This window comes from Ostrea edulis, chromosome 7, assembly GCF_947568905.1.
Source record: "Ostrea edulis chromosome 7, xbOstEdul1.1, whole genome shotgun sequence".
Taxonomy (NCBI): Eukaryota; Metazoa; Mollusca; class Bivalvia; order Ostreida; family Ostreidae; genus Ostrea; species Ostrea edulis.
Genome location: NC_079170.1, coordinates 77,023,204 through 77,145,099, shown reverse-complemented (window position 1 = coordinate 77,145,099; position 121,896 = coordinate 77,023,204). Strand labels below are relative to the sequence as shown.

The window sequence follows — 121,896 nt, the reverse complement described above, 5'->3', positions numbered from 1 at the left end:
GCATGTTCTGCGTATGATCAATATTTGAATCGAGCCAGGGTACTGACAAACCAGTTGATGGTGCAGGGGCTTCAACAATGTCGTTTAAAGTCTGTATTTCGCATATTGTATGGTCGTTATAACTATCTAGTTTGTCAATACAACCTATGATTGGATCAAATGCTGTCGGACTTGTTTCTTACCGATGGTTAGGCCGTTTTTTGCCTACGGATTACTCCGTTTACCTGATCAGGATATAGGGTACACGACGGGTGTGGCCGGTTAACAAAGGATACTTACCCGTCCTTGGGACCTGATCCCACCTCTGATATCAAGCCATATTTTCCATATTTACCTCATTGTCTGGCATAATCTTAATCTAATGGAGATAAAGTTCTGTCGCCAATTGAAAAACCAGGGCTCTCTGAATTTTGGCCCTTTGAAAATAAGTGATATCAGGTCGTTATTTTTAACTATATCAGCATCACCAGTAACGACATGATCAGCTGGATTGTAGTTGAAAGAAGATGAAGAACAAAAAGACGTAAGTGGATTATGTAAAAGGTGATCTATATCTAGGCTCTATGAAGTTTGTTTTTAATCAAACACTTTGGATGTAATAGTAGACACATATTTGTAGGAAATACAGGGTGCAGACTTTGACCCATGCTGGAATACAAGAATGAACTTTTTTATGAGGAAAAATGTTGCTTATGTTGACGGCATCTATAAGTTTAAAGAATCGACTTGCTGGTTTAAAGAGCCTATGGTGGACAGTGTAATTGTATAATTCATTATTCATGAAGTCTAACCAAGAAACGGGGACAACCTTTATATGTAGCTTTAGAAAATTCCGATGCATTCCAATTCGAGTTTTCCTTCAAACTGCGACTCATTTGATTGGTGCATGTATTTCAAAAGCCTATCGTTCAGAGCTCGAATCTCATATATATTATTTAAAGCACCACAGTGTAAAATAATAAACGACATCCTAAGCGACGTATCACCAATGTTAAAATATTGGAATGTTAGATATTCCTGATGAGACCATAAGAAGGATACTCAAAATATGGATTTACGGAAGATTTAAAAAGGAAAGAAAGAATACTGGGCTTACATTATACCCTTCAAGTAAATGATATCATTAATTCACTTGAATTAGCAGTGGTGGATCCACAACTTTCTGAATAGGGGCACAGTAAAAGACTGGTGTGTGTGTGAGCAAAACCCCCGAAAGCTTATGAGTTCCGACAAAACAAACACATATATCTTTGGGTATTTTGGATATATTTCTGTAAAACAATTGATAAAATATATAATATCTAACATCGATGTCTGTACATTTTAGGAAGGGGTGACACGTTAGTCATGAATAATATACCTGATTGAAATATGATAAATCATTTTTCTGTTTTAGTTGAGGGATTCAACTTCTCTCGTGCATTTAGTCTTTATAAATCGATATATACATTTAGTGTTGCTCATGGTTCTATATCACAGGGCAGAGTTCTAAGAAGATACACATTTCTATCCAATAATTTATCCATGCAGTATCATAAACACTACTCCAATAGTCTCCTTTCACTTTTAATTTCCTGATCATTACTGAGATGCATGTAATTTTGACTTGGAAATATAACTATGTTTTGCAAAATACCCATAATATTCATTTGTCATATCTAATAGCACTAATCATAATCTAGAAAAGAAATCAAACCCGTGCTGACTAATATAGTGTCCTCTATGGGTTCTTACTCCTCCTAGGCCCCTGATCCCACTCTGACGTGTCTAGGGGTCCTTGTTTAATTACTCAACTGTCTATTTTGTATTGCTTATAGGATTTATGAAATTTACCACTGCTTGTTATCTTCACCTTTCATCTGTGTGAAAATACTGATGCAGGAAGTGTGGGCGATATTTAACCTTTGGGAAATTTGTTTGGTTCTGCAACATATGGGTAGGGATTATACATCAAACTCGGATTATGGCAGTCTAATGAAAATTCATACTACCCTGATTTCTCAATACTTGTATTTCGTATTCGTGTAATTAATAAATTAGGACCCTAAGTTACATGTCATCCGTACGTGAAGGTATTGCTGCACAAAACATATCCTGAGCAGGTGCCATCTTCCTGCTTTGATTGTCACTCATATGGGCTAAATCCGCACCACTCATACCATCTCAGAGTACCATACCAGAGGATTCAGACACTGTGCAAATCAAGACCTCTGTCGTTCTTAAACATCTACCAATCATATTGGCTCATCCATCTTCACTCTCTTCAACTTCACAACATTCAAAATAATTTACGACACCTTTATATATTGTGGACTGAACTGAATTCCATCCTTTCCATTAAAAAAGAAGCATTTAAAGGAAAAAAAACAAAGGGGACAAAACTGATATATTTTGTGATTTACTACTATATCTCATTCCTATCCGCTTATAGATCGAGGCAAGTTTGGTGTAACAATTACAATTTGGGTACATACCAATGCATCTGAAAGAAATAAAGCAGGCAGAAAACTGGCGGATTTACGAATCCTTGTTAGATAAAATCTAGTGTGTCATTAAGACGAACTAACTATTCTTTTGTTGGGGCATTTGAATAAATGTAAATCTCAACTGTGTGGTTTTCCATATGTTCGCCTAGGGCAACGTTATCGGATATTTCGATAAGCCTTTAACACCCCTACTAACGTGTTCGGAACATATTCTTTATCGGTGTTAAGTAGAGCGTAAAATCAAAGACTATCGAATGAAATATAATCTCGCTGCTCCGAGACTCCAACGCGAGCTACCTGAGACCCGGTGAATTTTCTACCGGATATGGATGTGCCTTAAGGAATTCCAGTGTTAATGTAAGTATCAATTATAAATTATGGTATATTGTGCTTTATTTGTTTTTGCAATATATAGATCTACGTATCAATGCATTATTTTCCTAATGTCATCAGCTAATAAAGCTTAAATAAGAAATGGTAAGAAAGAGCTATCGTCCTTAGATTTGGACCTAGGCCAACTTTGAAAGAAGTCTTGATTATCGTGAAAAAAAATATTGAGAGGACATCTTTCTATTTCAAATGCCATAATTAAATTTTAATGTTGCATAGGGATTGTGTTCAATTTATCAAACACTGAAATGTTGCATACAATTTACCATTTCCACGCAGAAAATATTATAGTCTGTTTCATGTTTGAAGTATATACATGTATGTATCTGTGAATGTGCATGTTACAAGCAAAGAAAGATGCATTGCAAGTATCTTAAAACTTCTAAACTTAATATTTCTTTGATGGAAACATAATCATTTTCCTAATCTAGCAGTATAGATAAAGTGAATTTATTTTATGAAGAAAGTAAATTTTATTGATTGGATCTGTTGTGGTGACCAGGGGGTGTGTATACTACCCATTCATAATTTTTTGATATGTAAAGATTTTGATAATTAAACTCATTGATGCATGAAGCACACCTAAGAAAATTAGAATGAATGAAAAGTATATGACATGTATTTGTAGGATTATCATTTGGTACATATGTAAATGAAAAATTCCAACTTTTCCTTATATGATATGATTTAATAATAGTAATACCATATTTATATAGCACCCTTTTCATACACTACATGTATGTACGCTCAAAGGTGACCAATTATGGATTGTTTTTAAGTGGAGGGAAAGCAACAATAGATGGAAATTAGAACATGACTAGATGTATACATGTATATATATATAGTAACCATTACCAAAGTATATAATGTACCAGTGATAATTTTAAAAGTTGATCACAAAACTGCAAAGGACATCAGGGGACAGTGCATTATATTTAACAGGATCCTCCTTGTATCTAATGCAGGGTTGTAATTGTCATTTATAACATGTATATTAAATCTGGTAAAAAATGTGCATATTATAGAAACCAGTGGACAATGCACTAATTAAATTTTTTTATCAGATCATGCATCAATCTTCTTATATGTAGCAAAATATTGCAGTCTTTGGTTTATATAAAATCATAGTAGAAAACATTTAAAATTCCCAAGTGGTGCAGGTCTCATACTCATTTACAGATTGACAGTTTATAGCTCTGAGTTTCTGTAACCACACACATGTATTACTAATGTTTATTTATGCAAGCATTTATGATATATATTAATCATTAACACATATATTAATGTGACGGGACAATATACATGGAAATACATCATAACTTTTTCCTTTTTTGATACATTATAAGCAGTACATATTTTCATAAGTCATTTCTAAAAAAAACAATTCTCCTTTTATGAATGAAATACCTACATGCATTTCTGATCTTTTTAATTAATTTAGATTTACTTATTCCAATTACAAACTTATAATTACAGAAACACACATGTAATAATATCAATAATCTTTTTCATATTTAGATTAGTCATGTATCTGTATGTTAGAGGACAATCTGTACAAAAATTTAAAATCTTAAATCAAATAATTGAATCACAATTAGGATTACATTGCACTACACTGTAATTAACTATTGTTTTAATATACATCAACTATATTTTGTCTGTAAGAAACCTTTGCTGTTTCATTTTTAGTATTACATTTCGCAACATAATTAAACAGTTATAAGTCTCAGAAATCAAAATTGAGCTGTGATCATCCAGAAGCTGTTCTAGAAATTTAGGAGAAGAAATATTTTTGCATGATCATATTACATGGATTTTTTTTTTCAAGTTTGGCCAAGTTAGAATCATAGTGTGCACTGAGTATTATTTAACCTAAAGTAAAGAATTTTGTAATTATAAGCTCCCTTTAATGAAAAGCTGACTGTGCAATGTTAATTATTTTACATGTTTTAGTTTGTGCTATATATTTAACTGAATTGCCTTAAATTGTAAAAAAAATAATTGTGAATTAAATACAATTGTAACTGATCAAAATATTTATTATATTGCATGTTGATGGAGTTTTGAAAATTTAAAAGCATAGATTAAGGCATCAAATAAATATTGTGTTTCTGACCAAAAATTAAACACACTACCCTTAGTTTTTAAAATAAACATACATTGTTGAAGAGATCATTGAAGAAACATTGTTTGACATCTGTAATTCAATTTTATCTATAATAAGGAATTTTAATCAAACTAAATCTAAAAGTTTCATTTACAAGTGAAAATAAGTTCAATAAGACACAATTAATTTGTTTAGATGGAGATTGTGATCAGAATATTAAAACTTAATTGTTTACAGTTAAAGAAAAAAGTTACGAATTCCATGTTCCAATCTGAATTGAAATTAGACTGGTATATTCGACTCGTCTTCGGGACACCTCAATACAAGGAAGTGTATCATAGAGTTGTGGGATTCTTTTTCTCTTTCCATTATTTTGACTTGCACAGCAATTTATATTTTTAGCCTAAATCTTAAAGCATAATACATATTTGTGCATGTGTCTGCTTTCAGTGTACTTTTTGGGGACTTTGAGTGATTCACCACCCTTTGAACAAATGTATTTGGAGATCCTCAAAGGAATCCTAGATTTGTCAAGGTATCACATCTTCCTATAATTGAATGTAATGATTATGTTTTCAAGATTTTAAAGGAGATTATTCTGTCTACAAAGCGAGATCATTTTATCTGTCCTTAAATTTTTAACCAAGCTATACACTGCATGCAGATAATTTTGTTTCTTAAAAAATTGTTATAGTATTTAAACATCTTTTTATGCATGGTTGTATATGTACATGTAACAGAACTTACGAAGTACATGTATATGTGTTCAGTATTTTATTATGTAAAATCTACTTAGGGGTACAACTACATTTACAAATTATGTACATGCATACAAAGGCACAAACACAATTTTACCTCAAAACTTTCATCAGATACAAGTCAAAAAATTTAAGATTATAAGAATTAAGCTAATAATTATACATGTAGCAGATCTTAGAAATATTTTCATGAAGAGATACATTATTGCTTATGCTATCACTTTGTCTGTATTTCTGTCTTGGTTGAGTATATAGTACACTTGCAGATGACACACACTGTTTCATGGAATACTGAATCTTAATTACTGACAAATCGTATAATTTCATAATATTACATTTTTTGTTACATACTAAATAAGAGCATGGTTTTTTTTCCTTTTAGAAGCCATGTTTTAATTGCTGTCCATCAAATAGTACTGTGTCTTGCATGTGTAAATTGTAAGTATTCAGTGTCTTAGTATAAATCGTTAGTATTTTGAAGCATGATGTTACAGTTAGTTTATTATGTCTCCGCTCTTCCAGGGGGATCGAGACATTGTTTTTGTATTTTCTGTCTGTCCATCTGTCTGTCACAAATTCTTGTGAACGCTTCTTCTCCTACCGTATATGGCTTATCCGCTAGACTTGAAACTTTTTACAATGTTTCAATGCCATATGGAGATGTTGATATTGTTGGGACGGGAGGATCCAATTATTTTCCTAAAAGTTATAGTGGATCTAAGAGGGGTGGAAGATGTTTAAATATCTTGTGAATGCTTCTCCTCTGATATGGATTATCAGAGTTAAACTTAAACTTTTCACAATACTTCAATGCCATTTGCAGATTGACATATATTGTATTGATAGGAAGATCCAATTGTTTTCTTAAAATCTTAGGGGTGGAGGGTAAAATATATATGTAAAGTTATAATTAAAATTTTTCTTTCTGGTAAAATAGGCATAGTGTATATGCAGTGTAGGTAGAGATAAATCACATAGCAAAGAAAAATTCCAAATTGATTTTAGCTCACATGAGCTGAAGGCTTGAAAGAGCAATTCTGATCACTTTTTGCTGTCATCAGTCCATATGTACAACCTTTTCAACTTCTTCTCCAGAACGATAGTGTTAATTTCAGCCTAACTTGCCACCCTTCACAGGGGAGATAATCACAAAATAGGGTGGGTTCATTAAAAGTCTTCTCAAGAACCACAGGGCCAGAAGAGCTGAGATTTACAAGCAAGCTTCCTGGCATAGTGTAGATTCAGGTTTATTAAAATCATGACCCCCTAGGGAAAGGATGGGGCCACAATAGGGGATCAAAGTTTTACATGCAAAGGTATAGGGAAAATCTTTTAAAAATCTTCTTCTCAAGAACCACTGGGCCAGAAGAGATGAAATTTACAAGCAAGCTTCCTGGCATAGTGTAGATTCAGGTTTATTAAAATCATGACCCCCGGGGGTGGGATGGGGCAACAATTGGGGATCAAAGTTTTACATACAAAGGTATAGGGAAAATCTTTTAAAAATCTTCTTCTCAAGAACCACTGGGCCAGAAGAGATGAAATTTACAAGCAAGCTTCCTGGCATAGTGTAGATTCAGGTTTATTAAAATCATGACCCCCGGGGGTGGGATGGGGCAACAATTGGGGATCAAAGTTTTACATACAAATATATAGGGAAAATATAACATCTTCTCAAGAACCAATGGACCAGAAAGTAAGACAAAAGTTTATATTTACATGAAAGCTCCCTGACATAGTGCAGATTCAAATTTGTTAAAATCATAGCTCCCAGGGGTAGGATGGGGCCACAATAGGGGATCAAAATTTCACATACAAATATATAAGGAAAATCTTTTGATTTTTTTTAAAGAATCACTGGGCCAGAAAGTCTTACATTTATGTCAAAGCTTGCTGACATAGTGCAGATTTAAGTTTATTAAAATTATGCCCCCCCCCCCCCAGGGGAAGGGTGTGGCCACAATAGGGGATCAAAGTTTAACATACAAATATATAGGGAAAATCTTTTTATCAAGCAGCCATTGGGACAACGAAATTTACATTCACATGAAGGCTTCCTGACATAGTGCAGATTCAATTTTGTAATAATCATAGTTACGGGGGTAAGTTGGGGCCACAATAAGGATCAAAGCTTTACATGCAAATATACAAGAACAAGCTTTAAATATGGGCCAAGGTAATTCATGTGAGCAATGTGGTCCATGGGCCTCTTGTCTTTAATGCTATTGATACTAAATTGAAACAGAATAGATATCTAGAAGGAGTAATTAAGACAATCAATCAGTATTCATATTTCATACTGGAAAATAAAATTTAGATAGCTTATATTGATCATTGTGAATTTTTCTTTCTTTCAGAGATTCATTTTGAGGAAATAGCTGGTGTGCAGTGCACATTCCTAAATGAATTCATCAGTTTACATTAAGGATCTACCTTCAAATCCTGTTATCTGGGATGCTCTATAAAAATAACATCCAAGAATTTTTAAGAAATTGTTATAACTTTGAAATGTATGTATATACATGTATACTGATATTGAATTAAATTTTATAAAATTTCAGCATCTGATTTTATGTATATATAGACATATTGTAAAAATTTTCCACTCTAAAGGTTTAATTTCTTTAATATTTAAGACTTAAAAAAAAACTTTTGCAGATACAGTGGTGTAACATTGTCTTACTTTCTGATCAATACATATAGATAAGAAAACTATGTATATTTCAATAAATGTGAAAAATTTTCAACCATTGAATTTCCATTTATGAGCAGTAACTTGTACATAGTACTTCTTAACCAACTTTGATATTGTATATAACTACCTGCTTGCATGCATTGCAGAGCACAACCGTAGTAATAATTCACATTTGCTGATGAATTGCTTTAGCATAAAGAGTAAAATTAGTACGTTAAGTTTTGAATTTAGGAAAATACATATTAGGCTTTTCACAGATATTTCCTAAGATATATAGAAAATATGTATATATTCATATAATTGTATAAATCCTGCTTATCTAGCTTCTACCTAAGTGAGGTGTATGGCACGCCATATTTATACAATGTATCTACCGGGTATTCCTTTAAGGATTTCATATATAATTTATGAAATATCTTCTATTTCTGATAAGATATCTAATAAATCTTATAAGATATATATCTCATATAATATATAGTTTATAAAATATTTAAGATATATATTATAAATTATGAAAGATATCTCCTACGTAAGCTTTATAAGATATCTTGTATATCAAATGATATAATGTTTAACAAATATCTTATAAAACATAAAATATCTTAGATGTTTTATAAGATTTCTCACAAGCTTTATAAGTTATCTTACATATCTTATAAGATATCTCATAAACAATTTAAAAAAAAATATAGTTCAAACTTTGATATATCTTATAATATACATGCAAGATATCTTATATGTTTTATGATATATATCTTATAAAAGTAAATTCATATGATACATTATAAATTTAACAAGATGTCTTATAAAATTTCGTTTTTGAGATATCTTATAAAATATCTTATTAAGTTTGAGATATCTTAAAAGACATAAGATATATGTTTTAGAAGATAACTTAAAAATATATAACATATTTTATCATATTTTATCAGATATCCAATTATAAAGGATACAATTAATATATTTCATAAACTTTAGAAGATATCTTGTAAGTTTAATAAGATATCTTATAAAATTTATGAGATATCTTGAAAGAGGAATAAATCTAAAAATAACATGCTATAGAAGTGTAGAAATAGAATCTAACAATAACATCAATTTCATTTTTTCTGTGACGTTGATGATTAACTTATAATGTGATATATTATTTTGTGCAATTTATATGAGTCGCAATTATACTATAAGGGATGAATCGCACATTTTCTTCACCAATTCTATTTTCAATGCAAAATATTCTCTTTTTGTAACCAATGCTGAAGATAACTTAATTTGTTAAAAATCCTTGACAAGAGAAAAAAAATTGTTTTGTCCTGTGACTTGCCCACTCTACAAAATCCTAAATCGGGGAGGGGGAACTTTTCTCCTAAGTTCGAAAAAATTCATGATTTCTTAATTCGGAGGGGGGAGGGGGGTGTTAAAAACTTACTATCAAAGATAATTTTTTTTATACAAATTCTCCATGAATACATGCATATATGTTTGCAGTTTTGTCTTTACCCTAAATACCACTATAAATGAAAAATGGAAGAAAGCAGTCTCCCCAATTTCTTTATTTGCATATGTTATAAACAATGGAATTATTACCGTTACCCCCCGAACAAAAGAAGAAAAGACCCTCCCCCCTCATGACACGACAATAAGACTAAATATCAGTTAAAGTACAATCTAAATCTTTAAATGACTTTAACTTCCTGAGCTTTTCACTATTTCACAATCATCGCTGGTATGACAGTACTTAATTGAATTTTCTAATTTGCATTGATGATACATGTCTATTACAGTATATAGAAAATGACTATAGCTTTGGCAGATTTATTTCCGGTTTCCTTCACTGCGGAATTTGACCTCACCTCTAACCCTTTAATGGGTCGAAAAACCCACGTGGTGTAAATTTAAATAACAATAACGTTAGTAGGGGTGTTTAAACTGCGAATGATTTACATTGCAAAAAGCTGTGCACTGTACTAAATTGGTCTGTGCTGTAAATTTATTACCATGAAAATCGATATATTTTTTCAGGGATAAAAACACCCCCAGGTGAGTTCATTGTTTGCTTGTTGTTTTAGTTCTTAGCCAAAATGTAGGTGACGTATTTTAATTTTCGACCTATGTTTAACCCTCGGGGTCATATCAACTAGGATTTTGTAACGTGTCAACGTCCAACGCGATTCCGGACTTCTTGATTTATGGTGAGATCCGAAAGACCCGCGACTGCAAGTATTTTGAGTGCGAATACTTGGAGAAGCAACGGTCACTACAGGTCGTAGGATGACTTAACCATGTTTGGGGGTTAATAAACTTATGATATTAGATAACCTGCATCACACAGTCCTTTGATTTGAAATGACCCAAATGAAGATTGACTTAGTTCGAATATACTCGTCGATCAGGTTTCTTTCTTAAAGTAGCAGCTTCTCAATTTAAAGAAAGATGCAACCTGTCTTTATCAAGGTAAAGTGGAGTACTATGTATACCGCTATTAACAAAAAACATTCCGGTCTTGCCTTCAGAATTTTACTGCACGCACACTTGAAAATAAACCGCAGTTTTACCTTCTTGGTGTTATCACTAACTTCTAAAATAGGTTTAAATGAATCTTTTGATACATCGACCCGATATTCCCGTTATTATTACGAATTATATGGGCCAACTTGCTTTTTTGTTATACACAGCAACTATAATTTACCCTGGTATCTTCTGGTTTAAAAACTAAATAATCATGATATAAGTATGTCAAAACTAGATCTCCATACACAACGGGAGTTATCAATAGTCCCCAAGTGCGTTAAAATAAGATAGTCTTTCAGTGGAAGTTACACTGCAAAATAAAAAAAAAATCCACTTCTATTAAGCGTAGTGCATTATCAGTATTTCGACAGCATTGTTTGTTATGTTTATTGTTTAGATCATCTGCACTGAAACTTTGACTGAGTCGTTTCTGTTCAACCGTTGTCTGTCGTCCATCCGTCTGTTTATCCGTCATTTTGAGTGTACATTTTTCACATTTACTCCAGCAGAACTACTTCGCAACTTTCAACCGAACATAGCACCAAACATTCTTGGGTAAAAGGTTTTAAGTTTGTACAAATGAAGGACCATGTCCCATAAAAAGGGATATAATCACGAAAATGCAAAAATAGGATGGGTCATTTGCAAATCTTATCAAAAACCACTGAGGTAGAAAAGTTGAAATTTACATGAAAACCTGTACATGGTGTTTATATATCTCAACTGATTCAATACGGAAGAGCTTGTTTTCTATATCTGATTAGATTTTAAATCGAGGCATGATACTTACAAACAAGTTGATGGTGCGTTTGAACAGTCTTTTTTATAGTAAGCTTTTCATAAATTTCAGGCTCGTTAGAGCTATCTAGTTGGCCAATATGACCTATTATTGGGTCAAATGCTATGTCTGACTTGTTTCTTACCAATTGTCAGACCGTTTTTAGCATACTGGTTTTGATTATTCCGTTGATCTGATCATGATGTAGGATTTATGATGGGTGTAACCGGTCGACAGGGGATGCTTACTCCTCCTCGGTATCTGATGTCCCCTCTGTAATATCCAGGGGTCCGTATTTCTTCAACTATTTTGTATTGCTATAGGAGGTATGAGATTGATCACTTTTCGTTACCTTCACCTTTCATATTGCATATTCAAGTTACAATCATGGTCCCCGGGAGTATCACAGGGTTACGTAGGGGATGGAAGGTGAAAATAATGAACAGCAATCAATCTCATTACACCCATAAGCAATACAAAAATAGGTAGTTGGGCAAATACGGACCCCTTGACACACTAGAGGTGGGATGATGTGTCTAAGAGGAGTAAGCATCCCCTCTCGACCGGTCACATCCGGTAAATAAATGTTATGCAAATCTCAACTGGATGGTTTTCAATATTATTCCCCTGAGCAACTCTATGAAGTATTTGGAAGGATCTTTAAACTACGAATGATTTACATTTCAAAACGCAGTGCAGTGTACTAAAATTGGAAAGTCTCTGCTGTAAATTTATTTTAATGAAATTCAATAATATTTTTTTCAGGGAAAACTTCCCCAGGTGAGTTCATTATTTGCTTGTTGATTTAGTTCTTTGCCCAAATGTAGGTGAGCTACCTTAGTTTCAGACCTATATGTAAGCCTCGGGGGGCATGTCTGAGAGGTTCTATAACGTGCTAACCCCTGCCGTGACACAGAACTTCTGTTTTACGGTTAGTTTCGAAAGACATGTGACTGCAAGTATTCGGGGAAGGAGCAATCACACCAGGTCGTAAGTTGAAGTGGCCATGTTTAAGGGTTGATGAACTTATGATGTAAAACTTATATGGTACCAATTTTGATACACCAGATGCGCATTTCAACAAATAATATCTCTTCAGTGATGCTCAACCGAAATGTTAGAAATCCGAAATAACAATGAAGTTTTAAAGCTATTTTGGGGAAAAACAGTGTGCCAAATATCCTTAATTTTGAAATGAAGTGATATTAGATACTCTGTATCACACAATTCTTCGATTTGAAATTTTGAAATGACTCAAATCAAGATTTACTTTGTTCTAATATATTCGTTGATCAGGTTTCCTTTCTAGAGATAGCAGCTTCTCAATTTAAGGAAAGATGCAGCCTCTCTGTATCGGGGTAGATTGGGGTACTATATACCGCTATTAACAAAAACATTCCCGCCTAGCCTACATGGTGTACGGAATTTGACTGTGCCCACAATTAAAAATGAACCAAAGTTAGACCTTGTTGATGTTATCATTAGCTTCTAAAATAGTATTTAGAGCTTGTCTACGAGGAAACCATGCAAATATATAAAAATAAATGAAATGGCAGTCATCAATATAATTTCTAATCATTCATATCATTTGAGTATATTGGTGGAATACTTATAATTCAAGGTCAATTTATTGATAGATCGTTTCTATTTTTAGTAACAGCACATTCTGTATTTACATGATATCTAGGATATTTAATAATGTATTTATAACACAAGAAAAATCCTTGAATATTAGGGTTTTATTTTTTCAAAAATTCAAATCAATTCTGAAGACTTATAGAAAGAATTGATTTTTCAAATATTTCCATGTAAACCACTTATTGCGAAAGCATGTTTGACATCGTAAGTGTCCATATAAATATTACATGGATCCTGTATTTTGGCATTGTGCCAAACTCTTTCATATTGCGTTAGATTGTCAATTTCAAAATTGCTTCAAAAGTAACACTTGAATTACTTTAAAAGTGCATTTTACTTAAATATCAAATCCTTGTCCATAAAACATAAAAAATGTATTTTGGAGTTTTGGCCGTTCCTTTGCAATTAAAATTTAAAACTGACAAAATTGAATATTTCTATGCATTTCAAATTATTTTTAAAAAAATTAAGAGTTGAAAATTTCTGAAATTAGATGCATAACTTGTTTGGAAATTTAAGTTTATTTATAGATTTAACATTTTCTAATAAATAGATTCCAATAATCTATCATCTTATATAGAAAGGGAGTGTATTAATGAAATAGACCTGTTGCTGCAATATTATGGAATGCTATGATTCCAACTTGAATTGGATTTGAGAATTTGTACATCTTGTTCATGTGCTATCAGTGAAAAACATAACAGTATCTATGAAAATAATCCAGAAATTTCTAAATATTGTTATGGTTAAAAAAGTATCCGGTACTTCGTCCTGCTATACTGCAAACTAGTGGTCAGGTATTTTGTCATTGATGAATTGAAAGCATTATTTCCTTGATAATCCATGCATTAATTGAGAACGCTTAGATGTTATGTGGAGGAAATCAAAGAAAATATGCATCTATATTCATTCTAATGGAACATATGAGGATTTAGTGCAGTCCCCCTTCCCCCTCCTTAATTTGCAAAATGTATGTACTATCAAGACTGATGAAAACAATTTAGTTATTAGTTTACATATGTGTACTGAGTAATGAAGAGAGAACAAAATAACAGAAGTGTGAATAAAAATGCATAGTGTTCTCAATTAGGAATGTATACTGTAACAGTTTGCTCGGTATCCTTTCTTCTGCAGTGATCAATGTAACAATATGACATACTCGATATTTAATCACGGGTTACGATTCAACAAATAAAAAATTACCGGTACACCTTTCATTATTTTGCAAACAACAAATATCTAAATACTGTAAACTGATAATATTACATACATGTATATGCTAATGTAGTTTATTAAAGTCAATGATGTAGGTAAAGTTGGGATTGTCACTACTTTGTTCATCATTAGATATTTGGAAAATCATATATCTGACCAGGAAACCGAAGATTATTTCGATCAAATCCCTTTAGCTTAATCACCCCTCTCCTTTTTCATGGCAATCAATAAACAATCTAAATGGAAGTTTGAACTGATGAACCAAATCCTTGGACCCCCTCCTATTATTATTATTATCATTAATGAGTTTGAGCTATGGGTTCAGTGAAACTTATTTTGGGAGATTTTTTCTTCTATCAAAATTTGTCACCAACCCACATCCTCCGCCCCGGTGATGAGTGTAAACAATGGGGTCTCTCCACCCACACTATACGTGTTAGGAAGCTTGTTTACAGACAGGAAAAACTATACCATTTGGGTCAGATATAATTAATACATTTCATTACAAATTATATGGGGCTCACGGCAGGTGTGACCGGTCAACAGGGGATGCTTACTCCTCCTAGGCATCTGATCCCACCTCTGGTGTGTCCAGGGGTCCGTATTTGCCCAACTATCTATTTTGTATTGCTTGTAGGAGTTATGAGATTGATCACTGTTCGTTATCTTCACCTTGCATATCCAATTATTGTAAATGAATTTCTTTACGTTTGTGCGAATTCAGACGTTATCATTATTATCTGACTTACATCTTCGGTGCAATGATGTGATTACTGTCAGTTAGTATAAGCTATATTTCATATGTACGTGTAACGGTGTGAGGAGTGGGATGTTAATGCAAAGAATATTTCTGTATTTAGATGTAGTCAACATTATGTATTATGTTATGATTTTAACAAGATCATTCACTATCTAAGAGCAATTTACCATTACCACCCCTCTCCCCTCAATATAATGTTTACCATTATTAATTTCCGGCATTAAATATGGATGCTTCGAATCCATTCGCATGGATTTAGGATGTAGAATAATACACTGCATGTAAGAATAAAAAAAGAAAGACAAGATAAGAATATGCACGTTGTTTACAGCTCACCTATCCGGAGAGCTACATGTATTGGCATGACCCCGGTGTCGGTGTAATTTTTAGGAAAACACTTTAAGCTGTGCTCTTTTAAAGCAAGAGGGATAGGGTTTGGTATTTCCCATATTGATTCCGCATGAAGATACCTTTGATATGGTACCAAGATTTGTGTCCTAATGACATTGACTTACTTTTTAAAAAGTTAAACAAGGGCTATATATTTTGAGTCAATAAGGATAACGCTTTGATATTTTACAAATAGATTTTTGATGAAGAGACCCTTTGCTTTGGTAGAAAACATTTGACCTAATGACATTTGCTTTGAACTTTGACGTACTGTTCAAAAACTTTAACCTTGGTTTTATCTTTTGAATCAAGAGTAATAGGCCTTTCCTGTTTCAAATATAGATCCTCATTAGAATATGTTTCTTTTGTTACCAGAACTGTTGACCTTGGACTTTGACCCACTTTTCAAAAACATTAACCTTGGCTATATCTTTTGAACGAAGGAGAGAGGGATTTAATATTTCATATTTAGATGCCTCATGACCAGGCCTTTGAACAAAAAGTTAAGTAGAGTTATGCTTCTCGGCGAACTATGTTGTCTTCTGACAACTCTTGTTTATATATACATATAAGCATGCTATTTAATTGTTTAAGGGTTGCTGCTCAGTTTTTTTCTGGATACTTCATTTGTTAAAGTTTGATGATATCTAAGAATTCCTAACCACAAAGTATTTTCATCTAATATATTGTACCTGATAACTGCATATGACGTTTCAACTGTCTCATGGAAAAGATCAAGACTTGCCAGGAGTATATTTATACTCTGAATATTTATTACGTTCTGTCTTCATACAAGTTTTAGCTTACCTTGAACTTAAAACACGCAGTCTTAAATTGGTCTAAATGTTACTATAGCAACCATGGTATTTGTTTTAGAATACCGATATTTTGACTTTCATACATCTATGAAGAATTACCATCCATTGCTTTTGGTATATTTAAGTCTCTACATGTAAAACTTATACAGTACCAATTTTGATGCACCAGATGTGCATTTCGACAAATAATGTCTCTTCAATGATGCTCAACCGAAATGTTTAAAATCCGAAATAACAATGAAGTTTTAGAGCTATTATAGCGAAAACAGTGTGCCAAAAAAGTGGAGTCAAATTGTGGAGTCATATTATGAATAGATGTAAAATTTGTTTTTTACAACTTGCATTTTAAAAGTGCACATATATCAATTTTGTTGAAATACAACTATTCATACGATACATATCAAAAAGCGTCAGTTTTCAAATTTTGCAATCAGGAATCATAGCAACAAAAATGATTGATAGATACTTCTGGTCATCTGATGTGAAATCATAAAGTTATATAAGACTTAATAAAATAACAGGGACCATGCATGACGACAACATATTTAGATGACTACCAGAATGAAAACTTTAATAGCAGAACAAATGCGCAATTTGAAGTATTAATATATTTACTATAATCGAGAGTTCAAAGATTTTGATATATCGTAAATATAGTTTTTCTTGATAAGATGAAAATAATTTTTGATAAATCAAAGCGTTAATTTTTGACTACTATTTGATTCAAAAGTGATCATTTTCGGCAATTTACCAAGATATTGAATCATGACAAATTTGTGATCGTTGTGCACTTACACGGAAGTAAAATATTGTAGTTCCACTAAACAATATGAAGGTGTTGTTGTACAAACTGTACCAAGTTTTAAAAATCCATTTTCAATAACCTGTCAGAGTTTTTCAATAGAAACATAATTTTACCCTTTTGTCAGAACAAAGGCGTTATTTTTAGTAACATGGCTGCAAATCCCTATCCAATGACTACATCCTCGAAAAAAATATACCAAAGTATATGATATTGATGTATTTTATTACACTCAAAATATGTTGATGATCCACCTACCTTGCTTCCATCACATTTTGTATGGTTTTCTCGTAGACAAGCTCTTAAATGAATCTTTGGATACATCGACCATATGGATCCGTTATTATTGCGAATTACATCGGCTAACTTGTAGTTATGCTATACACAGCAACTATAAACTACCTTGGTACCTCCTGGTTTAAAACTAGATAGTCATAAGTTAGCATGTCAAAACTAGCTCTCCGTAAACAACGGAATATTTCAATAGTCTCCGAGTGTGTTATAGATAGCATTTCAGTACAAGTTACCCTGCAAAATAAAATAAGAATTGCTTCTATTAAGCGTAGTGTATTCTCAGTATTTTGTCAGCATTGTTTGTTATCTTTGGTGTTTAGCTCACCTGAACTGTAAGTTAGAATGAGTTTTTCTGATCATTCGTTGTTCGTCGTTTGTCCGTCTTTCTATCCGTCCTTATGTCTGTAAACTTTTCACATGTTTTTCCTTCTCCAGAACTACTGGCTAATTTCAACGGAACTTGGTACGACACATTCTTGGGCAAATGTCTTTTAGGTTTGTACAAGAGAATGATCATGTCCATTAAAAGGGGATATATTAATAAAATTCAAAATAGGTTGGGTTATTTGCAAATCTTCTCAAAACCCACTGAGCTAGAAAAGTTGAAATTTGCATGGAAACATATCACCTGCATATGGTGTGAATATATATCAACTGATTCGATACGGAAGAGCTTGTTCTGAGTATGATCAGTTTTAATTAGAGGCCAGCTACTTCCAAAAAGGTTGATGTTTGAAAGGGTTTTAATAGTCTCGTTTAAAGTCAGCATTTTGCAAATTCATGGTCGTTATAGTTACCTTGTTTGCCAATACAACCTACCATTGGGTCAAATGCTGTCTGACTTGTTTCATACTGATTATTAGGCCGTTCTTGGTACACCATTTTTGACTAAAGATAGCTTCGTTTACCCGATGAAGATATAGAGCTCACGGTGGGTGTGTCCGGTTGACGGGAGATGCTTACTCCTCATGGGCACCTGATTAAACATCTGGTATATTTAGGGATCCGTGTTTGCCAAATTCTCTATTTTGTATTGCTATAAGAGTTATGGTATTGATCACTGTTCTTTATCTTCCCCTATGATATTGCAGATTCAAGTTACAATCATGGTCCGAGGGGTAGGATAGGGTTACAGGAAGAGATCAAAGTTTCACATCCGAATGTTTAAAGAAAATCTCTAAATAAAATATTCTTGAGAACCATTGGGTGAAAAATCTAATGCATTATTAAGACGAAATAACTATTATTTTATTGTGTGATCTCAATAAATGTTTTCATGTAAATCTCATCTGGGTGGTTTTCTGTATGATTGCCCAGGGCAACGCTATCAGATATTTCAATAGGCCTTTAAATTACGATTGATAAACATTTCAAACGCAGTGCAGTGTACTAAAATCGGGAAGTCTGTAGTGTAAACAATTTTAAAGAAAATCGATATTGTCTCAGGGATAAAATGACATGCCCAGGTGAGTTCATTGTTTGCTTGTTTTAGTTATTTGTCAAAATATTGGTGAAGTATCTTGATTTTAGACCTATGTTAAACCCTGGGAGCATATCAACCAGGATTCTTTAACGTGCCGACGCCTGACGCAACACAGGACTTCTGTTTTATGGTCAGATCCGGAAGAACCGTGAGGGCGAGTACTTGGAGAAACAGCAATGACTACAGGTCGTGGGTTGATTTGGCTGTGTTTGAGGGTTGATAAACCTATTATATTCGATAACCCACATCTCACAATTATTTGGTTTGAAATTTTGAAACGCCCCAACTAAAGATTGACTTAGTTCGAATACACTCGTTGATCAGGTTCCCTTTTGTACAGTGGCATCTTCTTTATTTAATGAAAACTGACGCTTTTCTGTATCAGGGTAGAGTGGAGTGTTATATACCGGTATTAATACATCTATTTCGGCCTAGCCTACATGGTATAGGGAATTTGACTGTGCGCACAATTGAAAATAAACCAACGTTTGACGTTCTTGGTGTGATCATTAGCTTCTAAAATAGTGTTAAATGAATCGTTGGATACATCGACCCTATGGATCCCTTAATATTACGGATTATGTGGGCTAAATTGCAGGTTTGTTATACACAGCAATTATAAACTACACTGATATCATCTGGCTTAAAAACTATATAGCCATGTCAAAACTAGCTCTCCGTAAACAACGTTTTTTTTTCAATAGTCTCAGAGAGCTGGTCCTTCAGTGCAAATTACCCTGCAAAATGAAGTTGAAAATGAACATTTATGAAGCGTAGTGCATTCTCATTATTTGATCAGCATTGTTTGTTATGTTTAGTGTTTAGCTCACCTGAACTGTAAGTTAGACTGAATTTTTCTGACCATCCGTTGTCCGTCGTTCGTCCGTCTGTCTATCCGTCCTTCTGTCTGTAAACATTTCAGATTGTTCCCTTCTGTATAACTGCTGGGCCAATTTCAATTGAACTTGGCACAATATATTCTTGGGTAAAGAGCTTTAAGGTTTGTACAAATGAAGGACCATCTCCCTTAGAAAGAGATATAATCATGAAAATGCAAAACTAGGGTAGGTTGATTGCAAATTTCCTTAAAAAAAACACCCATTGAGCTAGAAGAGTTGAAATGTACATGACAACTTTTTGACATATCACCTGCATATGGTGTTTGTATCTCTTCAGCTGATTCGATACAAAAGAGCTTGTTTTGTGTATGATGCAAGGTGAAGATAACGAACAGTGATTAATCTCATAACTTCTATAAACAATACAAAATAGATAGTTGGGCAAACACGGACCCCTGGAAACACCATAGGTGGGATCAGGTGCCTAGGAGGAGTAAGTATCCCCTGTTGACCGTGAGCCCTATATCTTGATCAGGTAAACGGAGTTATCCGCAGGCAATCTCAGTCTTTTAATTCGAAGCAGGCTACTGCCAAACAAATTGGTGGTGAAATTGGTATTTCAATAGCCTACTTTAAAGTCAGCATTTTGGAAATTCTATGGTCGTTATAGCTATCTAGTTTACCAATACAACCTATCATTGGGTCAAATGCTGTCTGACTTGTTTCATACCAATTGTTAAGCCAGTCTTGGTACACTGCTTTTGATTACGGAGAATTCCGTTTACCTGATCAAGATGTAGGGCTCAATGTGGGTATGACCGATCGAGAGGGTATGATTAATCCTTCTGGGCACATGATCCCACCTCTGACGTATCCAGGAGTCCATGTTTACCGAACTGACAATTTTTTATTGCTATAGGAATTATGAAATTTATCACTGATCGTTATCTTCTCTCATATTGCAGATTCAAGTTACAATATGGTCCTCGCGGGTAAGGTAGGGTTAAGATTGGGGTCAATGGTTTTGATTCGAATGTAAAAAGAAACTCTCTAAATAAAATTTTCTCGAATACCACTGAGTGCAAAAATCTTTTGTCAATAAGACACAATAACTATTGTGTTATTGTGTCATTTAAATAAATGGCATCATGTAAATCTCACCTGGGTGGTTTTCCATATGATTGCCCGGGGCAACGTTATCAGATATTTCAATAGGCCTTAAATTACGATTGATTTACATTTCAAAACGCAGTGCAGTGTACTAAATTTGGGGAAGTCTGTGGTGTAAATAATTTTAAAGAAAATCGATGTTATCTCAGTAATAAAATAGCATGCCCAGGTGAGTTCATTGTGTCCTTGGTGTTTTAGTTCGTAATCCAAATGTAAGTGAAGTACCTTGATTTTAAACCAATGTTTAACCCTCGGGGCCATATGAACCAAGATTCTTTAACGTTCCGACGCTTGCCGCGACACAGGACTTCTGTTTTATAGTCAGATCTGAAAGATCCGTGAGTGTGAGTACTTGGAGAGGCAGCAAGAACTACAGGTCGTGGGTTGATTTGGCTATGTTTGAGGGTTGATAAACTTATGATATTAGATAACCTGCATCACAAAATTTTTTGATTTGAAATTTTGAAGCGAATCAAATCAAGATTGATTTAGTTAGAATATACTCGTCGATCAGATTCCGCTTTTTACCTGGACATCTTCTTTATCTAAAGAAAATTGCAGCCTTTCTGTATCTGAATAGAGTGGAGTGTTATATACCGCTATCAATAAAACTATTCAGGTATAGAGGCAAATTTTGACGTCGAAAAATGACCTCCGGTCATTCTATGGGAGTCAAAATTTGCATCTACACCGGCTTAGCCTACATGATGTACGGAATTTGACTGTGCGCACAATTGAAGACAAACAAACCAACGTTTGACCTTATAGGTGTTATCACTGGCTTCTGAAATAGTGTTAAATGAATCGTTGGATATATGGTCCCTCGCTCGTCCGTATATCTATACGTCCTTCTGTCTGTAAACTTTTCACAGTCTTTTCCTTCTGCAGAACTACTGGGACAATTTAAACCGATCTTAGCACAACACATTTTTGGGTAATAGATAACTTAAAATAATGTTAAATGAATCTTTAGATACATCGACAATATGGATCCGTTATTATTACGAGTTATATGGTCTAACTTGCAGTTTTGTTATACACAGCAATTATAAACTACCTTGGTATCTTCTGGTTTAAAAACAAGATAGTCATAGCTTAAGCATGTCAAAACTAGTTCTCCATAAACAACGCGGGTTTTCAATAGTCTCTGAGTGCATTAAAATTAAATGGTCTTTCAGTGTAAGTTATCTTGCAAAATAAAAATGAAATTCGCTTCTTGTAACCGTTGTGCATTCTCAGTATTTTGTCAGCATTCTTCGATATCTTTAGTGTTTATCGATCCTAAACAGAAGATTTGACTGAGCTTTTCTGATCATCCGTCGTTCGTCCGTCTGTCTATCCGTCCTTCTGTCTGTAAACGTTTCACATTTTCTACTTCTTCTCCAGAACTACTGGTCCAATTTCAACCGAACTTGGCACGAAACATTCTTGAGTAAAGGGCTTTTGGGTTTGTAAAAATGTAGGCCAATGTCACTTGAAAGGGTTAATCATGAAAATGTAAAATAGGATGAGTCATTTACAGATCTTCTCAAAATCTACTGAGCCAGAAAAGCTGATATTTACATGAAGCTTTCTGATTCAAGTTACAATTATGGTCCCAGGAGGTAAGGTAGTGTTAAAACAGGGGATCAAAGTTTTACGTGCGAATATATGATACAGAAAAACTTTAAATCAAATGTTCTTAAGAACCACTGGATGAGAAGAGTTGAAATGTATATGAAAGCTTTCTAACACAGTGCAGATTCAAGTTTGTTAAAACCATGGCCCCAGGAGGCAGGGCACAGCTTTATATGCTGATATATATGTATAGGAAAAATCTTTAAAGATAACTGTTGAACTATCTAAGCTAAGGCTTTCATATTTTGTATATACAATCTTTGCAGAAAGACCGTTCCTGCCATTGAATTGTACGTGATCTTGTGAACTTGACCTGTAAGGTTGATATATTTTTGATAAAAATGTGACCTATTCAATACGTCCTGAACTATTTAAGGTGTATCTTTCAAATCTTGTATATGAATTTCTTATGGTAAGATCTTTCATTTCATATCACGTCCTTTGACCTTGTGACTTTGAACTTTGAGTGTAACCTACTTACAAAAACATAACTTATTAAGCATATCCAGAACTACTAGTATTTAGGTACAACTTTCATATTTTGTGTATATATTCTTTATTGCAAAACCTTGTCTTACAATGGTGTTTGATGTTTTAACTATGGCGTTTCAGCTACTTAAAAACCCTGATCTATTTGATATTTCCTGAACTATATAAGGTAGGGCTTTTGACATGGTGACCTTGAAAAACGACAGGGCCAAGGTGTCACGGATGAGCGATGTGTCTCATGGTGTCTTGTTCATTGATGTGATACCTCGGGTTTCATACCGGATAACCCGCACTGTGACACTCAATACATATAACACAATGTCCAACGCATGTGTTTTTTTTATTAACTAGTTCCGGTCATGTACCACACTACATATAGAACACAGTATGATCAACCTTATTAATTCTGGATTGTTATATATGTAATTTATACAAATACTACATTCCTCCCTTCTTCAGAATTAACTTTCCATTAATATTTCAAAAACAATCCAATAATGTAAGTACACAGTGTCATCGGGATTTTCTATAAACATTTAAAGTCCTTGCAGTTAACATACTTGTTAAACAGAAAATAGTTGTATATGTGTCCTTTGAGAAAATTACAAAGTGTAATTTATACGTAACATATATAAGCCTTGTGCATCTCAAAACAGTATATTATGCCAAATAAAATGAACACAAACACTGATCATAAAATCACTAAGTCATCACAAAGTCAACAAATCTGCTAGGTAATTTCGTCACTCGGGTCGAACGCAATTTCACATCGTCTGTTGCGCGATCATCGTCATTCAAGATTGCTGGTTCTCTGTAATCATCACGGTCTTCATTCACATCATTGTACTTCAAATTTTCACACGGTTCTCTTGTATGAGAGTCCTGTTCCTGTTCGTACTTCTTGACATGTGTAATGTTCCGCTTATAATAAATCCCATCTTTTTGTACAGTAACACTGTTTCCTCTTCTGGACACAACCTGGTATGGTTCACATTTAAAGGTTGGTAAAAGTTTATTTTCCGCATGTTGTTTCAAAAGAACTGCGTCTCCCTCTGCAATTTCACTCTCCCTAGCTTGACGAGTTTTATCAGCGTTGTATTTTGAAGTACCTTTCTTCTCTGCATCATGGTCACGGACTTCCTGGTCCAAGTCATCTGGGTCATATAACATGGTGTCTAACATTGGTAATCTTGTGCGAATCTTCCGCTTGAATAACATTTCTGACGGGCTGATTCCTGTAGTGGAATGCGGAGTTGTTCTATACATTGTCAAATAGTCAGAGAGCTCATCGTGCCAATTCCTCTTCTCTATCTGGGCAATTTTCAATCGCTTAAGAATGGATCTGTTTTGCCTCTCCACCTCCCCATTAGCTTGAGGCCAAAGAGGAGTAACTCTGCTATGTTCAATATCCTCCTGCTCCATGAAATCTTTGAATTCATTGCTTATGAACTGTGGTCCATTATCTGTCACTATTTGTAAGGGTAATCCATGTGTCGCAAACATCCTATGAAGACTCTTCACAATTCTGTCACTTGTTGTCTTCTTCATGATATCCACTTCTACATATCGACTGTAGTAATCTACGACGACAAATAAATAGTCTCCTGATGGTAAAGGACCCAGTAAATCAGCTCCAAATTGCTGCCATGGACCTTTGGGTAAGTCAGTGCTTTTTATTGGTTCTGGTGGTGATAGTTGACTAACGACTTGACATGGATGACACTTCCTACACACATCTTCTGAGTCACGGTCAATTCCTGGCCACCAAACTTTTGTACGAAGTCGACGTTTCATAAGAACAATTCATGGATGACATTCATGTGCAATTTTCAAAGTGGTATTGCGCAATGTCTCAGGCATAACTATTCGGGTTCCTCTTAGAACAAGTTTTCCCACAACAGATAATTCATCCTTCACAATTTGAAATGCTTTGTCTTCCCCTTTTGTCCATTTCCCTGTACGAACACTAGCACGAACTCTTTTCAGCACTGAATCAATGGCGGATTCATGTTCAATTTATTTCACAGACATGGCTTTTGGTACTGCATTTAAAGTTACAAATTTCACAAAATCCTCAGTGTCGGTTTGTTCCACTTTGCTTTCATTCGCTTTCATCAGTCGTGATAACGAATCTGCTACATTGTTCTTTCCTCTGATGTGAATAACCTTAAATTTGTAAGGTTGGAGACGAAGCACCCATCTGTTGATCCGTGCACTTGGTTTAGACGTGGCTGAATAAATGTATTGCAGCGGCTTGTGGTCTGTTAGGAGTTCAAAATCAATTCCATATAAATACATGTGGAAGCGTTCACATGCCCATATGATTCCTAAAGCCCCCTTCTCGGTTTGAGAATAGCGTTTCTCCACATCTGTTAGGCTACGACTTGCATAAGAAATTATGCGTTTTTCTCCATGTTGAATCTGTGTTAGCACAGCTCCGAGGCCTACTGGACTCGCACCAGTGATCAATTGTGTTTTTGCTTCAGTGTCAAAGTATCCTAAGGTTTCTGCGTTCGTCATCTTCTTTAATGTGTTAAATGCATTGTCCTGGTCTGCACCCCAGTTAAACTTAACACCTTGCTTTGTTAGCCTCCTCAATGGTTCTGTCAATGTCGCCAAATCAGGAATAAATCTGGCACAGAAATTCACTAAACCAAGGAAACTCCTTATTTCTGATGCTGTCTCAGGTCTTCTCGCTTCAGTTACTGCTTCTATCTTGGACTTCTCTGGACCAATTCCTCTTGTTGATAACATATGATGCATGAAATCTATCTCGGATAAATTGAACTGGCATTTGTTGAAATTGAGAGTTAAACCTTTTTCCCTCAATCTCTGCAACGATACTTCTAGATTTCTATCATGGTCTTCTTTGGTTGTTCCATGAACAATAATATCATCGAATATGTTCCTGACTCCTGTGCATCCTTGTAAAACTTGTGAAATATTCCTCTGGTACATCTCAGGTGCACAACTTATCCCGAACTTAAGTCGTTTATACCTGAAAAGTCCTTTGTGGGTCACAAACGTCGTAATACTCCGGGATTCTTCACTCAGCTCTATCTGATGAAATGCAAGATTCAAATCTAATTTGCTGAACACTTTACTACAGTTAAGATTCTGAAGAACTTCATCAACCGTAGGTATAGGATGGCGTTCGCGAAGAATTGCTGTATTCGCTTGTTGCATGTCAACGCATAATCTGATGTCTCCATTTGGCTTAGGTGCCGCAACTATTGCACCGAACCATGGAGTAGTTCCCTCCGCTCTCTCGATTATATTCATATCCTGGAGTTCTTCCAACTTTTTCTCAATCTTGTCCCTAAGGGTGAACGATACTGGTCGCACACTCTGAGCAATTGGTTTAACTGATTTATCAATTGGAATTTGCAACTGAAAGTTCTTAAGTTTACCAAGTCCAGTAAACACCTCTCTGTACTGTTCCCGTAAGTCACTCCCTGAAATTTTGTTTATGTGGTCAAGTCCAGTCTTAAAACATTAAGTTTCACTGCTGTATCTTTTCCAAGAAGGTTCTGTCCTTGTCCCTCAACAACAATGAACTCTGCCACCTCTGTAGACATTCCATTAGATACTTCTGCTGTAAAGCGTCCAGCAACTTCCAGGGGTACTTTACTTCCATATGCAAATAGCTTCCTTGTGCACTTCTTTGACTCACATTTCACTTTTTCATTCTTTAGTCTTTCCCACTCATTTCTGTTAATTAAGTTGCAGCTTGCTCCTGAGTCTATGATCATGTTTGTGGATATTCCTCCAATAGTTACTGAAATGTTGCTTGTTTGCTTTTCACTGCTGACAATAAAAGCATATTCTTCTGAATCATCACAATCACTCCTGTTCACAAGGTTAACTTTATTTCTTGTTGATTGACGCTTAGACGATCTATCAGTTTTCTGTTTACTTTTGCAACACTTTGCAAAATGGCCATTTTCATGACACTTATGACACTCCTTATCCTTTGCAGGACACTTAGCATCAGTCGAGATATGTCCGTATCCATCACATCTGTAACATTTCTTATCTGACGTGTGACGAGAATTCTTTTGTGGCTTAGCTCCACGCGACTTCACAAAGTTTACAGGATATGTCTCCGTTTTCATGCTGCTCCAAATAGCAATAGACTGTGCCTGCTTCTCTCTGGACTCGAATGCTGTAGCAATAATTCTTAGCTGATCTAGGGTAAGATCTTGTCCTTTCTCAAGTAACTTTCTCCTTAGGTGGTGTGATACACATTTTTCTATCACTTGATCCCGAATTTGTTCATTAGCTTGATCTCCGAATTTACAAAATTCAACTCCCTGCCTTATACGTGTTATATACTGATCAACTGTCTCATCTGGTTTCTGATTCATGTTTCTGAACAAGTGTCTTTCATACGGTACATTTTCTTGTGGCATAAAGTAGCCATTAAACTGTTTCTGCGCAACACTGTAAACATTTTCATTTTCACCCGGTTCCTTGGGCTCAAACGTAAAATAAACATCCTGGAAGTCACTGCCACCACAATGTAACATAAGGGCTTTCTCATGGTCATTGTTTGTCACAACTCTAACAATACAGAAAAGTTCAAACGAACGTACCCACTTCTGCCATCGAGCACCCACCATAGTCGAGTATCCGTGAACATCGAAGGGTTGAACTGTTGACAAATCACTTAACAACTTGGTCATTTTCCTCTTCCTTTTTTTTCCGGAATGTTTTCCTCGTCGCCAATTGTGATACCTCGGGTTTCACATCGGATAACCCGCACCGTGACACTCAATACATATAACACAATGTCTAACGCATGTGCTTTTTTTATTAACTAGTTCCGGTCATGTACCACACTACATATAGAACACAGTATGATCAACCTTATTAATTTCGGATTGCTATAATATATGTAATTTATACAAATACTACAATTGATATTGCATCTTTAAGATTTAAAAATGAAAGTAATATCATAAAATTATCTGAGTCTCATGGAGATCCGGATTAGAATTGGTCCTCAGTACCCTTGATTATCGTAAGAGGCAACTAAATGTGGTGGTCCTTCGAAATGCAAAATCGAGGTCCCGTGTCACAGCAGATGTGGCACGATAACGATTCCTCCCTGCTCAAGCGCCGAACATAGACCTAAATTTTGAAGCCCTTTACCGACAATGGTGACGTGTCTATATGAGTGAAAAATTCTCGAGAAGGACGTTAAACAATATTCAATCAATCGTTATTTCATATTTATGAATCAATGGTTACCATACTATTCATTAAATTTAAATTTCATTGTAATACATGGTCTTTTACTTACAAAATACTTAAAACTTGACAAATGAAGATTTGCAGACATACCCATGCTACAGATTTCTCAGGAATGCCCGCATGAATATATTGCTCCGTATGTAATTATACTTACGTGTCAGAGGAGGGGAGAGTGATAATTCGATCACTACATGGATTCAGTTAATACATTGAATCTTCTGTTTCCACCATTTTTCTTAGTATTTCCATACGTAAGTGGGAAGCGAAGTAGGCGACGAATCAAACATTGCCTGTAGAAATAATGTAAACGTATATTGTCTTAAAAAACGGGTGAGGCGCAGCAACCCTGCTGAACATCATTGAAAACAGGAATGAAAGACAATGATTGATGATTAGAGGACATTTAGATTAATATCTTTATCATTTCATAAGACAGACTAGATCGAAAGCGATTAGCTAATTAGAACATTTAAAAGTTGCCATAGAAATGTATAAGGCGGACAGCTTAATCATAAAAAAGTAGTTAAATATGTGTTTGTATGGGACATGAATCAGTATAATAACTAACCATCAGAAATTTAGTCATTATTTGATTCCTTAGATTATATATAAAAGATTACTGTTGTGTGACGCAGGTAATTTTGAAAACAAATTCCTTCAAAATTATGAAATTGAATGGCTAGGAAAAGTAAATTCTTTCTAGGTTACGTGCGTAAAAAGTTTTAGAACTGAAAATTGTATTTTCATGGACATTCCAAAATATCAAAGATCGCTACTAGCACAATACTTATCATTTCCATTAGTGGAACTCTTCAAATTAAAGGCGCGTAAAGTCGTGCTACCGGGACAATATACGTAAACATTACTTAGGCATACATAATATAAATTATGGTATCGGATACATATTATATATAACCAACTGTAAACCACAACACTGATTAAAATTCTAAAGTCAAATTTAGGAATTGATTATTCTTACAAGAAAACAGACGAATTTATTAAACTATGTGAGGGAGTGTAGGTACTAAATCTGCCAAATCTGACCGATATAAAGCATCAATCGCAAGAAGAACTGTGAAGGGAAAAACCAATATGCACATCCAACACAAGAACTTTTCTTGTAATTAATGTGATTAATATGTTTTTAAAGTTATTCTGTCAGACTATGAAGACATTCTATTTTATCATACAATTAGGACAGGTTCATATGGCATGGACTTGGTAATCGTACACGAACACCCCCCCCCCCCCCTCTCAATTTCCATATTTTAGAACAAGTTATATATATGCCAAACTGCATTTTTAAAGACGTTTATAACACTAATTAACACAACTAATGCGTTTCCAAACTGCATTTATGCTATTTTGAAAATTACAAAATATTGATGGATTTAGGACAGAGAACATCATTGTTTGGAATTTTTAAAATAGGTGTGGTGTAGTTTAAAACATGTAACATTTTTAATAAGATTGTGTTGGAATATTTGAAAAATGCAGTTTGATCAATGGTTATTTTATTTAAAAATACACCATGTATTTTAACTCTTAAAAAAGGGTGGGGGGGTGGGGGGGTGGAGGGTAATGACCGTTTCGTTTATGTCCCAGTAATCTCGCACTTGCTCGCGAGACTTGTGCATTTTCTTACCAATGACGCACAAGAGTCATCAAAGCGCGATAATTCTAACGAGCTGGTAATGAGAAGTATTGAAATATGGTATACTTCCAATTAGGATAGAAACGGGGCTATACAAGGGAAAAAACATTAGATGTCAGCTGAATATGTACTCTGTGTTCTTTAAATTGTTTATAAGATGAGCGCCACATTTTGATACATTGTCTTATATACTAAAACCGCAGAATATATCTTTCACTAGCATTGTTTATGACCTCACATTATCAATATCAAAATTACTATGCATTATTTTATGTGCCGCTATGAATTTGACCGGGGTATATACTGTTTGTCATTTTCGTCCTGCCGTCATTTTGCGTTTAGCTCAGTTTCAAAGAAACTATTTAAGATATTTTCATCAAAACTTATATACTAGTACATATTGATATAATCTATTAAACTGCACCATTATTTTTTTTCACCTTGACATTTCCTTTGACCTTGACCTCAGGTTTTCCTAGTTGGTGTTTAGTTCAGTTTCAAAGCAACTATTGACAATATTTTTATGAAAACTCTAACACTGATACATATCAATGGTAGCTATTCATCTGTAGCATATTTTTGACCTTGACCTTCCATGTAACCTTAAGCTTTTGGGGGTTAGCTCAGTTTCAAAGCAATTATTGGAAATGTTTTGTCCCTCTCTGAATATGGTCGGAGTATACAATAGAGTAGTGGATCTACAAATCTAATTTTAATAAGATTGCTGTTTGTCATGTCAGTTTATAATATCGTGAACTAATAATATATTATATATAGTATATCCTCTTCCGGCTCTACTTGTGCCAATAACTAAATGCATGGAATCACTATCATTTACAAGGAGTATTCTGATTTACTGGTATACTTGTTCCGGGTTCTGTTTTTGAAAAAAAAAAATACACGGAGACACAGGCCAATATTCTATTTACATGGTACTGTAAAGATGGCTGGGCACTTTGCACCTGGTTCCGAAACTAAGTTCCTATCGCTTGTGAGTACTCGGTGCCTCACTCTCATTCAGGATCACTACACCTTGTATCTCACCACAATTCCTTAGTTTGTCTTTCACCAGTGGCTTGTATTTCAACCCTAACCTTTCAAACTCTTTTCACTATTAATTCTTTAATAGTTTATCGTCTCTTCTAATTCTAGCTTCCTTCTTTGAACAGCAGGCTGCTTATGAATGATTAATGCTGCCTCTACAGCCTCTTATATAACAAAGGGATATACCCATCCAAATTGCGGTAAACGGGATATCGGGCTATTCCATTGGACCGAGTCACATCAGTGATTGGAACGTATAGAACCATTGTATTGTTCATTACTCATTACACGTGTATACAAGAAACATTGGTGCTAGCACCATAATTATGGGCCGGAAATTTTTTCAGAAGTGTAACAACTAAATATTTTGGGGAAAGGTATTCCAAAGAATTCCTTTGTACCTTTGTATAAAAGTGCGAGAAAATTTCAACGCGAAGGCTGGTATTTAGAGAAATTTTGAACAAATCCGGAGATGAACGAACTAAGTGAAAAGAATAGTTTATTACATGAAGTAACACTTTATTGGTAGCTCAATAATGCAACTAATAATTCGCAATATCAGTCATGGTTAGTGTTTGTGTTACCAATACCACAGTTAACAGCAGGCTGGTTGACGTACAGGCTTAGAGTCTAAAATATCTTACGCAACAAAGTTTTCCATTCGGACAAGTAAAACGTTTAGTTTACTTGCCCAAAGGGCATGTGGGATGAAAAGTTAATGTATATTCCTGATATTAACACGACAAAACCACAAACAGCTTTTCGCGCACTTCTTTTCTAGTCCTCTGTGACTATACATCAAATTACGTCATTTATAGTGAATGCAGGATCGCTAGGATGATCATGAAATGTATCCTGTAAAAGGAGATCTGAGCTATCTGGCCCCGGGCGATCGAAATCGGCTGACCAGATAGCTCAGTTGGTAGAGCACCCGACTAGAGATCAGGGGCCTCGGGTTCGAATCCCGGTCTGTTGAAAATGCCTGCCAGGGGCAAAGGGATCCTGGGTTGATGTCTTCAGGTGTGAAAACATTTAAGGAAGGAAGAGTCTAGAGGCCAGCCGAATTCGATCGCCGGTGGTCCGTTAACTGAGATCGTAGAGCACTTGACAAGAAATTCAGGGGGCCCGGGTTCGAATCCCGGTCCGGTTAATTGCATTTTCTCCCTTCCTGTTACATTTTTCTTTTTAAAAAGAGTTTTCGATTAATTAATGATTTAGAATTGATTTATATTGTAAATGATAGCAAATAACAAATTGAATAAGAAAATACCAAAGTGTGAAACAGTTGAAATGAATCAACAAAAATGAAATGTTTGTAAGAGGTAAGAAAATGTGACGGAATGAAAATATCCGAATATATTAAAGTGTCCCCACTGGTTTCAATAATCTTAAATATTTCCAAGAAATAGAAAGAGAACGAGCTACATCGTAACCTAAATAGCGAGTACTGTGTAGAATATGAATTCCAGTACTAAAATATGACTGATTCTATGTAACTATCAAAATTCAGTGGCCACGGTATGTCACAGATTTTTATGAAACTTTGTGTGTAACAATATTATGATAGATATAAAACAAAAAGACATGCAAAGGTTTGACTTAGCAACGGTTGCCATGGAAACCGATCCTCTAACAACAACTGGACAAGATATGCACATGTATGTTATATTTTGAATAATCAAAAATTAAACGCTATTGTTTATAAAAACAACAATTGTAAAAATTATTTTGAGCTATGTTCTAGCTTTTAGAAATTTTTTTGTATTTATTTAATCCTTGGAAACAATAGAAATAATTATTTTTATGATGTATAAGGGTTTGATATATGTAATTTTTAGAGAGGGATAAAATATATTTGCCCAGTCATTTGGTGTAAACTCACATGCTAGTAAAATGTATTGAATCTTACTTTAAAAAGTACAGAAACACATTTGTGGAGAAACCAAAGGTAAACACATAAACCAGTAGTTTCCTCTGGTGCACAAACCAAAATACACCAGAAAGAGTTATTGCCCTTTGTAACACTCTCTTGTATTGGAGATATGAACAGCCTTCATTTGTTTTCAGTATGGCAGGAGGTGGAAATTGAGTTTTTATTCAATTTGTTCTTCAGAAGTTTATCAATATCAGATGCTCTTTGTTCACTTAATTCACTACCACGATCTTTATCTTCAATTGTGCTAAAGGATTCCGGTTTATTTCATGGAATACAAATCCGTTTGATCTTTGCCATAGTCACCGGACTCTAGCATCCAATCGTCTACGTATTCGTAGAAAAAGTAAATGTTGTGGAATTTAACGCTTTATTGCATCACATCCGACTAAAAAAAATGACCAGGGAAACAGAAGGCTGACAGACATATTCATAGAAAATATGAAAAAGCCCTGCCTGCTGCCGTGTTGGAACTTGTATGGACGTAAGTATTCTATTTGATTTAGAATCCAAATTCTAAAGTAAAGGCTGGATAAATTGTATCAGAAAATTTGGCTTTTAGTAAACATATGAGAACCCAAATTTATTTTATACTGCCAACCAGGCTAGTCAGCTATAGTGGTATACATGTAGACTGAACATTGTAAGTAGTCCTGTCATTTACTGCATGGGTGTACAATATAGAATACTAGTTAAGTATGTCCCCAACCTAACATTCACTCAGGGAGTTTCCTATCACATTTACACAGAGTTCAGGATCTGTAAAAATTGGGGAGTACTTATAAAATCATGTTTCATGTGGAAATTTTCAAAAGGACTAGGCTTAATTTATGTAATACTAAGTGATGACCCCCCCTCTCTCTCTCTCTTTCTTTCTCTCTCTCTCTCTCTCTCTCTCTCTCTCTCTCTCTCTCTCTCTCTCTCTCTCTCTGACTGTCAAGTTTACAATAAAAACAAACATGTGAATGCCTGTGTGCATTCTAGATAAAGATTGTTAAAATCATATATATTGGTGAGCCAGGCTACTTTCAAGTTTGTTTACCTGTGGTAACCCCCACTAATATGTGATGGTTCTAATCTACAGAAGAAATCACACAAATACTATTATGATTTAAAGTTTTCTCATATCTGTAATTATGAACTTTAGGACACTTGATTTGGAAAAATTAAATTATGAAAAATTGATGATTTTGAATTGGGTCCTGTAACTGGGCCCTCAAATTGGTATCAAGTCAACTCGTACCCTGACCGACTCGTACCCAGGTCAACTCGTACCCAATAGGTCAACTCGTACCCAAAAGGCAAAAGTCAACTCGTACCCAAAAATCTGGTTACGAGTTGATTCCTCTTCTTCAATTGATGACAACTCGTACCTAAGCGATATGTCACTTATATGCGCATGGGTATATTGCATTTTGGGCAGATTCTTGGGTACAAGTTGACTTTTGCCTTTTGGGTACGAGTTGACCTATTGGGTACGAGTTGACCTGGGTACGAGTCGGTCAGGGTACGAGTTGACTAGAAATCCTCAAATTTTAATACATGTAGGTCCTGTCAACTGAAGTAAATCAAAAAATATTAAATGTAAATTGTAAATATTCAAATACTTTTGAATTCTTACTTTTTCATCCAATAATCACATATTTTGGCCAAAGTACATGACCACTATTTTACGTAATTAATGTGTGCTTTTCTGTGTTTCAGCTGTATGAGCATCATACTGTGCAAATCACCTAAAGATGGAGTTGACCAAGTTGCTGACTTTGAGGAGGTAAATATTCAGCATTAATACATACACATTGAATACATAATTTGAAATTCAAATTTGAATCCCAGTATTATAAATCCTAAAACAAATTAATAGATGTGGGGAATGTGGTACATTGGGTTTAGTTTCTTGGTTATAGAGCCTGCATGGAAACTGAATTCTCTAGAATATTAAATCACAGGAGACCATCCATTTTTTATGCGACATGATGACTTGAAACGTTTTCATCGTAACTTCCTAAAAAAAATTTATTACTTCACTTAATTAGCATACTCAAAAAGACTAGTTGTTTTGTTGTCAATGACGCACATATATATGTACACATGTGTATGAGCTCAGTATCAATTGTAAAAATGATTAATTCTAATTAGGTCAATGTTGAGAATCACTCAAGTGACCTACATGTTGCTATTTGTGTGCGTCAGTCATCATAAGACGTTAATTGAACATTAATATTTTTCTTGATAACCACCCTTCCAATTCTTTTCAAATTTCTTTTAAGCATCTTTGGGACAAGGGAAATTAACATAGATTGTAAATCTAAGGACTCTGGATTGACGGTACTTTTAAAAATGCTCTATACCAAAATTGAGAATTTTGTTTTAGAACCAGGGTTTGATTTCTTCAATTTTATGGAGAAAACTTTTTCAGATATACACTTCGTTAAATTGTAGAGTTGGGGAGGGGGGGGGGGGGGTATAAGTGTATTTGACATTTATTTGTGTCCAAATTATGTAATTAATACTGAGGATTTCAGTAGTAGTCTGTTTTTAAAACAACAGACACCTAGAATTAAGAGCACAATGAAAGCATACATGTGATAAGGAGGGGGGGTGTGTGACTTCATAACAATGCCTGAAAATTCTTAACAATTAAATTTTAACAAAATTTTTTACACTAGAGATGCCAATTCAAGATAATTAACATGCTTTGTTTATTGGCATCTGGTGTACATTTAGCAACAAGTAGTGTTGTTCATTGTGAAACGATAAATTGATAATGTACATGTATGCGTTGGTTGTACATGTGTTTTAGGCATATCTTATTGCATGTTTTGTTGTGTTTGGTTGTTGAAAATATTGATAGAAATTAATAATGAAGAATTGCTGATATACTAAGGACATCATGATTCTGATCTAAAGAAATTGAGGACTAGTTAATATTTACATACTTTGTTACATCATGACCATACATTGCTTGCAAGAAAAACACACATGGGCCACATACATGTAATCAGTGACTAAGACATTTTGTTCAGTTATACTGTTTTCAAGCCATTACACTTAATTCTTAGAAAAATTCCTTAACTGGCAATTGATTGCAATCAGAAATTGCAAATTTTCTATTTATTCCTTACTTGACACCATCGAATGACAGTAATGTGATGCGCGCTCCCTGTAATCAGGGGGAAATAACTCGTATAGCATTGTGAAAAATGTAGCTCATTGATTATATTCATATACGTTTGAAATATTTTATGGTTATACAAATTTTTTTACAATAACTATTGAAAAAGACTCGAACACAATTTATGTTCATGTTATGCATAAATCTTATTAAATCATTGACTCCGCAAAATGTTATGACATCACAGGAGGGTGGAACTACCTTAAATAAAGCTGAATGCTTATGAAGGAAAAACAGAAAGGGGTACCAAAATTGCGAATTTCGAAAACACAGGGTTGTGAATGTGGGTCCAAAAGAGTCATATAGTGTATAACATGGATTTTGTAGCCCTTAGAGCTATAGTGATACTTTGAATTTTTTTAAATTTGATTAATACTCAGGTAACCAATAAGGTTTGTGGACATCTTGTTAATTTATGAGTATTAACACTATTAATAGCTCTTCAATACAGCATAAACACATGTATACAAACTGTATCAAAACATAACATCCTTTAGGCCAATTCAACTTAATTAGTAAGATTATCATCCCGAGTCACCAAAAAGTATGGGGCAGACTGTGGGAAGATTTTATTTTTTAATTTTTATTTTCTGAGAAATATATTGATGACAAACAAGTTTTTGTCAACAGAAGTGCATAATTTAATGCCAGATATATAAATCTATGTTATTTCACAGATGATTTTTGAGGGGCGGTTGGGCGGGCATGAAAATCTATCAACTAAGTAATTAAGTGGTAAAATTACTATTCTAGTATCATGAATGATCTTGTACATGTAAATTTAGTTTAATCAAATTGAATTAGGTGTGTACTGTATGAAAATGTGAAAAATAAGATGAACTTTTCAATATTTGTTCAACACATTTTTTAGAACTTGAAGAGCAGAATATGCATTCCATGACTCTTATGTGATATAGAAGACAAAGAAGAGCTCTTAAGAATGGAAAAAAAGCTGCGAGTTTTACAGTCAATGAACACACCTCACGACACAAGTCCATCCTGATTCAGTAAACTGTTCTTCTAAGGAAACACCATGACTTAGTTAAGATCAAGTTTTGGTGTCAGAAGACTAATGTAACTAAAACATTGCAAAATTAACCTGCAAGTGTCTTATGTGAGCCTACTGAATAAGGATTCATTACTGAACAGTTGAAGGAAAATCACTATTATAATGATTTTTAGAAAAAGAAGATTGTGTTGTTTGGATAACATTGTGATCCATGTTTGTTGAATAAACAACTTTGCAAAAATGAGTTGTTCTGTGTTAATATTATAAATTTACTAATTACTGGTATATAGATTACAGTAACACTGAACAAACTTCAATAAATTTTAAAGTTTCATGCAGTTTCTGCACCAGAAAATGACACCTATTGATTTTCTGGTCCAAAGGTCACCAGGTGCAATACAATACTCTGTACAATTGATGTCTGACCAGTTTCTTCAGAACCCTTTGATTGATAGTGATATTTCATACAGGGGTTGGTCACTGGTAGTATATGACCCCCATTGATTTTCAGGTCAAAAGATTAAAAATGGCAGGGGCCTCCGTGGCCGAGTGGTTGGAGCATAGCGTTCAAAATGACACGGCCTCAGTCGGCGCGGGTTCGAATCCCGCTCGCGCTGGTATTAAGTGAGAAAGTTTCCCAATTTACTTTCGGAAGGTCGGTGGTCTCTTCCCAGGTACATTGTATCTGGGTTCTCACTTTCACCAATAAACACTGGGCACCATCAGAAAACTGAAAAATTGTTGAGTGTGGCGGAAAATATCAATAAATCAATCAATTAAAAATGACTAGGTGCAATGTAGCTAGTACTCTATGCAATGGTGTCCCCCCAATATCTTGGGCCTGTTGTTCAATTATGATATTTCATATGTTGGTTGGTTATGAATAGTAGATGACCCTAATGATTTCCAGGTCAAAGGTCAACAAATACAAGGCAGTACAATGAACAATTTATTGGTATCTACCCAATATCTTGAGAAGACTTTTTATAGTTATTGATAATAGTTTACATGACAATACAGTACATGTAATATAGCTCGTTTATGGAAATGATTGCAAAATCTACTTGGTGTTTGGGGAGGGGGGGGGGGGGGGTCCTACTGGATTACAGTTTATGTTTACATGGTTTTTTTAATCACTCTAACTAATTTTTATTAATATGTTAAACTTCTCCATGTTTATTTTTGAAATATCAATTGCTCATATTGTTCATTTTAACCGAAAATGGTGTAGGTTGTATTATTTGTCATTAGTATGAATTTTTGGCAAAATGCCCAAATCTACAGTTTTCGCACTACAATAGATCAATTGCACTACATTTCACCATTAATCTTTTTATATAAATTAGGAGTCTTTGATATGGACACCCTTTGATGACAGTTGATTATGCTGTATGTATTTTCCAAATTATCTAAATTCATCAACGAAATCCAACAAAAAATCCCGTTTTGGCAAAATGCCCAAATCTACAGTTTTCTTACTACAATAGATCTATTGCACTACGTTTCACCATTAATCTTTTTATATACATTAAGAGTCTTTGATATGGACATCCTTTGATGACAGTTGATTTTGCTGTATGTATTTTCCAAATTATCTAAATTCATCAACGAAATCCAACAAAAAATCCCGTTTTGGCAAAATGCCCAAATCTACAGTTTTCGTGCTACAATAGATCTATTGCACTACGTTTCACCATTAATCTTTTTATATGCATTAAGAGTCTTTGATATGGACATCCTTTGATGACAGTTGATTATACTGTATGTATTTTCCAAATTATCTAAATTCATCAACGAAATCCAACAAAAAATCCCGTTTTGGCAAAATGCCCAAATCTACAGTTTTCATGCTACTACAGATCAATTGCACTACGTTTCACCATTAATATTTTTATATATATTAAGAGTCTTTGATATGGACATCCTTTGATGGTAGTTGATTATGCTGTATGTATTTTCCAAATTATTTAAATTCATCAATGAAATCCAACAAAAAATAACTTTTTGGCAAAGTGCCAAATTATAATACATTGGTACAGCGGTCAGTAACACACTCTTTACCATAGGTGGATATAGATATCATAAATAAGGAGGGAATTTTATGGGGAATCGAGATTTGTGGAGAAAATTAGTTGTCTTTTTCAATTTTTTATATACCACAAGGACAAAACATGGGCAAAACGGGCTGAATTTTGCAGTTCAATTAGCCCTCATAGACTGCTGTCGGTTTCCATGGCAACGGATGGTAGAAATTCGGTGGTGGGGTTGAAATTATGTAAGATGGTGCAAGTAAAGTTAATACTGTGAAAATCAAAGAAATCTGTGACATTGAGTGGCCAGACCCTATCTGATTTCTTTGATTTTTACATAGAATTGATCATAAAACCTATTGCTATCCACCACACCTTGAAATAGGACATGGAAAGGGAAACCTATAATAAACTTGTAAATTACATTATAAAACCTACTAACTCTGAATATTATCCAACAAAATAATGCCTAAAGTGTGCAGTAAAACCTCGAAGTTTTTAGCAATTCCTAGCACCTAATCTTACAATTTTTATGCTTATTTCATGTTAATGACTATATTCAGAGCTTCACAACCTTGAGGTTTTTGTTGTTAAGAATAAGAGAAAAGGAAACTAACCATGAGGTCAGCTCCTAAAAAAGTGAAGTAGACTAATCAAACACAGCCTTATATGCCTTGAATTCTATTCACTAACATAAGCCAACCAAAACCAAAGAAACTATCCCGCATTATCAAATCAAGCGACAGGTAGCTTATTCAATTAGGAGAGCGTGACAACAGAGATTACACTTCCTGTTCAATATGAAAAACATGTGGAATGTATCAACTAAATCTAAACTTCAATGAATATCAAAAGTAAATGACTGGCAGTAAGTAACTAAACTTCAAATATGACACTAGGCTGATTTAATCATAAAAGTTAACACAGATTTAAAGTTAATGTAAATACGAAAATAGATCCGCTCCACAACCATTTTATAAGTGGATCATTCTTAATTGTTAACCATGTACAATATTAATATTTGCCGTAATTTCGTTGTGTGTAGTATGTGACATTTGTATGTGTAATATATATATCTTGATAAAAACGCGGATTGCGTCGAAAAGTTGTCACACTGAGCTGGTTACAAGCTAGCTGCAACCCAATTTTTTGGAATCGTGGGGAAACCATAGAAATAGCAAAATCGGTCGCAGAAAGATCAATGATCATGTTCAAAGTCGCAGACAGGTCTTGCATGGTCGTAGTACCAGTTGCGCATGGATGCGCCACCAATCAAGCAGGATCGAGGGTCAAATTGTCATTCGATTGGTCTTACAACTAGGTTTAGCATCTGCTCATTGGTGGTGCAACCTCTCGTACAACCTCACGATCAGTAGTGCGACTACTTACGACCTTAACAGATTGGTTGCACGACCCTATTATTGGTGGTGCCACCAGTCTAGCTCGAAGTCTCAAAATTCTAGAGTGACTTCTGGAGTTTTGATCATTTTCTTCTACGACGCGTGTATATTGCTATAGCGGGATCAGTGCTGCCGACAAGACTTGAAATTATGTTGATTCGACTATAGATGCAGAAACAGCAACAACTGGGTGCTGTCACTGCATCTTTATATTTCCGACGAATGAAAACGGCGTCAACAAAGAAAATTCCGGCACGCTGTTTCTCCTTGCCGCCGTTTCATTATCTGCCAAGTCGTAAACTTCATCATGTTGCTCAATGGGCGTATCAACTCTTACGGGGTCATCCTGTGTGGCCGTTACTGGACAAACCTTCCAAAACAACGGGTTCTTGCTCTGATTGTGGCTGTGTTTTCTTCTGAGTCTTCTTTCTTGGGTGGCATGGCGAATGGGTTTGACAGTGTTTACTGTTCAAGAGCTAGGTGACAACTGATGCTGGCGCACGATTGCAAACCTAATCGAACAACCACCTCATGCCTCCTGTGATCGATCGTGCAAGCCGTAGTAAATGGCCTCGATTCATCTTACGACTTGTGGCAAATCGTAGAAAGAGCACGTATTTACGTTACTATCATCATTCATTTCGTTACTATCATCATCGCTGTTTCGCTGTTTTTTTCAACGACGAATTTTCTGTTCATATGAGCCGTATAAAAGATAAATCAATACCACCTGATCGTAATTGTTGCTAGTGTATGATATTTCTTACCTACATATCATTCGCAAATAAACAAAACAAATATATATAATAAGTAAACGTGGTCTTTCCGGAATTTCCTTCCGCCATCTTGGGATGATAATATTAACGATCGTTACTATCATCAGTTTAATACCAGTGATATGGGCAGTATCGTTTCGGTGTTTAACCGTAACAAGTGTAATGATACCTGTGAATTTGAGGTGCAATTTCTCTCCATGATTATTGTACATTTTACTATGGAAGCCCTTGACCTAGTTGCGTGGACTTTACCATTGAAATCAACTATTTTTTTCGTGCATATAAACAGGGTTTCTTGTCAATTTCCAAACTCAAAAGAATTCACAAAATTATTTCTCGAAGCGTTTTATTATGCCAACTGACCTTGTGTACTTGGACTGTTTTTATATTCGTTTTACGATTTCCTCACGTTGTTTTCGAGTGTACGGTGTAAATGGTAAATGTTACTAATAATAAAACTTATCCCAATCCGTCTACCACATGTATGGTGCTCATTTAAGTTATATTCGACATGATGTTAATGGTTTGAAATTAAAAAAAAAGAAGGAAAGAGTTTAAATCTATCTATCTATATATCTATCTATCTATCTATCTATCTATCTTTCTTTCTTTCTTACACTATTCTCAACATGCATTGAAGTATAAACTATTCATAAATTTAAAAAAAAATCACACATTACACTATTCATGTTATCATTCTCCCATAGATTAGTGTCCAGACTTGATAGAAGATAATGGCGACTTTATACGCTTCAACACAAGAAACAACAAACGCTAATAGAGCTTGCCGTGTTGTACTCGGACCCTGTACAGATGGACTACGAGACATACTGCGTTACTATATCCCCCCAATAACATTTCCTCCTGTCATCAAAGTAAACGAACGTAAGCTTTCGAGACTGACAGCAGATCAGCGTGCTTTAATATTACCTCGGCATGGATATTATGTGGGGAGCTATGGTGATATGGACATATCATTATTGTACATCTTATTGAGGAACATAACCAACATATCTCCTCACACCAAGGGCTGGGGCAACGATCTCGACCCCCATGACAGGAGTCTCTCTGCCAACATCGAGAGGATTCGATTGGTCCGGAATCGTTGTGTTCACTCATGTGATCCATCCATGTCCAACACAGACTTTAACTCCATCTGGTCCACCATTAGATCGACAATGGTAGATTTGGATTTATTCCTCATGAATGGAAACAAATATGAAAAGGCGGTGTATTTCTTACGTCACGAGTCGATGGACACTGCACATGACCTACATTACGAAGAACTGAGGAAGCAGGTGGAGGAAGATAAGACGACCAGGGAAATGGTGGACAACCTTGAGAGTAAGTAAAGATTCTGCAATCAATTTTGAATTATCAGCATATTACTGTGTTATATCGAAAGGCATGAAGACAACAGTGATCGGTTGCATTATACCTATCAATAATTATTATTTCTCTCTCTCTCTCTCTCTCTCTCTCTCTCTCTCTCTCTCTCTCTCTCTCTCTCTCTCTCTCTCTCTCTCTCGCAATTGTCATTTTCCTTCATCCACAAATCTTCATACATAATAGACACACGCAAAAATTACCCCTCATTAATTTTAATCATTTTATGATTTAATGATCTATATTTACATTCACTGAATCTTTTCTCTTATATACTTTTGAAATCGACATTGTTTTCATCTGCGACAATGAATTTATGTTGTTCATTTTGCAAACTAGTTCGATCCGCTTATTTAATACCACCTGGCTGTGTAATCATTACAAACTATGGGGTGTCATTAATGTCAAAGCGGGAATTGGCTATTTCATTTAACGTAACCAATCGGGGTAGGCTTAGAAGTAATCCCACAGACCGACCGTGTCATAACTTATGAATATGCATACAGCGGAACGGAATTTACCGATGGTTAACGAGTATTGTTCAAGCACATTGTAATGATTCTAAGAGAATCATGAAAACGGAAAGGTGGAAAAAATTATGGACACCTGTGTCAGAGGACGGATTATGTGGATGGGTGAGAACTTTTGAGGAAGCTGAGAATGTTCGAAAAGCCTATGAGATAGAGACCTCCATCACATATGTTTCTAGGAAAAAGGAAGCGCACTTCGGAAGGCCAGAAATAGGTAGATCTAAGTTTAGATTGAAAATTAACATTCTTTTTCAGCTTAATTTTCTGTCATCTAAAATATTGAACTGTATAAACTTTTTTTACGTGGAAATCGCTACCACATACACGGATCTTGGGAGGGGGATATCCTGGTCTTGGATCCGCGCATACCCCCCCCCCCCCCAATCTCAAGTGTTACCCAGTGGCGGATTTAAGAGAGCCCCCCTAAAGTTTCAAATTTAAGGTAAATCATGGTCTCTTGTTTAGAAAATCATAAACGATGAAGCTATACATTTTTCCACTCTCGGAGAAATCAATAATAAGATCTTTTAATTTATTGTTTATCTTCAATTTATTTGATGCGCGCAACAATTCAATTAAAAATGTCTTCAAAATAATTAATGGTATCTTCAATTCTGAATTATTGCATATGGCAAGCCATATTCATATTTATTCCTCTAAAAAGATATCTTATATAATTTATGAGATGTCTTATATATTTTCAGTAAGATATGTAATAAATTTTATAAGATATCTTATATAATCTACAGTGTATAAGATATCCCATAAGATATCAAGATATCTTACAAACTCACAAAGTTTATAAAATATCTATATATCAAACAAGATATCTTATAAAGTTTATGAGATATATAAAATAGAAGATCTCTTTAAATATAAATTTATTTTTTATAAGATGTCTTATAAAGCATAACAGTTACCTTATATGTTTTATAAGATATTTCATAAGTGACAAGACGACAAAAAGATCTGACTAGGCAACATAAAGAATTGACAAGTCGGCATAATTATCTGACAAGTGGTGCCAGAACTATGCCACCATAATTGTTACTTTTACTGAGAGAATTTATATCCCCCCCCAAAAAAAAAACCCATTAAAATTTGTGTTATTTTATTAATTTCACTTCATTAAAGGTGACTAAAAATAGTAAAAATGACTACATAGGAGACATATTTCAAGCCCTATAAAATCTGTAAATCCACAGGGGCTTGTCTTCCAGATTGTGGAAAATTAAATAAAAAGTATGCATTCTCTTAATTGATTGATATACTACTACTTGCAGGGGGTCTAGTCTAAATTATTATGATGTATTAATTGCCGAAACGCGTCGGCATCTTTATGAAAACAAATTCAGGGGGTTCTTTTTTAACAGGATTATTTTTTTAATTCCTTCTCTCCTCCTGGAAAATAGGGCCTTCATATACATCAGACATGTTAATTTATTATGAAATGGAGTAGTAATAGGATTCATAGACAGTCTAAATGAGAACTATTAATTTTGATCAAGCAATAATTCAAATGAAAATGTGTTTTTGTTTTAAAAAGGATCTGTGTAGAAATCTACAGTTGTTCTTTCAAGTATTCATTGTCTTTACAGTTATTAACGAGAAGTCTCGGGTTCGCTTTAGTGATTTAGGAGATCCCTCTATTGTCCCTTATGACGGAACACCATTCGTTATTCTGGCAAGGTGCGAAAAACACTGCATTTTTGGGAAAGACAAACACCAAAATAAGAAGAATGAAATGAAAGTCTGTCAGATCCCTTCATGAAAGGTCATTTATACACCTCAAGGTAAAACTATATACTTTAAATGAATGCTACATGGAGTGACATGGATGTCACTTATACACCATTATACTTTACACATTACAATTTACATATACTATCTGTAACCTACTGTATGTATTACTATCAAATCAGTCTAGCAGATTCCGAAGTCATTCTGTCAGATCCCCTATAATATGTATTATTATAAGGTCAGTCTAGCAGATTCCGAAGTCATTCTGTCAGATCCCCTATAATATGTATTATTATAAGGTCAGTCTATCAGATTCCAAGGTCAGTCTGTCAGATCCCCTCATGAAATATCACTTAAACACCATACTATTTCTATATTGTGTATTTGTCACCTATAGTATGTATTATTAAAAGGTCAGTCTAGCAGATTCCCAGGTCTGTCTGTCAGATCCCCTCATGAAAGGTCACTTATACACCATACAATTTCTATAATGTCACCTATAGTATGTATTATTATAAGGTCAGTCTAGCAGATTCCCAGGTCAGTCTGACAGATCCCCTCACGAAATATCACTTAAACACCATATTATTTCTATATTGTGTATTTGTCACCTATAGTATGTATTATTAAAAGGTCCATCTAGCAGATTCCAAGGTCAGTCTGACAGATCCCCTCATGAAATATCACTTAAACACCATACTATTTCTATACTGTGTATTTGTCACTTATAGTAATGTATTATTAAAAGGTCAGTCTAGCAGATTTCAAGGTCAGTCTGTCAGACCCCCTCATGAAATATAAAATTATACACCATACAATTTCTATATGGTGTCTCTGTCACCTCTAGTATGTATTATTAAAAGGTCAGTCTAGCATTTCCCAGGTTTGTCTGTCAGATCCCTTCATGAAAGGTCACTTATACACCATACAATTTCTAGAATTTAAAACTTGGGTTGATTAATATTTATGTCTGCTCTATAGGGTGACCATCCAGTCCCAAAGAAAAGTAAAAAGTTACTCCAGGCTTCAAAGAAAAAAGGATGTCAGGCCAAGATAATCATGAAAGATGTTGTATTCTTCCATGACTATCAGGTAAAATGTGTGAAATTGTATGACCATTTCATTTTTAAGAAAAATTATTTTGGATTATGAATCAATGGGTTGATTCAATTGATAGATATGCATTATTTTTATTTAAGAGATTACAATTTTTATTTATTTATTTATTTTTTTGTTGTTGTTGTAATTTTGGATAGGTACAGAAAAACTGAAAAGAAAAGCAAGTGAACATCTGAGGGATGACATTTCAGACGTTCCTGGCAAAGTAAAAATAACAGAGACGAATTTATATCTTGCTTCCAAAGAGTGAAGATCACGAGTGAACACATCTTACCGGACAAGTAAGTCAGAAATACATATTTTTAGGTTGAAGCACATATTAAACATGTACTAATATTGAATTGTTGATAGCATTCATTGCTATAATTTACTTGTTGCTCTTTTCAAATGAAATCGCATTTTAATTGATGCACACTATGATTTAATTGAAAAGAGCAATAGCTAAATGCCTACATCAATTCAATTGCTGAGTGCAATAATTGTATTATTGCTCTATTCAATTGAATTGTAGAATGCATCAATTCAAATAATGTGCACAATAATTGAATTATTGATCCCTTCAATTGAATTAATGATATCTTTAATTCAGTCGATGCATAAAATGACTTTTTGGAAGTGAGAGCAATCATTTAATAATAAATGTCTTCAATTCAACATATTAACAATAGAATCAATGATCCTTTAAATTGTTGCCCTTTTTAAAGAATTGATGTGTGCATTGATTCCTTATACACATGCATTCATTGTAAATGTAAAACTAAATAGTCAAAGATGTCTTCAATTGAATGAAAGAGATCATCAAATAATTTATACCAAGCTGCAAATTAAATATTGTGAGGGATAAATACACCATGTTGATATGCACATCAATTGAATTGACAAGAGAATTAATTGAATTTATACACAAATCAAATCAATTATTGCTCTTATTAATTCAATTAATGTGAGTATTGATTCAATTATTGGATGTAACATTTGAAATGATGCTATACATGTATTCAAATAAGTAAACATATCTTCAATTGTTTGAGTTTATGTTAATTTGGCACTCCATTCATACAGAGAGGTCACATCCATACCAAGGAAGATATTTTTTTCAGAATTACAGGAACAAGATGTTGATAAAACTGTCCTTTTATATAGAATTGATATGTAAATCAATTAATTTTCAGCTTGCAGGCTTCATGAATCATCTGTCCAAGGAAGTTAGAGATAAACTTGGTGAACTTGTTGGACATGGTGTAACAAGTGTTTCAGAGATGCGAAGACATTTGCATGTGTATGTTGATGCCTTGCTCTTTAAAGATATTAAGCGTCCTGCATTGTCCGATGCTGCCTACTATCCAACAGACGAAACAATCAGGACACACATCTACCTTGCCCAGCTGAGGTTGAGGTAATACAACATGTTGAAAGTTTAATTTACTAGTAATGTAATTTTCATTTTGACACATTATACAACTAATTAGTTCTGCTTGATGGAAAACATTCAACAACACTTTAAGAGAAGAAAATGCTGTCATTTTGATGTAGATACTCAAGGATAGATCAATAAAATATCCTGCAAAAGGTAGCAGAGTGGCAAAACAATTATCCAAAGGATAATTTCATCTTTATGCCTGCCTCTGCATGCACCAACTGCCAGAGATATTTTGAGGAACATATATTGTGTGGAGCAAGATGATGATGATGAGGTCTATCCTCAAATACAGACAGCAGAGACAACATAATTTTTCTTCTGTCATCAGAGTGAATTTCAACGTCATCTATTGTACAGGTTTGAATTAATAAAACTCATTAAAACTGTCAGGTGTTTTGATTGATTGTTGAAGGCAGCAATTATGTAATTGTGATTAATTTTTCATTCAAATATTGATAAGAAAATCAGTCAGTGTTTAAGATTTCATTTCAGTTTTTCAAATACTGATTTACCATAATGTAACAGATGTAAGATAAATGTTTGCATATAATTTGCTTTGTTTTCTTTTACTTGTGACTTGATATTCTTTAGAATGCATTTTGTTGCAGGTATGGAAATTCCCTGTGCTTGCTAGATGCAACCTACAGAACCACAAAGTATGCATTGCCACTGTTTTTCCTTGCTGTCAAAACCAACGTAGGGTACAGTGTAGTGGCTGAATTTATTGTTCAGCACGAGACGAAGAGATCAATAATGCAAAGCCTACAGACAATAAAAACTTGGCTCCATAATGCACCAGACAGGCCAGCAGAGTGATACTGGTAACCCAAGTTTTTTAATGACAGATTTCTGTGAAAGAGAAATTGTTGCAATTGAGGAAAATTTTCCTAGTATGATGGTTAATTTTTATTTTTCAGTAGATTTATAATGAGAATTCAATTGATTTAGAGGTAATAAGAATGCAGTGAATACTAGGATATTTGAATTTTCGTATGAAAGTAAAACTTCTCCCTGTATAGTTAAAGTAAATTGACAGAAAATAATTATGTATGTAATATATATAACTATTTTAATTGGTGACATCAAATTAATTACATTTGAATTACCAACTGCTATTCCCACATGTTGATTTTTATTTCTTCCAGAAAGCTTTGTTTTTATCTGTGATTTTCACAGATAACAAAGCTGGATTAGATGGGTCAGCAAGACAGACACTTGTCTTACTGATTACAAAGACCGCGTGCTTGGAATGCTGAGGAGATGTGCTCATGCATCATCAGAAAAGGAGTACATAGAGGCCATCATCAGCTTGCAAAGTTCCGGTATTTGGGCCCGGAACATTCGCCTAAGGAACTGGTTCACAAAAACTTGGATGACTGAGAAAAAGGGGTTTTCAAGTACTGATATTCCAATTAATAGTGGTGATTTAATCAGTTAAATTATTATGTTATATACTTTTTGTCTGTCTGTCTGTCCGTCCATCTTTCTGTTTGTCTGTCACAAAATCTTGTGAACACTTCTCCCCCTATATGGTTTATTGGATAGACTTAAAATTTTGTACAGTGCTTCATTATTATTTAATAATGTTCACATTGTTATGACCCATGGATGTAATATTTTGCTACAATTTACAGTGGATCAAAGAAGAGCATTTTATAGCGTTTTCATGTGCAAGGGTATATTACATTGGCCACATCGATGTTGAATATTTTTCCATATCATTTAGTACAGTAAGAGGAGGGGGTGTAATTTGGAGCACTTTCAATTTGGGATGCTGGGGAGGCATTCAATGTTAATAAAATCAAATTATATTTCTACTATGTACTGTGCAGTACTGATCATTGGGTTGTACTTACATATGTAGCGATGGGTTTGGTCCCAGAGGTATGGATCAGGACTCTTGGTGAATACAAACAATGGTCTGGAGAGACAGAATAAAGTCTCCAAGTATCAGTTTTTAAAGCAAGGAAAGAACAACAATGTCTCAGGAATGATAGCAAGCCTTGTACATCAGTATTTACCCACAATGATGCTAAAGTAAGCCCAAGTTTAATTTTCTAATGCAATGTTCTTTTATTTGTTAAATGCATGTGCATGGATTTTCTTGTTTCATTAACGTTATGTCCGGAAACATAAACATTAAACATTGAAATTCACATGATTTCAGAATTAATAATTTTGAATGAAAAGATATCATGTCGCTTTAGCAAGGAAAAATGTATTATTAGCAATTATTATGTCTCCCCTCTTCCAGGGGGAGACATATTGTGTTTGTACTTTCTGTCAATCTGTCTGGCTGTCACAGAATCTTGTGTACGCTTCTCCTCCTTTAAGGCTTATTCGATAAATTTGAAACTTTGTGCAAAGCTTCACTCTCATTTGTAGATGTGCATATTGTCAGGACAGGAGGATACAATTGTTATTTAAGAGGAGTGGGGGTGTAAAATAGTTTGTGAACACTTCTCCTCCAATATGGCATATTGGATAACCTTGAAATTTTGTAAAATACTTCATTATCATTTAATGATGTTCATATCGGTCTAATAAGGAATCTAATATTTTCCTACAATTTACAGTGGATGAAAGAGGACTGTTTTATAGCTTTTTACATATGTACAATGGTATGTTCACTTTCCCACTGGTACTTCAGCATAACAGTCATTATTTTTGTATCATATACAACAATGACATTGGTCACATCAATGTTGAATATTTTCTCAATCTTTTTCCTCAATGCACATAGTACCGTTCAAAATGTCTAAATTCCTGCTCATGCTGTCTCATCCATACCATACAGTGCATTTAGGGGAGGGGGTTGTGATGTGAAGCATATCCAATTTTTGGAGCTGGGGAGACATTTGTTTTTAACAAAAACAAATTATATTTCAAAAATGTCTTAAGTGATTTAAGAATGATGATAAAAATCAATGAGACATAATAGAAGATTTGTTTTTATGAATGCAAAGTTATATTTTGCATGCAAGTTATTTTGATTAATTGATGATTATATTTAGTTTTCACGAAAATGAGCATGTATAAGAGTCATTTGATAATCAATGACCTTCACAGACAATGTATTACAAGCGAAATTTTATTGTCAGGCAACTCTTTCTACAAATAATGTTTAAATGTTGTAATATACTGAAACTTATGTACAGTGTACCTACATTATGTTCCAATAATGTATATTTTGTGAGAAATAGTACACGATTTACAGCATACATAGAAGTCAGTACATTAAATAATTCAATGATTCAGAAATCATGAATTTGTTTTCAATGATGTTCTATTATGAAACTTAAATCAGCATTCTGATATTACAATCTAATATGTTTAAAATGTTTTGTGAATCACATATAGGATAAAGGTTTTAAGTACTAACATTTAGTCGATTTGATATTTGTAATACACCTTATGATGGTGCTCTGATATGATTTGTAAATTGTAATCTGTATAGTATGATATTATAGACACGTCGAGGTCATATTGGGCAAGGTGTATGTCGAACCCAATGTTTTTCTTTTCAAGGACCCCCATATATTTACGTATAACCCCTCTAGGTGTCTTTATAACAAATTTATCCTGCTAATGATTTTACATTGATTAAAGGCATATTGACATTATTCATTCTTGATGTTTTATTAAATGTATACCATAATAAAGAATTGCAGAATATGTATTAAAGTTGAGCTCTATCAAATATATAACACTGAAAAAAAATAGCTGCAACTTTTAAAACCAACAACATTGGGAGAAAAACAACTTTGTACCTCACCTGAGCTGAAAGCTCAAGTGATCTTTTGTGATCACCTGTTGTCCGTCGTCTGCCTGTCAGTCCGTCTGTAAACTTTTCACATTTTCGACTTCTTCTCCAGAACCACTGGGCCAATTTCAACCAAACTTGGCAAAAAGCATCCTTGGGTAAAGGGCTTTCAAGTTTGTTCAAATGAAGGGCCATGCCCCCTTCAAAGGGGAGATAATCACAAAAATGCAAAAATAAGGTGGGATCATTTATAAATCTTTTTCTCAAGAACCACTCGGCCAGAAGAGCTGAAATACATTAGAGCTTCCTGACATAGTGCAGGTTCAAGTTTGTTAAAAACATGACACCCAGGGGTAGCTTGGGGCATATAGAAATTGTATGGTATTTAAGTGGCCTTTTATTAAGGGATCTGTCAGACTGACCTTGGAATCTGCTAGACTGACCTTATAATAATACATACTAGAGATGACAGAGACACCATATAGAAATTGTATGGTGTATAAGTGACCTTTCATTAAGGGATCTGCCAGACTGACTTGGGGATCTGCTAGTCTGACCTTATAATAATACATACTATAGTTGACAGAGACACCATATATAAATTGTATGGTGTATAAGTGACCTTTCATGAGGGGATCTGGCTGATTGACCTTGAAATCTGCTAGACTGACCTTATAATAATACATACTCTAGGTGACAGAGACACCATATAGATAGTGTATGATGTTTAAGTGACCTTTTATGAGGGTATCCGTCTGACTGACCTTGGAATCTGGTAGGCTGACCATATAATAATACATACTATAGGTGACATAGACACCATCTAGAAATCGTATGGTGTTTAAGTGACCTTTTATTAGGGGATCTGACAGACTGACCTTAGAATCTGCTAGACTGACCTTAAAATAATGCACACAACAGGTGACAAAGACCTCATAAAAATCGTATATTGTAATTTATATAGCATAATAGTATATAAGGGGATCTGTCAGACTGACCTGGGAATCTGTTAGACTGACCTTTTAATAATACATACTAGAGGTGACAGAGACACCATATAGAAATAGTATGGTGTATAAGTGATATTTCATGAGGGGATCTGACAGACTGACCTTATAATAGTACATACAATCGGTGACAGAAATATCGTAATGTGTGTTGTATAATGGTGTATAAGTGTCCTTTTATTAGAGGATCTGGCAGACTGACCTGGGGATCTGCTAGACTGACCTTATCATAATACATACAATAGGTGACAGAAATATTGTATGGATAATTGTATGGTGTATGTGACCTTTCACGAGGGGATCTGACAGACTGACCTTGGAATCTGATAGACTGACCTTTTAATAATACATACTATAGGTGACAGAGAAACCATATCGAAATTGTATGGTGTATAAGTGACCTTTTATTAGGGGTCTGGCAGACTGACCTTGGAATCTGCTAGACTGACTTTTTAATAATACATACTATAGGTGACAGAGACAGTATGGTGTATAAGTGACCTTTCATTAGGGGATATGATAGAGTGACCTTGAAATCTGCCAGACTCCCCTTATAATAATACATACTATAGGTGACAGAACTATTGTAATGTGTATAGCATAATGATGTATTTAGTTATATTTCATTAGGGAATCTGGCAGAATGACCTTGGAATCTGCTGGACTGACCTTACAATACTACATGTACATACAATACATCACAGAGACAATATATGGAAATTGTAATTTTCTGAGTGCATATTGTAAAGGAGTAGGCTTATATGTTACCTTACAGTATCTGGCAGAATGAAATTGTAAGCTCAAATAAAAGAAAATATTTTGCACCCGATATGATCTGATTTAAATAATAATAAAAACATCTATTTTTTTAAAATATAGACTGATGACCCTTTCTCTCCACATATACATGCAATATATAGTCTTCTTCTTTATGTCGCTGACAAGGGATTAATATCCACCCATCCACACCTCCTTATTTTCCTTAGGATTATTATACCATGTAGCACAATATATATATATATATATATATATATATATATATATATATATATATTATACTAGATGGCTAACAACACTTGCATATGTGCTTTAGTGCCAATAAAGAATTGAATTGAATTAAATAATCCAGTTCCAGTCGCTGCAATGTCAAAAACTTAAAACATGTTTGTTGTTTGGATTGGGGGGTGGGGGCGTTTTTCGTTGTTGCACAAAACGGCAAGTAGTCACTGTACATAGTGTTTACAATAAAGGAGGTTAAGGTAGTACTCTACATCGTCATAATGGCTGACTTCCTTTAAAAACAGGTATGAAAATATCGATATCAGCAATATTGGACTTTTCCTTTTCCATTTAAATACCAACTGCTGAACTGTAGGTCGCAGGTTCGAGTCCAACAGGGGTTTACATTTTTTTTCAGATTAGCTTCTACTAAAACTGTATTTTTTGACAAAAAAAAAGTAAATTTGAAAATTTTCAAATTCAAAATATTGTTGTACATATCCTCCACTTTTCATCTACATCAAATTTCTCTGATGTAGCGTACATCCTTAAACGGGTGTATATATAGAACTCGAAAATGCATATTCATAAGACGTGACGCGGTCGGTCTGCCGGATTATATCTAACCTCTACCACGAATCGGTCGGCCATATGACCTGTTAGTAATTTAATCTAGACTTGTTTACAGGGGCGGATCCATAAATTGCGGTTGGGGGGGACTTTATCAGGCAGGGAGTCTGGGGGCCGCCTTTAGGCCCCCAGTGGGTCCAGGGGGCGAAGCCCCCGGAAGCTCCTGGATTTTATAGGGCTTGAAATATGTCTCCTATTTAGTCATTTGTACTATTTTCTATCAATTTTTATGAGGTGAAATTAATAAAATGACGCAAATATTAGGGGGTTTTGGAATTTATCCGGAAGTGCAAAAAATTATTGCTTCTTACATGTATATCGTTTAATACATTTTTCTAAACAAGATACTACGATTTGCCTTAAATTTGAAAAAATTAAAGGGGGCTCGCCCCGGTTGCGCCCCCCCCCCACCTAAATCCGCCACTGGTTTATATTTTAAAACAAAGAAAAACAATATAAAGAATAGAATGTCTTTCTTTGTTGTTTCATTGGGTGATGAAGGTAGCAATCATTGCAGAAAATAAATTACAGAACCCGCTTACGTGGATTCAGATATTTTTCTGCTACATTCATCACCCAATAAAACCACAAAGAAAGCATTTTATTGTTTAAAGAAATGATCATGGAACAGTTGTCAAGATGCAAGGTAGGATAGAGGGCCCAATTTGACCCTCTTAATCACTTATAAAGTCAGAGCTACAAAAGGACAAAATTCGCCGGTATTTTCATGAAAAAATAACTTAAATTAAAGACCTAATTTTATGTTGACACCTCCAAATGATAAGCCGTCTGTCATTCTGCAGAGACTGGATCCATATTTACTAAAGTTCGTAGACGTAAACGTAGGATTTACGTCTGACTTAAGATTAGAGTTACGGTCTCGTAAAATGGTATTCACAAAACCGTTCGTAGCTGCAAACGTAACTTACGAATTCTTAAATGTACGATTGTACTTACGCGTGCGCAGTGGCTATTTTCACCTCGAAGCGTAAAAAGTGTGAATTTGCTCATCAACTTTGAATTCCCTTCGCTACCGCCGAATTATGACGAAAAAGAACACAGAGCCTTGTGAGAAAGCAACGAATTTCAACGTACACGTATGCCTGCCAACGGCATGTCGATCAACTGTACCGTTATTCAGTGTTGTTTACAAATTCAAAAGGAAGGTTCATCAAATTTAACGCATCTGTGCATGGATCTGTGATGCTGTACGTGTTCAAAAAGAAGTCGACATGGACTGACAAGTAAGTTAAGTTGTTTGTGTAGAAATAACCTTTGTTTTACCACTGACTACTCGTCACTAGGCCCCTAAATAATGTTAAATTGACTTCAAGCAGATTCAGTACATGACACACATTTGCTTGAATTTGCTTGGATCACAGTCTCTTATATATTATGTTATCCACCTATGTAGCTGCTATAATGCTTGGATCTTAATTTCTAAATAGTGAGCACATATACATAAGTGTTAGTTATTTACAATTTTATATGTACCCACTATTTTCACATTAACGCATTTGTGTACATGGTTAACTTCCAACTTTTGACAATACCATATTACATTGAAATTCAAAATTATTTATCCCATTGTTTTTTATTTCATGACTGGGACAAGATCAAAGCAGTAGCATAGCTACCTGTACACAAGTACGCACATGCTTTCACATCATTTTGCAAAAAGAAAAACAACAATATTGGTGAAAAATGAATCTAAAAAATAGATTATATATACAGGCACTAATTCTAAAATGTGTGATTTGTACGTAGCCCTCCATTGCATAGTTATAAAATATGAAAATTATTATTGCTTTAACAATATATACTTTGAGCGAACAGGTAGATAGGGTGAATGGACTCGGTACCAGATGAGAACAGTTACAGTCTCTTTTAGCATCATTTCAATTATTGTTTGTGCACATCATGATCCATGTGCAAAACTTTCAGAAAATATTGTGAAACAAAATCGCATTCAAATACAGTTCTACAACTCTGTGAAGTCAATGTTGATTTATTTGATTTAGAATAACTGACTATATATTAATTGGAGATATTATTATTAAAGTGTGATATACATGTACCATGCACTAGATATCCAAGCTAGCTGACTTCGTTCATTTTTCAAAGGGTCATAAAGGTGGTCAGGAAATAAATTGCCAACAGACATCAGCATTCCTTGGTTTAGATGCATTTCTCTTCATGTCCTCTCCTGAAAGTTTTTCCATGATGTCTCAGGGTTAGGATTGGGATGCAGGATGTACAGAACATATATATGATGCAAGAATATCCACTGTTTGTACACATAATCATTTCTGTACTTACAAGGTTTTAAGAAATCAAAATCAATTATGGTACATGTATGTAATGATTTTCGTAATGCATTGATGATTAAAACCTTAGGCAAATACTTAAGAACATAAATTTATGAGTTTTTATGATCAAACTTTGTCCATTTTACATGTTTTGTACCTGTCTGTCTAAGGATCTCTTCACCTTTTTGGCGAAAAGAAATTTAACCAATATAAGGACATACCCTATGTTTCTCTGAAATTATTTTTTATCTCCTCGATATGAAGAATTCTTCCATGATTTCCAAGATAATAGCTGTAATTTTGTCACCAAAATTTGAAATCAACACTCAATAAAAATTGCTCTATATTATATATTTTTGATCAGTAATAACACAAGTATTTAGTTATTTGAAACACCTGTTAATCTCAAAGCAAGGAAATGAATATGTAATTTTGGTGATTAAATAATTATATCTAGCCAATAATTCTTCTTGATGCAAGGTGAAGATAACGAACAGTGATCAATCTCATAACTCCTACAAGCAATACAAAATAGATAGTTGGGCAAACACGGACCCCTGGACACACCAGAGGTGGGATCAGGTGCCTAGGAGGAGTAAGCATCCCCTGTTGACCGGTCACACCCGCCGTGAGCCCCATATCCTGATCAGGTAAACGGAGTTATCCACAGTCAAATCAGTGTGCCAAGAACGGCTTAACAATCGGTATGAAACACGTCAGACAGCATTTGACCCAATGCGAGGTTGTATTGACGAACTAGATCGTTATAACGAACATAGAATTTGCGAAATGCTGACTTCAATCGAGACTGTTGAAATCCCTGTACCATCAACTTGTTTGTCAGTAGCTTACCTCGATTTAAAAACTGACTATACCCAGAACAAGCTCTTGCATATCGAATCAGTTGAGATATATAAACACCATATGCAGGTGATAATGGAATATTGCTACATAAATGTGGGAAGTTGACGATGGAGAAGCTGAAATCATCCCGTTTGTCATACAGTTGAGTTGTCAGTTTGCCGTTAATGTCTACTTTCAATAAAATATCTAAGTATGAAGCAGAAGTGGATGACTCTGTGGTGTCCTTTATTTCGAGCTCACAGGGATATATCAAATCGACATATGAATGAAAGCTATCATTGTTAATAGACACCTATTATTTATATATTTTTTTTTACACTAAAAGCGGTTATCAACTGTACTTTTATTAGGTCACCTGCGTTTTGGTTTTCGTCCGTCGTCGTCCGTCGTGCGTTAAGAATTAAACATTTTTAACTTCTTCTTAATAACTACCGGTTCAATTCTTTTCAAATTTGGTATGAAGCATCATTGGGACAAGGGGGACATACATTGTAAATTTCAGGACTCCAACACCCCTGGGGCCCTAGGGGTGGGGCAAAAACTGCCCAACATTGACCAATTTTCAAAACTCTTCTGATCAAGAACCACACACATGCAAGAAAAACTAAATGTATAGTGATGTAGAGCAGGACGGCCTCTACCAAAATTGTAAATTTCATTATTCTCGGGGTAGGGATTCTGACCCCAGGGTGGAGCAAATCTTGTTATATAATGTTTGTGTAAAACACTTAAATTACATCCTCTTTAATGCTATTGATACTAAATTGAGCTAAATGGATAGAGCAGGTAGTCTTTTACCAAAATTTTAAATTTGATTTCCCCCAGAGTAAGGGTTTTGACCCCAGGATGGGGCCAAACCTAGTATATAGTATTTATGTGTAAGTTTGTTGATACTGTATAAAATCTAAATGCATACTTAGGAATAGCAGAAAAGGATGTACAAACAATTGTGCATTTCACAACCCAGGGTTATGACTTTAAGATGAGTCCAGATTAGTAATATCTTTTGATGTTTTAATGTTAATACACCTATTATTTAAAGCCTTTCATCAGTGTATGCACTTTTGAGGGCAGTGAAGTTTTAAGAACACATCTTGTTTTATACTGTTGCTGAACAGAATTTAGCTTAGATATTTAGAACAAGACATTTTTTCTAGATTTCATAGTCCATGGAAGTAGTGATACTTTTTCACTAGTACAATGTATTCAGGTGACCAATAAGGCCTTTGAGCCTCTTGTTAAGTTTCTCTTGTTTTTGTTTTCTTTTTTCTTTTACTAAAGAAATATTTTTATTTGTCAGTAATACACATTACTTTGTCATTGGGAGATTTTGAGAGATAATAATGGTTGCCATCGCTTTCACAACAAATATGCCCCTTTAAATTTATAATGTAGTACTATCATGCATTATATGTCAGCCTGAGTAGCTCAGTGGGTAGATCACCTAACTAGTGATGCAAAGGTACCAGGTTCAATACTCAATTGTGCTAAAGATTTTTCTCACCTTCTTTGCTACAGTAAAATCCCATTTATAAACCTTACTGCAGTACATATCAGCTGATTTTACATTTTTACTTGCCACAACCAGAACTATCAAAATATGTTAACTCTAGACGAATTAAACCTGAGAATTTTGTAGAATGAAAATAGAATGCAAGTGAATTGTACCAGAAATGTCATGAAAAAATATTTTTTTAATTTAGAAACGTCTATGTCCTTAACTGAAACTTACAATTCTTGGTTAAAAATATTTATGTTTTGGAAAGAAGCCAATTTCATTACAAGGGGAATGGGTAATGAAGAAATACTAAAGTTGACCTTGGGGTCATTTGAAATCTTTTTTCTTAATATGGGCTCTTGGGTTATAAATCCTTAAAATTAGAAATTGTTGGTGATACTTGCTGATATCTTCCCATATGGTGTAGGTAAATATACTTTAAATAAAATCAGTATTATCACAATTTTACAGTTTTTTTAACTAACAATTATGTTGCATGTATTTTTCAATCCTTATGAAATTTGATTGCAGTGTAATGACAGCTGTTTAAATCAATGTAATACTATTATTTTTTTTTAGGCCAATGGGTAGAATGCTGTAATGGCGTGAAAAATATTTTGCGAAACCGAGAAATGCTCATCTTCCTTTGCCATGATTGTGTGAAAGGACGAGCAGAGGAATGATTCAAAAATATATTGCAGGATTGAGAATCCAACCCAGGACCCATTGTCTGGTAGTCTACCCAATGACCAATCCATGCTGATTGTCCATCTGCTACATTGTACATTGATCCCATCTTATGTATTTATTTATTCATTTATTGCATATGGACATTTGACAGTAAAATAAAAAAAAGTTTGATATTCACCAAAATCGAATTTGTTACAATACATGTTTAAGAAATTAAGTACATGTATTGTTATGCATACACTTATGTACATATAATTATATTTGTTAATAGATAAGTTTTTAGATGAATTTTCATGTTGTTATTATACCCCCCGCAAACGAAGTTTGGGGGATATTGGAATCACTTTGTCTATTTGTCTGTCCATCTGTCCGTCCGTTTGTCCGTAGACGCAATTTGTCCGAAGTTTATTTCTAATACCGCTGGACATATTTCATTCAAACTTTATGCACATCTTATATATATTATGTAGTTGTGCATCTCCTATTTTCATTGAAATATTTTAACATTATAGAAGTTACGCACATTTTCTTTTCATTTTGGGGGTTGCGCACTGTGCTTGCATTAAATATTTCCCATCATCTTATATGCCCCGCGGGGGTATTAGTCCCATTAGGACAGTTCTAGTTGATATTGACATGTACATGTATTACTTCCATTTCTAGAATGATTTTAACATCTTGATATTAAAAAGATGACAAAATAAATAAATCTTAAATATTATTCAACAAAGTTGTCTGGTGGGTTAAAATTTGTAAAGAGGATCTTGCTGAAGTCCAGTTTAACAGAGTTAAACATATGACATTGACCTGTCCACAACTCCTATTCTGTCTTAATTCAATTCTTTAAAAAAAGTTTTCTTTTGTATATACATGTATTATAAATTACATAATCAGAAATTAAACAATAATTTGCAGATTGATTTCTAAAAATTGTAACTTACTGAAGTATTATCAATGTATGATATAGCTCTACATTATAAAAGAAATTATTCATTTAGGCAGTGAATGAGAGTAAGATAGAGAGAAAGAGGGAGTGGGTGTAGACTGTGACAGCTACTGCTATGGATACAAACACTATAATCACAGAAACCCTGCAGACGGCCATGAGATACTTCCTGTGTATATATCAAAAGTATACATAACAGCTAGTCCGAAATATATGTCGTTTTCCTGGTTTCTTTCTGATTTTAATATTTACCAGGAAAATATCACTGTATATATCAAAATCAAAAAGCAAACAAACAAGAAAACGTTAAATATTTCGGACTAACACAACATCCTGATCTTTTGGCGAGGTAAATTCCAGGTAATTAACAATCTGACCTTAGATGAGCTCCGCCCACATTTATTGAGTCATGAATAAACCCTACGGTATTGATTTTGGGTCTTTAACAACCAAATGTAGCATTGATTTTTGTCAATATACATCGTAGTAAATGTATTCATATGAAAATGTTATTTTTGTGACGTCATAACTGCGTAATGCATGTCACAGCACGTGACTTTTCACTTCTTCTTTGAAAACAACATATTTTTGAACTTTGATTCCAAATTTCAGTTTTGACACATCAAGCGAACAAAATAAATCTTTTGACAGGGGTAGAGAAATGAAAAATGCAGAGAAATGTTGAATTTACATTGTTCGATGTACATGTATGTGGACATGGGGAAATATCTTGTTTTAGCTCTTGAAGAAATATGAATTATGCATCGACTAATGCAAATGGAGAAATTCTTACCACTTTATTCTTAAGCTTGATATGAGGTGATCTTGAAGTTAGAAAAAATCTTTACACTCGTAACTTTAAGGGGATATGATGCTGAGATGAAAGTGATTAGATTTTTCTGAAAATCATTTTATCATAGAGAGAAGGTCTCTTCTGTTTCAAAAATGACAATTTTTATATATGTAAATGAGTTCGTTTCCATGGAAACAACCCCTGAACCTAACAATGTTGAAAAAACACAAAAGGCCAAAATTTTGCAGTTGTAGATCCAAAAATATGTACAACAAACAAACAGGTTGTAATATGGCTATATTTAATGGCCATCATACAAACAGTCTATGTGCAGACACTATTATGTGAAATCTTTTTTCATGTAACACAAACACAAATTACCCAAAATTCAGTCCGAATTTCCTCAGCGCCTCTAAAAATATCTTTTTGAAGATAGAGTTTTCTAGGGAAATGGTCAAAAACATTTACTGAATGTAATTAGATTTTAATTATTTTACTATGATTTAAAGATGGCATCCATAGCTACATGACTAACCAAAAATATTGGCATGTCAATGAATTGGATAAAAAGATATGATGAACTGAAGGTCATCTGAGGTCATTGAATATTGCTACAAATAAATCGAACTGATTTTTTTTTCTTTCTCTAAAACACATTTTTTTTAAAAACATCAAACAGAACGTTTAAATCTTATGTTCTTAAAAGTGGTTAATTTCTGGAAATATTTTAGTTGGTATAATAACGAATTTAATTTGGAAAGAAAACAGTCTGAATTTCCTCTGTCTTTTTTTTGCGTTTTGGGCGTAAATTGTTCAGACAAACGCCAAAAAATCATATCCGGTATGAATGTATATAGAATATTTGAAATTTCATATAAAGAATGCATAAAGGTACCGAACCAAAAAAAAAAAAAAAAAAAAAAAAAACAACAACAACAACCCACTTAAAATCATATCACCGACCAACCTAAATGTTCTGATTTCATTAAAACTTTAATAATTTAGTGAAACGTTAACCACAATAACCAAATGTTTGGCTCGAATTGTTTTGAACACAGCCTTATTTTGCGTTGAAAAAATAATTCAAACAAGTAGCAATCGGACATCCGATATTGATACCGTAATTGCGCCTTAGTATTTAATAATTTAAGATAGTCTTGTGCCATTAGTTGTAATTGAATCAGTGCATATAATTCATTATAGTAAAAGTGTAAACTGAAAAGTACAATAGAATTGAAATGAATCAACGGATGATGGACACGTATCGCAGATCTACATTATGTACCCCTCTAAACTGCAAATATTGTTTTAGATGTATGTGTAAATTATTTGATTGCTATTGATTCTAACTATTCTAAAGTTTCAACTGATATTCTGGTGAAACCTATTAATGTTTCGAAAAGGGAGGGGGTGTAACAAGTTGGGCGCACTAAACATTTTCATAAAACTATTAATGAAAGTTGAAGAAAACAAACAATGATCAATCTCATAACTCCGAAATAAAGAGTTGGACAAACACGGATCCCTGGACATACCGGAAGTGAGATCAGACTACTTTATTATTGTAAACATTTATACAAAAATTTTAATCAACTGTTTGGTTTTCTTTCTACGCAATCTGGGGAGGGGGTGGGCTTGGGTCTATTTGAATATGGAATTTGCGTACAAATATGCCCGTTTCAAAGTAGAGGAGAGGCAGTCTAGAACACTCGTTTAAGTCAAGCCCCCCCCCCCCCCCCCCCCCCCCCCCCCCGATCTGCAAATGAAAATTAAATGGGTAAAATACATGTACTATGTTAGATTTAAAGCATAAAATAATTATTTGATGAGAGCAGCAACAGGATGATAAAGTAAGTTTTGATTATGCCTATTCCGCATTTCCTCCGTTTTATGACATCTAGGTGTTTAAATACGTATCGGCCGATCTAATTTCAAATCCAAACATCTAACACTATATAATTTTGATTCAAATAAGCAATTAAACTTACGTACATTTCAATTATGTTTGCAAAAAATGCATGCATGCACACCTCATTTGGACTTAAATAATATAAATCCATCGGTAATTAAATTCCGCCATGCATATGCAGAAATCAGTGCTAAATAATTCGTAGCCTGCTTTGTATATCTACTTATTATGGTAAATGAGGTTACAAGTATCATAGATGAACCAATGAATTGCATTAAATAATTCACAAGACGCAGACACAGTATATACATGTACCGGTAGAGGTATACGTGAGCGGTACCACATGTACCTTTGTGCCCACAAAATGTTTAGTCCTCGGGTAAATATATTTTTCAATTATTTTTATTATTTACGAACTCTCGGAATATAATACAAAATATTTATTATTACTCTAGCATGATAAAAAATTTGTAGAATTTTTTTAGCCCTAAGTTTACTGTCGTTCAATTTGGGTATATGTGCTTTTAAAATTGTGCAGAGATTCTGTTCGACGTGTTACGACTCCGTCTTTCATTTCTATTTTGAACAGAATACACAGGTCTAGAAATACATAATAACATGCGATACCGTGACATCTGTCAAACTCTGTCTGTTGTCAACGTAAACAACGTAAACATGGCGTCAAAAATCACGCGCTTATGTCGTTACCTCATATTTCCTAAAAACACGTCATAACGGCATTCATACAAAATTATTCAATCAAAATAAGGCCCCAGCTGTTATGATTTATGCTTTTGTATTTCGAAAATATGACTTTAGTCAAAGTCATAATCAATATATGTCACGACAATCATGACCTACGTACGTTAGTTCGAGTTGCGCAGTGACTTCAAAAACGTCACAATCATATCCCCTTAAAAAATGTATTCTACAGCGTATATTTAATGGTGATTCGTGGTGTGAAAATTAATTTTAAAGAACTGATAGGATTTTACAACATTATTTGTACCACGAGAGAAAAAAAACATGAATACATCCCGGCACATACAAATTTGTTCAAAAAATTATTACACAGAGAGGATCCTGCTAGGTAAGTCAGTGTACAATATATGTACATGTAACCCTCTCCCTCACACTGATACAAATTCAAAACCATAACCATGGGGTGGTACCCCCTTTACCCGGCAAATCTATCTCAAGTATCAATGTTTATTTCAACTGCAGGTACGAATCATATTCACTAATAAACGTTTCCTCTGTTTTGAAGATGCATCAAGATTCGGTGAGACATCATATTTACATCAATGTTGGTTTTCAAAAATCATTCAAACACTTTGTAGGTATCCCTTTTTGAGTTCTCATGACGTCATTACACGTTTCAAGGACAGCAAACCTGACATTTCTATTTGTAAAGGAATACATGTACTAGGAAATCAAATATGACTACATTTTTTGAAATCTTAATTGTCCACTGTTTCACTTCAAAAAGCAACGGATACGAACTATTTGATTTGATTTGATTTAATCAGATGTTGTTTAACGTCCCTCTCAAAGAATATTTCACTTATATGGAGACGTCACCATTGCTGGTGATGGGCTACACAATTTATGCCTATGCTCGGCGCTTACTACCTATGAGCAGGGAAAGGGTATGTGTTGTGCTATACCTGCTGTAACATGGGACCTCGATTTTTATATTTTTTAACAGGTTGAATAAAACAAAACACAACAGTGATTATTTGATTGATTGATTAAACATTGTTTAAAGTCCCTCTCGAGAATCTTTCACTCATATGGAGACGTCACCATTGCCGGTGGGGGACTGTAAAATTTAGGCCTATGTTCGGTGGTTACGGCCTTTGAACAGGGAGGAATCTTCATCGTACCATACCTGCTATGCCACGGGACCTCGGTTTTTGTGGTCTCATCCGAAGGACCGCCCACATGTAGTCGCCTCTTACGACAAGCAAGCTAGGGGCAATGGGGACTTATTCTAACCCGGATCCCCACGGGACCCCAGCAGGAAATACAGATATTATGTGGATTGTATGTTTTGAAAGGTGTTCAATCTATGTATGTAAATTGACACAAGGGAGCATCGCTGGTAGAAATCTGACAGAGTGTTTAATTGGCTTAACAAAAAGTCATGCCGACATGGTCCTCTATTGGGTTACTTCAGATCCTTGTTTAGCGATCTACATGAGCGGATCAAAGGATCTAATTTCAATCAGACTGACCCAATGCCAGGTTAAAATGTGTTGTCAGACTTGAACTTTATAACGACCAGACTGGAAAAAAGTATTGTTTGTATTTTATAACACTGAGAATGTGTTACTGTCTAGGAATTAAAGTATTACACCATAACATTAATAAACGCATAAGGTGTCTAACTTTCTAGTAAGAAAAGTAAACAATTTGAAAATGTATAGACACCGAGAATGTGTAGCTTCACTTAACATGTATAAACAACGAGAATAAGTAAGCTTTGAAATTTGATGACACTATGGGACATAATGTTGATTAATCTCAGAATGCTACAGTGTAGGTTTGAAGAATTGTTTTTTATCATTTCTTTTTACAGATAAGATACACGAACATGCAGAGAAATTCAATAGAGTCGATGGTACAGTATATATTTATGTTTGATATTTGAAATGGGACATGTACTGCATTGTAGATTTAAAAAAAAGCCACTGAAAATGATTTGACTTTCTAGTGAATTTAGGAAGATCAATATATTTCTTCTCGGTACAGCATTGTACAGCAATCTCGGGCTGCTTATTTCGTAGGAATTATTTTTCATGATATCTTTTCAGGATTGATAGAAGAAACCTTTGAGCAAATAATAAATACAAACACTCGAGATATAGACAATTTCAGAATACACAATGAATTCATATTCATGTTCTCATTGAGTTTAAAGCTTCATGGCAATACTAAATAATGTGGCTTTCACATTTCGTCGATAATTTTTCACTCATATTGAGACGACACCAGCTGTTAGTGAAGTACCACCAATTTAAACCTATGTTTAGCGCTTATGATTGTAGCAGTGAAAGTTGTTTGACATGCCAACGCATTCCACTACACATATACGAAAGGCCTGTGATTAAATGCTGACCGTTTGGCGAAGGAGCAATTGCCACAATGTACCTGTACATGTATTATCTTTGGGACGGTCATGGCACCAGCAGGGCTCGAACTCACGATCTCCTGGTTACGTTGCGAACACCCCACCACTGAGCTACCGTGACCAGTCCAGTACTAAATGAAATATTATGATAGAGTACATAATAATTTAACTTTTGGCATCCACCTTCATGCCCATATGTAGCTAAAAGACCCATACCATTATATGACATTTCCCTGAGACACAGGCATTGACAGTGAACCTACTTAAGAAGAAAAAAATAAAACGCACAAGTACTGCACATTATATTTGTATAAGCACTCACCTGATATAGTTCCTAACAACGCACTATTGCATTCAGTCAGGTATTCAAAACAATTTAAAACATTTATCAATATGTTGGATAGGATATAAAGTGATTTGATTAAATCAGTACATTTTCTGTTATAGATATACTGGAGAATTTGAATCGGTCCCCGATTCCACAAAATGTGAGAGGTATGTCAATAAGTTTGATTGTATCTTGCTTAACGTCTCGATCGAGAATTTTTCACTCATATGGAGACGTTATGTCAATAAGAAAAACGATCATTACGCCTGTGGTGACCTATTGCTATTGGTCTGCGTTCATTGTCGTTCGTTGTGCGTTAACAGTTGAAAACTGTAACTTAAATGAATGGTTAAGTAGAGCATGAAGACATCTACCAGATATCTGAATGTATCCTAGGGGTAAAGGTTCGGACTCTAGGGCAGGGCCAAACTAGATACGTGTACAGTGTATCTAGTGTTTATGCGTAAAATATTTAAATAAATTCTTCTTTAATGCTACCATTTCTAAATTGAAAATAGATTGATATCTAAAAGGAATAGGTAGTCCTCTTACTGATATATTGAATTTCACGATCTCAGGAAAAGCTGGTACGGGGGAGGCAAACTTGGTCAATTATTAATGGTGTGTAACAACTCAACATTTTAACTTCTACTTTATTACATACTTTCCAATTCTTTTCAAATTCAGGATAAAGCATCATTTCGGGCGAGAAAAACAAATTATCTTAATTTTAGGACTCCAGCGCTCCTTAGGGGTGTGACAACAATCTACATACTTTTCCTTAGCACTTCACAACTTCCATTGTATATGTAGCAATATTCCAATATCACCTGTATAATAATATTTTGTTTATATATCTCAACTGATTTGATACGCACGAGCATGTTCTGCGCATGATCAGTTTTGAATAGGCCACTGACAAAGAAGTTGTGGTGCAGGGGTTTCAACAGTCTCGTTTGAAGTCAGCATTTCGCAAATTCTATGATCGTTATAACCTTTAGTTCGTTAATACAACCTACCATCGTGTCAAATGTTGTCTGACGTGTTTCATACCGATTGTTAGGCGGTTCTAGGCACACTGATTTTAACTTCGGATAACTCCGTTTACCTGATCAAGATATAGTGCTCACAGTGGGTGTGACCGGTTGACAGGGAATGTTTACTCCTCCCAGGCACCTGATCCCACCTGTGGTGTGTCCAGGGGTCCGTGTTAGCCTAACTATCTATTTTGTATTGCTTATAGGAGTTATGAGATTGATCACTGTTCGTTATCTTCACCTTTCATATACCTCATATGCAGGTGATGTGGTTTTGATTGATTGTATGTTTAACGTCCCGTTCGAGAATATTTCACTCATATGGAGACGTCACAATTGCCGGCCATGGGCTGTAACATTTAGGTTTCGCTCGGTGCTTACAGCCTTTGAGCAGGGAGGTATTTTTAACGTGCCAGAACTGCTGTGAAACGAGGCCTCGGTTCTTGTGGTCTCATCCGATGGACCATCCCATTTAGTCGCGTCTTACGAAAAGTGAGGGGTACTGCGAACTAAAATTATTATTTTCTATTAACAATAATAATTTTCATTCATATGTCGATTCGATATAGCCCATTGTTCGCGAAATAAAAGACACCACAGGGTCGTCAACATCTGCTTTATGTTTAGATATTTTATTGAAAGTGGATATTAACGGCAGACTAACAATTTAACTTTATGACAAAGGAGAAGAGTTCAGCTTTTCCATCGGCAACTTCTCATATTTATGTAGCAATATTCCATTATCACTTGCATATGATGTTTATATATCTCAACTGATTTGATACCCAAGAGCTTTTAAATCAAGGCAGGTTACTCACAAAGAAGATGATGGTACAGGGGTTTCAATATTCTCGTTTAAAGTCAGCATTTTGCAAATTATATCGTCGTTATAACGATCTAGTTTGCCAATACGACATATCATTGGTCATATGCTGTTTAAAGTGTTTCATACCGATTGTTAGGCCGTCCTTGGCACACTGATTGTGACTTCGGATAACTCCGTTTACCTGATCAAGATATAGGACTCGCGGCGGGTGTGACCGGTGGACAGGGGATGCTTACTCCTCCAATGCAAAAGAACCCACCTCTGGTATGTCCACCGATCTATTTTGTGATCCTTATATTAGTTATGCGATTAATAATTGTTTGTTTTCTTGACCTTTTATAAATGTGGTGTAAAACGACAAAAACAAAATAAAACAAGAGTATCAGTAGAACTGATGGATGCTATCCGAAAAGCGTCTAACCAATGAACTACTTCATATGATAAATGACTCGCACAATTATCAATAACTGTTGAATTATTGTTGAAATTAAATTTGCATATATAAGGTATAAATTGAGTGAAAGTGACCTTAAGAAAAGGAACCTAAGTGACAATTGTCTGAAAGTCATTTCCCTATTATGTTTGTGTGATACATAATCAATTTAAAAACTGTTGAAATAAGACATTTTCCCGTACATAAGGTATATTTTGAGTGACCGGACCTTTCCATAATGACCCTGAGAAAACCTTTGTCCAAAAGATCATTAGTTGTTGAAATGAAGTATATTTTCATATATAGGATATACATATTCTGAGTGACTTTGAACTTTACAAAATGACCTTGGGCGACCCTTGTCTGGAAGCTTATTTGCTTATTACTAAAAACTATTACCACCTTTCTGTGGAAAGACCTTTTAATATTATTTTGTTGATGATGATTATCAGGGTCTTCCGTCTTCAGCGGAAGACCCTTCTATTATTCTATTGTTGATTTTTCACTTCTCTTATTAGGTTTTTCCACCTTTCTGTGCAAAGTCCTATTGTTATTGTTCTGTTTATTAGGGCTTTCCACCTTTCTGTGGAAAGTCCTATTGATATTGTTCTGTTTATTAGGTCTTTCCACCTTTTTGTGGAAAGACCTTTTGATATTGTTCTGTTTATTATTATTAGGGCTTTCCATCTTCCTGTGGAAAGTCCTATTGATATTGTTCTGTTTATTATTAGGGCTTTCCACCTTCCTGTGGAAAGTCCTATTGATATTGTTCTGTTTATTATTATTATTATTATTTGTCTTCTTTTCTTTCCGCCGCGAGAAGCTTTTGACGTCTTAAGACTTATCGAAAAACAATGTTGTCCATCCTATTCGACATCTTGAAAGAAGCTCAAATTTGACCCTGCGTAACTGAACATTGACCGTTAACGAACTTAGAGGACTTTACGCGAAAAACCCTTGTTATCGGTTCTTCTGGAAAACCGTGAATGATAGGAGCATCCGACCTTTTCCAGAACATAGAGGTGACTTGGTCCAATTGACATGGGAATTAAACCAAAGGATTCGAGGACCCTTTCAGGAAGTTAGTACCCCTCATGTTTTACGGTTTCTGCGTAAGAAATTGTCGACTCCTAAAGTATTCATCGTAGAGACACCGAACCCACTGGAACGGGTTGGGTGACCGTGACCTTGAAAAATAGGTCAAGGTCAAAGGTCAAGGTCATCCCAAAAGACCAGAAAATGGCACTTTTTATACCCTCTTTCCCGCTTCAGATAGCAGTGAAATACCATATGGGTCAGCATGGAATTCTGGACTGGTCTGGGTATTACGAATTACAACTCTGAAATTTGACCACTCTGCGAATGTCGGCGACTTAACGTCGAAAACCCCATTATCGCTACTCATACTAGAACGAAAGTCGTGGAGAGGCGAGACCTTCGCTGACGAATTCACGATAAAACACTCTCGCACAGAGAAGTTGACCGAGGGAAACAGAAAACCCTGAAGCACGGTTCTCGCCCCCGAAAGTCTCCAAAGTCGTCGTTGGAGCCCACAACTTTTTCACGGATGTAAATAGAGACGCGAGACCACTTAAACGAAGGCCCGAGACCTCTCTGACCTTCAAAATGAGGTCAGGGTCAACTGTCAAGGTCACACTTTCTCCCCCATGAGTTTTTTTAAGTTTGACCTTGAAAGTGGGTCAAGGTCAAAGGTCAAGGTCACGCATCCAGGGGCCAGTCTCCACGAGTAAGGCAAACCCACCCATCACGCCTGTCGTCCCCAAGGAAGAAATCCCCCACCCTTCAAGTGATCTGTCTGTGATCAGCTGTTTCAATACACTATTTTGACCGGTCTCATGCCATGCAACAATTACAGGATTCTAACTAATCTGACCTACACCTACACATCTGACCTACATCCATTTCTACCATTTCTTGACTGTCTTGTAAATCAAACATGAATTCCATTTACATTCATGAAAAGACATAGGCCAGATTCAATTGTCTGCCTGCATCAACATAAAGACTAAGTTTTTTTTTTTTTGATAATGATGATGCAACTTTACTTGACAGTTGAACTAATTGACATTCCATCCTGACTGTCATTGTAAACAAATAAACACTTACCTGCAGGGTCAGATGGGATGCAGTATTCCTATTCTCCGTTCAGATCCTACACTCAGAAACTTTTCCTTGAAACCCCGGCCGCCATTTTGTTTGAGGTAATTTGTCACTCAGCCTAAATCCGTATGCATGCCTCCTTGGGTGAAATGACTGAAAGACATTGTCTCCGTGAATTAGAACACATAGGATGAGCAATTACAAACTGTATATTCAATTCCACAATCCACAACACACACGGTCAAATCCAGTGCACCTTCACAACATCTGACAACATGAGGCTTGTAGACTCCCAGCATGCACCAGCAGTTACTACAACCTAGGAAAATGTTACATCCGGTTTCTTTGCACCTCCAAATATCCTATCTAACAGGTCCAAAGTCACCCCAAACACCTGCACAAGTCCTATTACACTTTTACCTGATATGTGCCGGCTATGCAACACTCGCACCCTTTTTTTCCAAACATTTGACCGGTACTATCGTGCGAAACCAAGGCCTTAATCTCCAACACTACAACAATCAAGGCGGCAAATTTGAATTTCTTTTCAAGCCAAATCAATTTTTTTTCTTTTTTGGCCTCATTTGACCTACTGAAGAATGGATCAAGATCAAAGGTCAAGAAACAAATCCAGAAAAGGTATTCAGAGACAATGTTTGAATGTCTGAAAAGGTGGGAAGACCTCTAATTGTTTGCGAACAATTAGGATTACTAGTTAGGTCTTTCCACCTTTCTGTGGAAAGACCTTTTGATATTGTTCTGTTTATTAGGTCTTTCCACCTTTCCACCCGAAGCACGGTTCTCGCCCCCGAAAGTCTCCGAAGTTGTCGTTCAACCCCACAACTTCTTCACGGATGTAGATAGAGACGCAGGACCACTTAAACGAAGCCCCGTGACCTCTCTGACCTTCAAAATGGGGTCAAGGTCAAATGTCAAGGTCACACTTTCTCTCCCATGGGTTTTTAAAGTTTGACCTTAAAAGTGGGTCAAGGTCAAAGGTCAAGGTCACACATCCAGGGGCCAGTCTCCACGAGTAAGGCAAACCCACACATCACGCCTGTCGTCCCCAAGGAAGAAATTCCCCACCCTTCAAGTGATCAGCTGTTTAAATACACTATTTTGACCGGTCTCATACCATGCAACAATTACAGGATTCTAGCTAATCTGACCTACACCTACACATCTGACCTACACCCATTTCTTCCATTTCTTGACTGTCTTGTCAATCAAACATGAATTCCATTTACATTCATGAAAAGACATAGGCCAGATTCAATTGTCTGCCTGCATCAACATAAAGACGCAAGTTTTTTTTTTGATAATGATGATGCAACTTTACTTGACAGTTGAACTCATTGACATTCCATCCCGACTGTCATTGTAAACAAATAAACACTTACCTGCAGGATCAGATGGGATGCAGTACTCCTATTCTCCGTTCAGATATCCTACATGCACTCAGACACTTTCTAATTCACCGGCCGCCATTTTGGTTGTTTGTTGTCAAAGCCTATAAATCCGTACATGCATGCCTCCTTGGGTGAAATGACTGAAAGACATTGTCTCCGTGAATTAGAACACATAGGATGAGCAATTACAAACTGTATATTCAATTCCACAATCCACAACACACACGGTCAAATCCAGTGCATCTTCACAACATCAACATGAGGCTTGTAGACTCCCAGCATGCACGAGCAGCTACAATCTCTGAAAATATCACATCCGGTTTCTTTGCACCTCCAAATATCCTATCTAACAGGTCCAAAGTCACCCGAAACACCTGCACAAGTCCTATTACACTTTTACCTGATATGTGCCGGCTATGCAACACTCGCACCCTTTTTTTTCAAATATTTGACCGGTACTATCGTGCGAAACCAAGGCCTTAATCTCCAACACTACAACACTCAAGGCGGCAAATTTGAATTTCTTTTCAAGCCAAATCAATTTTTTCTTCTTTTTTGGCCTCATTTGACCTACTGAAGAATGGATCAAGATCAAAGGTCAAGAAACAAATCCAGAAAAGGTGGAAAGACCTCTAATTGTTCGCGAACAATTAGGATTACTAGTTAGGTCTTTCCACCTTTCTGTGGAAAGACCTTTTGATATTGTTCTGTTTTTTTTTATTATTATTATTATTTGTCTTCTTTTCTTTCCGCCGCGAGAAGCTTTTGACGTCTTAAGACTTATCGAAAATCAATGTAGACCATCCTTTTCGACATCTCAAAACATGCTCAGATTTGACCCTGCGTAACTGAACTTTGACCTTTAACGAACTTGGAGGACTTTACGCGAAAAACCATTGTTATCGGTTCTTCTCGAAAACCGTGAATGATAGGAGCATCCGACCTTTTCCAGAACATAGAGGTGACTTGGTCCAATTGACATGGGAATTCACCCACAGGATTCGAGGACCCTTTCAGGAAGTTAGTACCCCTCGTGTTTTACGGTTTCTGCTTAAGAAATTGTCGACTCCTAAAGTATTCGTCGTAGAGACACCGAACCCACTGGAACGGGTTGGGTGACCTTGACCTTGAAAAATAGGTCAAGGTCAAAGGTCAAGGTCATCCAGAAAGACCAGAAAATGGCACTTTTTATACGCTCTTTCACGCTTCAGATAGCATCGAAATATCACATGGGTCAGCATGGAATTCTAGACTGGTCTCGGTATCATGAATGTCAACTCTGAACTTTGACCACTCTGCGAATGGCGGCAACTTAAGGTCGAAAACCCCGTTATCGCTACTCCTGCTAGACCGCAAGTCGTGGAGACCCGAGACCTTGACCGACGAATTCAAGATAAAACACTCTCGCACAGAGAAGTTGACCGAGGGAAACCGAGAACCCTGAAGCACGGTTCTCGCCCCCGAAAGTCTCCGACGTCGTCGTTCGAGCCCACAACTTCTTCACGAATGTAGATAGAGACGCGAGACCACTTAAACGAAGCCCCGTGACCTCTCTGACCTTCAAAATGGGGTCAAGGTCAAAGGTCAAGGTCACACTTTCTCTCCCATGGGTTTTTAAAGTTTGACCTTGAAAGTGGGTCAAGGTCAAAGGTCAAGATCACGCATCCAGGGGCCAGTCTCCACGAGTAAGGCCAACCCACACATCACGCCTGTCGTCCCCAAGGAAGAAATCCCCCACCCTTCAAGTGATCTGTCTGTGATCAGCTGTTTATACACTATTTTGACCGGTCTCATGCCCAACAACAGGATTCTAGCTAATCTGACCGACACCTACACATCTGACTTACACCCATTTCTTCCATTTCTTGACTTCCTTGTAAATCAAACATTAATTGCATTTGCATTCAAGAAAAGACATCAATGTCTGCCACTGAGCTAGTGCATCAAAATAAAGACTAAGTTCAGTTTTTTTTTTTTTTATGTTTGACCTTGAAAGTGGGTCAAGGTCAAAGGTCAAGGTCACGCATCCAGGGGCCAGTCTCCACGAGTAAGGCCAACTCACCCATCACGCCTGTCGTCCCCAAGGAAGAAATCCCCCACCCTTCAAGTGATCTGTCTGTGATCAGCTGTTTAAATACACTATTTTGACCGGTCTCATGCCATGCAACAATTACAGGATTCTAGCTTATATCTGACCTACACCTACACATCTGACCTACACCCATTTCTTCCATTTCTTGACTGTCTTGTCAATCAAACATGAATTCCATTTACATTCATGAAGAGACATAGGCCAGATTCAATTGTCTGCCTGCATCAACATAAAGACTAAGTTTTTTTTTTGGATAATGATGATGCAACTTTACTTGACAGTTGAACTCATTGACATTCCATCCCGACTGTCATTGTAAACAAATAAACACTTACCTGCAGGATCAGATGGGATGCAGTACTCCTATTCTCCGTTCAGATATCCTACATGCACTCAGACACTTTCTAATTCAGTCCGGCCGCCATTTTGGTTGTTTGTTATCAAAGCCTATAAATCCGTATATGCATGCCTCCTTGGGTGAAATGACTGAAAGACATTGTCTCCGTGAATTAGAACACATAGGATGAGCAATTACAAACTGTATATTCAATTCCACAATCCACAACACACACGGTCAAATCCAGTGCATCTTCACAACATCAACATGAGGCTTGTAGACTCCCAGCATGCACGAGCAGCTACAATCTCTGAAAATATCACATCCGGTTTCTTTGCACCTCCAAATATCCTATCTAACAGGTCCAAAGTCACCCGAAACACCTGCACAAGTCCTATTACACTTTTACCTGATATGTGCCGGCTATGCAACACTCGCACCCTTTTTTTTCAAATATTTGACCGGTACTATCGTGCGAAACCAAGGCCTTAATCTCCAACACTACAACACTCAAGGCGGCAAATTTGAATTTCTTTTCAAGCCAAATCAATTTTTTCTTCTTTTTTGGCCTCATTTGACCTACTGAAGAATGGATCAAGATCAAAGGTCAAGAAACAAATCCAGAAAAGGTGGAAAGACCTCTAATTGTTCGCGAACAATTAGGATTACTAGTTAGGTCTTTCCACCTTTCTGTGGAAAGACCTTTTGATATTGTTCTGTTTTTTTTTATTATTATTATTATTTGTCTTCTTTTCTTTCCGCCGCGAGAAGCTTTTGACGTCTTAAGACTTATCGAAAATCAATGTAGACCATCCTTTTCGACATCTCAAAACATGCTCAGATTTGACCCTGCGTAACTGAACTTTGACCTTTAACGAACTTGGAGGACTTTACGCGAAAAACCATTGTTATCGGTTCTTCTCGAAAACCGTGAATGATAGGAGCATCCGACCTTTTCCAGAACATAGAGGTGACTTGGTCCAATTGACATGGGAATTCACCCACAGGATTCGAGGACCCTTTCAGGAAGTTAGTACCCCTCGTGTTTTACGGTTTCTGCTTAAGAAATTGTCGACTCCTAAAGTATTCGTCTTAGAGACACCGAACCCACTGGAACGGGTTGGGTGACCTTGACCTTGAAAAATAGGTCAAGGTCAAAGGTCAAGGTCATCCAGAAAGACCAGAAAATGGCACTTTTTATACGCTCTTTCACGCTTCAGATAGCATCGAAATATCACATGGGTCAGCATGGAATTCTAGACTGGTCTCGGTATCATGAATGTCAACTCTGAACTTTGACCAATCTGCGAATGGCGGCAACTTAAGTTCGAAAACCCCGTTATCGCTACTCCTGCTAGACCGCAAGTCGTGGAGACCCGAGACCTTGACCGACGAATTCAAGATAAAACACTCTCGCACAGAGAAGTTGACCGAGGGAAACCGAGAACCCTGAAGCACGGTTCTCGCCCCCGAAAGTCTCCGACGTCGTCGTTCGAGCCCACAACTTCTTCACGAATGTAGATAGAGACGCGAGACCACTTAAACGAAGCCCCGTGACCTCTCTGACCTTCAAAATGGGGTCAAGGTCAAAGGTCAAGGTCACACTTTCTCTCCCATGGGTTTTTAAAGTTTGACCTTGAAAGTGGGTCAAGGTCAAAGGTCAAGATCACGCATCCAGGGGCCAGTCTCCACGAGTAAGGCCAACCCACACATCACGCCTGTCGTCCCCAAGGAAGAAATCCCCCACCCTTCAAGTGATCTGTCTGTGATCAGCTGTTTATACACTATTTTGACCGGTCTCATGCCCAACAACAGGATTCTAGCTAATCTGACCGACACCTACACATCTGACTTACACCCATTTCTTCCATTTCTTGACTTCCTTGTAAATCAAACATTAATTGCATTTGCATTCAAGAAAAGACATCAATGTCTGCCACTGAGCTAGTGCATCAAAATAAAGACTAAGTTCAGTTGTTGTTTTTTTTATGTTTGACCTTGAAAGTGGGTCAAGGTCAAAGGTCAAGGTCACGCATCCAGGGGCCAGTCTCCACGAGTAAGGCCAACTCACCCATCACGCCTGTCGTCCCCAAGGAAGAAATCCCCCACCCTTCAAGTGATCTGTCTGTGATCAGCTGTTTAAATACACTATTTTGACCGGTCTCATGCCATGCAACAATTACAGGATTCTAGCTTATATCTGACCTACACCTACACATCTGACCTACACCCATTTCTTCCATTTCTTGACTGTCTTGTCAATCAAACATGAATTCCATTTACATTCATGAAGAGACATAGGCCAGATTCAATTGTCTGCCTGCATCAACATAAAGACTAAGTTTTTTTTTTGGATAATGATGATGCAACTTTACTTGACAGTTGAACTCATTGACATTCCATCCCGACTGTCATTGTAAACAAATAAACACTTACCTGCAGGATCAGATGGGATGCAGTACTCCTATTCTCCGTTCAGATATCCTACATGCACTCAGACACTTTCTAATTCAGTCCGGCCGCCATTTTGGTTGTTTGTTATCAAAGCCTATAAATCCGTATATGCATGCCTCCTTGGGTGAAATGACTGAAAGACATTGTCTCCGTGAATTAGAACACATAGGATGAGCAATTACAAACTGTATATTCAATTCCACAATCCACAACACACACGGTCAAATCCAGTGCATCTTCACAACATCAACATGAGGCTTGTAGACTCCCAGCATGCACGAGCAGCTACAATCTCTGAAAATATCACATCCGGTTTCTTTGCACCTCCAAATATCCTATCTAACAGGTCCAAAGTCACCCGAAACACCTGCACAAGTCCTATTACACTTTTACCTGATATGTGCCGGCTATGCAACACTCGCACCCTTTTTTTTCAAATATTTGACCGGTACTATCGTGCGAAACCAAGGCCTTAATCTCCAACACTACAACACTCAAGGCGGCAAATTTGAATTTCTTTTCAAGCCAAATCAATTTTTTCTTCTTTTTTGGCCTCATTTGACCTACTGAAGAATGGATCAAGATCAAAGGTCAAGAAACAAATCCAGAAAAGGTGGAAAGACCTCTAATTGTTCGCGAACAATTAGGATTACTAGTTAGGTCTTTCCACCTTTCTGTGGAAAGACCTTTTGATATTGTTCTGTTTTTTTTTATTATTATTATTATTTGTCTTCTTTTCTTTCCGCCGCGAGAAGCTTTTGACGTCTTAAGACTTATCGAAAATCAATGTAGACCATCCTTTTCGACATCTCAAAACATGCTCAGATTTGACCCTGCGTAACTGAACTTTGACCTTTAACGAACTTGGAGGACTTTACGCGAAAAACCATTGTTATCGGTTCTTCTCGAAAACCGTGAATGATAGGAGCATCCGACCTTTTCCAGAACATAGAGGTGACTTGGTCCAATTGACATGGGAATTCACCCACAGGATTCGAGGACCCTTTCAGGAAGTTAGTACCCCTCGTGTTTTACGGTTTCTGCTTAAGAAATTGTCGACTCCTAAAGTATTCGTCGTAGAGACACCGAACCCACTGGAACGGGTTGGGTGACCTTGACCTTGAAAAATAGGTCAAGGTCAAAGGTCAAGGTCATCCAGAAAGACCAGAAAATGGCACTTTTTATACGCTCTTTCACGCTTCAGATAGCATCGAAATATCACATGGGTCAGCATGGAATTCTAGACTGGTCTCGGTATCATGAATGTCAACTCTGAACTTTGACCACTCTGCGAATGGCGGCAACTTAAGGTCGAAAACCCCGTTATCGCTACTCCTGCTAGACCGCAAGTCGTGGAGACCCGAGACCTTGACCGACGAATTCAAGATAAAACACTCTCGCACAGAGAAGTTGACCGAGGGAAACCGAGAACCCTGAAGCACGGTTCTCGCCCCCGAAAGTCTCCGACGTCGTCGTTCGAGCCCACAACTTCTTCACGAATGTAGATAGAGACGCGAGACCACTTAAACGAAGCCCCGTGACCTCTCTGACCTTCAAAATGGGGTCAAGGTCAAAGGTCAAGGTCACACTTTCTCTCCCATGGGTTTTTAAAGTTTGACCTTGAAAGTGGGTCAAGGTCAAAGGTCAAGATCACGCATCCAGGGGCCAGTCTCCACGAGTAAGGCCAACCCACACATCACGCCTGTCGTCCCCAAGGAAGAAATCCCCCACCCTTCAAGTGATCTGTCTGTGATCAGCTGTTTATACACTATTTTGACCGGTCTCATGCCCAACAACAGGATTCTAGCTAATCTGACCGACACCTACACATCTGACTTACACCCATTTCTTCCATTTCTTGACTTCCTTGTAAATCAAACATTAATTGCATTTGCATTCAAGAAAAGACATCAATGTCTGCCACTGAGCTAGTGCATCAAAATAAAGACTAAGTTCAGTTGTTTTTTTTTTTATGTTTGACCTTGAAAGTGGGTCAAGGTCAAAGGTCAAGGTCACGCATCCAGGGGCCAGTCTCCACGAGTAAGGCCAACTCACCCATCACGCCTGTCGTCCCCAAGGAAGAAATCCCCCACCCTTCAAGTGATCTGTCTGTGATCAGCTGTTTAAATACACTATTTTGACCGGTCTCATGCCATGCAACAATTACAGGATTCTAGCTTATATCTGACCTACACCTACACATCTGACCTACACCCATTTCTTCCATTTCTTGACTGTCTTGTCAATCAAACATGAATTCCATTTACATTCATGAAGAGACATAGGCCAGATTCAATTGTCTGCCTGCATCAACATAAAGACTAAGTTTTTTTTTTGGATAATGATGATGCAACTTTACTTGACAGTTGAACTCATTGACATTCCATCCCGACTGTCATTGTAAACAAATAAACACTTACCTGCAGGATCAGATGGGATGCAGTACTCCTATTCTCCGTTCAGATATCCTACATGCACTCAGACACTTTCTAATTCAGTCCGGCCGCCATTTTGGTTGTTTGTTATCAAAGCCTATAAATCCGTATATGCATGCCTCCTTGGGTGAAATGACTGAAAGACATTGTCTCCGTGAATTAGAACACATAGGATGAGCAATTACAAACTGTATATTCAATTCCACAATCCACAACACACACGGTCAAATCCAGTGCATCTTCACAACATCAACATGAGGCTTGTAGACTCCCAGCATGCACGAGCAGTTACAATCTAGGAAAATGTTACATCCGGTTTCTTTGCACCTCCAAATATCATATCTAACAGGCCCAAAGTCACCCCAAACACCTGCACAAGTCCCATTACACTTTTACCTGATATGTGCCGGTTATGAAACACTCACACCCCTTTTTTTCAAATATTTGACCGGTACTATCGTGCGAAACCAAGGCCTTAATCTCCAACACTACAACACTCAAGGCGGCAAATTTGAATTTCTTTTCTAGCCATATCAATTATTTTTTTTGGGGGGGGGGGTGGTCATTTGACCTACTGAAGAATGGATCAAGATCAAAGGTCAAGAAACAAATCCAGAAAAGGTGGAAAGACCTCTAATTGTTCGCGAATAATTAGGATTACTAGTGTTCTACCCAACCTCCACCTGCTATTCTTTTATGCCTTAACGAATGCGAAAATTGAATTTTACGTACCTGCGATGACTCAACATTTCCTTGTAAACTGACCAGGGGAATCGAACCCACCCCTTTTTCCATCCGAGAACGGAAAATGTGCACCTTTACACTTGGTCAGTTGCAAATCTTGAAATGTAGAAATCAACAGTATACGAGAATTCTGAATTGATGCAAGTTTCCCGTGAAAACATCATTTACATGACTCAAGTTCCCATTCTGACCTAGGATTGCCAAATGTATTCAATACGTGTCACTTTCGTCTCAATTATTAGGTCTTTCCACCTTTCTGTGGAAAGACCTTTTGATATTGTTCTGTTTTTTATTATTAGGTCTTTCCACCTTTCTGTGGAAAGACCTTTTGTTATTGTTCTGTTTTTTTATTATTATTATTATTTGTCTTCTTTTCTTTCGGCCGCGAGAAGCTCTTGACGTTTTAAGACTTATCGAAAAACAATGTAGACCATCATATTTGACATCTCGAAACATGCTCAGATCTCACCCTGCGTATTTGATCTTTGACCCCTAACGAACTTATGGGACTTTACACAAAAAACCCTTGTTATCGGATCACCTCGATAACCGCAAATGATAAGAGCATGAAACTTTCACTAAATTCTTTAGTCCATCAAGCTGAAGCGTTGTAGTGTTTACTTTTAAGTTTTCGGTGATCCCTAAAGGGAGTTAATGGCCCTGAAAGTTTACGATTTTTACGGAAAAATTCAAAACTCCTAAAATATAAGTCGTAGAAAGACGGAACCAACTGGAATGGAATACTTGACCTTTGACCTTGAAAATCAGGTCAAGGTCAAAGGTCAAGGTCATTCAGAAAGACCAGAAAATGGCACTTTTTATACGCTCTTTCACGCTTCAGATAGCATCGAAATATCACATGGGTCAGCATGGAATTCTAGACTGGTCTCGGTATCATGAATGTCAACTCTGAACTTTGACCACTCTGCGAATGGCGGCAACTTAAGGTCGAAAACCCCGTTATCGCTACTCCTGCTAGACCGCAAGTCGTGGAGACCCGAGACCTTGACCGACGAATTCAAGATAAAACACTCTCGCACAGAGAAGTTGACCGAGGGAAACCGAGAACCCTGAAGCACGGTTCTCGCCCCCGAAAGTCTCCGACGTCGTCGTTCGAGCCCACAACTTCTTCACGAATGTAGATAGAGACGCGAGACCACTTAAACGAAGCCCCGTGACCTCTCTGACCTTCAAAATGGGTCAAGGTCAAAGGTCAAGGTCACACTTTCTCTCCCATGGGTTTTTAAAGTTTGACCTTGAAAGTGGGTCAAGGTCAAAGGTCAAGATCACGCATCCAGGGGCCAGTCTCCACGAGTAAGGCCAACCCACACATCACGCCTGTCGTCCCCAAGGAAGAAATCCCCCACCCTTCAAGTGATCTGTCTGTGATCAGCTGTTTATACACTATTTTGACCGGTCTCATGCCCAACAACAGGATTCTAGCTAATCTGACCGACACCTACACATCTGACTTACACCCATTTCTTCCATTTCTTGACTTCCTTGTAAATCAAACATTAATTGCATTTGCATTCAAGAAAAGACATCAATGTCTGCCACTGAGCTAGTGCATCAAAATAAAGACTAAGTTCAGTTTTTTTTTTTTTTTATGTTTGACCTTGAAAGTGGGTCAAGGTCAAAGGTCAAGGTCACGCATCCAGGGGCCAGTCTCCACGAGTAAGGCCAACTCACCCATCACGCCTGTCGTCCCCAAGGAAGAAATCCCCCACCCTTCAAGTGATCTGTCTGTGATCAGCTGTTTAAATACACTATTTTGACCGGTCTCATGCCATGCAACAATTACAGGATTCTAGCTTATATCTGACCTACACCTACACATCTGACCTACACCCATTTCTTCCATTTCTTGACTGTCTTGTCAATCAAACATGAATTCCATTTACATTCATGAAGAGACATAGGCCAGATTCAATTGTCTGCCTGCATCAACATAAAGACTAAGTTTTTTTTTTGGATAATGATGATGCAACTTTACTTGACAGTTGAACTCATTGACATTCCATCCCGACTGTCATTGTAAACAAATAAACACTTACCTGCAGGATCAGATGGGATGCAGTACTCCTATTCTCCGTTCAGATATCCTACATGCACTCAGACACTTTCTAATTCAGTCCGGCCGCCATTTTGGTTGTTTGTTATCAAAGCCTATAAATCCGTATATGCATGCCTCCTTGGGTGAAATGACTGAAAGACATTGTCTCCGTGAATTAGAACACATAGGATGAGCAATTACAAACTGTATATTCAATTCCACAATCCACAACACACACGGTCAAATCCAGTGCATCTTCACAACATCAACATGAGGCTTGTAGACTCCCAGCATGCACGAGCAGTTACAATCTAGGAAAATGTTACATCCGGTTTCTTTGCACCTCCAAATATCATATCTAACAGGCCCAAAGTCACCCCAAACACCTGCACAAGTCCCATTACACTTTTACCTGATATGTGCCGGTTATGAAACACTCACACCCCTTTTTTTCAAATATTTGACCGGTACTATCGTGCGAAACCAAGGCCTTAATCTCCAACACTACAACACTCAAGGCGGCAAATTTGAATTTCTTTTCTAGCCATATCAATTATTTTTTTTTTGGGGGGGGGGTGGTCATTTGACCTACTGAAGAATGGATCAAGATCAAAGGTCAAGAAACAAATCCAGAAAAGGTGGAAAGACCTCTAATTGTTCGCGAATAATTAGGATTACTAGTGTTCTACCCAACCTCCACCTGCTATTCTTTTATGCCTTAACGAATGCGAAAATTGAATTTTACGTACCTGCGATGACTCAACATTTCCTTGTAAACTGACCAGGGGAATCGAACCCACCCCTTTTTCCATCCGAGAACGGAAAATGTGCACCTTTACACTTGGTCAGTTGCAAATCTTGAAATGTAGAAATCAACAGTATACGAGAATTCTGAATTGATGCAAGTTTCCCGTGAAAACATCATTTACATGACTCAAGTTCCCATTCTGACCTAGGATTGCCAAATGTATTCAATACGTGTCACTTTCGTCTCAATTATTAGGTCTTTCCACCTTTCTGTGGAAAGACCTTTTGATATTGTTCTGTTTTTTATTATTAGGTCTTTCCACCTTTCTGTGGAAAGACCTTTTGTTATTGTTCTGTTTTTTTATTATTATTATTATTTGTCTTCTTTTCTTTCGGCCGCGAGAAGCTCTTGACGTTTTAAGACTTATCGAAAAACAATGTAGACCATCATATTTGACATCTCGAAACATGCTCAGATCTCACCCTGCGTATTTGATCTTTGACCCCTAACGAACTTATGGGACTTTACACAAAAAACCCTTGTTATCGGATCACCTCGATAACCGCAAATGATAAGAGCATGAAACTTTCACTAAATTCTTTAGTCCATCAAGCTGAAGCGTTGTAGTGTTTACTTTTAAGTTTTCGGTGATCCCTAAAGGGAGTTAATGGCCCTGAAAGTTTACGATTTTTACGGAAAAATTCAAAACTCCTAAAATATAAGTCGTAGAAAGACGGAACCAACTGGAATGGAATACTTGACCTTTGACCTTGAAAATCAGGTCAAGGTCAAAGGTCAAGGTCATTCAGAAAGACCAGAAAATGGCACTTTTTATACGCTCTTTCACGCTTCAGATAGCATCGAAATATCACATGGGTCAGCATGGAATTCTAGACTGGTCTCGGTATCATGAATGTCAACTCTGAACTTTGACCACTCTGCGAATGGCGGCAACTTAAGGTCGAAAACCCCGTTATCGCTACTCCTGCTAGACCGCAAGTCGTGGAGACCCGAGACCTTGACCGACGAATTCAAGATAAAACACTCTCGCACAGAGAAGTTGACCGAGGGAAACCGAGAACCCTGAAGCACGGTTCTCGCCCCCGAAAGTCTCCGACGTCGTCGTTCGAGCCCACAACTTCTTCACGAATGTAGATAGAGACGCGAGACCACTTAAACGAAGCCCCGTGACCTCTCTGACCTTCAAAATGGGTCAAGGTCAAAGGTCAAGGTCACACTTTCTCTCCCATGGGTTTTTAAAGTTTGACCTTGAAAGTGGGTCAAGGTCAAAGGTCAAGATCACGCATCCAGGGGCCAGTCTCCACGAGTAAGGCCAACCCACACATCACGCCTGTCGTCCCCAAGGAAGAAATCCCCCACCCTTCAAGTGATCTGTCTGTGATCAGCTGTTTATACACTATTTTGACCGGTCTCATGCCCAACAACAGGATTCTAGCTAATCTGACCGACACCTACACATCTGACTTACACCCATTTCTTCCATTTCTTGACTTCCTTGTAAATCAAACATTAATTGCATTTGCATTCAAGAAAAGACATCAATGTCTGCCACTGAGCTAGTGCATCAAAATAAAGACTAAGTTCAGTTTTTTTTTTTATGTTTGACCTTGAAAGTGGGTCAAGGTCAAAGGTCAAGGTCACGCATCCAGGGGCCAGTCTCCACGAGTAAGGCCAACTCACCCATCACGCCTGTCGTCCCCAAGGAAGAAATCCCCCACCCTTCAAGTGATCTGTCTGTGATCAGCTGTTTAAATACACTATTTTGACCGGTCTCATGCCATGCAACAATTACAGGATTCTAGCTTATATCTGACCTACACCTACACATCTGACCTACACCCATTTCTTCCATTTCTTGACTGTCTTGTCAATCAAACATGAATTCCATTTACATTCATGAAGAGACATAGGCCAGATTCAATTGTCTGCCTGCATCAACATAAAGACTAAGTTTTTTTTTTGGATAATGATGATGCAACTTTACTTGACAGTTGAACTCATTGACATTCCATCCCGACTGTCATTGTAAACAAATAAACACTTACCTGCAGGATCAGATGGGATGCAGTACTCCTATTCTCCGTTCAGATATCCTACATGCACTCAGACACTTTCTAATTCAGTCCGGCCGCCATTTTGGTTGTTTGTTATCAAAGCCTATAAATCCGTATATGCATGCCTCCTTGGGTGAAATGACTGAAAGACATTGTCTCCGTGAATTAGAACACATAGGATGAGCAATTACAAACTGTATATTCAATTCCACAATCCACAACACACACGGTCAAATCCAGTGCATCTTCACAACATCAACATGAGGCTTGTAGACTCCCAGCATGCACGAGCAGTTACAATCTAGGAAAATGTTACATCCGGTTTCTTTGCACCTCCAAATATCATATCTAACAGGCCCAAAGTCACCCCAAACACCTGCACAAGTCCCATTACACTTTTACCTGATATGTGCCGGTTATGAAACACTCACACCCCTTTTTTTCAAATATTTGACCGGTACTATCGTGCGAAACCAAGGCCTTAATCTCCAACACTACAACACTCAAGGCGGCAAATTTGAATTTCTTTTCTAGCCATATCAATTATTTTTTTTTTGGGGGGTGGGTGGTCATTTGACCTACTGAAGAATGGATCAAGATCAAAGGTCAAGAAACAAATCCAGAAAAGGTGGAAAGACCTCTAATTGTTCGCGAACAATTAGGATTACTAGTGTTCTACCCAACCTCCACCTGCTATTCTTTTATGCCTTAACGAATGCGAAAATTGAATTTTACGTACCTGCGATGACTCAACATTTCCTTGTAAACTGACCAGGGGAATCGAACCCACCCCTTTTTCCATCCGAGAACGGAAAATGTGCACCTTTACACTTGGTCAGTTGCAAATCTTGAAATGTAGAAATCAACAGTATACGAGAATTCTGAATTGATGCAAGTTTCCCGTGAAAACATCATTTACATGACTCAAGTTCCCATTCTGACCTAGGATTGCCAAATGTATTCAATACGTGTCACTTTCGTCTCAATTATTAGGTCTTTCCACCTTTCTGTGGAAAGACCTTTTGATATTGTTCTGTTTTTTATTATTAGGTCTTTCCACCTTTCTGTGGAAAGACCTTTTGTTATTGTTCTGTTTTTTATTATTATTATTATTTGTCTTCTTTTCTTTCGGCCGCGAGAAGCTCTTGACGTTTTAAGACTTATCGAAAAACAATGTAGACCATCATATTTGACATCTCGAAACATGCTCAGATCTCACCCTGCGTATTTGATCTTTGACCCCTAACGAACTTATGGGACTTTACACAAAAAACCCTTGTTATCGGATCACCTCGATAACCGCAAATGATAAGAGCATGAAACTTTCACTAAATTCTTTAGTCCATCAAGCTGAAGCGTTGTAGTGTTTACTTTTAAGTTTTCGGTGATCCCTAAAGGGAGTTAATGGCCCTGAAAGTTTACGATTTTTACGGAAAAATTCAAAACTCCTAAAATATAAGTCGTAGAAAGACGGAACCAACTGGAATGGAATACTTGACCTTTGACCTTGAAAATCAGGTCAAGGTCAAAGGTCAAGGTCATTCAGAAAGACCAGAAAATGGCACTTTTTATACGCTCTTTCACGCTTCAGATAGCATCGAAATATCACATGGGTCAGCATGGAATTCTAGACTGGTCTCGGTATCATGAATGTCAACTCTGAACTTTGACCACTCTGCGAATGGCGGCAACTTAAGGTCGAAAACCCCGTTATCGCTACTCCTGCTAGACCGCAAGTCGTGGAGACCCGAGACCTTGACCGACGAATTCAAGATAAAACACTCTCGCACAGAGAAGTTGACCGAGGGAAACCGAGAACCCTGAAGCACGGTTCTCGCCCCCGAAAGTCTCCGACGTCGTCGTTCGAGCCCACAACTTCTTCACGAATGTAGATAGAGACGCGAGACCACTTAAACGAAGCCCCGTGACCTCTCTGACCTTCAAAATGGGTCAAGGTCAAAGGTCAAGGTCACACTTTCTCTCCCATGGGTTTTTAAAGTTTGACCTTGAAAGTGGGTCAAGGTCAAAGGTCAAGATCACGCATCCAGGGGCCAGTCTCCACGAGTAAGGCCAACCCACACATCACGCCTGTCGTCCCCAAGGAAGAAATCCCCCACCCTTCAAGTGATCTGTCTGTGATCAGCTGTTTATACACTATTTTGACCGGTCTCATGCCCAACAACAGGATTCTAGCTAATCTGACCGACACCTACACATCTGACTTACACCCATTTCTTCCATTTCTTGACTTCCTTGTAAATCAAACATTAATTGCATTTGCATTCAAGAAAAGACATCAATGTCTGCCACTGAGCTAGTGCATCAAAATAAAGACTAAGTTCAGTTTTTTTTTTTTTATGTTTGACCTTGAAAGTGGGTCAAGGTCAAAGGTCAAGGTCACGCATCCAGGGGCCAGTCTCCACGAGTAAGGCCAACTCACCCATCACGCCTGTCGTCCCCAAGGAAGAAATCCCCCACCCTTCAAGTGATCTGTCTGTGATCAGCTGTTTAAATACACTATTTTGACCGGTCTCATGCCATGCAACAATTACAGGATTCTAGCTTATATCTGACCTACACCTACACATCTGACCTACACCCATTTCTTCCATTTCTTGACTGTCTTGTCAATCAAACATGAATTCCATTTACATTCATGAAGAGACATAGGCCAGATTCAATTGTCTGCCTGCATCAACATAAAGACTAAGTTTTTTTTTTGGATAATGATGATGCAACTTTACTTGACAGTTGAACTCATTGACATTCCATCCCGACTGTCATTGTAAACAAATAAACACTTACCTGCAGGATCAGATGGGATGCAGTACTCCTATTCTCCGTTCAGATATCCTACATGCACTCAGACACTTTCTAATTCAGTCCGGCCGCCATTTTGGTTGTTTGTTATCAAAGCCTATAAATCCGTATATGCATGCCTCCTTGGGTGAAATGACTGAAAGACATTGTCTCCGTGAATTAGAACACATAGGATGAGCAATTACAAACTGTATATTCAATTCCACAATCCACAACACACACGGTCAAATCCAGTGCATCTTCACAACATCAACATGAGGCTTGTAGACTCCCAGCATGCACGAGCAGTTACAATCTAGGAAAATGTTACATCCGGTTTCTTTGCACCTCCAAATATCATATCTAACAGGCCCAAAGTCACCCCAAACACCTGCACAAGTCCCATTACACTTTTACCTGATATGTGCCGGTTATGAAACACTCACACCCCTTTTTTTCAAATATTTGACCGGTACTATCGTGCGAAACCAAGGCCTTAATCTCCAACACTACAACACTCAAGGCGGCAAATTTGAATTTCTTTTCTAGCCATATCAATTATTTTTTTTTTGGGGGGGGGGTGGTCATTTGACCTACTGAAGAATGGATCAAGATCAAAGGTCAAGAAACAAATCCAGAAAAGGTGGAAAGACCTCTAATTGTTCGCGAACAATTAGGATTACTAGTGTTCTACCCAACCTCCACCTGCTATTCTTTTATGCCTTAACGAATGCGAAAATTGAATTTTACGTACCTGCGATGACTCAACATTTCCTTGTAAACTGACCAGGGGAATCGAACCCACCCCTTTTTCCATCCGAGAACGGAAAATGTGCACCTTTACACTTGGTCAGTTGCAAATCTTGAAATGTAGAAATCAACAGTATACGAGAATTCTGAATTGATGCAAGTTTCCCGTGAAAACATCATTTACATGACTCAAGTTCCCATTCTGACCTAGGATTGCCAAATGTATTCAATACGTGTCACTTTCGTCTCAATTATTAGGTCTTTCCACCTTTCTGTGGAAAGACCTTTTGATATTGTTCTGTTTTTTATTATTAGGTCTTTCCACCTTTCTGTGGAAAGACCTTTTGTTATTGTTCTGTTTTTTATTATTATTATTATTTGTCTTCTTTTCTTTCGGCCGCGAGAAGCTCTTGACGTTTTAAGACTTATCGAAAAACAATGTAGACCATCATATTTGACATCTCGAAACATGCTCAGATCTCACCCTGCGTATTTGATCTTTGACCCCTAACGAACTTATGGGACTTTACACAAAAAACCCTTGTTATCGGATCACCTCGATAACCGCAAATGATAAGAGCATGAAACTTTCACTAAATTCTTTAGTCCATCAAGCTGAAGCGTTGTAGTGTTTACTTTTAAGTTTTCGGTGATCCCTAAAGGGAGTTAATGGCCCTGAAAGTTTACGATTTTTACGGAAAAATTCAAAACTCCTAAAATATAAGTCGTAGAAAGACGGAACCAACTGGAATGGAATACTTGACCTTTGACCTTGAAAATCAGGTCAAGGTCAAAGGTCAAGGTCATTCAGAAAGACCAGAAAATGGCACTTTTTATACGCTCTTTCACGCTTCAGATAGCATCGAAATATCACATGGGTCAGCATGGAATTCTAGACTGGTCTCGGTATCATGAATGTCAACTCTGAACTTTGACCACTCTGCGAATGGCGGCAACTTAAGGTCGAAAACCCCGTTATCGCTACTCCTGCTAGACCGCAAGTCGTGGAGACCCGAGACCTTGACCGACGAATTCAAGATAAAACACTCTCGCACAGAGAAGTTGACCGAGGGAAACCGAGAACCCTGAAGCACGGTTCTCGCCCCCGAAAGTCTCCGACGTCGTCGTTCGAGCCCACAACTTCTTCACGAATGTAGATAGAGACGCGAGACCACTTAAACGAAGCCCCGTGACCTCTCTGACCTTCAAAATGGGTCAAGGTCAAAGGTCAAGGTCACACTTTCTCTCCCATGGGTTTTTAAAGTTTGACCTTGAAAGTGGGTCAAGGTCAAAGGTCAAGATCACGCATCCAGGGGCCAGTCTCCACGAGTAAGGCCAACCCACACATCACGCCTGTCGTCCCCAAGGAAGAAATCCCCCACCCTTCAAGTGATCTGTCTGTGATCAGCTGTTTATACACTATTTTGACCGGTCTCATGCCCAACAACAGGATTCTAGCTAATCTGACCGACACCTACACATCTGACTTACACCCATTTCTTCCATTTCTTGACTTCCTTGTAAATCAAACATTAATTGCATTTGCATTCAAGAAAAGACATCAATGTCTGCCACTGAGCTAGTGCATCAAAATAAAGACTAAGTTCAGTTTTTTTTTTTTTTATGTTTGACCTTGAAAGTGGGTCAAGGTCAAAGGTCAAGGTCACGCATCCAGGGGCCAGTCTCCACGAGTAAGGCCAACTCACCCATCACGCCTGTCGTCCCCAAGGAAGAAATCCCCCACCCTTCAAGTGATCTGTCTGTGATCAGCTGTTTAAATACACTATTTTGACCGGTCTCATGCCATGCAACAATTACAGGATTCTAGCTTATATCTGACCTACACCTACACATCTGACCTACACCCATTTCTTCCATTTCTTGACTGTCTTGTCAATCAAACATGAATTCCATTTACATTCATGAAGAGACATAGGCCAGATTCAATTGTCTGCCTGCATCAACATAAAGACTAAGTTTTTTTTTTGGATAATGATGATGCAACTTTACTTGACAGTTGAACTCATTGACATTCCATCCCGACTGTCATTGTAAACAAATAAACACTTACCTGCAGGATCAGATGGGATGCAGTACTCCTATTCTCCGTTCAGATATCCTACATGCACTCAGACACTTTCTAATTCAGTCCGGCCGCCATTTTGGTTGTTTGTTATCAAAGCCTATAAATCCGTATATGCATGCCTCCTTGGGTGAAATGACTGAAAGACATTGTCTCCGTGAATTAGAACACATAGGATGAGCAATTACAAACTGTATATTCAATTCCACAATCCACAACACACACGGTCAAATCCAGTGCATCTTCACAACATCAACATGAGGCTTGTAGACTCCCAGCATGCACGAGCAGTTACAATCTAGGAAAATGTTACATCCGGTTTCTTTGCACCTCCAAATATCATATCTAACAGGCCCAAAGTCACCCCAAACACCTGCACAAGTCCCATTACACTTTTACCTGATATGTGCCGGTTATGAAACACTCACACCCCTTTTTTTCAAATATTTGACCGGTACTATCGTGCGAAACCAAGGCCTTAATCTCCAACACTACAACACTCAAGGCGGCAAATTTGAATTTCTTTTCTAGCCATATCAATTATTTTTTTTTGGGGGGGGGGTGGTCATTTGACCTACTGAAGAATGGATCAAGATCAAAGGTCAAGAAACAAATCCAGAAAAGGTGGAAAGACCTCTAATTGTTCGCGAACAATTAGGATTACTAGTGTTCTACCCAACCTCCACCTGCTATTCTTTTATGCCTTAACGAATGCGAAAATTGAATTTTACGTACCTGCGATGACTCAACATTTCCTTGTAAACTGACCAGGGGAATCGAACCCACCCCTTTTTCCATCCGAGAACGGAAAATGTGCACCTTTACACTTGGTCAGTTGCAAATCTTGAAATGTAGAAATCAACAGTATACGAGAATTCTGAATTGATGCAAGTTTCCCGTGAAAACATCATTTACATGACTCAAGTTCCCATTCTGACCTAGGATTGCCAAATGTATTCAATACGTGTCACTTTCGTCTCAATTATTAGGTCTTTCCACCTTTCTGTGGAAAGACCTTTTGATATTGTTCTGTTTTTTATTATTAGGTCTTTCCACCTTTCTGTGGAAAGACCTTTTGTTATTGTTCTGTTTTTTATTATTATTATTATTTGTCTTCTTTTCTTTCGGCCGCGAGAAGCTCTTGACGTTTTAAGACTTATCGAAAAACAATGTAGACCATCATATTTGACATCTCGAAACATGCTCAGATCTCACCCTGCGTATTTGATCTTTGACCCCTAACGAACTTATGGGACTTTACACAAAAAAACCTTGTTATCGGATCACCTCGATAACCGCAAATGATAAGAGCATGAAACTTTCACTAAATTCTTTAGTCCATCAAGCTGAAGCGTTGTAGTGTTTACTTTTAAGTTTTCGGTGATCCCTAAAGGGAGTTAATGGCCCTGAAAGTTTACGATTTTTACGGAAAAATTCAAAACTCCTAAAATATAAGTCGTAGAAAGACGGAACCAACTGGAATGGAATACTTGACCTTTGACCTTGAAAATCAGGTCAAGGTCAAAGGTCAAGGTCATTCAGAAAGACCAGAAAATGGCACTTTTTATACGCTCTTTCACGCTTCAGATAGCATCGAAATATCACATGGGTCAGCATGGAATTCTAGACTGGTCTCGGTATCATGAATGTCAACTCTGAACTTTGACCACTCTGCGAATGGCGGCAACTTAAGGTCGAAAACCCCGTTATCGCTACTCCTGCTAGACCGCAAGTCGTGGAGACCCGAGACCTTGACCGACGAATTCAAGATAAAACACTCTCGCACAGAGAAGTTGACCGAGGGAAACCGAGAACCCTGAAGCACGGTTCTCGCCCCCGAAAGTCTCCGACGTCGTCGTTCGAGCCCACAACTTCTTCACAAATGTAGATAGAGACGCGAGACCACTTAAACGAAGCCCCGTGACCTCTCTGACCTTCAAAATGGGGTCAAGGTCAAAGGTCAAGGTCACACTTTCTCTCCCATGGGTTTTTAAAGTTTGACCTTGAAAATCAGGTCAAGGTCAAAGGTCAAGGGCATCCCCAAAGACCAGAAAATGGCACTTTTTATACTCTCTTTCCCGCTTCAGATAGCAGTGAAATACCATAGGGGTCAGCATGGAATTCTGGACGGGTCTCCGTATCATGAATGACAGCTCTCAATTTGGACCCCTCTGCGAACCGTGGCGACGCGCGTTGAAAACCTTGTTATCGCTACTCCTCCAGAACCGAAAGTCGTAGAGACACGAAACTTTCGCTGAGGAGTTCCCAGTGAAACTCCCTTGCAGTGAGAAGTCAACCGAAGGGAACCGGAACCCCTTGAGCAGAGTTATTGCCCCTGCAAATCTCCGATATCGTTATTTCAGCTTCTAACTTGGACAGGAATAGCCCTAGAGACACGGGAGCACTTGCCAGAAGACCGATGACCTTGACCTTCAAAAGGAGGTCAAGGTCAAAGGTCAAGGTCACACACCTCCCGGTGCGCGTCCGTGGTGGTATACAATACAACACAACAGGGCTTGCGGTCTCTCGGCACGTCCTCCTAAAAGCACACTATATCCATGCACGTTGACGCCTGTCCTACGTTCAAACACACATCAAAACAACAAGAAAACCCTTAAAATTCCTTTATTTATGGTCTTTGGATGTTACGGCCTTTAAACAATGGCTTTCGTGGCCCTAAACACTTTATAAGTCACTTGGACTTCTTTGTCATTAAGCAAGTCAGTCTGGTGTAGTGGTAGAGAGTCTGTCGCCATGATGGAAGTTCAGCAACATTCATCGTGACGAGTAGTTGGATGGGTGACCGTCGGAAGTGTCTTTTTTTTTTTTTTTTTTTTTTTTTTAAGGATTTAGGCGTTGTCCGGTTAGGCGATAAAAGTGAAGAAGTATTGAAGTTGAAAATGAATTGAAAATGAATTTTCAAGAAAAAGCACTGAAAAGGTGGAAAGTCCTCTAATTGTTCGCGAACAATTAGGATTACTTGTTATTATTAGGTCTTTCCACCTTTCTGTGGAAAGACCTATTGATATTCTTCTGTTTATTATTATTATTATTATTATTATTTTTCCTCCCCGTGATTTTGAGTTTCAAGATTTATCGAAAAGATTTATAGTCCATAAGAATGTACTCCTTAAAAGATTTTGGCAGTTCACCCTGCGTATATGAACTTTGACCCCTCAAGGAGTTATTGCCCCTTTTGCAATAAAAGCTTGTTATCGCTACTCCTCCGAAACCGTACACCGTAAAGATACCAAACCTTCACCAATGTCTTCGACTAGTCAAGGAGACTCTTCAATCTCTTCATTGCGAAATGATTCTTCGACCCCTTTTATGAGTTATTGCCCCTGAAAGTTTTTGATTTTTACAAATAATTGAAAAAATTTAAAACCATTTATCCTAGAGACATGGGACCAACTGCATTAGAATCTTCATCCTTTGACCTTTTGATTTATATCAAGTTCAAAGGTCAAGGTCATTCAAAATATGAGAAATTTAGCTCTTTTTATATCTCTTTTGTCTTTCAACATATACTACATATCATTGCATCTTTAGTATGTCCTTTTAAATCTATTTAAAAGATTTAATTCCTGTACCTTAAGACTGACCCCTTTAAAAGTTATTGCCCCTTACAGTATTAACCTTGTTATCGCTACTCCTCTGAAACCGTACACCGTAGAGATACCAAACCTTCACCAATGTCTTCGACTAGTCAAGGAGACTCTTCAATCTATTCATTGCGAAAATATTCTTCGACCCCTTTTATGAGTTATTGCCCCTGAACGTTTTTGATTTTTACAAATAATTAAAAAAAATTAAAACCATTTTTCCTAGAGACATGGGACCAACTGCATTATAATTTTCATTCTTTGACCTTTTAATTTATGTCAAGGTCAAAGGTCAAGGTCATTCAAAATATGAGAAATTTAGCTCTTTTTAGATCTCTTTTGTCTTTCAACATATACTCCATATAATTGAATCTTTAGTATGTCTTTTTAAATCCATTTTAAAGATTTGATACCTGTACCCTAAGACTGACCCCTTTAAAAGTTATTGCCCCTTACATTATTAACCTTGTTATCGCTACCCCTTTGAAACCATAGACCATAGAGACACCAAACCTTCACCAATGTCTTCGGTTTCTCAAAGCACTTCAACATCTTCAGTGTGAAAGGATCCGCTGACCCCTTATATGAGTTATTGCCCTTTTATGTGTTTGTGCTAATCGTTAACTTTTAAACGGATAATCATAGAAACATGGGACCAACTGCAATGTGATCATTGACCTTTGACCCTGAATATTAGGTAAAGGTCAAAGTTCAAAGTTACTTCAAATATCGAGAATTTAGCTCTTTTTATATCTCTTTTGTCTTTCAATATACATCATTTTTCATTGCATCATTAGTATGTTCTTTTAAAACCAATTAAAACTTCTTTCTTGGCCCTTAAGCCGGGCTCCTTTAAAAATTATAGCCCATCTTACAAATAAAGCTTGTTATCACTAGTCCTTCGAAACCGTTAACCCTGGAGGTACCAAACCTTAATCATTAATGTTTTGTACTGATTTAGTAGTCTCTTCAATCTATTCAGTGCGAAAAGATTCACCAACCCCTTTAAATAGTTATGGCCCCTGAAAGTTTTCCAAGTTTACATTGACTTGAAATTTTTTTGGCCTCATTTAACCTACTGAAGAATGCATCAAGATTGAAGGTCAAGAAACAAATCCAGAAAAGGTGGAAAGACCTCTAATTGTTCGCGAACAATTAGGATTACTAGTTTTCTTCCTTCTTTTCTTTCCGCCAAAAAATAATTTGACATCTTTAGACTTATCGAAAAGTTTTATAGCCCATCATATTCAGCTTCTCGAAACATGATCACATGTGACCCTGCGTAATTGACCTTTGACCTTTTACGGAGTTATTGGACTTTACGTAAAAATCCTTGTTATCGCTACTCCTCTTTAATCGTAAAAGATAGGAGCATCAAACCTTTGCTGAAACATAGAAGAGACTTAGATGGATTCATATGGGCATTAATCAAAAGGATTCGAAGACCCCTCAGGGGAGTTATTGCCCCTTAGGTTTTACGATTTATTCGTAAATAATGTCCAACATGAGAACGGTTTATCGTAGAGACACGGGACCAACTGGAATGAGATCGTTGACCTTTGACCTTAAAAATTAGGTCAAGGTCAAAGGTCAAGGTCACTCCAAAAGGCCAGAAAATATCATTTTTATACCCTTTTTCCTGCTTAAGATAGCATTGAAATATTATATCGGTAAGTATTGACTTCATGAGTGGTTCAGATATTATGCATGATAACTTTGAACTTTGACCCTTTCGTGAATTTCGGAGACTCGCATTGAAAAGCTTGTTATCGCTACTCCTACTAAAGCGAAAGTCATAGAGACATGAAACCTTCGCTAATGACTTCAGAGTAAAAGCCCCTTGCACTGAGAAATTAATGGAAGGGATATGAAAACCCTTAAGCATAGTTATTGCCCCTGAAAATCTCCAATATCATTATCTAAGCCTATAACTTTTATATTAATTTAGTTAGAGACATGGGATCACTTGCATTAAGACCGATGACCTTTGACCTTCAAAACAAGGTCAAAGTCAAAGGTCAAGGTCATCATCAATTTTTTCTTTCTTTCCATTTTCAAGGTCTTTCAACGTATTTTTAGCATTGAGAAGCTAACCGAAAGTAACTGAAAACCCCTGAACAAATTATTGCCCCTCAATGTCTTGATTAACATTTTTTAAGCTTATAGCTTTTTCATTGATATAGATAAAGACATGGGATCACTTGCATTAAGACCGATGACCTTTGACTTCAAAATGAGGTCAAGGTCACCGTAAAAATTATTATTTTTATTCTCAAGGTCTTTTAAATATTATTAAATATCTCTTTTTAAATCATTGTAGGTGGAAAGCCCTCTAATTGTTCGCGAACAATTAGGATTACTACAATGTAGTTATTATTTTCTTCCTTCTTTTCTTTCCGCCAAAAAATAATTTGACATCTTCAGACTTATCGAAAAGTTTTATAGCCCATCATATTCAACTTCTCAAAACATGATCACATGTGACCTTGCGTAATTAATCTTTGACCTTTTACGGAGTTATTGGACTTTACGTAAAAATCCTTGTTATCGCTACTCCTCTTTAATCGTAAAAGATAGGAGCATCAAACCTTTGCTGAAACATAGAAGAGACTTAGGTGGATTCATATGGGCATTAATCAAAAGGATTCGAAGACCCCTCAGGGGAGTTATTGCCCCTTAGGATTTACAATTTATTCGTAAATAATGTCCAACATGAGAACGGTTTATCGTAGAGACACGGGACCAACTGGAATGGGATCGTTGATCTTTGACCTTGAAAAATAGGTCAAGGTCAAAGGTCAAGGTCATCCAAAAAGGCCAGAAAATAGCACTTTTCATACCCTTTTTCCTGCTTAAGATAGCATTGAAATATTATATCGGTAAGTATTGACTTTATGATTAGTTCAGATATTACGCATGATAACTTTGAACTTTGACCCTTTCGTGAATTTCAGAGACTCGCATTGAAAAGCTTGTTATCGCTACTACTACTAAAACGAAAGTCATAGAGACATGAAACCTTCGCTAATGACTTCAGAGTAAAAACCCCTTGCACTGAGAAATTAATGGAAGGGATACGAAAAACCTTAAGCATAGTTATTGCCCTTGAAAGTCTGCAATATCATTATCTAAGGCTATAACTTTTATATTAATTTAGTTAGAGACATGGGATCACTTGCATTAAGACCGATGACCTTTGACCTTCAAAATGAGGTGAAGGTCAAAGGTCAAGGTCATCATCAATTTTTTTTTCCATTTTCAAGGTCTTCCAAAGTATTTTTAGCATTGAGAAGGTAACCGAAAGTAACCGAAACCCCCTGAACAAATTATTGCCCCTGAATGTCTTGATTAACGGTTTTTAAGCTTATAACTTTTACATTAATATAGATAGAGACATGGGATTACTTGCATTAAGACCGATGACCTTCGACCTTGAAAATGAGGTCAAGGTCAAAGGTCAAGGTCAACATGAAAATTATTATTTTTATTTTCAAGGTCTTTTTGAGTTTCTAACATCATCTTAAATATCTCTTTTTAAATCATTGTAGGTGGAAAGCCCTCTAATTGTTCGCGAACAATTAGGATTACTAGTTATTATTATTATTTTCCTGCCGTGAAAAAAAAAATGTCGTCTAAGACTTATCGAAAAACTTCAGAGTCCATCCTATAGCACTTCTGGAGAAACGAATACATTTCACCCTGCGTCGTGGAACTTTGACCCCTTACGGAGTTATCGGACCTTTTAGCAGAAATCATTGTTATCGCTACTCCTTTTTAACCATAAAGGATAGGAGGATGAAACCGTTGCTGAAGTATAGAGGTCACTTAGTAGAAGCGAAGAATTTCAAATGAAGAGATTCGGTGTCCCCTAAAGGGAGTTAATGCTCCCTCATGTTTTGCGATTTGTCTCTAACAAATTGACGACTCCTAAAGTCTTCGTCGTAGAGAGACGGAACCCACTGGAACGGGTTGGGTGACCTTGAGCTTGAAAAAGTAGGTGAAGGTCAAAGGTCAAGGTCACCCAAAATGGCCAGAAAATGGCACTTTTTGTACGCTCTTTACCACTTCCGATAGCATCGAAATATCATATGGGTCAGCAAGGAATTCTGGACCGGTCTCAGTATCATGAATTACAACTCTGAACTATGACCACTCTGCGAATCTCGGCGAGTTAATGTCGAAAACCTCGTTATCGCTACTCCTACTAGACTGCAAGTCGTGGAGACCCGATACCTTCGCCGACGAATTCAAGATAAAACACTCTCGCACAGAGAAGTTGACCGAGGGAAACTGAGAACCCTGAAGCACGGTTCTCGGCCCCGAAAGTCTCCGACGTCGTCGTTCGAGCCCACAACTTTTTCACGGATGTAGATAGAGACGCGGGGCCACTTAAACGAAGCCCCGTGACCTGTCTGACCTTCAAAATGAGGTCAAGGTCAATGTCACACTTTCTATCCCATGAGGTTTTTTTAGGTTTGACCTTGAAAGTGGGTCAATGTCAAAGGTCAAGGTCACGCATCGAGGGGTGAGTCTCCGCGAGTAAGGCAAACCCACACATCACGCCTGTCGTCCCCAAGGAAAAAATCCCCCACCCTTCAAGTGATCTGTCTGTGATCAGCTGTTTATAAACACTATTTTGACCGGTCTCATGCCCAACAACAGGATTCTAGCTAATCTGACCTACACCTACACATCTGACCTACAGCAATTTCTTCCATTTCTTGACTTTCTTGTAAATCAAACATTAATTGCATTTGCATTCAAGAAAAGACATCAATGTCTGCCAGCTAGTGCATTAAAATAAAGACTAAGTTCAGTTGTTGCTTTTTTTTGTTTTATGATAATGGTGATGCAACTTTACTCGACAGTTGAACTCATTGACATTCCATCCCGACTGTCATTATAAACAAATAAACAGTTACCTGTAGGATCAGATGGGATGCAGTACTCCTATTCTCCGTTCAGATATCCTACATGCACTCAGAAACTTTCTAATTCACAGGCCGCCATTTTGGTTGTTTGTTTGCAAAGCCTAAATCCGTATGCATGCCTCCTTGGGTGAAATGACTGAAAGACATTGTCTCCGTGAATTAGAACACATAGGATGAGCATTAACAAATTGTATATTAAATTCCACAATCCACAACACACACGGTAAAATCCAGTGCACAGACTCCTACCATCTTCTCAACATCAACATGAAGCTTAGACTCCCAGCATGCATTAGCAATCTCTGAAAATGTCACATCCGGTTTCTTTGCACCTCCAAATATCATATCTAACAGGTCTAAAGTCACCCCAAACACCTGCACGAGTCCTATTACACTTTTACCCGATGTGTATATGTGCTGGCTATGCAACACCCACACCCCTTTTTTTCCTAAAATTTGATACTTAATGCGAAACCAAGCATTGAACACGTCAACACTCAAAAGGCGGCAAATTTGAATTTCTTTTTTTCATCAAATTTTTTTGAAGGGGGGGGGGGGGGGGGGCTTTTAGCATTTGAACACTACTGAAAAACCGCTAGAAGGTGGGAAGCCCTCTAATTGTTCGCGAACAATTAGGGTCACTAGTTATTATTCTTTTTTTTCTCCTTACCGGTTTTGTGCACAAGATTTCTCGGAGATGGTTGGATCGATTTGCTTCAAATTTTCAGGGTTGAAGCGATGCCATTTGAAGCTTGTACGCCAGTTTCAATTTTTGAAAAATCACTTCCGGTTGGAAGTTATCCCCCTTTTATCGATTTTCAGATGACCATTGTGTCCGGACAAAAACTCAAAAAAACGACATAAGCTAGAGTGCTGAAATTTTCAGTGATGTTAGACGACATGTTGTAGTTGTGCAGCTGGGTTTTCAAAATTTCCGAAATTGCCTAGTATGGAAGCTCGGTAGTGGTCGAAAATTGAGTTTTAAAAAGTGCCCAATTTTTTTCCACGTTTTAAATCAGAACTTTTTACTCGTAAATATTCTGCCTAGACATATATAACAAAAGTTGTACAGTTTATTGAGATCTTTCGTGCCATATCAAGAAATGGGCCCATGGGCCTCATGGCCTGCCTGAACCATTGGATTTCTGTTACAATGATTAACTTTTTTCTCTCGAAACGGCGGGTGTGACCGGTCAACAGGGAATACTTATTCTTCCTAGGCACCTGATCCCACCTCTGGTGTGTCCAGGGGTCCGTATTTGCCCAGCTATTTATTTTGGATTACTTGTAGGAACTATGAGATTGATCACTGTTCATTATCGTCACTTTTCATCTAATATCATTTTCTGAAAAAAAAGTTTTGGAGATAAATGTATGAGCTCGGATGGACGGACAGTCGAACATACAGATATGAAGGTGACTGTATGCTCCTCTGAAATTGTTCGGGGTGCATAAAAGTGATATAATGCTGAAATACACGTTCATAGCATATTATTAATTTTGAATCCATTTTCAATGTGACCCATTGGGTACTAGTCTTACTATGGTATTTAATGTGCTTCATTCTAACATATCTAGCTACTGTATGAATTATGAAATAAAGCATCATCATGGGTATTCTGATGTTTTGTTCATATGTAATTTCAGAGCAATACGATATCAATATTCAGAAATGGAGAGAGGAAGACAAGCTTTACTATGAAACTCACAACTTTCTGTCAATGATGGAGAAAGTGAGGAACCAACCTTGCGTGACGTTTGTTGGTGTGCCTGGGTCCGGGAAGTCTGTCACGGCTCACCACATCGCTCTCAAGCTCCAGGAGGAAGGTTACGAGGTTGTACCAATCAAAGATATCAGGACTATTGAGCAATATGGTGACCCCAGGAATCCACAGGTTTTCGTTATTGATGATGTAGTAGGTGTCTTTGGCCTCCAGAAAACAAAATTAGATGTGTTGTCTGAATATGAACAGAACATAAGAAAGCCTTACATGGTTAAGTCTAAAACATTGATGACATGTAGATGGACTGTGTTCAATGAGACACTTACGTACAAACCATTCCTTACCAAAGAAGAGACTGTGATTAATTTACACAGTTCTGATAATGCATTAAATGACAATGATAAAAAGCAGATTCTCCAGAAGCATGGTTTAAATGAAATATCGCCTGCAGAGCTGACACCAACATCTCGCAAGTTTCCCCTTCTATGTAAATTATTTTCAAAGAAACCAAAATGCAAAGTTTATGGACCAATGTTTTTCCGGAAACCAGTCAAATGTATACTTGATGAACTTACAGATATGCAAAGGCATAACAAACTGAATTACGCAACACTTGTTCTGTGTATGCTAAATGAAAACTGTCTCTCAAAAGACATTTTAAAGAATAGAAAAAATGAACATTTCATCAGCATGAAAGGAGAAACTTTGGAGAATTGTGAATTGGAAATCCAGACCAATGCATTTGAGTTGATGAATGCCTTGTCAGCAATGAAAGGGACCTACACAAACCGGTTAGATGGACAATATACATTTATACACGACTCCATGTTTGAAATATGTGCTTACCACTATGGAAAACAGTTTCCTGGCCAGATATTGTTGTATATGAGTAGTAGTTATATTGCTTATTATGTCAAACCACAAAGAGATGAACCAGGTAGTGTAAACAAAATAGAAGAGGAAGAGTGTGATTCTGAATCTGTTGATGGTGATGAGAGTAACAATGATAATGATGGAGAAGAGGAGAGTTATGATGAAAACAATGAGAGAGAGGAATCGTTTGATCTGTATATAAGGTTACGTGAGGATCAGTACCCACTGTTAGCAAAGAGATTGTACAGAGACATACAGAACATGGAACTGTATGATGTTTTCAGGAATCAGGTTTTAAAACACCCCCAAGTATGTCAGGCTTTTATTGGTGTGCTAGAGACAATGACCTTCACAGAATTCAAATTCTTATTTTTGTCCAGTCAGGAACAGGTAGATGCGATAGTGAGTAAACGAATGAATGTGGTGGATGAGAGTAGGGGGAGGAGTGAGTGGGGTGAGTGGGAAAGACAGGAAGTGCTGGTGGATGAAAGGCCTAAACGACATGACAAGGGATTCACGTACAACGTGAGAGTAATCAGCTGGGTGATTTACTACGGACATCATCGGATATTAAAGTACATAATACAACGGACTGATCGACCCGATGCAATCAGTGAATTATTTGAGATATCAAGAAAAGTTTTCGGAAACCATACAGAGAAGAGGCTTGAAGAACAGTATAGATTACTTGTATTGAGTTGTTATAGTGGTGATGTTGACACAGTCAGAGTTCTACTTCCTCTCTGTCAAGAAACAATCAACGGTACTTATGTACGTCGTACATGTATCAATGAACAATCACCTCTTCCTATTGCATGTAAGGGAGGATATGTACCTGTAGTGAAGTTGCTGTTGAAAGCTGGGGCTGATGTTAATTTACAGGATGCATCGGGGAATACACCACTAATAACTGCATGTAAGGAAGGGTATGTGATGGTAGTGAAGGAGCTGTTGGAGGCGGGTGCTATTGTCGATCTACTGGGTAGACGGGGGAATACACCATTAATAGCTGCATGTAAGGGAGGGCATGCGAGTGTGGTCGAGGAACTGGTGAAGGCGGGGGCTGATGTCAATCTACAGAATAGCTGGGGGGATACACCACTAATAGCTGCATGCAAGGAAGGGCATGTAAATGTGGTGGAGGAGCTGGCGAATGCGGGGGCTGATATCAATTTACAGGACAGAGCGGGAAATACAGCAATGATAGCTGCATGTAAGGGAGGACATGTGATTGTAGTAGAGAGGTTGGTGAAAGTGGGAGCTGATGTCAATCTACAGAATAAATGGGGCGATACACCACTGATGACTGCATACTCGGAAGGACATGTGAGTGTGGTGAAGGAGCTGGTAAAAGAGGGGGCTGATGTCAATTTACAGGACAAATATGGGAATACACCACTGGTAGCTGCAGTTAATGAAAAACATGTGAGTGTAGTGGAGGACTTTTTTGTACTCAAGAATTGGTGACAATCCTAATGATGAATGTGGGGATACAGCATTGATAACTGCATGTAAGGAAGGGCATGTTCGTGTGGTAGAGAAGTTGGTGAAGGCGGGGGCTAATGTCAATCTACTGGATAGAGAGGGGGATACACCACTGATGATTGCATGCAATGAAGGGCATGTGAGTGTGGTCGAGGACCTGATGGAGGCAGGGGCTGGTGTCAATTTACAGAATAGACGGGGAAATACAGCACTGATATATGTATGTAAGAGAGGACATATGAAATTATTGGAGAAACTCGTACAGGCAGGGGCTGATCTCAATCTACAGAATGATTGCAGGAATACACCACTGATAGTTGCATTTAAGGGAGGACATGTGGGTGTGGTGAAGGAGCTGGTGAAGAAGGGGGCTGATGTCAATCTACAGGATAAATGGGGGAATACACCACTGATATATGCATGTAAGGCTGGATATACAAGTGTGGTCGAGGAGCTGGTGAAGGCGGGGGCTGATGTCACACTACGGGGTAGATTGGGAAATACACCACTCATAGCTGCAGTGAGAACGTGTCCCTTGTCAACAGTCAAATATCTAGTGGAACATAAAGCAGACATCATTACTCAAGTTGTTGATGTCAATGTGTTAGTGGTATACACAGCATTAATACTGAACAAACCAGAGATAGTGAAATATCTCATACAAGAACAAAATAAAATTATCCCTGGTAGATATCACGGAAATGTACATCTATTTAACTGTCTGTTGGACATCAGGCATGCTGGAGTTAAAACAGACAGCAGGGATGATGTGGTGGTGACAAACAGATCAGTGTGGCGCATGGGTAGAGGGGGGGATTTGTTGAGGACAATCAGTGAGGGAGATTGTGATGTACTGAGACGTCTTTTGAGTGTGGGTCTGGATGTCAATCAGTTGATACAGTTGAATAAGCCTGATGTGAGACCGCTGTTGTATACACTGATTGATGAGCGGTATGGTGTTCTTCATAGAACGGAGGTAGGGGTCCTGTTCGGGGCGGGGATGGATGTTAATTTCAGGTTGAAATATAAAGAGTATGACTCTGTATTAGACAGGAATGGTGTGTCTGTTCTAGAGAGGACGCGGCGACTGATGTGTAAGTACAGTGAGAGTAAAGATTACACTGATAAACGCAGAGTGTCAGGATACAAGAGAGTGATGTGTGAGATAAAGAAACATGTCAGAAGACACTCTGTATAATCTCAAATAAAATTGTAGAGATACGTTGTTACTGAGTAGAAAATAGTGGTGTGTGAGATAAAGAAACATGTCAGAAGGCACTCTGTATAGTCCTTGGTAGAACTGTAGAGATATGTTGTTACTTGATTGATAGACGTATTGAATATAAACCCTGATAGGATAAAAGTGTTTTGTACATAACATTAAATAGATCACCCGCACATCTCTCTCGTTTGTTTGTGTAGAAATATAAAATATTTATCATATTCTGTAAATACTCGACACCTTGTGAAAATATACAGTGTTATTACAATGTTTCATAAAACATAATAATTAAAACATGTGTTGTATGATTTGTGGAAACCAGTTTTTATTATACTTATTAAAACACGATTAATCTTTTGGAGTCTTTATTCATTTTTACGTAAAACATTTCATTACAACATTTTCTCCTCCTCATCGATCAGCGAAGGGAAATACTATAGTGTTGTTCATATTTTCAAATGGACATCATTTGTGAAGTTGCTCTGGACTTTTGAAACGAAGACGACATTCGAGCATCGTAAGCACGTCTTGCTGCCAGATATAAATAATTCAGTGGCAATCGATAAACTGTCAAACTGGAAGGGGGTTGCGACCTAACATTGTATTTTTTCCTTCCAATAAAGGTTGTTTACAGCAAAATTGCAAACAATTACCTTTTGTTGTTATTTTAAAATAAACAACATTTTTTTTACGTATACAACCAATTAGGAGGGGAGGAAGAGAGTGTTGAAACCTGTGCAATTGGATTAAGGTATTTTTGCCCGATTTATATCACTGCATGGATAATGCAAATGTATTCAAACATTAACGTATTATTTACACCAAATTTTGTCCTCTGTGGAATTTAAACTTTTAAGATCCAAATCTACTAAAAGGATGACTTTTAATTCTGAGATTAAACATCAAATCTAGAAATATAGTGTATATTTGTTCAGGCTGTTTGTAATTCCTCGCTTTATGGTAAAGGAAATCTGTTTGGAATCGCATTATACTGAAATTAAATTACACAATTCATATCAATACATGTACAACACACACACGCAGCTGAGTTAAGGCTATCCAAGGAAAATCACAGTGCTGTTATAAATGTACCTCTGTGCACTTCGCAACACATGCCGTCACAATGAAAAAGTACGTCACAGCATACATGTTCTGATAGTTGTATCGCGGGGAAAGTGTCATAATATTTCGTCGTTATTTACTACTGTTATTAAGTGATAAGCTGTATACGTGAAAACATTTCTTGTCAAATGATTATATATATTATTCGTTTATGATATGAAATAATTCTCCATTTTTGATATATTGTATACACGAAGGTGATATTCATATTATATTGTGACCTTGACATCGTCGCTAATCTGAATGACTGATGCGTTTAAAAAATTCCCTCATGTACATAACTAATCTCATACTACAGAAACAGTGGTAAAGTTCAGGTTCATATGCTATAAAAAAAATCAGTATGAAATTTTCTGCTATATCATCTAAATATATTTATGCGTTTGAAAAGTGCGGAGAGCAATTTCTGTCTTGTATACTAACGGTATGATATTATAGGGTTATTAAACTTATATTGGTGAATATTGGCACGAGTTGGCTGTAAAAATACACGAGCTTGCGAGTGCATTTTCACGACCAACGAGTGCCAATATTAACCAATATAAGCTCAATAACCCTTTTATTATATAGCTAAAGTATTTAGTTGTTAAATTATACCCCCTTTTCACTCAAACTACTCCAAAAAAGACGAGAATTCATCAATATTGGCATCTAAGGTGAAGGTGTGCAATAACAGTCAGCATGAATTTCTTAACTGTTCAATATTTAACCCGTCATTAATGCATAAAGCAAACTGATTTTGTAAATGGGGAGATCATAATTTATGTACAGTAAAACATTTTGCTTAAGTAAATATCAAATACTGGCTCTTTCAGATTTGGAGGACCGTCGTCTGCTATTTTGGCTTGTTTACGTCGTTACGGTAACGTCAATATTGAACGCTCATACTCGGAATGTTTCGGGCGCATACAATTTACGCAATGCAAAGTTAGCGTTCAATAAATTCTCAGGATATTGAACGCCAACATTCTCTAGATTTTACGCAGATTTTATATTAGACTATCTATTAGCTATATAATAAATATTGAAATGTGGACCACCGCGGTAATTCGCTGGTGACTGTTGATATGTTGTTAAATTACAGCATGGCTAGTTTGAGTATGCATTTGATCCCAACACTTGTCATGTTAAGGATTTTTATTTTTTCTGAGTATATCAATAAAAACTCAGCTGGTTACCCGCATGAACCTGAATTTTGTTCACAAGTAGGGCCTCTTGATGATTTCCAAAAATAAAGTATAACTTGATATTTAACGGACGTCACGTGAAATTACCATGAGGGGAATTTACGGTAGCTCAGTCACAGTCAACATATGGGTAGTATCGTTTTGGTATTTAACCATAACAAGTGTAATGATACCTGAAATGCAATTTCACCCCATGATTGTTGTGTATTTTACTATGGAAGCCCTTAACCTAGCTGCGCATGATATTCATACATGAACATGCAAATAAGCAATACTTATAGGTTATAAACTTTGCATAGGACCGAGCTTGCAAGGTCCGTTCGCGACCAAAAAAAATGAGGTTGTCAGATTTTTCCATACAAAGCCTATAACGTTTTTATCAATACAATTATTAAGTTCATGACCATGACCTGACCAAGGGTATGTCAAATTTAACTAGAGGAGCTATGCTAAAATTACACTTAATATACAGCACAACCAGACGCATGACATTTGACCCACTGCCTGAATTGAATAGTTGACCTTGCCCTGATATCTGAATAAACCAGTAGGTGTGTCGAAGATTAGCTGGTTGCCCTGTAATCCCTCATAGACTGCTTAGCAGCTGAATTAACAAGAGTGATACAAGTTCAATATGTTTATTGTAATCAGAAACAGGATGCAAATTTACATAAATGGTAGAAAGGGTAGCATGCATTTTTGTGGGGAACTGGGAAGGCGACCAGTGTTACAATTTGCCTATCAAAGTAGGCGCACGACAGAGTGCCCTATGTGGACATAGGCGCCCGAACCTGAACGGTTGAGCACGTCCTAAGGGGGTGGAGATATCTGCATATCTAACCTATCTTCCGCATGCTACCTGGTTTAATTAGCAAGTGCAGAGCAAGCTGTATACCCTCCTACAGTTGTCGCAACATGCATTATGAACTAGCCAAGAGCCCCACGAATTAAACGTTGGCAACTTATGCAAAAAATTGCTATTTTCTATGAATATCCACTGACCCATGACCTACTTTAGTGGTCATCTGGAGGGTACACGTGAAATACCTGCTCCCCCCCCCGCTTTAGTAACAGGTGTCAGGAGAGCCGGTTTTGACGCAGAATTCGTGATCAACTGTTGCAACGCACTCCCCAGTCCGCCACAGTGATTGGAACGATGTCCCCCACAACAAATTATATATTTTTTCTCTCTTTTTTTTTCTTTTCCTTATCTTTTTTTCATCTTTCTCTTTTTCACCATGCATACTTGAAATTTGGGCCAGGCAAGGGGAGAGCCTTTATCTCTATGTCCCCCTTCGTATTCTCAAGGAATGGTTACTATAACCACTATTTCACAGGTATCATCAAATTCACATATTTGTAATAATCATTCTCAACTTGTAAATTACCAGAATTTCCTGCAATTTCCATGGGGATATCTAAAACTTTCAGGATTCCTGACCAAAAATTCAATTCAATTCTGAAGTTGACCATTTCAAAATGTGTAATCTCAAAGGTAATGAATTAACAACAAAGTAATCTCAATTCAGAGGGACCGTAATCACTTGTCAGCCCAAAAAATTGACAAAATTCCCCAACATCGATCGATCTAGAGAACCATCTCCCAGTCCTAATGGAGAAAAGTTAAATCCCATAACTAAAACTTAAATACCTCTAAATTATTGATTTCCAGCAATTTTTTTAGAATAACTTTGAAGTCTGAAATTTGTCAAAACATATCTAACTACAAGTCCTAAAACTTCCTTAAAACCTAGGTAATGATAGCATAATAAGGCACAATTATAAGTTAATCAAGTTCAACAATTCCTAAGGTTTAACGATAAACTGTAATGAATCAAACTTTTTATACTTGAAATTCCTAATCAATTCGTCAAATTCATATTGCCTGGCAAGTAAATCTAACAAGATAAATGTAGTGGTTAGCCACATTGAAAATTGAACCATGTGGTAGGTTGAAGTCCGAGTCTCTGGTCTATACTCTGCCGAAATTTTGGCAGAATCAGGTATACCTGAACGTTATCCAGATACACTTGTGTATGACATGTATTGATGGATGAATACAAAGTAACGCGACATAACGGATTCATTCACAGAATGGGGCGAATAAAGGGTAAGCAAGCATTGGAATTCTATAGCATGATCTGACTATCTGATACCCTTTGCTTGACCGACTCGGTAGCCATGCCTGTTGAAAGGCCATGAAACCTATTAACCAAGTACCTTGAATCACGAATGTCATTTTGGCAAAATAGATACAATCATAAGTGTGTCATGGGTTTACCATGCCATGAGACACATATTAATAGAGCAACGGCGATGCTAAGTATATTATGTAATGTAGGACATGGTCAGGATATGAATTTGCATATGGTGGATGCTAGAAGATCTATACAGAAACTAAGTTTGAGTATTGATATTGCCTCATAGATTGTGTTGTGCGAGTGCTTTACGAATGCAGAGCCGCCTGTAGTATTTGAATTAAGGGAATATTAATAAGGAATAATAAATAAATTCGGTGACTCACCAGAATGACCTTGAGAAGGGAGAGTAGCGTTCTTCCGGGATTAACCTCTATCGCCGGCTGAATGGGAACCTCCTGCCGTTAGAGGGGGGGGGGGAACAACACAGTGTGTTCAATCTAAAATTTACAACAGAATGAAAAGTTAACTCGTTACACGGTAGGTTGAATTGGATATACAGCGAGATAGTTCGAACCAGGTTTATTTCGTAAACGGTACAAACTGTATTATCCAATCTTGATTAATTGTGAACTATTTGATATGCATCAAATAATCTGGATTATATACTTTCAATTTCATTTCCAAACTAACAATAATATTAATTTTAACAATTTCTTTATTTGTTCAACTGTTCTCAACATTCTCCCCCTCAACCCCTCCCCCCAAACATCTTCCGCACTACCCCTCTACCCTTCCCCACATGTATAGGTCAACGATAGAATAAGATAGTTTGATAGAAATAAGCAAAAACCCTCTCCCCCTCAAGATCTTTCCCTTTCCCTACCCCTCTCCTACCCCTTTCTCTCACCTCAACCTTTCCCTCTCTCTCCACCTCTGTCCTCAAGCTTTCGCCCTCTCTCCCCTCTCCCCCATAACCTCTTCTCCTTCCTCCCCTATCCCCTCCCCCAGATGTAGGTCAATGATAAAATCATATATTTTAATAGAAATAAACAAGATATGATGAAATATGATGAAATATACTAAACAATACTCACCATGGTCTTTTTTCCATGCCTGAGTTATGAAATAGTCTTTTAGAACCACCCAAAACAGCCTCAAACGTGCTGTTTAGAAAATCGTGACTCGTTCCACGACAGCACACCCGGGAATGACTCAGTATCAACGTATCACGCCTGACCACGTGTTAACAGAATTATGGGTAATGCTGACACATTGAAATTTAAAAGGATCGTTAAGCTAGCCAGATACACATGTGATTGTTACAATTTTGTGGCTGGATTTGTGTTATTATATGTTGAAATCTGAGTTCTTAGAATGGATCTAGCCGTGTTCTAGAAGATGAGATTCTAAGCTACAGAAATTGATACAGTGATTTCAATGAGTTATCTCCTCTCCAGGGACGGATCCCGAACGTCAGAGTAGGTACAATTTGAGTGGGTCTGGGATGAAGTTTTGGTAGGGACACAGGGAGAATTACCCTGGAGGGTCTTATATTTAAAATTTCTTCTATAGAGTCAATCTTGCTATATATCATTTTAATGACGTAAACCTAATAAAATGATACAAATTCTAAGGGAGTAGTTTAATAAATTGTAAATTCTCCCAATAAAAGTAACAATGATTCAGAAGGTGCTATTTTATATATAAGTGTTTCTTTTATCATTTAAAAAAAATGAGACACCGGGATTTGCTTTAAATTTGAAAATGTTAGGAATCGCCGGATACTGCCCTTGTGATATCCGCCACTGTTCTATGTGTGACTCGCGTCGGTTATAACCTCGATAAAATATCAGACCCTTATTGATAATAGATTATTTCTATTCCTATTAACTAGGATTTTAATGTAGAAAATCGGTGACGGTAATAGTATAACGGCCACAATGGGAGTAATGCCGGGAGCTCCTGCCGGGACAGCACTCAAGATCCGCTCTGTAGTCCCCCCGCTGTTTCCGCAAGTCCTCAAGCAGCAGAAAGCCAGGGCTACGTTCAAGATTGTAGCGGCTAGCTGAGAGGCTAGGCATGATGGTTAATTTTACAATTCATCATCGACTTGTTATTCAGAGGTGAACAGACAATAGAACTATATTTAACGACTTTTCATCCCGAAAAAAAGACAAAGAATTAATAATATCACCTTCTTTTTGCCTCAAAATGATGAAAATATAACGCGTTGTAAAATGGCAGAGATCATCCACCCTACCCAACCCCTGGGCTAGCTGCTACAATATTGAACGCAGTCCGGGTTAGAGGGGTAAATTGATAAAGCCGACATAATGGTAATGTATACGAAAAGAAATCGGAAAAAAAATCCAGGAGCACCATGACGACTAACTCAAGGAAGCACAGTGACATCGGCCTGATGCACAGTAATACCTAGTTTTAATCCACAGTGTTTTATTCCTCAGTAATAATAATCCATCATTTAGATAAAGACAAAATAGCTCTTACTTTGACTATGTTTATTTTACATCAAAACGTTTGAACAATACCTAGGACAACAATTTGAACACAATTTCTAAAGTACGCAGACACACAATTTCACTCGTGTATGCTGAGCTTCATGTTTTTGGGGCTTTCTCCGTTGTTCGTCTTTTATGAAGTAGTGGGTTCCATATCTCCGAAAGCGCATACTCTCTCGTTACGGATACTTTTTGCCGATTACCTCGGGAATCATAACGGCCAATTCGTCGTCATACCTTGGGCAGTTACTGACACATGACCTACCTGTCCACATTTGCAGCATGGGTCAATTTCTTTCGTTTTCTTTGCTTTCTGGGGACAGCCTGCTGAACAATGTCCCGTTTCTTCACATGTGTAGCAGGGTTTAGTGCCTAGTTTCTTCCTGGTTCTTTTTCTTAAATCCTTTGTTTCTTACGGTTTGCTTACTAGTTCATCCGGTTTTGCTGGTTGCTGATCCCATCGCTCAGGGCGATTATAGCGTTCAGAGTGCCGTCTAAAGTGGTACTTCCATGGTCATAGGAGAATTGTACAGACACAGCTCTAATCCCCCTGACGTCCTGTAACTCAGGAAAATAGAACCCTGATGCTGGTTCAGTAGATAGTATGAAGTATATGTATTCCTCAGTTGGTTGGCAATATAGCCTTGGTTTTGCCGTTCCGCAGTCAGTTAGGTTTTTTTTTTTTGGTGCTATCTTGGATTTTGTGACATCTGCTCTATATTCTTCTTAGCTTTGTCAATGAATCATTGTTGATTTTTTTAAATGTCTTTTGGAAGGTGAGTGGGGGCAGAATTATCCGTTATAGCCAGGAAAATATCTAGCACATTATATTGCGTCGTGAAAAAACGAACATCTTTTGAAAAAAATTTTTTTCATCTTTTCCGAAAAAAACCTGTGGCGTCATGGAAAAATTATGTTCTTGAATTTCTGCCTCGCGAGTATGACTCAATAATACCAATAGCTGCAAACGCCCTTTTATTGTCTCATGAAAAGAAAACAAATTTCTGGAAAATACATTGTATCATCTTTTCTGGGAAGAATATATTGCAACATGGAAAAATCGTACTCTAGAACAGTCTCTGTACTGATGACCTTCTCCTATAAAAGTATGAATACCCTTGTTTTCTTAATTTATTTATTCACTATGGGTGGAACTTCCAACACTAGATTACGTGAATGTGCGTACATCGCGCACTGTATTAATTTTGCACAACATTCAACTTGGTATAGAGATGTTATACCTTATTTGAGATAAGAAATCGTAAGATATTTCAACGAATACACACGTCATTGCCAGATAAAACCAACCGCGGACGATCGATCATGATTTGTATATTTATGCTGAGGAGCTAAAGAAAGTCGTGCTATGCCAAGTCAGATACATCGATATAATTCTATGCATAGGTATGGATATTCGTCTATGGTCATCGGTCATACTCCTTATAGATGATAGCACTAACATATGGAAACCACGGATCATCTTAAATTTTGTTGATGCGTTGTAATACATACCTATATGTTTTTCTCCTGATTTATTACTTCCAGTCATGAGATAAGAATTTCTCAGTCAATAAAAAAACTACAGATCCTTTAATCAAAACATTTCTCGGTGAATGATATTGATTTCACGCAATAATTCGTGTTGTCGAGAAAGTCTTGAATCTTGTTAGAAAGACTCAAACGTGTGAATAATATTCGAAAAATAACATTGTTGTATTAAAAAAAGTGAAACGTACTACTAATTTGTATATTGTGAGGCGGAACAAAATAAAAATATCCGTTTGGATTATGTGTATGTGAATACATAATTCTGAAATCTGAATTAAATGATTCGTGTGCAAAGAAAAGAAAAGAAAAAAGATAAAACCCTCCACTAGAAAGCACAAATCTTCAATTTTGTCGGTTCGTCTCCGATGCGGGATGTTTTTAAAGATGTCTGCGCTTTTATCTTATCTAACGGCGTCTCGCCAGTTCCACTCATTCCTTTCTTTGGAAGCCACCAGGAACATCAGGTATTTTTGAAGATATAAAGAGGAAACAAAAATCAAGATTCCATGAGAAAGATGAATGCCGAGTTTTCTGACATTGTATTCCGATTTCGGCTGGTGGTTCTTGGGGAGCAGTGAGTGGAGGATAATTAGGCCATATGCTCCCAGGATGACCTAATCCCCCATGAACAAGGATAGGGTCCAGGAATTGGTGGACAACGTGCGACAGCAGTATGAGAATCTGGGAGTACGCCGCCGAACAGCAAGGATGTCTACGACACAAAGACTTAATGCCAGACCCAGCCGCCCACATCGCCATCACTGGCATATTCCCCGGCGACGCCTTCTGTTCCACCACCGATTCCAACGACACCACTACAATTACCACCGATGCTGGTTTGACGATTCACCAGTCACGCCAGTGAAATCGCAAAGGCCACCGTCGCCGGCGCTACTACACAGCCAAACGGCGACTCCCAGCCAGATGGTTACGGACACGTTTTTATCATCACCACCAATACCAACGGTCTCCTCGAGACTGCCACCAACTTACCAGATCAGCCATTTGCTCACAGAGAGGAATCCATCACCCAACGCAACTATGGCACACCAGCCTCATAGGAACCACCCATTAATGATCACCCAAATTGGACAGTTAAGGTGGTTCCTTAGAGGCCAAAACGGAACACCCGGGGCCCATTGTACCTATTCAACAGCCATGCCGGATGCAGTCTTTGTTAGAAAAACAGTTAACCCTTTAGAACACCAGCCCTTTCAAGAGCCACCCATTTTTAATGAAAAGACACTTATATTTCAACTGAGATACGTTTATTAACAGTTACGTGAAAAACTTATTACAATTTTTTTTCAATGACAATTCAAACCTGTTTATCATACATATAAGCATTATCATAAATAAAATTGGTTGGAACGAGTTTGATTTCCTCCTGCTAATCCATATCCTCTAAGGAAATGCTAACGTATTGTAAGATGATGTTCCAAATTTTTGTAGACATTGTTGAAAACTTAGTTCTCGTTGTTTAAGGGTGTACTTGATCGAGTGTAATTCGTTGTTTGCCTTTGCTATAATCTCATTTTCCTATGAAACAAATCCTATTAGGCTGTGCAGAGCTAGGCATGGTACGTAAGGTACCAAGGATTTCACGACAACTTCTATGGGTGAATTTCTCCGACCAAATGGTCTCCGAGTAGCGTATCGGTTAGACAATACTTCGACTTACATGTACTCCATGACGTTACACCGTAAAACAATTAAACTGGTGTAAAATTGTATCCATCATTGTCATTGTTAGTAAATATCCCTTTCCTGATCGACATATCGCAATCCTTATACGTTACTTCTTCTTGTAGGTGTGGATTATGTTCACTGGTAGACAGATTATACGGTGATTCTTCAGGTTTGGGGGTACAATAAGCACAGGTACCCTCAAACCAGGGTTATTACTGTATCAACAAAACTTACATACAATACAATAAAAACGGTAGCTCGGCCAAATTCTTCTGGCATTGTTTATCCATCACGCTTTTTTTTTGTTACAATGAAAACATTCTAGACATTATTTATAACTAATTTAACACAAGAGTGGCCCGTTTATAAACAGGTATCATTCAGAGTAAAGACGTCCTAGACTGTGTTTCATGAGTTGCTGAGTTTGGGTTTTATTTTAGTATTGCTTGAGAATATCTAAAAATATGGAATGTAATTAAATCTAATAAGTTGTTTGTTGCTTAATATTGCATATTTTACATGTCTACAACTGTACACGCCTGAGAAAGAAAGATCAAAACAGTTTGTGAAAGTGCGTTTGCCCCGACTTGACCACTTTCACCGCTTTTCATTTGTAAATCTCGAGGCGCAGCAGATTCAAAGTATCCGGTTGTTATTCAGCATATTAACAGACATAATTCTAAATCCTCAACATCAAGAAAACGTGTGCGCGCAAAGAGAAAATGAGCTACAGCCATTGTCTCGACAATGCATGTCCTTCATTTTGTCGGTGGTAATTTTGGCTTCGTTTCCGATATGGGGATTTTTCATGTTATCAACAACGTTCACGCTTCGCCAATTTGACTCATTTCGTTACAGGAACGTTAAGCTTTAAAGATGAAGACAGAATATGGCGATAAAGATGAGCGAAGTACGAAGCCAACCGATAGTAAATCATAACTGTGTCCCCGAGGAGGTGAAAGTGGACTGGGACGCCGAGCTTGTGTTAGTTCAGCGCCCACCTGTGAGAGAGATGTTGAGAAATGAGAGAGCTATATTTGTCGTCTACCATGAAGACGCGACAGAGGAGAAGTGAGGGATTTACCCCTTAGAACAGACCCAATGACCCTATGAAAGGCAATTCATTTATTTATGAAATGGCACTGTCATTTTCGCTGGAACGAAAAGCGATACATATTTGTTTCTTTCGATTTTTATTTTCGAACATGTACATATATACAACATTAAACATTTACAATTGAATATTTAAAACAGTGGCAAATTATTACCATGGCATTGACAAATCTCTCCTTTATGAGTTCTGGGTGTGCGAACAGTGTCTTTGATTTAAACCAGTTGGCGACATAACATTTCTTGTAAAGCCGTGTTTTTCCAAGGATGTAACCAATATTGAACCGATTTCCTTCATTGATGGCGTTGATAATACTGTCCATAGATATCCGTGTTCTATTCTTGATAACAAGTGGTGTTGAATAAACTCCTTGATTTCTTTGTGGAAGGGGGGTAATCCATAAGAATCGAAATATTCTATGAAAACACTGCTCAAATACAATAATACCCAATGGGCTCCGAGACGATGATGGGGATCAATATTGTTCATGATCGCTCTTTGATGGGGTAATACATCCAGTAATAAATCTCTAGTATACACACCGCCAAACAAAGGGCTTAAATCTCGAGGTGATCAGTGTCCATCCCAGTAATCGATTTTGATTGTCCGTTGATGATTTCTTGCAAATTATTGAATATGACATGCACCACTCAGTTTAAAGAGGTTGGTATGTTTGATGCAGATTGTACTTCTACTCTCAGGTTGTTTGTTTGTATGAGATGAATTTATTTGTGTAAGGTTCTTGATCTTTCACTTCCACCCGTCTCAATGCATATTTTGCTGTCTGATTACTTAGTGGTTGGTCGATGAGAAAGATGATTGCAGGAGTCGTTTAGATTTTTCTCACCCACAGGATCATACGTTGAATGATTAATTTGCCATTATTTCCCGCATCGGTCATTATGTAGAATTGGGGTCAGGGAGCGACGTCCATTCCATTATGTGGATAGTTCTATTGCTAAAACAAATCGAGATACAATCGATATATCACGACGATTTCCTTATTGTTGTCGATTTCTCGTGATCTTTTCTTAACCTCAAATTCTTCGAATCATCTGGATACGCCTGATGGGGATGACTGCATCGACATTTATTCCATTCTTCACAATGTTGAATTCTTTAGAACTTTCGGCCAGAGCTTCTAACTTGAGTTGGTCCATATACCCTACGGTATCTTTCCCCACAAACTACAAGCTCTCATCTGGATTTTCAGAGTCTTAGGAGCATAAGATAATAGATTCTCCAAGTAGGCTGTGCGCGGATAAGTATCCGTTTCTTTTTCAATGATTCATTAAGACTCACAGTAATTTCACTGAGAAATGTAATGTAATGAAAATGTAATATGTTAACAACGGGAGTCAAGATAGAACTTGCCCCCTTGAGATCCCCACCATTAACTTTGGTTTTACAGATCATGTTGATTGAGATAAATCCAGATGTTCTTCTCCCTGTCCTTTAATTTCAAATTCATCGGGAGCCGTGTTGGAATTTCAAGTACTGGAAATTGGACAACATTCCATCCATTTCGAGTCTCCTTAAGTAACGTTAGTAGGGGGAACTTTAAACAGTTTCAAACTGTCTATGTCACACCCGTAAGATTATATAGGTATCATTTTCAACGATGTGTTACTGATTGTTAAATCAATTCAAATTTGTTTTCCCATGACCTAAAACTCCTATTTGTATATTAAGTCGAAAATGTCTAGAGAACATTTCTTCTTATCCAGTGGTCGGGAATTAGCTCGTGGCTGTTTCTTAACCGATATCCGTTTTTTTCTTTTACGAGGTTCTCGGCGCGCTACGAAAAGAGAGAATGGTTGTTTCACCATATCGATTGTATTCGTAGTGGCATGCATACCGTGAGTCTTTGATGCATCTTTGAGATATCTCTTATTTCCAAGACATCCAATTCTGTCTTAGCTGCCGCTGTCAGTTGTCGTCTTTTCTTATCACTGCTTGTTGGCGATAACCCTTGCCTATCGTGAGTCTTGACTTCTTGTTTGAGAGACTGTTTCCTAAGACATCTAATCCTGTCCGATACCTGGCTTCAATTGATTGTCACACTTCTCTTCCTACCAACCATACCTTTTTCATTATTCTAATATTTGATTTGATTCATGGCAAATCCCGCTGTATCTTTAACAGCGTTTACTCCGTATGTCTTGTTGGCATCTCTGAGATATATTTTTGATGATTCCTTTTCTGGTCCCATGTGCTCGCTCTCAAAATGTTCCATAAAGGAACTTGTGGCATACTGTTCATTAAAAATTAATTCAGTGGTAATCTCAGCGGACGTAGTTTTTGTACCAAAACCTTTGATAGTTGGACTTATAAATATTCTAACGTTGTCTAAGCTATTGAGTGTAACCTATGTGGCTTTATTTATGTGGGGAAAACTAACGGTTTACTTAATAAAAGAATACCGGCACAAATACAAAATGGTGGTAACACACTTCTTTACAAACATTTATGTTTTCTGTTGACCACTCCAGCTTGTTGATGAAGGCAAAATTCTAGAAAAAAAGAACCATCATGCAAGCAATCCAACCTTAAGTACTCTTGTTCGTAGACAACAAGATCACTGGATCAGGCTCCAGGTACTGCATTTCCACATGGATGCAATGATAATGTATATGATGTGGGAAAGTTGGCTAGTCTACAATGAAATACTGTCAATGTGATGGGACTCTTTCTAAATACTTGAAGATGGAAACGTAGTCATTGACATTGTTGATATAAAAGACCAATTATAAATGATGTCACGTTTGATTCACTTTTAACCTACGACAACAGACAATCAGGTCGGTCCACATCACATTCGCACAAAACATTACTGTGCTCCCTTGAGAGTTTTATATACGTTTTTTGGAGAAGCCACAGCTAATCTATACTTGGATTTTTCAACACCTGAATATAGATTGAACTCTATGATTATAGATGTTGCCAATTGTAGGTTCTTTAAACTGACACGAGTCATTAGTGATATTCCTTCCGAATCATGCTAACAGTTCCTTAAGCTCAAATTTACAAAGGAATAAATGCCGAAAACATCATCAATATTCTTCATCATAAAAAAATTAAGTCTTGTATTCCAACATATTTTAAGTTCAAATCTATACCCTGTATTTCCTACAAATATACTTCTACTATTTGTTCCATACCTTTTAATTACTAGCAAAACTTGCAGTGACTAGATATAGACTATTTTATACTTAATTCACATGTGTGCTCTTGTCCTTCCTCTTCCTTAAACTATAGTCGTACTGGACATGTCATTACTGGTGGTGTAGATATAGCTGAGAATGAGGACCTCAAATCGCTTATTTTAAAGAGGTTTGCACCTGACATTTCGAGTAATGTCAATTATTTTGGGACATGTACTTTAATTTCTACGTTGAAGGAGAATTAGGGAATTTGAAAAGACAAAAATGGTGTCATAATGCTTGTTGTTGAGCTACAGTCTTCTAAAGATGACCTTCTTGCACTTAAAATTTATTCAATTAAACTTGATTTGTATGTTGGTGTCAAAACAATATAAGAAACAAAAATCGAACATTACATAAAACAAATCATTCTTCATTACATAAAACAAATCAGTCTTCTAACAATAGAGATTTTTAAAAAGTTTATTACAAGCAATGTACTTGATATACGACAAAATACATGACAATAGATTTGAGAGTTTTTAAAGAAGACATATTAGGAGTAATGTCAATTTCTAAAATTTTACATAATTGTCTAGGTATTTGTCTTAAAATGTAAAATGGAGCTAAAAAAAAAGTGAGGTTTGAAGACCAAATTTTTGAATTATTGGCGAAAATATTGAATCTTTATAAACAATTTCGAGTGAATTAATTTAACGATTTTTTAAGAATCGGTGTTCTATTTGGAAATAATATATCAACCAAATTGATAAATTACAACATTTGATCTAGTTTCAAGTCTCAACTACTTGTATCATAAATTTTGAAACTGACATACAATTATAAGAGTAAAACAAAAATAGAAGACATATTAGATGAACCAGAAACGGTACTATATTGCAGATTTATACCTTGTCAGAATGGATTAAAAGTATAAGAGAAATATCAGAATCCCTTATTAGACACATCAAAACAAACGTAGGTACCATCTATCGCTCTGTACTTCGTAAACTAGAAGTGATCGAATAATTATCCCCTCGAGCAACTAGTTGCAGAGGGTATATAGCATCGCTACTGTGCGTGTGTCCGTGTGTGTGTGTGTGTGTCCATTACAGCCTGTGGGCAAGATTTAAAGAGAACCTTTGCACTAACGATTCTCAGCCTTCGCATACCTATCTGGCATTATAAAAAGACGAACCCTATTCATGTTCAAGTCAATCGGTGAAATATTGCTTAAAATATCGCGTCTTTACTACCTAAAAAACCGTGAAATTTTATGTACGAGTTGACAATACTCACTTCCGGTTAATTCAAACCGGTACCCTGTCAAGTTACGATTCTGGTCGCTTCGGTTGCATCAATTAACAGGGAAACAGTTGAAAGAAAACGAGACAGCTTACGTCTGCTGCAGGTAAGTTTGTATTTGTGCATTGTCATATTAGGCCTAGTGCACGTTGGCGTGCGCAAAGACAGTCTGTAGGAATTAAAAGCGCTATCTCTGACACTGAGTAATTAAAATAATTTGATGAACGTAGCGGTTTCACTACCATATTACCCCACGTGTTTACAATACAGAATTAATTCAGATTACCAGACGTGTCTGTTTACAGAATTAATTATGAATTAATTTTTTAGGCGTACGTAATTCTTGAAAGCTATAAAGATATTTCAGAAGCTTCGTCGACCTGTCAACATCGGTATATTGTCTTTTTACATAACGAAAAAATATTGCTTCCGTGGGAATTTTCTGAGTTCATGCATACTGCATACAACAACTCTGAGGTATATTCAGGTAAGTAAATTACTGAAATTTAGTGCATACGTGATATGTTTCTGCTAGGAATAATGGAAACTGCCCAATCACGTATGTATATGCCCACCCCCCCCCCACCCCCCAAAAAATAATATGCACCTTCATAGGTTTATTAAAAATGCCATATTAATTATCCCACCACCACCACCTAATGATGTTAGAGGTATCTGAATTTTAATCAATAATAAATAGCTATATATAATTAACAAAAACCTATATATGAATATATAGAATGGGAAGAATAAGGGAAACTGCAAAATCACATAACCCCCCCCCCCCCCCCAATGATATGCACCTTGATAGGTTTATTAAAAATACCATGTTAACTATGCCCCCCACCACCACCACCACCACCAAATGATGTTAGAGCTATCTGAATTTTAATCAATAATGAATAGCTATACAGTATAATCTGTCTAAACCGGCTGTGTTTGGTTCCAAAGAAATTGACCAGTTTACACAGAGTACGGAGTGCAGAATGTTGACAAGTATGAGAGTTGCTTCCCTTGTATTCGCTGTCTATTATGCATACATGTGTAATGATTACTAATGTTTTATTATATCACAAAAGAATTCAAAATGTGAAACTATAAATGTCAGTGTTTCATCGTCGTATATTAATACATGTATATTATATTATATTGTATTGTATTATATATATATATATATATATATATATATATATATATATATTAGCCTCGTTCCTCATTTATGCCTTGATAATGCATGCATATGTTCATTATATTTCCTGCCGCGAGGGGATCCTCCGCTTAGCGGTGGCCTTGTTAGATGGGTTATATGAGGAA

At 36.9% G+C, this 121,896-nt stretch overlaps 3 protein-coding genes and 5 long non-coding RNA genes across 10 annotated transcripts; 6 read left to right on the top strand and 2 right to left on the bottom strand.

The window, feature by feature from the left end:
• The first annotated feature begins 2,668 nt into the window (after positions 1 to 2,668).
• LOC130048533 (uncharacterized) lies at positions 2,669 to 8,301 on the top strand. The gene is made up of 4 exons (XR_008797323.1): positions 2,669 to 2,843; positions 5,434 to 5,518; positions 6,124 to 6,179; positions 8,099 to 8,301. It is a non-coding gene; the product is annotated as an uncharacterized LOC130048533 (long non-coding RNA).
• Positions 8,302 to 23,939: 15,638 nt separating this feature from the next.
• Positions 23,940 to 25,031, bottom strand: LOC130048791 (uncharacterized protein K02A2.6-like). The gene has a single exon (XM_056145848.1). It carries the CDS (start codon positions 25,029 to 25,031, stop codon positions 23,940 to 23,942), a length of 1,092 nt encoding a protein of 363 aa, XP_056001823.1.
• A 6,547-nt stretch (positions 25,032 to 31,578) lies between these two features.
• On the top strand, positions 31,579 to 38,356 carry LOC130048532 (uncharacterized). Its single transcript, XR_008797322.1, has 2 exons — positions 31,579 to 34,895; positions 37,171 to 38,356. It is a non-coding gene; the product is annotated as an uncharacterized LOC130048532 (long non-coding RNA).
• A 3,853-nt stretch (positions 38,357 to 42,209) lies between these two features.
• Positions 42,210 to 105,174, top strand: LOC125655641 (uncharacterized). Its single transcript, XM_056145385.1, has 4 exons — positions 42,210 to 42,858; positions 65,699 to 65,740; positions 66,698 to 66,745; positions 101,161 to 105,174. The coding sequence occupies exons 1-4, from the start codon at positions 42,249 to 42,251 to the stop codon at positions 103,575 to 103,577; spliced, it is 3,117 nt and encodes a 1,038-aa protein (XP_056001360.1). The 5' UTR covers positions 42,210 to 42,248; the 3' UTR covers positions 103,578 to 105,174.
• On the top strand, positions 43,084 to 51,332 carry LOC125683561 (uncharacterized). Its single transcript, XR_008797320.1, has 8 exons — positions 43,084 to 43,644; positions 45,029 to 45,223; positions 46,152 to 46,262; positions 46,427 to 46,570; positions 47,462 to 47,685; positions 47,823 to 48,066; positions 48,318 to 48,530; positions 48,855 to 51,332. It is a non-coding gene; the product is annotated as an uncharacterized LOC125683561 (long non-coding RNA).
• Positions 54,077 to 64,043, top strand: LOC130048531 (uncharacterized). Its single transcript, XR_008797321.1, has 2 exons — positions 54,077 to 56,397; positions 59,359 to 64,043. It is a non-coding gene; the product is annotated as an uncharacterized LOC130048531 (long non-coding RNA).
• On the bottom strand, positions 71,123 to 99,603 carry LOC130048530 (uncharacterized). Of its 3 annotated transcripts, none has more exons than XR_008797318.1 (9): positions 90,966 to 91,528; positions 88,151 to 88,301; positions 85,337 to 85,487; positions 82,524 to 82,674; positions 79,708 to 79,858; positions 77,270 to 77,420; positions 74,832 to 74,982; positions 72,396 to 72,544; positions 71,123 to 71,148 (listed from the first exon to the last, which is right to left on the bottom strand). It is a non-coding gene; the product is annotated as an uncharacterized LOC130048530 (long non-coding RNA). The 3 variants fall into 3 exon arrangements; XR_008797319.1 differs by lacking the exon at positions 71,123 to 71,148 and adding an exon at positions 99,505 to 99,603 and having other exon boundaries at positions 72,321 to 72,544; positions 90,966 to 91,116; XR_008797317.1 differs by lacking the exon at positions 71,123 to 71,148 and having other exon boundaries at positions 72,321 to 72,544.
• On the top strand, positions 103,179 to 105,174 carry LOC130048529 (kinase D-interacting substrate of 220 kDa-like). The gene has a single exon (XM_056145386.1). It carries the CDS (start codon positions 103,711 to 103,713, stop codon positions 104,791 to 104,793), a length of 1,083 nt encoding a protein of 360 aa, XP_056001361.1. The 5' UTR covers positions 103,179 to 103,710; the 3' UTR covers positions 104,794 to 105,174.
• Positions 105,175 to 121,896: the final 16,722 nt, after the last annotated feature.

Bases quoted from the DNA above. Each gene is read 5' to 3' on its own strand.
- LOC130048791 (XM_056145848.1), bottom strand. From the start codon at position 25,031: ATGAAACGTCGACTTCGTACAAAAGTTTGGTGGCCAGGAATTGACCGT.
- LOC125655641 (XM_056145385.1), top strand. From the start codon at position 42,249: ATGGCGACTTTATACGCTTCAACACAAGAAACAACAAACGCTAATAGA. The intron at 42,859-65,698 runs GTAAGTAAAGAT...TTCTTTTTACAG, and splicing joins AATGGTGGACAACCTTGAGA to ATAAGATACACGAACATGCA. The intron at 66,746-101,160 runs GTATGTCAATAA...ATGTAATTTCAG, and splicing joins GATTCCACAAAATGTGAGAG to AGCAATACGATATCAATATT.
- LOC130048529 (XM_056145386.1), top strand. From the start codon at position 103,711: ATGATTGCATGCAATGAAGGGCATGTGAGTGTGGTCGAGGACCTGATG.